Here is a 143,423-nt window from a genome sequence, read left to right on the forward strand (position 1 = left end):
TCTAGAAATATGTCTGAAGCTCAACATCAAAAAAACTAAGATCATGGCCACTGGTCCCAACACCTCCTGGCAAATAGAAGGGGAAGAAATGGAGGCAGTGAGAGATTTTACTGATCACTACAGATGGTGACAGCAGCCACGAAATTAAAAGATGCCTGCTTCTTGGGAGAAAAGCAATGACAAACCTAGACAGCATCTTAAAAAGCAGAGACATCACCTTGCCAACAAAGGGCCGTATAGTTAAAGCCATGGTTTTCCCAGTAGTGATATATGGAAGTGAGAGCTGGACCATAAAGAAGGCCGGTCGCTGAAGAATTGATGCTTTTGAATTATGGTGCTGGAGGAGACTCTTGAGAGTCCCATGGACTGCAAGATCAAATGTATCCATTCTTAAGGAAATCAGCCCTGGGTGTTCACTGGAAGGACAGATCCTGAAGCTGAGGCTCCAATACTTTGGCTACCTCATGAGAAGAGAAGACTCCCTAGAAAAGACCCTGAGGTTGGGAAAGATGGAGGGCACAAGGAGAAGGGGATGACAGAGGATGAGATGGTTGGACAGTGTTCTTGAAGCTACCAGCATGAGTTTGACCAAACTGCGGGAGGCAGTGGAAGACAGGAGTGCCTGGCGTGCTCTGGTCCATGGGGTCACGAAGAGTTGGACACAACTAAACGACTAAACAACAACAAAAGTAACTCTTAAGTGCCCTGCAAAAATATCAAGGCCTATTTAATCCAGCATCCTGTTTTCCACAGCAGCCAATGAGATGTAGATCATGGAATCTTAGAGCTGGAAGAGACCCCAAGGGTCCATTAGTCCAACCCCCTGCAGTGTAGGAATGTGAGAAGCCCAGAAACTGAACATGAGGGCAATAGCCCTTTCCTCCTGGTGTCTGTAGACAGCTGGTATTCAGAGGCATTTTGCCTCCACTAGGCAAAGGTAGCAAATGGCCATCATGACTTACCCTGCATGAAACGGTCTAACTCCCTTTCAGAGTTGGTGGCCACCCCCATATCCCGTGGGAACAGATCCCAAAGTTTACCTCTGTCAGGTGTTGGCTCTCCAAATATTGCCAAATTATAACTCCCATCCCCAGTGGCGTAGCGTGGGGGGTGCAGGGGGTGCCGGCCGCACCGGGCGCAACATCTGGGGTTAGGGCAAATCCATGGGTTAGGGGGCGCAAATCCACGGGTTAGGGGGCGCAAATTACTTGCCTTGCCCCGGGTGCTGACAACCCACGCTACGCCACTGCCCATCCCTATCACTCCACTGCCATTCTTGCCAGTGCTGATGGGAGTTGTGGTTCAACAACATCTGGAGGGCCAATGGTTCCCTGGACCTGCTATATCTGTTTCTGGGGGAAAAGGGGGGGGGGATTTATCCTAGCATCTCCTCTCTGCAACCCTCAGCACGCTTGCTTCCTTGCCTCTACCACTGAATGACACACACACAAATGACTTCAGTTACTAACTGGCAATTAATTAATTACCGATGTGTCACCGCCGTGCACAAGAATCACGTGGCATAAACATGCCTTGGAACGAACACTCAAGGGAAGGATTTTTATTTTCTGCAAACGCTTCGCTCCTGGAGCCGTTTCAGCGACCTCAATGCAGGCCCACTTGAGATCACCATGCAATGTGTATCACTTCAGATTGTGGTATTGATTTCCTGGACTAAGCTTCCAGGCCTTGTGTGTCCAGGGAGAAGAGTCGGCAGAAGAAGAATGGAAGAAATTCAAGGACTATTTACAAAAACACTGCAATACTAATGAATGTTGAGTGATGTTGGATTGAAATTAAGTGGTTTCTAGCTGTAATGGTACAAAAGAATATGAAAAAATGGTTCTTTTTTTCTTTGTATATAAGTAAAAGTTTAAGCTACGTTTTTTAACTGTAATGCTATGAGATAAGGATTTGCTGGATAAATAATTTGAACTGGAATACAAGAAGGGGAGGCATGAGGAGGTCAGGGAAATATGTTATTGAAAAATAAGTTGTGAACTTTATGTGTTTTTATTATTTTTTCTTTTTACTTTTTTTTCTTTGTTTGTATAAAATGGAAAATTCTAATAAATATCTTATGAAAAAACAAAAAGCTTCCAGGCCTTGTGTGAACGGGATCTAGCAGAAACAAGCTGGGAAGGTGACCCTCTTGCGTGTATGCTGGGACGCCCACCAAACACTCACACGCCCACAACAAACATGACTACATTTCATTTATTAAGTTTTAATGCAGCTAAAAAGCTTTTGATGTTCTAGCAAAACATCAAGGCGACACTTTAATGGGAAAGCTGGAACAAAATAACAACAGCAGCAGCAGCAGCCGCTCTTCTTATCAGCCTCTGTGCCACGGAGAGTTTCCATCCGCAAGACATAGATGGGCCAGTCTCTGAAGGGCCATTGTGATGGGGACAGGAAGCAAACAGCCTGAGGGGACTCACAGAACTTTTGTGCCAAGTGTGGGGAGAGCCAATCCGCTCCTGAAGCTCACGGAAGGAAATGGCGTTCTACTTGATGCGGTAGAGGACCTTGCGCTGCATGCGATGCTGGATCTCGCCACGGCGCATCATGAGTTGCAGCACTTTGTAGATGGCATGCTCAGGGTATTTCTGGGAAGGAGGCGAGAGAGCAGGAAGAGAGTCTGTGAGGCCCACTGTTTATTTTATTTGCAAAATGCATATGCCACTCGGGTTTTTTTTTTAAAAAAACCTCACCACCTTCAAAGTGTTTTATGAAAAGGAGGAAACAATGAAATTATAAATACATTTTAAAAAGAACTATTTAAAATAAATTGTAGGATTTTTAAATTTTTTAAAACCACTTGTCAATATTCCACATGTCTGCATATGCTGACCTATAGTGGGCGCCAAAAAGCACACAGTGAAGGCACCTGTCTGATGTCAACAGGTAGGGAGTTCCAAAGTGTAAGGGCTGCCACACTAAAATATCAATTACAGTGGTACCTTGGTACTTGAACGGCTTGGCTCCCAAACAAATTGGCTCCCAAATGCTGCAAACCCAAAAGTAAGTGTTCTGGTTTGTTTTTTGGAAACTGAACATCCGATGCAGCTTCCTCTTGAGTGCAGGAAGCTCCTATAGCCAATCGGAAGCCGTGCCTTGGTTTTCAAACCGTTCTGGGAGTCGAACGGACTCCCGGAATGGATTAAGTTTGAGAACAAAGGTACCACTGCACTTACAAATGTGGCGATAGTGGAACCTGTGACAGCACCAGTTCCATAGGTCAAAGCAGTCAGGTGGACATATATGGAATGAGATCTCGCAGGTAGACTGGACCCAAGCTGAAAAACAATTGAACTGGGTTGGAGGTGGGGATGTTGGGTGAATTAAGAAACCAGCTCCTGGGTAAATTTATCATGCAGGGTGTCTAGATTAGTGTCTGCTCCAGCAGAGCTTTGCTTCTGAGATGCAACAAGAACACAGTTTGAAGGGTTTGAAGGGAAAAGTGGGGTGGGTGAGGCAGAGAAGGTCCAACGCTGCTGCTTCTTTTCCACTCTGTGCTATTTATATATTATGGGTCTATGGTCATTCCCAGTGTGGTCCACCCAGCTCAAGTAACTTGAGAGAGCAGAGAAGGGTCAGAGCTGGATGTGGCAGTGGTAGGTGTGCATGGCTGCATTGTGAATAACAAGAAGCAGGGCTCCAGCCATAGCTCTACAGTCCTCTTGCACAGAGAAGCCACATCCTCGTGTGGGGACAGTCACGCCTTATTCCCCCTCTTCCTTCCTTCAAAAGAGCACAGAGCCCCTTCATGCGCTTCCTAGTTGGTCTCCTATGCAGGCAGCTTATAGGGCTACCCCGTCTTTACTTCAGCTGCAGAATTGCATCCCTCGTCTGTCCTTCAGAGCATTATCCCCAACAGCTTGCCGAAGATGGCATGCTCAGAGCCAAACCAAAATGGCGAGTGTGGCCAGCTGTTCAACCTCATCCCAGGGCTTGCTGTGGGTGAACAGCTCATGAAAAAGCTGCCCTATGGCCCCCATGGGTGCCATAGCAGCTTTTCCAGAACCTTTCCTTACTGGGCAATGATACATTGCATTGTGAGCCTGCAAGTAGACATCATGCAATCTGTTTAGGGGGTGTGGGAACTTTGGCTTCCAAAAGCAGAAATGTTGGCTTGTTCCCATGGAGATGAAGTGAACAGACCCTCTTAACCTGCTTCAGAGATGACTTGCAGTGTCGGAAGCAAGGTGAGAACTTAAGAAAAGCTTTTGGATCAGGCTGATTTAATTCAACGTCTTGTTCTCTTAGCGGCCAATCAGATTCCTCAGGGAGTCTCACAAGCAGGGCACAAGCATAACAGGAGCGAGTGAAGAGCCCTCAACTATGTTAAGTGTGTTAAATGTCTTGTGTTAACAAAAAATAGGGAGTCAATTCTAGGCTTGGTTATAGTAGACTTCAAGCAGGTGGGTAGGTCAGGTAGAAAATCCTTGAGTGTGAAGTGTTATTGTTTCAGAAAACAGGTATTGCAGATCTTTCAGCATCATGAAGAAATCGTGAAAGCAGCTAGAAGTGTTTGTTTTTAAAATAAATATCCCCCAGTTTGTTGCTCTTCAACAAATGTGGGTAAGGAGATCAGGTGTGTGTACTTATTTCTTTTTATAGAATATAAATATCCTCTCATAAAATACCAGGGCAGTTGTATAGCACTGTAAAACCATTAAGAGCAGTACAAAAGTTTCTCTTCAATGGAAGTAGTAGTCCAGAAGGGCTCTAGCTCAGGCCTGCGCAACTTGTAACCTCAACAAGGCCAAATTTCTGAAGCACACACCAGGGGTGGATAGCATCTCATGATACTGCAACCCTTGGCTTGTGTAAGCCTCTTAAAAATTTTGTTACTGCCTTTGAAGGACCACAAACAGAGACGGATTATCAGTGTTTGGCAGGTCGTGTGTGGCTTCGTAGGTCGCAAATTCTGCCAGCCTCTCCCAAGCTTGCCATGAATTGCCTGACCCACTGAACTCACTTGCTTCACAAAATCCTGGATGATGCTGTGTTCGGAGACTTGGGAGCCAATGGCAAAGCGACGCTTGAGCTGCTTTTCAATACGTGACAACATCTCCTGGTCCTCCTGGGTAGTGAAACCCTCCACGCCTAGAAAAGAGATTTAAATGCAGTTCTCTTTAAAGGTAAAGGTACCCCTGACCGTTAGGTCCAGTCGCAGATGACTGTGGGGTTGCACGCTCATCTTGCTCTATAGGCCGAGGGAGCCAGCATTTGTCTGCCGACAGATTCTGGGTCATGTGGTCAGCATGACTAAGCTGCTTCTGGCGAACCAGAGCAGTGCACAGAAACACCGTTTACCTTCCCGCCGGAGTGGTACCTATGTATCTACTTGCACTTGATGTGCTTTCAAACTGCTAGGTTGGCAGGAGCTGGGACCGAGCAACAGGAGCTCACCCCGTTGCGGGGATTCGAACCGCCGAACCTTCTGATCGGCAAGCCCTAGGCTCTGTGGTTTAGACCACAGCGCCACCCGCGTCCCTGCAGTTCTCTTTACAGAAGTTTAAATGCAAAAATATGTAGGCACCACTGCACCACCTAGTTAATACAGTACAATGGGATGGGTGGATTAGGGGTATAGTGCATCTACATGCAAAACATACCAGGTTCAATCCTCAGCATCTCCAAATAAGGCTGGGAATGTCCCCTGCCTGAAACCCTACTGGCCTGTGGCCTCTGGAACGCCGTCCAAAAGGGAAAGTGGCCTGGCCTAGACCCACCTTGTAAATCAATGGCACAGGCTTTTGACTGCCTTTTCCACTGGAAAGAGCACATTTTGTATCTTTCCAACAAGACTATGTATACCCAAATACTTCCAGAGGACACGGATGTTGTGCAAGTGTGCTGCTGTTTTGTTGTCTCACCTGAGAGGCTGCCTGACATGGCAGCATCGAGCGTAGACACCTGGAAGAGCCGCAGGGCTTCCTCAACGTCTGTGTCCGTGGCAAAAGGCTGGAGCTTCATCTTGCTGAGGGACTCTGCAATCCGCACAATGGCCTCTAGCTGCCTGCATGGCAGAAATGAAACATCATATACAGTCGTACCTTGGATCCCGAACACCTTGCGAATTGAACGTTTTGGCTCCCGAATGCCGCAAACCCGGAAGTGAGGGGTTCCGGTTTGTGAACATTCTTTGGAACCCAAACGTCCAATGTGACTTCTGCCGCCACCAAACATTTTTGAAGTCAAACAGACTTCCGGAATGGATTCCATTCGACTTCTGGGGCACCACTGTATGTATCTCGAAGGGGAAAGAAATGAAGGTTATCGCAGCAAGGGAACTGGAAACTTACGGAGGCGAAACCGCAATCAAATGCGGGGAATAGAAGAAACACTTGCTAGAAATTGCAATTGTTAATAGCAGGTAGAAATTGTCCTTAAGCCTAGACATGTTGCAGTTCAACACAGAATGCACATCTATACGTAGGAAAATAAAGCAGGTATATGACAAGGAAGAAGGGACCCAAACCTATGCTTTCCACTGAGATACAGATTTCTATGTGCAGGGATTTATTTATTTATTTGTGGAGGATCTGCACTGCAACTGGTCAAGAGACTATGGGAGCAGTTAATGCAGCAACGTATGGGAAGGCTACAGGTTTCCCATTCCTGTGCCAGGAACATTCAGTCATGTAACACTTTCTACACTTGAGGTCTGTAAAGGTGCAGCAAAAACTAGGCTGGGCAGAGAACAAAGCCTCACATAGCCAAGTCTCCCTTCTCATCAGCACACAGTCCCATTTCATGGCCCAGGCCAAGCCCAACCAGTCAGGCAAGATTCCTGAAGAGAACCTTCATCTAGCATCTGTGCCCCCACTTGATCCAAGCAGCCAGCAGAAGGACACACATCTGTCATCCAACGCAACTTCCCTGAGAAAGATCTGACCATCTTGTCTCAACAGTGCATCTGTCTTGGCCTCACTCAAGGGAGCCTGCCAAGAGCAAGAGGCCTCCTAGGCCATCCTCCTAGGCACCATCCTTTACATTCCTCCCCGTCCCTCACAGACACCTGCTGCCACCTCACCTGACCGTAATGGGAATGCTGGATCGACGGTCGCTTTCCCTCTCGTGCTGGCGGGCTCCGCTGCGCATGAGGATGTAGCGGTTCTTCAGCTTCTCTGCGGCCTCTGCAGAAAGACGAGGGCCGCACTTCCTGCAGAGGACATTGGGAGGGCTTAATAAATCAGAGGGAGCACCGAACTAGCATAATTCTACCAGAGGCTTCCCTACTAACTGGCTCCGCCACAGATCTTCCCTAGTCTCACCCATCTGGAAGAGTCTCCATCCCATTCAAACCCCGAGCTAGAAACAGCTTTATACTTTTGAGAGCAGATTTTTGGAGATTGAATCCAGCTTTCCCCACAGCATCTCCAACAACTCAGCACTGTCATTAAACTCAGAAGCACTACCCAAAACAGCTAAGCAGAAGCCCAAATTCCAGGAACTGAAGTTTGAATTTCAAGTTATAAAGGTTATACTGGAGCAATATGCCTTCACATAGTTCTGGAAGACTTGGCCTTGTGGTTTGTGGGATATGGCCCTTGACAGTAGAATGCAACGTGATGAGGAATGACAGTGAAAATGTTGTGAGGGTTAGGAATGGGGGACAGTGGTAAATATATGAACTATTTGAAAAGCAATTGTAATGAACAGATTACACTAGTAGGACTGCAAGAAGTTCTGTAAGAAGGACTATTTGAAACACTGCAAGAAAGACTATGAAGAGAATAATTAGTTAATTAAGAGTAATAGAGAAATTAAGAAATGCAGAATAAGCGATAAAGAACGGAAAATCCTCAGAGGTGGTTGATGGAAGTCTAAAATATTGTTATATGTTAAATGATTTTTGAAAATGATATATAAAATGTGTGTGTGTGTGTGTGTGTGTGTGTGTGTGTGTAGGAATGGGGGACAGTGGTGGTATCAATATTTGTTCAATGGCACCCCTCCGTTTGCTTTAGAGCAACAAAAGAATTCACTCTGAGCTTTTAAAAACTAAGGTGGACAAGGCTTTTTAGTATTGTGACATTCACAGCTATTCAGGCTGCTTTTGGTTAAAGGGGGCATGGAGAGCAAGAAAGGGGCACTAGCTATGTCTCAGCCCACCATCCAGCTTGTTTAGAAGCACCTGCCATCCTTCCCAAGTGATGGTGCTACAATTTCCCAATTGACTCACGCTCGGCAGTAGGCGATCAGCTTCTTCAGTTTGTTCAGCTCAATCTCCCCCTCCACAGCTTGGGTCTGGGTCAGAGCACTCACATGCAGAGACATCACATGCTTGGCCAGTATCTGTGGATACAGCGCAGAGCAGGAGGGGTTGGAAGCACGAAGCACACCAAACAGGAGTCTTTTCGACATGCAGGAAACATATGGCCAGCAAAGAATTCATTTAAACAAGTGCAGGCTAGGCGCTAACAATGGCTCTGCCCTGCCTTAGTCCTCAGTTATAATCTATCCTTTAGGAAGCAGTCTCAGTTTACAGCATGCTCTGCAGCCTTGCAAATAAAATCATCTTGTGCAGGCAGACTGCACAATATTCCCATGCCAGAGGCTGAGAGGTTGTGTGGCCTCATCGAGCAGCAGAGCATTCTGGGACAGATATGGGACTTGGAGCGCAAGATTCGTTCAGATTGGCCTTTGGATTTCAGTTTCCCAGCCTGTGGAAATGCTAAATCCTATCAAGGATGTTATGCGACCTAGGAGGGCAAGCCGATCAGAAAACATACACTGTTGGGGTCAAGGGCCTATTCCATCCTCCAGAAGTGCCATGGCAAATAAACGAAAAGCAGGGTCATGTCTGAAGATACAGTCCCTCTTCTGCTATCACAAGGTAGTTGGTTTCCCCGGCAGGCAGCCCTACCTTGCCTTCCCTGTACACAGAGCTACTCAGCCACCTACCATATCTCTTTCCTCATTGTGCTCATCCTTGACAATGAAGATCATGTCAAATCTGGAAAGGATGGTGGGCATGAAGTCTATGTTCTCCTCGCCTTTAGTTTCATCCCAGCGACCGAAGACGGAGTTGGCAGCTGCCAACACGGAGCAGCGCGAGTTGAGGGTGGTCGTGATACCGGCCTGTGTGAGCGAAACCAAGGCGAAAAGGAAAAAAGTCACGTCAGCAGGAATCCAAAGCATGGCAGTAAATAATGCAAAATCAATGGGCACGTCAACCCACGTGCAAGTGCTGTATGCAGACCAGGCCCATAGGGTGAAGGTTAATGCTCGAAGCCACTTTGGAAACTCATCAGCTGTTTTTCCTTTTGCATGCCAGTGGGAAGAAATTAACCCCGCTTCATTGGGTCCTTACCATTTAAAAGCCCAATAAGAGATCCAAGTTTAAGCGTAAGACTCACAGGTTGAAGATACTTAAAGCAAGCAGGTGGGACACCATGCCTAAAAGGTTGGTGCTGCCTCGGCAACGGAGCTCACCTTGGCAATGGAGATGGTTTGTTGCTCCATCGCTTCATGGATAGCCACTCTGTCATCCTCACGCATCTATAGAAACGAAAAAAGGGGGTGGGGAGGGTGGGAGGAGAGAGGAGAAACAGAATCCAAAAAAATTATAGTCAGGTTTCTCATAGGAATGGAAGAGAGCATCAAACAGTCTACACCAGGCATGGTCAAACTTGGCCCTCCAGCTGTTTTGGGACTACAATTCCCATCATTCCTGACCACTGGTCCTGTTAGCTAGGGATGATGGGAGTTGTTGTCCCGAAACAGCTGGTGGGCCGAGTTTGGCCATGCCTGATCTCCACTATTTCCTGCTCTTTCAGGCATGGGCAACTGATGAAAGATGCTACCCCATCTCCCCCTCCCTGAGGGCTGCACTACAATATTTTTATTTATCCATTAACTAGTGGCTGGAGGCAAGCTACCGACTTTTAAACTTCAGAATGTAAAACTTTCATGTAACAAATGAATCTAGACAGCATATGATCAATATTTTGAAAAACTTTTACCTCAGGATTGTAACCATTTGCCCATAGTCCTAGTGGGTGTTTTTTTTTTTTTAGGGCCAGTTGGCTTCTTAGCATCTGCTTATATTATGCATTACTTAATATATATTAATACACTGTCCTGACCTCATCTTTTTGTGGCATGCTGGTTGCTTTGGACTAAAATTCCCATCCGCTCCAGCCAACATGTTCAAAAGCCAGAGATGATGGGAGATGTGATCCGCAGCATCTGGAAGGCTCTACGTTGGAGAAAGTTGGTGTACTAGGAGACCTGCTTCAACCATTGAACATATGGTAACGTAGAATTTTGCTGGCGCATCCGATTCGTACCTTGTCAAACTCATCAATGCAAACCACTCCCCCATCAGCCAGCACCATGGCTCCTCCTTCCATGAAGAAACTCCGTGAAGATGGGTCTCTGATCACAGAAGCTGTCAGGCCAGCTGCACTGCTGCCTTTCCCAGAGGTGTACACCTGAAAGAGGAACAGAGAGAGAGAGAGAGATGCATGTCATGTCAGATGTATACACTCTGCAGCCCAGTCAGTTTATGGAAAACCTGGTGTAACCCAATAATGTGGGAAACAGAGACATCTCAAAGGGGGAGATCATCCTGAGTCAAGGCCCTATCATGGAGATGGGCCTTCTATGTATACCCCACTCCAAATCCTGGCAGGAACTGCAAGGAAAGCCCCCACCCCCAATGAAATTTCTGAATCGTCTATTATGGGGTCAGGAAGTTTCTTCTGCAGATATTTGGGCTCTGGGCTGTACAAGGCTTTATAATCAAGCCCAGTAGCATACAGGCAGCTGGTGTACAACTATTAAGAAAGGTGGTCCATGATCCCATATAGCTTCCCCAGTTAATAAACCTGGCAGCCAGATTCTGCACTTGCTATAGCTTCTGTTTTCAAGGGCAGCCTGCATAGAGTGTATTGCAAATGAGGTGCACAGAGCAGAGATTACTGACAGTAACCCACGCCCATCAAAGATCAGTTTGAATGCATTTTTTATATATCCATAGGTTATATTCTTGTGAATTCAGTTGGGTAGTTCTGATGCATTGTATGGCTATTGCTTTTTGGTGCAATAAAGCAGTACAGATTTTTCTATTTTTAATCCCAAAGAGGCAATATGCAGGACACTTACCCCAATGGGTGAACATCTTTCTACAAACTTCAGCAGTTGGGACTTGGCTGTGCCTGGGTCTCCCAACATGAGCAGATTAATATCTCCTCTGCGGGTCAACCCATCTGGAAGCCTGTAGAGTAAAGCCAGAGAGAGGAGGAGAGAAGGTGAGCTCATTTCTTAGTAGCCCCATTTTGGCTCCACCTGTCAGCACTCACCACCCAAGTTTGCTGTTAGGAACAGAGTTGACATATTTCAAACCAGCCTGTCGAAAAGCAGCTGCCAAGAGCTTCAAGGCCATTGGGAAGGGGTAGCACCTTCTTCCATTCCACCTTACCAAGTTATTGGCAATAAATTAGCCACAGATGCTAGTGCTGTCCTTTGATTGGCTTGTTAATGCATTATGTCCCAAGTTAGTGAGTGGAGGTTTTGAGAAGTGAGCCTGGAACTGCCCAGGTCAACTAGAGACATCCTCAGTGAAGAAGACATGTGACCAACATGGCCTTTATTTCATTTTAATATACTTCTGGTACCTCAGGTTACATACACTTCAGGTTACAGACTCCGCTAACCCAGAAATATTACCCTGGGTTAAGAACTTTGCTTCAGGATGGGAACAGAAATCGTGCAGCAGCAGGAGGCCCCATTAGCTAAAGTGGTGCTTCAGGTTAAGAACAATTTCAGGTTAAGAACAGACCTCCAGAACGAATTAAGTTCTTAACCTGAGGTACCACTGTAGTCATGACACACACTGGACACAAATGCAACTGTTAAATGGGCTGCTCTCCTTCAACATGGAAGGAGGGGGACATGAAAGGACACTTTCTTCTAACTGTATTCTCATTCTGTTCTTCCTTCATGCCAATTGCCAATACCTCTTCCGAGAGCCTCCAAAGAGCATGCAGGCAATAGCCTTCTTGATATCACTGCTTCCATAGATGGAGGGAGCAATACTCTTGGCAATCGTCTCGTAAATATTGGGCATGGAAGCGAGTCGTCGAAAGTCCTCTTCTTCCTGAGGAGTCACTGAACTACTGACACTACGTCCTAGAGGAGAGAATACAGAAACACTTAGGACACTCGATTTTAATTATTTTAAGCATTCACTGCAATGTCACAGTAGCCCCCATTTTTTATATTTTCCCCATCCCAAACATTACCATTTCTTTCTGTACACTTAGAAGAACTTCATCCCTATTTTACAAAGGAGAGGACACATCCCCAGAAGAATACGGGTGGAGAAGGTTTATTTATTTAACATTTGTATACGGCTTAGTTGTAAATAAAACCTCTAAGTGGTTTACAAAGTACAGTGGTACCCCGGGTTACATACGCTTCAGGTTACAGACTCTGCTAACCCAGAAATAGTACCTCGGGTTAAGAACTTTGCTTCAGGATGAGAACAGAAGTTGTGCGGCAGCAGGGGGAGGCCCCATTAGCTAAAGCGGTTTTTCAGGTTAAGAACAGTTTCAGGTTAAGAATGGACCTCCAGAACGAATTAAGTACTTAACTTGAGGTACCACTGTATCTAAAATACACATTAAAAATGTCAATGGAAGACAAAGACTAAAATGAAGTGGCTTTTTTTAAAAAAAATCAAAACATAAATAAAACCCTCAGTTAAATGTATACATTGCAAGCAAAAAGTAGATTAAGATACATGGTAACTTCACATTTGATTATGCTTGCCTAGTCAAAAAAAGATTTTAGCAGGACCCAGAAAGAGAACTGCAAAGATACCTACTTAATGTCAATCGGCAGGGAGTTCCAGAAGTGCAGGAGTTGCCACACTAAAAGGCAGACTCCTTACAAGTGCAGAATGATGATGTGGCACTTTTAAAAGGTGCCAGTTCTACAGATGGATGTGTTTGATTACGCATATACATGTCTGCTTCTGTTTATTCTACCAATAAAAAATTCAATACCCACAGACAAAGCAAATTGATAGCACCTCTATGTACCACATTAAGAAATTAGCACAGTGGGCCAGAGTTTGAGTAGTGAGACAGGAATTGCCTGGGGTTAACGTGAGGTTAAGTTGCCTCTCAGCCACAACACCAAAGGACTGCTCTTCAAAACAAAGCATTCCTGAGCAGGTGGTTCAAGTTCACAAGAATACAAAATACGCAGGACAATATTAAGAACCAGAAACAAAAGCAGCTTTACCCGAGCCTTCAGTGTCCACTTGGATTCCCACCACACGGATGTAAGAGCTTCGTATGCCCACGCCAACATTGTCCCGGCCCTTGTTCTTTGTGAGGCCAGACTTCTTGATGGAGTAGATGCCCATGATGGTCACTCTGTTCCCAGGGACCACCTTGTCACATAAATATCTGGAAAAACAATTAGCATAAGCAAGGAGGGAAAGAAAAGTGGAACTATAAGATTGCTTTTTGTTTCCTCTTGAATGACAAAAAGCTTACCAAGTACGCATGCCTCAAATATTGCAGAGTTGGCCCAGGAGACAAAATTTTGTCATTTTATTTACTATCAGGTATTTTTATGTTGCTTTTCCATTGCACATCTTTAGAATGCTCACAGTGGTTAACAACAAGCCAAGAATGTTGTTATTGTTTTCAATACATGTACCTAAGCAAGATGGCAATCGCTGTGTTCCTGCATCATTCAGCCAGTGGGTGGTTGACCCCAGTGTACCAGCTGGGAATTGGACTAGAAAATAAGTCTTTGGGTTCCTTCCAAATTTGCTAAATAGCTTTATAGTGCAGTCTTATTTCATGCCTACTCAGAAGTAAGACCCAGCGAGTTCACTGGAACTTACTCCCAGATAAGTGTGCGTAGGACTGCAGTTTTAAATAAGTATCAACAGGGCCATTCCTGTGGCCCACCTATATTCTCATGTCTTCAGGAACCACCATTATCTAACAACCCATACCCCAAAAGTACACAGGTGTCAAAGCACTGGTACCTTCTTTTATCCAATTTTGTAGAGCCAGAGAACACTGCAACTGACTCAAATGTTCGATGTAGCCATTCTTATGACAGGTTCAGCACAGGCAGCTGCCTTACATCAGCATCAGATCATTTGGTCCACCTAGATCAGCCACAGGCGAACTCTGGCCCTCCAGATGTTTGGGACTACAATTCCCATCATCCCTGACCACTGGTCCTGTTAGCTAGAGATGATGGGAACTGTATTCCAAACATCTGGAGGGTCGGAGTTTGACTATGCCTGACCTAGATTACTGCCTACACCAGGGATTAAGAACCTGCGACCCTACTAAAGGTAAAGGTAAAGGGACCCCTGACCATTAGGTCCAGTCGTGACCGACTGGGGTTGCAGCGCTCATCTCGCTTTATTGACCGAGGGAGCCGGTGTACAGCTTCCGGGTCATGTGGCCAGCATGACTAAGCCGCTTCTGGCGAATCAGAGCAGTGCACAGAAACGCTGTTTACCTTCCCGCTGGAGTGGTACCTATTTATCTACTTGCACTTTGACGTGCTTTTGAACTGCTAGGTTGGCAGGAGCAGGGACCGAGCAACGGGAGCTCACCCCGTCGCGTGGATTCGAATCGCCGACCTTCTGATCGGCAAGTCCTAGGCTCTGTGGTTTAACCCACAGCGCCACCCACGTCCCTTTGGCGACCCCACTAGATACTGTTTATTTTAAATTTCTAGAAGTATTTATAGACCATCCCTCATATAAATACCAGCGTAATACACAGCAAAATTTACAACAAAAAAAGCATCATATACCATAAAACAATGCAGAATTCTCATAGAAATGACTCTCATCAGTCCCAGCCAGCATGGGAACCAGTTGGGATTGATGGGAGTTGTAGTCCAACATCTGGATGGCCAGAGCTTAGCCATCCCTGGTCTACAATGATTGCCATCAGCTCTCCAGGCTTTCAGATAGGGCTCTTTCCCCATCACCTGTTATCTGAACTTTTTACCTGGAGGTGTCTAGGGGGTTGAACCTGAGAACTCTTGATTTCAAAGCATTTGTTCTACCACCAAGAAATAAACCCCTCTTCCTAACAACAAAGTTCCCTGTCTAAATCAGCTGATGGAAGTCGTCACCTGTCGCAGTAGAGCTGCATGTGCCTGGGCATCTCCCCATGGGGGACAGCATCTGGAGACTCCTGGAGCTTCAGGGTCTGGAAATCCACACATTTGCACTTGTCTGGAACAATGAAGTATGGGTCCAGAGGGCACTTCGTTAGGCCTGTCTGTTCCCTGAAAAGGGGAGGAGGGAGGGAGGGAAATGGGTGCAGGGAAGATGGAAGCAGATTGTACATTAGAGTTTTTATTTATACTTTTCAAATTTATACATTTTATTAATTCTACAATCATTTTAACATTTCAAAGTTTGACTTCCTTTCCCCTCTTTCTGCCATTCCTTAATTTTTTAAGTATCTTCTGCATATCCAAATTCATTTAATTTGCTCATTTGATTATCTACTTTAAATATAAACTGCTGATCCTGCCAATGTTTTTATCTGTTCAAAATTCATCTGTAAATATTCAATAATTATCTTGATTTCTTATTCTTCCAGAGAGTTTTGCCTTTTCTGCATATTCCGTAAGTTTTTGTATCCATTCTTCCTTTGTTGATTCCATTAGAAGGCGCTCGGTGGTGTGCTTTTATCATCTTTGTCTAAGTCATCTTCCAAGACACCTAGTCTGGCAAGTCATGAAAATCCCTGTTTTGCAGATTAATAGAACCAAGAGACACCAAACCTGCCCCAAGATTACCTACTGTGCCCAAGGAAGGTTGCTGAACCCACAGACCTCAGCTTCATGTGGGGACCATATATTCACCTGACCCCCACTCACAAAACTGTCAAGGGATAGCCTTCAGAGGACATACTAAAGATATAGGGTTGTCTTACCTGTGCACTGCTGAGAGAAAAGTAAAAGTAAACCAAAGTCTGTAAGTCAGCTAAAGCAGGCATGGGGAACCTTTGCAGATATTGCTGAACCAGAACCCCATCACCTCTGGCCATCAATCGTGCATGTTGAAGGTTTATTGGAATTGCATTTAAGCAGCCTCTGGAGGGCCAAAGGTTCCCCACACCTGAGTAAAAAGGATTTGATTGACCCAACGCACTACTTGCTCTTCTGCTGTGGTACAATTAGGTTAGTTTTAGGCTCTGAGCTCAGCAGCCTGATATTACCAACTGATGTGGGTGGGTGCTGTGCATCTTTCCATCAGCTTCAAAATGTAAGGTAAGCCAGTCCTTCTGTATCTGGAGGCCCTGGACTTCTGCCCCAAAGTCGCCCACAGCCCCCAAGTGAGCCAAGTGCTCTTGATTAAAAGCTGCTGATCACCATGCTGGTTCTGTTTAATTCTTAGGTCCTTTCTGAGAACACGGGACAATTGCATTTCCCATGAAGGAGGTATCAAAAATCTTAGGAAGAGGGCAGGAAACCTTAAGCAAAGCTAAGGTCACAGTCTTACGGCTGCCTTCTTGAGAACAAGATCCATTTAAAATAATAATAAAATGTCCAGTAGCACCTATTAAGTTTGTTCTGGGTATAAGCTTTCGTGTACACATGAAAGCTTACACCCAGAACAAACTTAGTTGGTCTCTAAGGTGCTACTGGACATTATTTTATTTATTTCGACTGCGTCAGACCAACACAGCTACTTATCTGAACCAAGATCCATTTAACTTAGTGTGATTAACGTCTGAGCAAACACACATAATACTCTGCCATAAAACAAATGACAGGGGCTGCAATCCAACCCTCCCCTGGGGCATGCATGTATTGAGTGAAGGCAACCCTTTGCTTGCATCTCCTGGCTCAGCCCGATGCCTAACAGTATCCCGACCAGCAAACCCCTAAAGTGGGGCACTCTGGGGCTGGGCCAGACTGAAATGCACTAGATCCTGAGCTGCTCTCACAGCTGATCTGCCTGGTCCTCCCCCCCAACCATTCATCTGCTGTGGGTGGCCTGGTTGTGCCTCTGCAGAGCCATGTTAGTGCAAAGTTTAGATTGCTCTGTAAGACTGCAGAAACTCGTACCTGGTTTCTTGGCAGTAAGGTCCACTAAATTCCAGTGTCCTGAGAGCAAGCTCTAAATAATGCAATTCAGCTGGGCGTGTACAGGGTTGCACTGCAGGAGGATTTTGCACGTGAGATGGGGCAGACAAACAAGAGAAGAGATGCACTGGGAAAGGGACTTTCAGCCTTACGTGCTGCATTTCCGAGGAAGAGCGTATCCTTCCAGGCCAGGGCGCAAGGCAATGTTGGGGATGATGTTTCGGCATGTGCGACACTGGATGGTGATCCTGGTGGCTTTGGCTCTCACAGCAGTTGCAGCAATGATGATTCCTGGGATCTTCACCAGATGAGACATCTGCTCCGACTGCAAAGCAAGCAGGAGGGAAACACGAGCTCCAAAGGAAACAGCTGCAAATTGCACCCTGAAGTGTTCAGAGCCAAATGCAATAAATCCACAAATCCCAATTTCTCTTCCCCTGTACCTAACAAAATCAGTTTTTAAAAACTCGAAATGTTCCCGTTTCTAAATGGAGGTAGGTAAATGGGGAAATAAAGCCAAGAATGCAAATCAAAACATTTAATGAATGTACACAATGTGCCAAACATACTTGACCACAGAATATGGTTTTTAAAAGATTTTATTTTCAAAGCTGAGAATTGTGGAAGATTTGGACATAGGCATGAAAATTTCCAGGGGCAGCTTCCTATGTGAATTTAAGGACTGCTGTCTCCCTGCCCACACAGAGAGAGGGAGCCATCAAACTTCCTGGGTCAAGCAAATGATAGGTGGTTACCACCATTTCCTTGTTTACAAGGCTTATGGATGCAGAGGGGATCCACATTAGTTTTAGCTTTGCAAAACTAATGCTTGTCACCCACTTCTACTGACTCGCTATGAGGCTTCGAGCAAGACCATGTGTTTTTTCCAAAGGGTTTCTCCACATCTAAATGCTCTACTGTAGCTTCTCCTCTTCAGTCTATCATAGTGAATCCACCCAGCTCACCTTGAGACTGCGGATATTGGCTGGATTGGCATCCGACCTCAGCATGACTTGAATGTCTTGAAGAGTCTCCTCTCCTGTTGGACGAGGGCGTGTTATTTCATCAGCCACCTCCTTTGCTGCTTCCTCTAGCTGAGAAAAAGAACGGTGCTGCTCAGAACATCAGAAGCCAATGGCTATCACTCCCTTTGTTAGCAAGCTCAGGTGGTTAGTGTCAACAGAAATGAAGCCGCTAAGAAGTATGAGGGAGGTATCAGCAGAAGTACATTGGGCAGGGGCAAAAAGCCCAAGACTACCAAAGAAGAACTGAGCATGCTAAGTGATGGTTGAATGAGCAAAAAGAAAAGAAGGGGGGGAACGGAACAGAGTAGGGCATAACTGGTCAGCAATATTTTGTTTCAGATCCCCCTTGGGGAGAGCCAGTATGGTGTAGTGGTTGGACTACGACCTGAGAGACAAGGGTTCAAATCCCTACTTGGCCATGAGACTCATTGGGTGACCTTAGGCCAGTACCCAACTCTCAGCCTAACCAACCTCACAGGGTTGTTGTGAGGATAATATGGAGAAGGGAAGGGGAGAATAAGGCATACAACCTTGGTCTCTTTGGAGGAAAGGTGGAATATAATATGTAATAACTAATAATAAATCAGTGCTGTCCACGTTCATCTGACTGCAACCCACTATTTCTGTCTCCCAGCCCTTCTCACCCTTGCCCCATACATACCAGCTGCAGGTGCTCAGCAGGCTGCTTGAACAGGTAGTCTGCCAGGTCCTCATCAAAGCTTGCCAAGTCCTCCATCTCCACCTCAATCCAGTACTCCCCCAGGTTGTAATGCCGCTTAAGCTCATCTCTTGAGATTGCGGGGGGGGGGGGGAGAAAACAAGTTTAGTTTGGCAGGACTTAAAAGTGACAAGCTCACACCCTAGTACACACTAATATTCTACTGTGTTCATGCTCTGTGTTTTTGTTATTTAATCTTATTTTCCCCCCTGATTGGTAGCTGCCTTGAGAACTTTGCAAAGGGGTAGTAGCCATGTTAGCCTCTTGCAGTGAAAACAATCCAAGAGCCTTGCAACAATTTGTCAGATGGCTCATGCGGTTTGAATCCCCGCGACAGGGTGAGCTCCCGTTGCTTGGTCCCTGCTCCTGCCAACCTAGCAGTTTGAAAGCACGTCAAAGTGCAAGTAAATAAACAGGTACTGCTCCGGCGGGAAGGTAAACGGCGTTTCTGTGCGCTGCTCTGGTTCGCCAGAAGCAGCTTAGTTATGCTGGCCACATGACCCGGAAGCTGTATTGGCCTCGGCCAATACAGTGAGATGAGCGCTGCAACCCCAGAGTCAGTCACGACTGGACCTAATGGTCAGGGGTCCCTTTACCTTTACCTTAAGGTGCCATAAGACCCTGAGAACTTTGTCACAGGACAGCCTATAAATACAGTAAACAGAGCCATACTAATCCAAACCAGTAACAGATGCAAAGCACAATACATTAAAAGCACAATGCTACACTTATCTACTCAGGAGTTAAGTCCTACCAAGTTCAAAGGGGGGTTTACTCCTAGATAAGTAGATACTGTGCAGCATTTTAGCCTTCAAGTTAAATGGGTACAAAAAAAGGAAGAAGGCACCTGTATTTGAAGGTGAAGCCAGTCCGGTCTGTTCCAACCCGATATTGTCTTAAAAACTCTTTGAAACGTTTTTGCAGCTGGGACTTTCGGACTTGCCCCTCATCAGCTACTGGGTCCCCACCGAAGCTGTCACTGTAGAAGATGCCAGGGTCATCAAAACCAGACATGACGATTCCCTGTACGGAAAAGGAAGGATCTGTAAAAGAACAAAAGGGAAAAGAGACCAGACACGGGTTGGCATCTAAGACCTAATCCATGGGTAGGCAAACTAAGGCCCAGGGGCCAGATCTGGCCCAATCGCCTTCTAAATCTGGCCTGTGGACAGTCCAGGAATCAGCTTGTTTTTACATGAGTAGAATGTGCCCTTTTATTTAAAATGCATCTCTGGGTTATTTGTGGGGCATAGGAATTTGTTCATTTCTCCCCCCCCCAAAAAAATAGCCTGACCCCCCCACAAGGTCTGAGGGACAGTGGACCGGCCCCCTGCTGAAAAAGTTTGCTGACCCCTGACCTAATCCAAACCACAGCAGAGTACCCAGAAAGATAAAAAGTGCATCTGAGCATGTACAAAGCCACAGTGCAACAGTCAGTTGGACTTTTCCTTTTTTGCGTGTTCTTTCAAAAAGTCAGATTCTGACATTGCCAGGCCATCAATAGGAGAAGAGGTCCCGGATATGGAGACAATAAGGTTAGGGAGCGAGGGGCCACTTCCGCGGCCTTGCATCCGACATCCCAGTGGTAAAAGCGACTTACTTGCCCCCCACTCAAACAAGCAATCGAGAGCCGCTTCCCCCTCCCCCCTCCCGGGCTGGCAAACCCCGAATGCACCCACCTGCTTCTCCAGCCACAAACTCGATTCCCGGGAGAAACAAACTTCCACCCCCTCGGCGCGAAGAGAACGCCAGACGTTTTCGCGGCAAAAAGAAAAATTAACCCGCCTATTGTCACCGCACCGCTCGCTCCCATTGGGCCAAAGGGCCTAAGAGCTTCGTGATTGGTTTCAGGCGCAAGCGGCTTAACCCCGCCTTTTCCGATCGCGAGAAAGAGACGCCGGTAGGCGTCGAAGCCGATTGGAGGAAGGAGAAATGAGACCACGCCCCTTTGCCTGCTTTTTTCTTTGATGAAATGACTAAGCCGCAGTTGGAGAAGGTTTTGGCGCCAAAAGCCTTGAACGGAGCGGAAAAGATGCAGGAGGCGGAAAGGCTTAAGATGGCGGCTGCCAGTACGGCAGCGTGAAGAGGCGTGGGCTGCTGTCCTGTTGTTGTCCCCACCACCACGACCTCTTCGTATGCATAGAAGGTCCCCAGGCACCCCATGCTCACCCACAACATTGACACAGCGGCTTCTTTCGATTGTAAAAAACTGCATGGGAAATCAGAAGTCTAGATAGGGGGCGCTTAACCCCTCCATAGAGGAAATTGCATTGTGCGGAGATGCACCCAGTGCCAGATTTATGTATAAGCTAAACAAGCTATAGCTTAGGGCCCCACTCTCTTGGGGGCCCCCCAAAAAATTAAAGAAAAAACCTATGTAGAGTTCTAAAATATAAAATTAATTTTAAAAAACAAAAACAAACCTACATACAGCAACAGTGTTTGGTGTTGCGTAGGCTCCTATGATGTAAGTAATGGGCCCCGCCTGCTAGCCTGCTCCCTAAAATTTCACTGGTTTGCTCATTTCTATAAATAGGGTGCCTACATTCTGCATGGACTGGTTGCATGGCAGCATGTGCAAATGGCTTAGATACCTATTACGTCCATAAATTACCATATGAAGGCAGCCCTGTTTAGGGAAGCTTTTAATGCTTAATAGACTATTGTATTTTGATATTGTTGTAAATAAAAAATATGCCCTTTTCCCTTATGGGGTATCCAAGAGCCCATATAGAGTCCTTACATAGGTTCCCTATTGGTAGGAGAAAATAACAGAGGTCAACCAGAGAATATTTGAGAAGCAAAGCAGCTAGTAAGCTTGATCTTTATTGATCTGTTGCAACAGGGTACTCCCCTCACACGCAGGAGAGGAAGAGGACCCCGCAAAAATGCTGTGCAAGGGTTTATAAAGACTTTTGAAATTCCCATCCTCTAGATCAAGACCACCCCCAGAAACATTATGCATTCATCACAGAAGGGGTGTAACCTAAGACCACCCCTCAGATAAGGCGGTCTAAAACAGAACATTTGCATGTTGTTTTCTCCTGTCGCTTTGTTTATTTCCTGTCTGGCAGGTTACTTGATTGGATTTCTTGGGGAGCCTGGGCAGTCTTTTGTAATGATAAGGCTCACACCCTTATTCAAACACAGATTAAGACAGGATTTGTGAAGGAAGAGACAACGGGGAGGCTTTTCCATTTTGACCATGCAGAGAAACATTTACTCAGTTTAGGAATCAAAATGGTTCCAGGTTGGCTTTCCTGTGCTGATCTATGTACGTGTGGTTATGAACGTTGCCATATATCTAAGACCATAAAATTCCTATCACAATATTTTGTTGGAAGCCGCCCAGAGTGGCTGGGGAAACCCAGCCAGATGGGCGGGGTATAAATAATAAATTATGATGATGATGCATACAGTATATTTAACACAAAAAAACAGCAACAATTTGTTACTGACAAAAGGACAGCTGGACATATAAAGGGCTCCATTACCTTCAGTAGCTTAGGGTCTCATCAAACCTAAATCCGGCCCTGGTTCCCACCACTGCCACCACCACGACCCCTTCATATACATAGAAGGTACCCAGGCACCCAATGCTCACCCACAGCATTGACACAGCGGCTTCTTTTGATTGTAAAAAACTGTATGGCAAATCAGAAGTCTAAATAGGCAGCGCTTTCCCCTCCATAGAGGAAATTGTATTGTGTGGAGATTCACCTGCTGAATCTGCCACCTTCCTCATGTGTCCCATACTTTGAGCAGCCTGCCCCCTTGCAGACCACCCAAGCTGAGTGCCCATGAAGCTATGTGAGAGGCGTCAAGAGTGTTCAAACCCCCAGTCAGCCATGGAACTCATGGAATCATAGTTGGAAGGAACCCCGGGGATCATCTAGTCCAACCCCCTGCAATGCAGGAAACTCAAAACACAACCCTCCACCCCACCCCACCAATTTGAAACCACACCAGATCCTGCTTAATAAATAACAATGCCTAATAAAAGGCTACCTAGTAAATAATACTGGTGTACCAGGCAGGACTGTGTCAAAACTGCAACAAAATATGTGATGTGTTTTTAACATCCAAATACTACTGTGCAAATGGTGTTTGATACTGTACAGTCCTCATTCTTCCGTACGTGTAATGCTCAGGCCTCGTCTGAAGGTGGAGCTGGCTTTAAAGAAGAGTGCTTACAATTTTGTGTTCTCTGGAAATGTACGGTACTTTAAGGACTAGACTTGAGAGGTGCAAAAACATTTGTAAAGAAATTATCTGTGCATGGTGAATTTACAGTGACTCCTGAAGTTACAGGGCTGATGGCCTGTTCTCCCTTTTGCAGTGAAATTGCTTTTTACCAGCATTCAAGACGCCATGCCACTGGCGAAATGCTATTCTCCTCTTCTGCAGCATGTTAACTGTGGTGCGGTTACTTAGCCCTCCTCAAGTCTGTACTGTTACTTATTACAAAAGAGTTAATGGAAAGAATCAGATTGAGGCATTGTTGTCTCCTCATATGATCTCCTTCTAGGAAAATAACAAAAGTTACTGTTCTCCATCCTGAAACCACTATTTTTTAATTAGACAAATCCATGTAAATACAGAATCTCAAGGGTATGACTCCCTAGGCTTTTTCTGCTGCTCAGTTTCATATAATAGGCATGCTATTATCAATGCAATCTTCAATTAGGTTTTGGGCAGGGGAAATAAAATTGGCATCTAAAGTTGAAATCCCAATATCTTTAGGAGTTAATTCAAAATGCGTACTTGAATCAAGACCACTTGGGACAGATCAACACCTTTCAGCAACTGTAGCAGAGTGGGTTAAGAATTCCAGCCGTTTTCCTCCCATTTGTGTGATGGGTGTTATAAGCACTATTATTTGGTGTCCGTCATACACATAGCAGAGTATACTAATTTGTGTGATTAAACTTAGATTAGAGTCACTTGGTATGGTCATGTGAATGATCATTTAATAATAGGATTGCAGCTATAGTTCAGTATGAAAGATTTCTGGATTATTTATTTGTCGGTTCAACATCGGTTGTTGAACGTAATCTGTTCTGGAAGCCCATTCGGCTTCTGAAATGTTCGCCAACTGAGGCGCAGCTTCTGATTGGTTGCAGGAGTTTCCTGCATTCAAGCAGAAGCCGCATCGCATGTTCAGCTTCCAAAAAACATTCAAAAACCGGAGCATTTACTTCCGGGTTTTTGGTGTTTGGGAGCCGAAACGTTCCAAAACGGAGGCATTCGGGAGCATTGACTGTATTACAAATTACTAATTCTCCTTTACAGACATGAACTAGTATACACAATAGCATTGACATTACATTTAACGTTACTAAACAAATTTATTGATTACAGGTGCTTGTGAAGCAACACATCACCCTGTTCCTAAACACTGGATGTCAATCCTAGCTTTCCAGGGATTTTACAAAGAACCAATTTGCAAAAAATACCGATGGACTTAACAAACTACAAGTAAACCACAAATTGTCCCACAGACTATCAAGCAAGCTTGTTTCTCCAAAATTTAGTTATGTTTCTAGCTGCTATTGCCTTGTGACTTTGTAGTTTGATGAGTGTCTATGGTGTGGGTGGCTAAACAAACTATGGTTAATTAAGGGTGATAGGTTTGCATGTAATACCAAACTATCATTAAAACCAAGGTTCATAAATTAACAGCAAACCATGGATTCAGATCATGGTTTGTTGGCAGTAAACAAACCAGTGAAGCCACTGGGCACTTAATAACATGATTTAATAAACCATGGCTTAGTGTCATGTGCAAACTTGACCAGTGCTAAGCCTGCGTTTTTCTTCCAAATAAGAAATTGTGGGTTATTATTTTGTTTGTTTCTATGTTAAATATTTTTGTGTTTTTATATTGTAAACAGCCCTGTGATCCTTGGGTGAAGGGCAGTATAGAAATAAAATAAATAAAATAAACAAAGATTCAACAGTTTTGCCTTTAGACACAAAGGTAAGTTAGTTTTAAGGCTGAGCACTGATCAGCCCAATATCCTTTCAGCATCAGTTAATATAGTACACAGGAAAAGAAAAACGCTCTACTCACGATTTGATAAAACATTAAAAGAAGGATACAGTTCATTCTACTCACAGGGAGGTTTAATGATTGAGCACATAATTTATAAAAGGCAAGTTACAGATGCAAGAGAATATATCGCTCCCCCCTCAAAAAAAAATCCAGGACCGAGGTACAAATGCATTTCAAAAACAAACATCATTACATAAAACAGAAACGTTATTACATAAAATCATAGTTTGAGCAATGCATTTTTGTCTCAGGATAAGAAGCAAGCAACACAACATTGGACCAGCTTCGTGCCCATCAGATATTTTGGACTACAACTCCCATCATCCTCAGCCAGCATGTGGCAGCTAGGGCTGATGGGACTTGTAGTCCAAAATATCAGGGGGGGGCAGCATCAGGTTGCTGAACTCTGCAGTAGACAGTACTATGACATAACACTAGGCAAAGTACCAGGAACAACATTTATTCCTCTGTTGTCCCAGCTGGCAAGTTATCAGTCTTTATGGCTCTCTCTCGCATTTCAATATCTTTAGAAATGTTTGCTGCACCAGCATTTGATTTGACTTTCTAAAGTCTTTTAAGAGTCTTTTCGTGTCATTTGTCATTTGAGCTCAGATCGCCCAAACTAGGCCATCTAAGGAGGCTTTCTTCCACAAGGGAAAGGTTTGTTAGTTCAGGATGAGGCAGGTGCTGGTGAAAGACATGGCTGAGGTTCCTTCTGCTCACATGGCATACAAGCCCACACCAACTGTTGTTGCCAAGAAGAAGATGGCGAGAGCCCAACGCAGGAGCGGTGTGCTTGGTAGCATCTGCTGATGCCTCATCTGCACACGGTCACTTTCCTTTGGACCTATTTTAAGAGAATGGAAATTGGTCAGGTTGGGAGCTTCATTTCTAGAACATTCAGCAATGATCCAGCCACGCTGATGACATCACCGGGTGCGAGGCAGGTACACTGAGCAGAGCAGCCACCAGAGATTAATGACACAGGAAGATAATATTACAGAGCGCTGGTGCAGTTGAGCCAGCTGGGTGGACACAGCCTTGCAAGCGGGTGGTTACAGAAAGCAAAAGTTTCCATAAAAGGGAGAGGCAGCATAGCAAATTTTCTGACTTTGCGTTTCAGAACTATAAGGCTTGCAGCGCTACATGTGCATCTACAGCCATAAATCTCATTCAACAAGGTGGAATCTTATTTCATTTAAAGAACTGTGCTGTGCATTCTGCAGCACAGAAATCCTAGGGAGCTGGGCGGAAGGAGGGATTGTGAGAGAAGGAGAGACTTTTAAAATAACACTTTGGCCTCTTCAACTAACCAGGTGTCCTGGGGCCCTTAGACGGCTGCACCCCCTGCCTCTTAGGAAGTTCATCATGGCAAAGGGGACATCCATCTGACCCCACCTGGTAGCCTATGGAGCCGCAGTTGCTTCAGTGCTTGTTTTCCTCTTCCTACCCCATTCCTTTTTCCTTTTATATCATGTATATTAGATTCTGAGGCTGTGAGCAGAGCCTTTCTTATCTTTTGATATATATACAACACTGAAGCACCTCATAAGAATTTATTAATGATAACTGCAGGGTGCACACACATTTTCTAATGGAAAGTGGCTATGATAGGAATCACTCCTCTTTCCATTACAGTGGTACCTCGGGTTAAGAACTTAATTCGTTCTGGAGCTCCGTTCTTAACCTGAAACTGTTCTTAACCTGAGGTACCACTTTAGCTAATGGGGCCTCCCACTGCCGCTGCACAATTTCTGTTCTCATCCTGAAGCAAAGTTCTTAACCGGAGGTACTACTTCTGGGTTACCGGAGTCTGTAACCTGAAGTGTCTGTAACCTGAGGTACCTCTGTATTTAGAAGATCCAAGGGGAAACGGAGCTAAAAGGAAGGGAGCTTGCCTTGGGAGCATAGCAGGCAGGGTCAGAAGCCAGGTTACTACTGCCTGTCATGGGCATCACAAATGGCTACCCCTGATGGCGAGGCCCATGCCAGCACAAATATCTGTCTTGGGAAAGTGCTTAGCTTACCTGATACCCTGGAGGGCTGCTGCCAGGCAGTGTAATGGGAAGAACTAAGCTAAATGGATCAGTGTTCTGATAAGGCAGATTCCTAGGATGATTACTGCAATCGATGTGGCTAGAAGATGAGGAATGGCTCAAATTAAGAAGTTATCTTACTGTGAGTTCTGTTGATTCCTCTTGTGTGGAGGTCTAGTTTTGGTTCCTCAAGGCGGAGGTTTTCTGTGGTTTGCCCTTGGCTTGTCAGTCTCTGCAACTCCTTGAACACCTGAGATAGATCACCGTTTTGTTACTGAAAAGCACTCTATCCCTTTTTAGGATTTTGCAAACCACCACCACAACCCATCTTAATGAAGTTTGAAGGTCCTCCAATCTTCCTCACTTGCTTTCATCTTTATATTGGAGCATGTGAACATCTACCTTTCCTTATAAACCTGCTGAGAAACACCGATCAAATTTTCCAGTGCTATAATGTACAAAGTGTATGAATGCTGGTCCTTGCATACATGTGTGTTCGTATCCCTATGTGAGTAAGTTGCAAATGAAGAAAGATGTAGGGACAGCACCAGTTGCATCAGGAAGCTGGGCTGTGTACACACCACACATTTCCCCTCTAGGATCCTGGGAAGTGCAGTTTGTTAAGGGTGTAGTTTGTTAAGAATTGTAGCATTGTGAAGGGTAAACTGCAGTTCCTAGGATCCACTGTGAAGGATGTTCTTTAAGTGGTTGGTGTGTGTGCAGCCAAACAAAAAGTGAGCTAGCTTTAGTTTAAACCCTCCAGACTGAAGAAAGTTTTAATCTTAATGGGATTGGAACTTCTTAGTTCCTTCTGGAGAGGGAAAGAAATAATAAACCAGGCCATCCAGCAACTGCGTATGTACTTAGTTCTTAAATGCTCGCTGACAAATGTTGATCCTGTTGTTGTTTAAAATTAATTTGGAGGTTGGAAGAGCCGGACTCAAGATAAATCACAGCCTGCCAGCAATCTTAAAGACCAATCAGGACAGGCTTAAATAGCTGCTGCCTTTTAGAATTTTCAAAAGTACTGTGCCCACCACTTTTTGTCCCAACAAACCTTCGTATAACCTGTGATCCTATGGATGTAAAAGTAACTTAGAGCAACCATGTCTACTCAATTATCCTTAATTTAGTGGGGCTTACTTCCAAGTAAGTGGAGTTAGGATTTCAGCCTTACAGTTCAATCCTATAAATGTCTATTTAGATGTAAGTGACACTGATTTTAATGGGGCTAACTCCCAGGGAAGTTGATGTAGCCTGCAAAGAATGTTCCGAATTAACATTTTAAGACTGGAACAAGTATTAGGTATTTATGACACTGTTTCTGTTTGGATTTTTTCTTGCATTTTTTTTCCTTGCCTGCATTTTTTGTTCTCAGACTGGCTTCTACCATACCCCATTACCAATATCATAATCATCTCCTATTTTTTCTTTTTGTTCAACACTGAGGCTAAGGAAAAGCTGTACATAAGTCAAATGTTAGTTTATTGCTTTGTAATTGATCCTACTTAAAAAAATGCCTTATTTTAATGACCCTGATTCACCTTACAAAAATAAATCTCTAATCAGAAGAAGCTTGGTCAGCTCTTAGAAATGTTCACCATCTCCTAAGAATGTCAACAGAAATGTTATTGTGACTTTCAAGAGAGTTATGGGCCTCATGGCAAGACTGTGTAGCCAGCTGATTACTCACTTCTATATTCAGCAGGAAAGATCTCTTGGCCTCCTCAAGTATTCTCTCCTCAGTAGCTGAGTCCATGGGGAGACTGTTCATCCGCGCTCGATACAGCTGCTTGAACTTGCTGATGTTAGTGACTCCAGGGAAGTTGAAGAACGACAGCCCTTCTCCAGTGCTGGGCAGATGGAACATTTTCTGAGCGATCTTCTTCAGAATCTGACCCCCGGACAAATCTCCCAAGTATCGCGTGTAAGCATGGGCCACCAAAAGTTCAGGTTCGTACTGGCCCACGTGGTGTAGCCTGTCCACATATTTCTGAGTTGCCTCGTGACACTGAATCTCCTTCCTCCATGTGGGGCCATAGAAATACTCCAAGTCTTCCTCCAAAGCTGCCCTGCGATTGAGCTCGTTTGGGAAATAAACAGGGGCATAGACTGGGTTGTCCTTATTCCGCTCAGACTCTTTCTCCAGGGCAACATAGACGTAGTACAGAGAAGCCAGGTACAGCTGAAACAAAGGATGGAAGGGAGGGGAGAAGCTTAGCTGCAAAGTCTTCCTTTTGCCATACAGTGGGGTAGGAGTGCTGAAAATAATGCCAATATATTTTGCATCTGGCAACCAATGTGCCCCTTTGGTTTCAGATAGTACATGGGTAGAAGAGTCTAAAAAGCCCAGGACACAAATTTTCACAGCCCTCTAGCGGCTATGGTGGCTCATTTACCAGAAGTCATGTATTTAGCATTAACTCTGGAAGCATATACTAGATTCTGACAAAACTAAGCCTCCTGATGTATATTGTGCTCTGATGTATATTGTGCTCCAGGAGGCTTAGTTTGGTCAGAATTGAGTATACACTTCTATGTAGAGAACCTATTGTGTTCAACCCCTGGCACATCGGACTTGAATTAGATGGGATGGCAGTAGTTCCATGTGCTTAAACATGGAGGTCAGGGCTGGCTATACCATCCAATGCTGGCTTTGCCCTACCAGAAAACATTTCCATTTGCACAAGGTGGGGCACCCAGTTTCCATCGATCTCTCTTAACTTTGGGCCGCAGTGGGTAGGGGGAATGATAAAAACTAAGTTGTTGCTGCACTTGGATCCTGCCTGTAGGCTAAGGTTACCAGATTTTTTTCAATGAATCCAGGGACACTTTTCAGCTTCAATGGATTTTGTATAGGGACTGATTTGTAAATCCGGGGACTGTCCCTGGGAAACAGGAACATCTGGTAACCTTACTGTAGGCGTCTCATAGGCATCCAGTTGATCACTGTGAGAACAGGAAGCCGGACTAGTTGAGACATTGGTCAGATCTATTTGGGCTCTTCTTATGAGTGCCCCACCTTGTGCAGGTGAATTTTCCATCAGCAAAAAGCCACCACTGGATACAACACAGCAAATCTGTCAAATCCACCAGCACCTTCCTTTATAGAAGCAATTGGACTTATTTCTACGTTGCTGCTTTACAAACTCTCTGGTAAAGTACTTTTTGTCCCTGTTGCAAATACAAAACGCACACACAACTAAATTTTAAACATTAACCAAGTTCCATGAAAGATTTGAAGTGCTTCCAGACTGTTGATATGTTGTGGGTTCAAACACATTCCAGTAAATTCAGATTGCACCATGACAGTCAATATGGAACAAAGCCCATTCTCTCTCTTCCATCCTCCAAATCAGATAATTTTGCCATAAGGTTAAGTGGTGGGAAGAAATGCACCGGAAATTCTGGAGTAATATTTGCATGATGCAAGGTCATCTAACGACTCCACAAACAGATGTTCACTGTAGCCAATATATAACCACCCCACAAACTTTGTGCAAACAATTCAAGATGAATGCTTGATGAACAGGTTGCCTGGAAGTGACCCTAGCCTAGCTAAACACAGTAAGCAAGGCAGTGCAGCAACGAATTGCTCAACCATTTGAGGAAAGTACTTTGAGACCCACACTCAAAAGGTCTCTCACATGGAAGTTATGTTTCATAGCTGCATGATTCCCATTCATCTCAATAGTAACTGTGGCTAATAACACATCCCTTCTACAGCTTCTTTTGACCTCAGTTCAGCATCTGTGCAGGCAAGGAGAATGCAAACGACATGCACTGTGGGTGAGAGAGATTTTAGCACTAGTTTAGCTGTCTGGACTGTACATCCCATTCTGGATCCCTGTACTCTATGTGATGATTATGGCACAGTTGGGCAAAAGAGCAACACAGTGGGATGCAGCCGCCAGTATGAACTGGAATAGCTCAGTCAGTAGAGCATGAGACTCTTAATCTCCAGGTCGTAGGCTGGAGCCCCGCATTGGGCAAAAGATTCCTGCATTGCAGGGGGTTGGACTAGGTAACCCTCACGGTCCCTTTCAACTCTACAATTCTATGATTCTAAGGTCAAATAGAGATGGTGCATCTGAGCCTGTTCACAACTGCCTTATGAACACACCCTAAATACCTTCACACAAAACTTCCCTTTAGTCAACCAGCAGTGCAGGCTATTATTGCACATCCTGGATGGCGACTGGGTGTGCGTTTTGACCTATATAAAGCCCTTTAAGACCTGGATTTCCACACACCTGAGAAGCGGTCGCCTTCTAAGTGGCCCATTGTGAGCATCCACAAAGTGACCAAGAGCAAAAATTTGACGCCAAACACATGTCAAATGGTTTCTCTCTCTCTCTCTCTCTCTCTCTCTCTCTCTCTCTCTCTCTCTCTCTCCACACACACACACACACATTTGTGTGATCGCCTTCCCTTGACATGGATTTATATGACTGATTATCTTTTGGAACTTGAGGGAGGGCCATAGCTTCGGGATAGAGGAATTGCCTTGTGGACAGGAAGTCCCAGATTCAATCCCTGCCATCTGCAAATAGAGCTGAGAGAGACTTCCTGTCTGAAACCATAGAGAATGGCTGCCTGTCAATGTAGACAGTTCTGCGCTTGGTCTGGCCCAGTATAAGGCACATCCCTATGTTCCTAAGCACCAAAATTGGTTTGGTTTTCATGGTTAAGATCAGTATCTTCTGCTTCAATACGTGTGTGTGTGTGTGTGTGTGTGTGTGTGTGTGTGTATAAAATTTCAGAGAGTAATGGCTTGTTGAACCAACTCTTTATGACCTGCCATCTTTATGCTCTCCCTGCCCACTACATTGGTCTGTTGTAAGAGAAACCAGCCAATCGACAAAGAACGGAAATCTCATGGCAATTATAACTGTGTTTTTGCTGGGTAATGTACAAGTCACCTCTCCAGAATTTCACCATGGCTGCTGCTACCTCTCTCCCTGCCCCCTTGGCCTTGCTCAATCTGTGTTTGTGCTTCATGCCACCTCATTTGGGACTTACGCCTAATAATTACCTCTAACTGGTTATACTAGAAGGTTCAGCTCATTAGCATTTGTTTAATAAGCTAGTTCCAGTAGCTCAGACGGGCACACTTGGAAGGCAGATTTTGCTCAAGTTCCGAAATGAACCCAGAAAATTATGCCCTTGCCTGCGGCGTGAAACAGAATGAAAATACAGCAGTTCAGCAATACACGCCCAGGAAATGAAAAAAGTGCAGTTTCTGTGAGGTCAGAGAAGGGCTAGGAAATCTTTCTGTCAAGAGCTACAATCCCTTGGGAGTGATCTGTCAGGGCTCACACTGTCGCAGTGGAGAAAGCTGTAGTGAGTGGGGGCTAGAGGAAAAAGTGGGATGGATGGACAGCCCATCTTCTCTCTTTTCGTCACCCCTTTTCTCTCTCAGTGTGCCCCCCTCTTCTGCTCTCTTTCTGCCCCTCCTCTCCTTCCTCCCCCCTCTTTTCCCCCACTTCCTTCCCCTGCCCCAGTGGACTGCTAGGGGAAGGTCAGATTGCTCTTGCCATGGCAGAGGTCTGAAGGGATCACTTGCTGATGGTTTCTGTTCCTCTTTCTCCTCCCTCTCCTCTTCCTTCCATTGCTTTCTCTATACCAGTGTTTCTCAACCTTGGGTCCCCAGATGTTGTTGGACTACAACTCCCATCATCCCTGAGCTCTAGCCTTGCTAGCTAGGGATGATGGGAGTTCTAGTTCAACAAGTCACGGATTGACTGATTTCATAAAACGTATATCCCGCTTGATTGTAAAACAAGACTCTTCGAGGCGTTTAAAGTCTTCCCCGCCCCCCGCCCCCCGCTCTTGAATAAAAACTCAGGCACAGTACCTTGAATTCATGAAGTGACATCTGTCCCTTCTGGAACCGCATCATGAAATCTGTGGTCTCTGCCTGCTCATGCACCTCTTTGGTGCTTTCTTTCAGGGCTTCTGACAGGTCCTGAGACATTCTGGCGGGGGAGGGGAAAAAATTCAGTGTTATCTTAAGCATCTTACATACCAGCACTTTTGCACAGAAGTAAACTGGCAGTCTGTGGCAAAGCAGGATAAATTAACATCCTGACAAGAAAATGGACCCCTTTGTTCTTCAGCAAGGGGCTGCATACGCACCATATAATTAAAGCACATTTCCCCCCTCTAAGAATCCTGGGAACTGTAGCTTACCCACCACAGAACTACACTTCCCAACATCTTTAACAAGCTACGGTTCCCAGAATTCTTGGGAGGGAGATATTCTGAATGTGCTTTGAATGTTTGGTGTCTATGCAACTAGAAATATGCCATTCAGATACCCCCCCAAAAAAATGTCATGCCTCTGAACAACAAAGTCTTTAACAAATAAGAAATGTATATTGATATAATAAGTTTTCATGAGTAGTCTAATTCTTCACACGCATTAAATGTTAGCCTCAGTTGTCAGGTGTTAGATGCATGCAGGCGTCGAGAGAAACAGTGATGCCATATAACACTAAAAGTACAAATGCAAAAGCAATCTATTCATGAAATTTTTTCTGCCCTTCACAACAAGGTCCCAGTTTGAAAAATAAAATGAAGCCATTCCACAGCAAAATAAAAATATCTGACAACAGAGGTAGGTCCCACAAAATGACGTACATTTCAAACACACTGCTCCACAGAGAATCCTGGGATCTATAGTTTGTTGCCTGGGAACTGTAGTTCTGTACAGATTCCCATGATTCCTCGGGAAAAATAATGTGCGTAAGATGTCTGGTGTGTATGCAACCAGAGGCCAAGGTAAAGAGGAGCATCTTCAGCATGTGATGGAAGCCATACCAATGAAGGTGCCAGACGGCACACATCTGGGTGAGAAGGGTGTCCAACAGTGCTGGGTGCTGCCACAGAGAATGCCCTCTCCTGGGCAACACACACACCGCACTTCCGAGGATGCTGGACCTACCAAGAGCCTCCCTCCCTCCCTGCTAATCGTAACACCTGAGAGAGTCTGTGTAAATTCCTTCGAAGGGTTGTCTCCAGCCCAGGATTGCCACTCACCTTTCAGAGCGCTGTGCCATTCTCCTCGCTTTGTTATTCTGCGGCCGCTCTCTTTCTTCTCTTCCTCTTCACTCTCGGCTCCTTGCTTCCTTTCTCTCCAGAGTTTGAGAAGCTACTGAGTTAGGCATCTGGTCTCCCCGCATCTTTCTTTATACTTTTGCTCCGAGGTCACGTGCTGAGCCCGGGGAACATCTGACCTCACTGTACAGTTCTCTTTCACCACGCACGTGCACGCGCACATACTCCCCTCGATGAGGAAGCTGAACCCGTCCCTCTTCTTCCTCCTCTGGGAAAGGGAGGGAGGAGGGAGAGTCAGCTGACGCAGCTTGACAACTAAGCACAACAACAGGATGTCAAGTGAGAGACATCTCTCTCAAGAATCCTGGGCATTTTGCCCAGGCTGGTTTTAACTCCTTGTCTTCCATCTAAGTCAGGTTAACCTGGAATATTCTCAAGTATGGAATACTAGTACAATGACTCGTGAATATCTGCCACTGCTTTCATGCAAACACTGGGGAGAAACAGCTTTTCGGTGCATTAAGTATTTTTTTTTTTAATCAATATGATGATTCATTTATTAATTGTGTTCCCCACCCTTCAGAACTATAGCTCAGTAGCAGAGCATCTGCCTTGGAGCCTCAGGTTCAATTCATGGCATCTCTGGGTACAGCTGGGAATGTCGCCCCACCCCCCAAACCCTGAAGAATCAGGAAATGCCATGCTCTCTGTTCCAGCACGCAATGAGATCCTCAGTTTTCCCTGATTAACCCCCTGATGCTTACTTTGGAACAAAAGTGACCATGAGTTCAGTGGGGATGATTCCTATCACACCAACCCCGCCAGGAAGATGGATGGGGAGATACAGTGGTACCTCGGGTTACATACACTTCAGGTTACATACGCTTCAGGTTACACACTCCGCTAACCCAGAACTAGTGCTTCAGCGTAAGAACTTTGCTTCAGGATAAGAACAGAAATTGGGCTCCGGCGGCGCAGCGGCAGCAGGAGGCCCCATTAGCTAAAGTGGTACTTCAGGTTAAGAACAGTTTCAGGTTAAGAACGGACCTCCGGAACGAATTAAGTACTTAACCCGAGGTACCACTGTACTTGTATCTCAGTTTTGCAAATAGAGAAACCAAAGGGTTTAAAAAAATTTTTAAAAATTCATTTTTAAACAAAATACTAACAACTTAAAATGTTTGCTAATATAGAGGCCTGCTTTCTAAGACCAGTAACCCCAGAGTCTAAAATCTGCACTACTGCTGATGGGCCATTTTCAGAAAATAAAGTGTAATTGAATCAGAAAGTGCAATGAATAGTATTGTCAACTGGCCGGGGCAGGGCAGGGCAGGGAGGAAACGAGCCTGACTTAATCTTGACCCTTTCACTACAATTTTATCTATAGAAATATAAGACATTAGCCATGATGTTTAGAAGAAGTACAACCTCTGCGTATCAGACGTTGGGGACAAACAATGGGTCATTGTCTTCATGTCCTGCTTGTAGGCTTTCCTGAAGTATCTGGATAACTCAAAGCTGGGGAACTTGTGTGGCTCTCTAGATGCTGTTAGACTCCAGCTCCCATAGCCTCTGACCACTGGCCATGTTGACTGAGATTGTTGGGAGTTGGGAATTGATAGCAACATCTGAAGGGTCACAGGTTCCCCATCTCTGGGATAGGCAGAAGACCTTTGGTCTGTTCCACTAAGACTAAGGGTATTGTGTTCTTGAAAATAAGTAGGAGATGCTTTTCATGGCATGAAGTAGTGCTACATGCTATCTGCAGATCAAGCTGCTGCAAAAAAGTACAGGAGCAGGACCAGATAAGAAAGGTGGCAACTCTTCACAGAAATTAATGACAGGAACCACGGAACGCTAAGCAACATCATAATATAAGGTGGTTCATTGACTGATTGGTCCAATGTAGATGCAGGGCCTCTCCAATATTGACATGTAGAAAATGGCTAGCTGAGGATGTGCATTTTCATTTGTTTTGGGCTTAAGAGGAAGGCATTTTGAGCCAAGTGGCTGGAAGTTTGGAAAAGTCAAATGTGTTGACACTGCAGCTGACTCAGTCAAGCTTCTTCACTGCTTCACTTTTCTTCGCTGGACACAAGCAGATCATTCCAGAACACCATTATGAATGCGCTCAGGTCTGTTGCATGACTAGCTAGCTGTCAGATGCTGTCCCATTCATTCCCTGTGTCAATGTCAGATTCCAATGCCATTCTGACCAAAAAATTGTATATGGAACGAAAGGAGGCACCATCTTGTCCTTTGCCTGAGGCGCCAAAATGTGGCAAGCAGTTCCGCCACTGTGCTCGTTTTGCGTATAAAGTAAAATAATTATATAACAGCACGGGATGTCACAAGAGACTGATGCATTCTATGAGCTGATATAGCGAAGTACCATATATGTTGATGACTGTCTAATGGTTCCATGTGAGAATGACCATGAAGGACAATTACCACGAAGTTCTGGAGAGATTCCAGTTTAGGAGCAGGAGCAGGGATCAGAGCCTACAAATGACAGCCTTCCTCGCAGTTCACTTGACTCACATACCATTCGCTTTCAGGCATCGGATTTACCTCACAGAGCACCATCGTGTTTTCACAGGTGTTTCACTGGCATCACTCATCTATTCATCACAGCTGTCCAAGGTGTTCAATGTGACAGCAGTATCCCCACTTCAATATGTAGGGACAGAGAAAGAGCAGTATGGGGGAAATAGGGTATAAAACCTGTGCTGCCACAAAGACCCCGCATTTATCAGGATTTAAGAATAATTCCAGGCAACGGTAGGCAACTGATAGAACAGAGTCTGGGAAGCTCAGGTCTGGGGGGTGGGGGCAAATGAAGCTCTTGAAGCATCTCTGTATGGGCGTAGCCAAGGGGGGGGGCAGGGGCAGGGGCAGGGGCAGGGGCAGGGGCAGGGGCAGCTGCCCTCCTAGACCAAATAAAAGAAGAGAAATAACTGACCGATCACGACGGTTCTGTCCCCTAACAAAGCCCTGCCCCCCCAAAAAAATCCTGGCTGTGCCCATGCTTCTCTGCTGGCCCTCAGGCCTCCCCTCACTGGCCCTTCTTTCCAGCCTCTTTGCGTGTTCATGCCCAGCTAGAATGTGTCTCTGAACTTTAATAATTTCTCCTGCTTGCCTGGAAGCTTAGAGAGGAGTCTGTGTAGAAACCAGCCTACTGCACAGACTTTAGGGTTACCAGGAGTTGAGGAAATATACCTCTTTCCACCTGCACCAACCAGCGGTTTTTGTGTGACAGAAAGATATACACCACAGCGCAAAGCAGTGATGAGATAGTATGCTTAGTGAACAGCATGTATGCCTTTGGTGACTCCCAGTATCACCAACCCCCCGATGCTCAACAGTACCCATTGCTTTGCTGAACTTTCTCCCCTCATCTAGTTGTTGAAGGCACAGCACCTTACCACAAATAAAAATAAAATAAATCCAGTTGGTAGAGCATGAGACTCTTAGAGTCATGGATTTGAGCCCCATGTTCGGCAAAAGATTCCTGCATTGCAGGGATTGGACTAGATGCCTCTTGTGGTCCCTTCCAACTCTACAATTCTATTATTCTAAATCTGATAGATCTCTGAAAAAAATGGCCACAGTGGTTGGTTCAACAACAGCGTTGAAGTATTTCTGCACAATAATATTTTCCTAAATTATCATTATTTCTGTTTTTCCTTTAGAAAGCTTAACATTGCTTACATTGGGTTTTCATTTAAAGACTGCCCTGGTCACTATTTCCTTAGCTTCACCATTGTTACAAGGTTAGATGTTCCTGGACTGTACACTGGGACTTACATGCAACGGCATTACCAGTTATAGCACATGACAGTAAATCTGAAAGTCAGCCTTAAGTTACCTCCGAGACTGGCTGTATCTTTTCCAGCTTCAGGGAACAATGCCAGCGGTTAGTCTCGGAGAGGGATGCATGTATTACTCAGCAAAAGCAATGCCTTCCTTATAAGGGAACGTCGTGACACAGCAAAACGTGCTGCTAAAGCCTCAAAAGGAAATGCTGAATCAGAAAACAGAATGTACAGCTGTGTGCAACAGGAAAAAACAACAGCTTTTCTGAAAGCAGTAACAGATTTGTTCGTAGAGGCTGAAAGGCCTCCTTGTCAGTGCAAGGGAAATGTAAGAGGGAATGGACAAAGGTTAACAATTATCAAGTGAACTCAACAATTAAGAAAGCACAACTAGTTTCACAAGTGCTTTGGTAGCACAATTATGTTTGCCCACTGCCAGGCAACTCACATGTTATACTCCTATGGGGCAGTCGTTTGTTTTTCTACAGACAGATCAAACTTTGAGCTTGATGTTATGGTTCACATGCCAGGAAAACAGCGAGGAATTCCAAGGACATTTTCCATTAGACATTTGTGTAGCAGATTGTGCTGAAAATAAAAGCTGGCATTCAAAGCAATCAGCTTTCTAGCCATCATGATAATTAACAAATCTGCCAGGACTGCTGAGGAGAGCAGAGGTTACAACATACCCCACTTTACATGGCAAACTGTATACTTACTCAGTGCTTGTCTGTCTCTTCCAGTTCATGAGAAATCTACAAATGATCTTTAATGTAATGCATTCAGTCAAACATTAAACAACACATTCCATGAAATATAGACCATTTGATAGAGTATGTTTGCTACTGGTTGTGGTTTCCTCTATCATGGCTGAAGTCCCAAGCTCATCTACTTGAAAGTAAATTACGGGGAAATAAATTGGATTTATCGATAAACAAGGTTATATCAGGGTGTAAGAGGCTGTACCTGATCTCTTATTCTCACAGTATAGAGAGGAAAGAGGAACTGTGAAGTAATGATCATATATTTCAAATCAGGAAAGTTGTGGATTAGCACCTTCTTGCTCCAAGTCATCAAATCTTTGGGAAATGCTTGTATTAGTAATGGCCAATGGACCCCCAATTTGCACATTGGAAAGTTTCCCCTTCAGTCCCGCACCACGGCAATAGTGCTTCCTGGTGTGCTTCTCTCAGTCTCCCTTTCCATCATAGTCCTGTACTTTGGCACTTGTTCTAGAACCCCATTCAGCAAAATGTGTGAGGACACAGAGTGCGTTAGCTTCATCCCAATGTCCTCCTCTACACTGGACTCATCTCTCCACTCTTGAACTTCACACATTCAGAGATTCTTAATGTTTTCAGCTAAGTGTACTGACGATCTCCCTTCAGACCATCTGGAGACTGGAGTTGGCAAGGCTGATGTGCAAGGGGGTGTTCAGGATCAGACAGGTGTTTATGGTGCCAGCCACCAGAACACAGCTATAGTTTCAGTCATTATGGTCCATGTTCTAATAGAACTGTAGTTCCTGGGACCTTAGCAGAGCACCACACACATCCTTGCAATGCCTTCCCTTGGTTTGTTTCATTTGCACAAAACCAGCGGTGTTTTCCCCTCAGGAAACTGTCCAGATTAATCTAGCCAAGCCACTTTGCAGCTTGCTGTAACATACACATGTGAAAAACAGCCACAAGAACATCTCCTGTTAAGATAGGAGCCAGCATCTCCACTTGCAAAAGTGGTTTGATGCCTTGACAATGAGTCTCCTGTTGGGGAGAAAAAAACCCAGGTGTGGCTCACTTGGTGGGTCAGAGCTGCATCAATAGTCTCCCAGCAGCAATGTTGCTGCGACTTAGTGAAAGGAAGCTGTGTGGATGTACTTGTGGGAGCAGCCAACAGGTTCTTCTAGTGCATCTTCTCAGCTTTGACCTTGCCACCACCTCAGTCCACCCCTCCTGGTTAAGTGCCAACAATACCACTGCTAGGAAGCGATTGTTGCTGTTCTGCACCATGGCATGAGCCACTCCTGGAGGGACCACATAGCTTAGTAGAGAGCTCATGTTTCTTTGCACACAGAAGGTTCTAGGTTCAGTCCCTGGCTTAGAAGGATCAGGTAGCAGGGGACATGGAAGACTTTCCCCCTTAGCTGCCAGAGAGCTGTTACCAGTCAGAACAGAATAGTATTGCAACAGACTGAGTTGGCAGCTACCGGTCAGAATGAAATTGGCCAGATTGCTGGATCTGGCCTGAAACTGCAATGCACACACACTATGCGTGCCCAAATGATTTTGATTAAATGAAAATAGATGGCGATCCCTTGGTTCACCTGTATAATATTTGTCAATCACTAGATCATATAGGCTTCAGAGTGTCTGAATCAGCTTAGATGGGAGGGCATGTGGTTCTGGAGTAGACTCACAGCAGATGTGAATACAGAGCCTAAGACTGGATTCAAGTCAATCAGTCATTGGCTTGGAACTGCCACAGATCACAAAGGCAGCTTGATAGGCGAGGCTGAGATCAGGAAAGTCATTGGAATGGGAAGGAGCATAGTGAGTTCTAAAGGGCTCCAAGGGAGGCCAATAACCCTGCTCAGTTGGTCGAGCATGAGACTCTTAATCTCAGGGTTGTGGGTTAGAGCCCCAAGTTGGGCAAAAGATTCCTGCATTGCAGGGAGCTGGCCTAGATTGCCCTTGTGGTCCCTTCCAACTCTACAATTCTATGATTCTACAAAATCAGGAAGCTGTTCCACTGCAAACTGGAGGTCAGGTCGTTGTGACTCCTTTAACTACTGCTTGTCCTGCCATACCAAGGAACACTATCCTTAAAGGTAAAGGGACCCCTGACCATTAGGTCCAGTCATGACCGACTCTGGGGTTGCGCGCTCATCTCGCTCTATAGGCCAAGGGAGCCAGTGTTTGTCCACAGCTTCTGGGTCATGCGGCCAGCATGACTAAGCCGCTTCTGGCAAACCAGAGCAGTGCACAGAAACGCTGTTTACCTTCCCGCTGGAGCAGTACCTATTTATCTACTTGCACTTTGATGTGCTTTCGAACTGCTAGGTTGGCAGGAGCTGGGACCAAGCAATGGGAGCTCACCCTGTCATGGGGATTCAAACCGCCGACCTTCTGATCGGCAAGTCCTAGGCTCTGTGGTTTAACCCACAGCGCCACCCGCGTCCCTACACTATCCTTAAGCAGGCTCAAAAACAAAAAGCATCTCTGATATGCCAGAAATGACCTTGATCCTAATGGCAGTATTAATGATACATCTGGAGAGAAGAGAGCACACAATGAGTCCCAGGTAATTATTGCTTGTGTGATGCAGGTGCATATGAGACATCTCTGGAATAAGCTGATGTACACCTTGCTGATGTACACACACACACACACACACACACACACACACACAACCAGTGACTCATCATATTGACATATATGACAGAAGCTGGACTGATACACAATGCAGGAAACCGTCCTTCAGGGCTGTGCTCTGAAGATATAATAGGCATTGTTCTTGAAGACGGGGAATTTCTCTGGACATTTAGGCTCCAGCCGTATGGACTCTTACTCGGGACTTAAGCCCCACTGAACAGAACGTAACCAGGCAAAAGCCTTCGCTGTGAGCTGGAAAATGGAAAAATGAACTGGGGCTAAGAGATCTGCCTTCTGTGCTTTTGAAATAGTAACATACACTTCTGGTTCTTACAGTACAATCCTAAGCATGTTTACTAAGAAGTAAGTCCTACTGAGTTCAGCAGGACTCAGTCCCAGGTAAATGTGTATAGTATGGCTTTCTTGTCTTCTCAGATTAACAACTTGGCTCAAAGCAGAGGTAAAACACGCGAGAATAAAATATGGTTTTTTTTTGTGGAGGAGGTTCATTTGTCTTTTCTTGTTTCTTGAAAACTCTATTTGGTTTATATTTCATTTGTTCAAATTGCATTAGTTTTGAGTTCCATGAATTAGCATTTCATCTTAATATTTGTCTTGGAGTGTTTCTCCGCTAATTTCCCTTTTCAAAAGAAAATTGCTGCTCATGGACATCAGATACACACTTTAGTATATGTATTTTGCCAGAATAAAGTGCCAGTTTTGAAGAATGAGTGTGTTTAGGGTCATGCATTGTTTCAGAAAGGACATATGAAGTAGATTCATGTTTAGATGTGAACTGAATTGAATTTCTAACCCAATCACTGGCTCTTTAATTACATCTGTTGAGAACACAGAATGAGCTGTTGGTTTGCCTAGATGGCAATGGTGGCTGGATATAACGTTGCTGCAGATCTCTCGCTCTTTCATGCCAGCTGAGCAAACATGTTCTTAAAAAAAACAACCCTGTACTATTTGACTTGTCCTAAATTCAGGGACATATTAGACATGACCTACTCAGAGTCACAAAAGTCATGACATTGTTTAGTAAATCTGTATAGCCGTCTTTCTTGACAAGTTCAGAATCCCTTAGAAAGCTTACTGTTCCTGCTCATGCTGCGTTGCATTAAGTGTGGAAGTCTGCCAGCTTATAAACCAATGCAACCCATCTCAGTTTTTTTTAAAAAATAAATCTTTCAACAGAGAACACAACAGAGTAAAAACTCTGTATAAGAAATAGGTGTAGTTTTAAGGGCATGTATTATTCATACTTCCCCTGGAGTATTCATTAAGGAACAGAAAGAGTTAAAGGCACAGCAATCAGATCGCTTGGAAAAATAGTTGTTTCTAGATCATTCTGAAGGTTTAAAAAAGAAGAAGGGATGTGAGCCAATGCATACAGCTGCAATCTCAGGAAAAGCAGCAGGAAACCATTTGATTCAATACAGGCTCACATGTTCTCACCACAGTGACTCAGCAAAAGTGGCCTCAAGACTGGAACAGCTTAATCAGCAAGTGTGGAGAGGCAAACAAAGCCTACCATGACACAGCAAGACAGATGCATGACTTGGAAGGTTCTTGAGAGGGTTAGTCAGCACAATTCAGACCATTAGCTCTTTCTCTGTACATTGTGCTGTTGTTTTGTAGCTGGAACTCATAATGCAGAAAATATGGCTGAAGGGCTCCTCCAGATTGATGTGGGTTTTTTATGGGTCAGTAAAAAGGGACAGCAAATAGGAAGAGTTGGAACATGGGGATGAGTAGCAGAGCATCCATTTGTCCTAACTCCTTATTCCCTCGCCCCGACACTAATCCTGTACAATACATAAGGATCATGTTGTTACACCTCCCCTCTGGAGGAATCTTCTTTGGAAGTTGACTTGGAGCTCCTCAAGGCAGACAGCACAGAGGAGCAACCTGTGTCAAAGGGATTGTGAGGCACAGCAGGGGAATCGGGGACTTCAGGGGTCACAGCAGCTCAACCTCTTCCTCAAGACAAAGATAACCCCTTCACAGAATCAGCAGCAGAAGCTGAACAGCTGTCAAATCCTAAGGAGCACAGGCACTTAAAGGTGAAGTCTCAGCCAGACACTAGAAGACCGAGTGTGTGCCTGAGGAGCAACTCCTCCAGAGTAAATGTATATGTGAGTAAGCTTCACAGGTAAGATGAAATATGCAAGCCACACAGGTATCTTGTGTGTTCTGGGTGAAGCCTTGGAAGGTCAGGTTTCAAAGTCTTCTTCTTCCAGGCTCAGAGTTGGAACAACATCTCTGCACCTTGCCACCTTGATGGTCACTAGACCACCCCTTGTTTGGACCGTGGACTGTAAGAACATAAGGTGGGCCCTGCAGGGTTAGGCCAATGGCCCGTCTAGTCCAGCATCCTGTTCTCACAGTGGCCTATCGGATGCTATGGGAAGCCCCAAAGCAGAACCTGGGAGCAAAGCATTTTCCCTGTGATTCCCAGTGCCTGCCATTTAGTGGAGTTGGAACGTAGCCATCAAAGCTAGTAGCGTCTGAGAGTTTTATCCTCCAGATTGCTTCTGGACCTCACTTCTTGTGTTAAAGAACTGCTTCTTGTCCTTCCTTCTTCTTTTGCCCTCCCATTTAGACTCCAGACTATGGAATGGCTCTTATTCTTGGACTTTCTCTATTAACTCTTAGCTGCTCACCTTGAGGCTTGGTCAACTAATCTTGGGCCATCATGAAATAATGATCCAGTTCTATGTGGATCATACAAGAGAAGAGGGGGAAATGACCTTCCTGTGGGTTAAAAACGGTCATGTGAACTCAGCCCTAAGAGTTCCACTGGCAAAAATAAGAAGAGGAAATCATTTCCGCTACAAGCAGCAGTTATGTGAAAACGCAAGGGAATATACTGATGGACATATCACAAAAGTTGATACTATCAGCAGTTTCTATTGAGTTCCAGTTCCACTCAGATATGCTCAGCACTTCTAACAGTGGCAGACCATGGCATCTCAGATGTCAGTGGCATTCTGTGCGGCGCCAAAATCTGCCCCCTCCCCAATGCCTCTTGCCTTCCATTGAAGTAATAGTGGCAAAGCCTGCTCTGGCATCCCAGAAATTCCATGCCCAGTGCGATTGCATTGGCTGCACTCCCCAAGAGATGCCTCTGCTTCTGAAAAGCTAGGAGATAAATATCCAGTATTTAGGACTGGTGCAAAATGGAATAGTCTGGAGTGCCTAGAGTAGACTGTTCCACTTTAGACTGTAGGGAAGTCGTAAGACCTGAAGTCTGAAATGGTGTAGACCATTCTACTCTTCAGATTGTTACCACCTCATTCTCTTGCATATGTAGGTAACGGTAAAGGACCCTTGTATGTTTAAGTCCAGTCAAAGGCAACTATGGGGTGAGGCGCTCATCTTGCTTTTCAGGCTGAGGGAGCCGATGTTTGTCCATAGATAGCTTTCCGGGTCATGTGGCCAGCATGACTAAACCGCTACTAGCACATGGAGGACTGTGACAAGTGCCAGAGCACATGGAAACCTTCCCTCCACAGCAGTACCTATTTATCTACTTGCACTGGTACGCTTTTGAACTGCTAGGTTGGCAGAAGCTGGGACAGAGCAACAGGAGCTCACCCCGTTGTGGGGATTTGAACTGCCAACCTTCCGACTGGCAAGCCCAAGAGGCTCAGTGGTTTAGACCACAGCATATGTAGAAGAGACTGAGATCGAACAAAATGCGTAACAGCTGGATGGAGGGAATAAATCAGAAAGAGCAGCAAACAAAAATGGAATAGGCTTGTCCCTGTCATTCGCATGTAAAATTTCTTAAGAGAAAAGGTCGTTTGAATTGGGGAAGTTCTGATTTCTCAACTAAAGCTGTTGTGTCCCTACTTGTCTGTTATATCTCTGAGAAGCCAGAAAATCAAAGGTTTTAGAAAAAAGGTCTTAGAAACCAGGATAATTTTTATTTTATATTAAATCAAAGTTCTGCGGAATGCTCTTCTTGGGAAGACAAGTCTGGCACCTTTGTGGTCAGTCTTTACATGCCAGGCTAAGACCTTTAGGCTTCCCCAGGTCTTCAATGTTGCCTCTTATGCTGGTTGCCACCTTTTAAGTTGGGTGTGTGTGCAGGACCCCCTCTCCCCCTCTGCTCACTGCTTTCCCCATTAGTTACTCTGAGCCAGAGAGGAGAGGTGTGATTTTGTGCCCTCTGACACACCCCAGGCCTCACTCAGGCCCGTGACAGTTTTATGTATTTTGTACTGTTACTGTTTGTTGTACAAACCATGAGATAACCATGAGTTACCGTATTTTTTGCTCTGTAAGACTCACTTTTTCCCTCCTAAAAAGTAAGGGAAAATGTGTGTGCGTCTTATGGAGCGAATGCAGGCTGTGCAGCTATCCCAGAAGCCAGAACAGCAAGAGGGATTGCTGCTTTCGCTGCGCAGTGATCCCTCTTGCTGTTCTGGCTTCTGGGATTCAGAATATTTTTTTTCTTGTTTTCCTCCTCCCAAAACTAGGTGCGTCTTATGGAGCGAAAAATACGGTATAGCCCATAGATAAACCATGGCTTCTCTCCAAAATTTGGTTTCTTCTCCAGCTGCTAGTCTTGGGTGGGTGTCTGGGGTGGTGTGTCTGGACAAAGCACAGCGAAGGAAGGATGCTGGGTTCACATGTATCACGAAGCCATAGTTAAAACAAACTAAAGCTCGTAAGCCACCAATGAGCCATGGCTTTTTATCATGGTTTGTTGCCAGTAAACGAAGCACAGTTAAACCACTGGGCACATAACACTAAGTTATGATTTAATGAACCATGGTTTAGCATTGCGTGTGAACCGGACCATTGGATACAGCAGCAGCAGTTCTATCGACCCTGTAACACCACATCTCTGGTGCCAGAACAATGCAAGTATAGAATTGCTTTGCCCAGTGTTTACAGAATCATAGAATTGTAGAGTTGGAAAGTAGCCCAACATTGGCACATCAACATTTAGGGTGAAACTTAACTGCCTTTTCATATTATTCCAATTACTGTAATCATATATTTGTACCCGAAGTATTAAATGCAAAGCTCCTAAAGGATTGCCCCTTATGTGAACACAGCCAGTGTTGCAAAACCGTAGTTACCCTCAAAATAATGAGCCAGCTTTGCTGTATTATAAAATTGCTTAATATTTTAAAATGACATTTGCAGTTTTGCTTCTGCTTTCTGAAACTTGCGCTGTGACACGTCAAGCATTGCTCAGCAGTCAAATAGGGTACTGCTGCCTCTATTTTCTGGTAGAGCTCTTGTACCTTCACAAATTCTTTACAAGGCAGAAATAACACAGGAGCTGTTTTCCCCACCTTGGAGAAGTAGTCTTAAACATTTTTAGAACATAAAAAACCTGTAACAGCTTGCCTGAAATGCAAAATAGGCACACGATCATATGCAAGGTAATCCATAAGATGAGGAAGACAAAGAACCGTAAAGTAAGCTCTGCTGACCTCTGCTGGCCTGTTTATTTTGGATGCAAGCTCTTTTACATGGACAAAGAACAAGATTTCTGCATAGAGAAAAAGTGCGAAACTTTTAAGTCTGTCACAAGAAGTGGCAATCTTACCCGGATGTATTTCCCAGGACTTATGCAAGTGGATAGGTTGAGATTGGCCAATAGCTCCTAGCATATAGTGGCATGCCTACATGTACACTCTATGTAACTTTATGTACATGTAACTTTATGTACACTCTGTACACTGATTTATTGGGTTTCCTGCTCTAAACAGAAGTACTTTTTTGTGTGAGAAAAGTATAAAAGGGTGAAGCTGCTGCCTGTGAACATTGGCTTTCCCTGAGCCCTGAGCCACTGGCGATGGTGCCTGGTTGAATGGCTTAGTAGAAGACAATTTCCTAGAGACATTTTAAGAGGCACTGTGGCTTGGCCCTTCCATCCCCGCTGCAGGGAACTAGTTCAGCAGTCATGAATGGAAAGCTCTGGCTGGACAGAGGAAGGACAGAAATCTTATGCTCTCCAGGCCTACAATTTTTTTGATCAGGAGTAATGGCTGATGAAAATCATGGAATACACAGAGATGGCAAAACTGATAGTGGTGATAAGAGCCACAGGTTTAGAATCTTTCAAGGAGGACTGGAAACCTTTTCTGGTCTATCTAAAATAAAACTTCTCATATGCAAAGTCCACTGTGGGGTTTGAAGTCTAAGAAAAAAATATATAGCAGAACATATAAGAACTTTGCTTAAAAGGATGAAACTGGGTATGATGGAATTTTAAAAACACCATTGCATGTAATTGCAATTATAAACACCAAGGTTGGGTGAGTGGGAATTCATCAATGTTGTAGACTAGGATTATAACTGTTGAGTGATGAAGTGTACCTTTGAAACGAAATAAAATATTAACAGTGTGTGAGAGAGAAATTATTTTTAGTTTGGATGTGATGGCTCTAGTAGTAAATACAGATGGTGTCTGATACCAGCAAGAGCACCACTGTTCCTTTCCTTCCACTGCCTTCCCAGACAGGACTCTGTTGAGGATGCAGAGCCAGCATCTCTTGCTCAGAAGCCCAGAATCTTCTCCTGCTCCTCCTCTTCCCCACCTTGCAAGGTGGCATTTTATGCCAGGATGCAAGACCCACACTTCAGTGAAAGCACGCACATCTCTAGTGAAGTCAAATATTGTCTTTAATAAGGAATATAAAAGGCAAGTCTCCCAGTTACATGGAATAATTCAGTATTTCACCCCAACAAGCTCCACCCATTAACACAGTGAACGCTGTTTCCTCGGTGTGTTTTCTGATAATGCACAAAAAGTGTCCAGCCTCTGCAGCAAAGAGGGATAGTTTGTGAGGAGGAGCTCTTAAGGGAAGGTTATGGCAGGGATAGAGAGATCATGATCAGTGGGGCCGTATGAATTAATTTCAGAAGAGAGGCTGCCTCCTGGATGTTCCTGTTTAGGAGGCAGGAAGAACCCAGTTTTAGAAGGATTTGGTACCACTGAGAAGACATATGCCTCCTTCCCTGTGGTGCTTCATGAGACAGGTACCTGGACTGGCTACAGTGAACTTGGGTGTTCTCAAAGCAGTCCTGACACAAGAGGCAGTGTTGTAACAGAGGCCCGCTGGGGTTGTTACCCTACTCCCAACAGTGTTCTCTGGTCATTACAAAGGGTTTCCATCGTTCCTGCTCAGCCAGGGGAGGGCAAAGGATGGAAAAGACACAGACGAGCTGCTCTGTTTTACAACGCAGTGCAGCTGCCTGTAGGGCTGGTAAGAAACTACAGAGCCCACTACCGATTTCCAGCATGGCTTCTTAATAGTCTCTTCATCACGAAAGGAACAACGAAACTGTCTTGCCCACAAAGGAGGAAACCCAAGCCCGTCGACTCACCAGGCGGCGACCCATTTGGCAGCTCTGCAAACCCTTCCCGCTTGTTTCTCTCTTGCGCCCCCAAATGCAGCAATGATTAATCTAACCCCAAAGCAGCCTAGAAAAGGAGGCAGGAGGAGAGGAAAGGGGTGGTGGGGGAAAGGTGTCTCTTCCCCAACGCACTCTCCTTTTGCTTCCCTCCTCTCCTACCCCAAGAAAGAGGAGTGCAGTGCAGCACACAGGTCCTCTTGAAACCACAGCACACCAGTCCACAGTAGGGTTCATAAAGCAAACATCGCCTCCTCTTCTTTGTCCTTCTTCCGCGGAGGGCCAGAGCTGCTGTTGGAGGAAGGAGCTCCAGTTGGGGGACTGGGAAGCGTAGGCAGCCGTTCTGCCACTTTTGCTCGCTCTTCCAGGAACTTGTCAAACTCTGGCAAGGAAGAAAAAAGGGAGAATGAGGAATCAAATCAAGAGTTGGAAAAGCCCCGAGCATTGCTTCTTATGTAATCGTTTCCATGGACTGGACACATCTATAATTCCAGATATATTTGGAGATTGATAGTTCACATTCACTGTTCAGGGGTGCCAATTATAAACACAACGCCTTCATGCAGGACATTTCTACATGTTTAAACATGGGAGCAACACATCCCAACAGACCTGTGCAAGGAGAGCCACATTTTGGGATTTTTCAAAAATCCCAAAGATTGAGAAGCCATTTGCACAGATTGCTCATTCATAGAAAATGTTTTTTATATATATATAAAAATGCGTAGACATGGAATCAATCAGCAGACAACATCCCATGCCTGCAAGAATTCATTGGAAACGTAACCCTCAAAGGCACAGGGTCTGCTAGCAACTTGCCTTCGCTGGTGACACCCTTTGGATCCACCGTGTCGTTTCCCTGAGAAAAGAGAACACAAGGAAGTGTGGAAATTATGGCAGATCAAATGAAAGTGTGCAGGGCTTAATTACATGGACAGAAAATTCCATATTTATTGGGACAGGGAACTAGTGTGTGCTTACTCACCTTGGTTTCCATCACCCATACCAGTAGAAACAGATAGCATTTTAAGGCAGAAACAGGATGACATATGGATACCAAAAGTCTACTTCCCCAAACTACCATTTTAGTCAAACAACAGTCACTGCCTTTCAGAAAGGATGAAATGCAGAGAAATTAGTTCTACACCAACATCAGAACAGACAAGACAGTGGAAAAAGCAGACCCTGTTTTAGCCAGTAAGTGAGGAGGCTGATTCACACAACTAACTTTCCTGTGGCAGGCAGCTTCAGCTATGTTTTGCCTGCATTTGGTTCATGGCAAACTAGTTATTTGAGAATTGAAAACTCAGGTCATGTTTAGGGTTTACGATGATGTAATCCTGGACTGGGGTGTGTGGAAATGAAATGACCCACGGCACATAGTGTGGCAATACAAACCACACCTTAGCTCAATATACTGCAAGCAGTGGGTGCTTATAGTAGTTTGCAAAGTAGTAAAAATGGGAAGGGGCATTAGAAGCAAAGGAAACTGCATAATGACATGCCAGACCACTGATGCATGGAGCTCAGTGAAGTTGGCCACAGAGGCAGGCAATGTAGTGCCTTCCAGATGTTATTGGACTCCAACTCCCATCAGCCCCAGCCAGCGTGGCCAATGATCAGAGATGATGTGAGTTTGAAGCAACATCTGGAGGGTATCACACTGGCTATTTCTGCAAAAGGGTTTCCGAACAGGCATCTTCCAGCCCCACATGGAGATGCCAGGGATGTCAAACTGTGACCTTCTGATGTGCTTTACCCCTGAGCTAGGACCCCAACTCCAGAGACAGAACACCCAAAGGCTGATTCTAGGTAGCTCTGCCGAGCATCTATTAAAAAAGGTAAAGGGACCCCTGACCATTAGGTCCAGTCATGGCCGACTCTGGGGTTGCAGTGCTCATCTCGCTTTATTGGCCAAGGGAGCCAGCGTACAGCTTCTGGGTCATGTGGCCAGCATGACTAAGCCGCTTCTGGCGAACCAGAGCAGCAGACGGAAATGCTGTTTACCTTCCTGCCAGAGCGGTACCTCTTTATCTACTTGCACTTTGATGTGCTTTCGAACTGCTGGCTGGCAGGAGCAGGGACCGAACAACGGGAGCTCACCCCGTCGCGGGGATTTGAACCGCCGACCTTCTGATCGGCAAGTCCTAGGCTCTGTGGTTTAACCCACAGCGCCACCCGCGTCCCTGAGAATCTATTACAGATATTTAAAAATAGAACACTGCCTCATACCATGTCAGACCACTGGTCCATTTAACTCAGTAATGTAGATATTGACTGGTGGCAGCTCTTTGGGGTTTTAGGCTCTACCACTCACCTAATAACTACATTCATAATCAGCCATCACTAATAAGTAAGTGCTTTGGCTATGTTACTTACCACATCAGTAGAGAGCCACTGCTCAATATCTTCCATGATGGCAGCTTGGGGGACGGGAACCTGGCAGAGAAAGGGAAAACAACAAAGGAAGGAAGGAAGGAAGGAAGGAAGGAAGGAAGGAAGGAAGGGAAGAGCATGAATGAAACCCATTCTTGCAAAAATGCTTTCTTAACTGACAGCCGCTTATTTTACTCAGACTGTTTTTAGGACCAGTATCTGATGGGAATCCATTTCTTAGCTAATTCCAACATCACTTGAGAATGGTTAGATGATTCTCAGGTTCACCTTTCAAATGGCCTAGGCCTACACCTGACCATGAATGACATGATAAACAGCTATGTCATGGACTGGGTCTCATGGGTAATATCAATTAAGTAGTAGTTTCAGTAGTGACCCTCAAAGATGGCAAAGTTGTTCAGCCATAAGATCTATCATGCATACATAGTATTATCCAATATTATGCCGCCTTGTGCAACACTGGGGAAAAGGGCAGGATATAAATAAAATAAAATCAATTGGGAAGCCCTAGCTGATTTTTAGTCTTTATTAACACAACAGGAAAAAAGTTCTTATTTCGATTCTTAGCATGAAACATTGTGAAGGGGCAAGCATTTTTTAAATCCAGGATTAGATTTTGGTGAATTGTAACAAGCTGCCTCTCACAAGTTGCAATGTATTCCAGTGAACTTCAAATACCACAGAGCAAACTCCCTGTGGCCATGGCATTTCAAAAATATCAATATTGCAGTCTTTTGCATTCCTGGTCAATTCAGGACACACCATCCTGTTTTTCAAGCTTTCCTCCATAAATCAAAGAGGACTGGAAACTTCTGATTTTATTGAATGAAAGCAGCGAATTTGCACATGCTGAACCACATTCTAGTGCCACAGGAACGTGCCTCAGTGGATTTAACATTTTGCCACCACTTCCTGATGTTAATGCCACTCAATGCTCTCTCTACCGCCACTGAAACAGGTACATCATTATTAGTCAATTGGGATGTGGCATGTCAGATCTGCTAAGGATTCTTCATTCACTTTCTCTCACCCTTCCTGTTCTTAAAGAGTTCGTTTCACTTTAAAGTAAAATTCAGTGAGATTGTTAAATGCAATGCTGTCTGGACCCCTGCCATTCATATTGTCACTTTAGAAAATTGCTGTGTTTACACCTCCAATTTGGAGCACATCTTGGGTCTGGTGGTAAGCCCAGAATTGGTGGACTGGCATGCAGGGTCCACCTGGCTTATCTGTGAACTCCTGGCTGTCTTCAATGGATGGCATGCATTGCAGGTTGCCTTCCTGCATGTCTGCATCTTGGGTACTTGAATGTGCCTGCCCATCTCCAGCATGCCACCTTCAAGTTGCTTAAAACAATAATCAAAGAGCAGCTAATGGCCATGACCTTCATTTGCTCTGCTTGTGAACTGTCAGCAGCAGACGACTAGTTATGGCTAGAAACCAAATGCTGGATTATCACTTTATGGACCCTGGTGGGACCCAGGAAAGCATCTCATACAATCTTAACACCCATGGAAACATAAGGCCATGCTAAGACTATTGGACTTAGCTGAGAGGGTGAAGTTGACATGTGCAATTAAGAGAAAAAATCATTGTCAATATTTATTAAAGATTGGAAACTCCTTTGAATGAAAAAGAATTGAAGTGGATTTGTATGAGGATTGAAGAAATTATTGGTTTATAGGAAGGAATTATTGGGTGTTATCCTGGAGTGGATGTCTTGAATATTTTTCTATATATAGCTGACAGACGAAGTTTTCTTTTCAATCTATTTTTGGATTGTGTTTTTATTTAGATTAGTTTCTTGGCTATTTGATATTAACCATTGTATACTTTTTTCAAACTTTAATAAAATCTATTGAAAAAAAGAAACAGAAGGCCGTGCATAAATTCTTTGGTATTTTAGGTGAAGAGCTGAGCTATTGCTACTGAGCATATAACCTGCATATGCAGTCTAACAGAATTCTGTCTTCATCCTAAACAGAAAGGAAGAGCCTGCATGATACATTGGATTGTCTGGAATTATACTGTAATTCCAGGAAATGAGGAAGAGGTAGGTGTGGCAAGGAGAAAGGCTTACTTCCTACAATGATTCCTTCCAAAATTGGACCCTGTGCTAACCCAAGTTATGGGAAACTGCTTAAGTGAAAAAAGTGATCTCCATAATGATGAATTTTCAAAAGTGAGGTTTTCCCTTTCACTGTGAAGAACTTCTTCTCCCCCGCCCTTGTCAGCAATTAGATGATCTCCCAAATTCACAGATCCTTAAATGCAACAAGGAATTTCTGCTTAAAAGAGAGAGAGAGCGCAAGAGCACAGAAGAGAACTAGTAATTCCCATAGGTTACCTTAAGGAGAAGTAAAAGCAAGCGGTTTCTTGCTATTAAGTGTAGGAAAGTTTGCTTCCAAATCAAAGAAAAAGTGTAAAAGCAAAATGTCAGACTCTATCTCACCCAAGAAAGAAAAGATCCCTTTAAAGCCATTTCTCAAGAGCCTGAGCTATTCTTGCCTAACCTTCTTTCCTCTGCCAGGGTAAAAGCTCTCCATCAGACTGGTTAGCATAACTGGAGATGTGCTAAGGTTTGAGATGGAGTGGCACAATTTAAGAAAACGAAACCAATATCTCCTTTATCCCTAGAAGAGCTTTCCAGGACAGGGGGAAGACAGGATTACACAAGCCAGTTGGTACAGTGTGTGGGCACACCTTGGACAAAGCATCTCAATGGGTCTTCTAATCCTGTAGCCATTTCCCTCCACCGGTTCAACTGTATATATTGAATTTGGAACCACAGAAATCAAAATGACAGACAGCCCAATACTGATCAAGTTACTAGTGTAAGTTCCCCTTGAGCTGGCTCTTTTTGGGCATTGTCGAGAGAATAAGCGAAAGTGGCAGAAACCTGAAGGGGTTGGTGCTGCATGGAGGATATGGAAAATGGTGTGTCATTCATAAGTTCCCTTCTGTGATGTGGCAGCCTAAGAGCTGGCCAGTAGTACTAACCCCTCATCCCATAGATGTTCTCACCTAGTGGGAGAAACATCTCTAGTCTCCAGTGCAGGAGGAAAAGACAGCAATGGATCATGGATATTTCTTGTAAAATTATGGTACAGATCCCTGGATTGTGAAGCTAGCTGAAAAGGGCTGGGTGGGGGGGAGGTTATGCTAATGGATTCAGAGATCAGTTTTTATCCCACTAAGGCAGGAATGGAAAATCTCTAGCCTGCCAGGCCTAGGGTTGCCAGATTTCAAAAAGTAAAAATTCCTGACACCCGCAAAGTTGTTGAGCTTTTTTTTAGGAAGACCCCAAAATTGTTAAGCATTGTTGTTGAGCTTTTTAGGGGAGACCTCCCCCCAAAATAGTGATGTTAAGCTTTTGGGCCTGTTTCTACTACTTTTTCATATATCCAGGTTTTCCCTTACATTTTGACGCTTGGGCAAAATTTCCCCAACACCATTTTTACACCTGGAAGCCAGGACATGTCAGAGGAGTTTTCCTGACATATGGCAAACCTAGCCAGGCCTCTCTTTGCTTCTGGCACCCCAATATATGTCCCTATCCCAACCTGCATTGAACTGGCTTCATGGCCAGACTGCCACGTTTCAATTCTGTGTGCTGATAATGGAGCTCTTTTCTCAGTGCACAACAAGGAAGGCAAAGTAGAGGCATGTGTGTCAGACATAAAGCATGTGATGTACCTAAATATGTATGCTTTAGCCCCATTCATTCTGTGTGCTGGCCCTGCCCACTTTGGGCATGAAGTCACAAACTACTTTCCTCCAAGGGAATCCCCTAAGGGGAAAATATTCTGCACTGTTGCACTATGTTGATGAGAATATAAGGCTTAAAAATGGTTCCTTGTTTTCTTTCATTGTGTTAAGATTTCTGCAGTCCACGAAGCCTTGTGGACTGTGGGTTTTATTACTGGGAGAGGTTGTTTGACTTCCAGCCCAGCCACATTACTTTCTCTGATGTCTGTCCCCACACACTGTTCAGCCAACACCGCACCCTTGCATAGCAGCCTCTATTTTGCTCTTCCTTGGCAGCGACACATCCTCACCATTCCTTGGCGCATCATCCAGTTTGCGATTGGGGCTCCATCAGTGGAAGCACCTGGCTCCGGCTAGTTGAGAGAGAGTTTGCTTTCAAAGCAGCTGGAAAAGGTGGGAAATGTGGGGCAGGGTAGGGAGAAATGCAGGTGCCTTCCAGGATAAAGGGCTCATGAGCTCAGAAGGGAGAGCAGCTCCCCCCTACAAATTAAAGAGAGCTGGAAAATTTCCTATCTCCTTCCCATTTTTGTTGAACACAAACAGAGTGTGGGAGAACCCCAAACTGAGCTCATGGCTTATGACCACAAAGATATAGTTGCATTGCCTCTGGGGACGGAAAGGTGTACAACCCCAAACCAGTTTCTTTCCCTATGGATGGGAAGGTCTGAGTTGAAGAAGGATGGCCTGCTAGCCTTCTAACCCAGACCTTGAAAGGAAGCAGGATTTTAAAGCCTGTGTGATCGTAGTTAGTCTAACCTCATATACTTAACAATGCACTGGCCCAGGGGCTAATCCGGCTGCATTCCTTGCCAGACTGCTCCACACCCTTCTTAAGTGGCTTAATAATATCTCTTGACAGAGAGACAGAGAGACAAGAGAGAGAGGAAAGAAACCTCTAATTTTGTGTGGCTGGAATGTAGCTTACAGTATGATGGCACAAGTCATATCCTTTGGTCTGCCCACCTTTGCCTCTGGTCCCACCACTGCAAGCCCATCCCACCACTGGCTTGTGGCCCCTGGAAGGTTTCTTAGGATGGAAAAGGCCCCCCCACCCTGGGTGGATCCCCTAGAAATTACACCCCCAAACCTCTTTTTACTGCATTTTTGTGATTTTAAAATGATTATTTAGTTGCAGGTTTTTAAGGCTTTACATCTTGCATTTTGATAGCTGCTACTAACTTGTTACAGCTCAGAACCATAATACACATCAGCAGTAACTGAAAATGACTGGAGTATTACTGAATTATAATTATTTTTACTTTTTCGTCTTACTGATCGAGAATCGTTTCAAAAGGTTACTAGTCCTCCGTATGTACTGAATTCTTAAATAAACTGTTTGATATGCTGATGCTTGCTTGCTTGCTTGTTGTTTTGTGCTGTGCAATTAGGTACTTATGATTTAATTGTGTGCAGTTGCATGTTCTGCCACTCCCGCTGTGGGGACAGGGGAGATGTGTGAGTCCATGTTTAGGTGTTAATGAGATAGGAAAATATACGAAACTATGTAATTAACCTCCAAAGCTGCTCTGATGAACTGAGTGAGCAATGACCTAGGTCCTACTCCCACTAGCTCCAGCCAGCATGGTCTATGGTCAGGAATTTTGGGAGTTGTAGTCCCCCCAAAAACCCCATATGGAGGGCATCATGGTATACATGGACCTACAGCTGACGTCTTGGGAAGGCGGGGGGCTCATCTTTTACATTGAGTGCTCATGGAATATCTTTATAGTTAGCAACTCACCGCTGCTGTGTTCTGTTGCCGGGCATCCAAGGCTCCAGCTAGTCCTTGCCTGGCCAGAGGGTCTTCATACTTCACCCTGGAAGAGAGAAACAGGTCAAAGAGAGAAAAACCAAGCGGAGAAGCTACTGAAGGTTATGCACTATGGAATCTTCTTTGAAACTAGATATAGAAAATGGATGTGCTTGGGGATCCTGCTTTTCCTACGTACACAGGATCGTTTACATCCTTTGTCATAAGGAAGAATGACTGAAATCTGGTGAACGTCAACCCCACACTCTCTCATTGACAGCAGGGCCAAGCTGGAATAATTTTTGTGAAAATGTTAATATCAAAAGGCCACTTACTAACCATTCAGCAATTTTTCAGGCTGGATGCACATGTGCTAGCAAGAGCCCTAATGGGCTAGGATAGTCTAAGTGATCATTATCTGAAGTACTGACTTATTTCTAAATGGACACTCTTTGCCCTTCGTGACATAAGCTCATAGCCCAATTGGATCAATCGCAGCACCGTGATGCCATTGGGTCTAATATGTGATGCTGATTGGGTGGGATCACTTGAGGATGGAACGAAACAGAGAAAGAAACAAAGAGCACCAGGGCAAGAGCAGGGGAGCGGTTGTGAATAGTCACAGACAGCCATGGAAAAGTTTATAGCATTATAAAAGGTTTTCAGGTTCCAGGTGGTGGAACCTGGACATTGCCCGTTCTGAAGTAGGTCTGAACCAGCGGAACATGGCTCAGTTGTACTTAGGAATCCAACAAATGTGACAATTATCTATTTGGCTGCCATGAGTGCTCAAATGCATGAAAGAGCGAGCAATGCAATTTATAAACAAATAATAAACAAATCCCTGCGAGGCAGGTTAGTCTGAGAACCAGTGACTTGTCAAAAGGATGCCCTGTGAGCATTATGGCTGAACAGTGGATTTTAGCATGGCTCATCTATATCTATACCCAAAGCTTTTGCAATTATACTACCTTAGCTCACACATGTATATATGCCTAGTTAGAGATCCCACTGAAACAGGGACAAGCCCTAAAGTTGCACCAATATTCCATGAGTTTGGAGAGAGTTTATTGTGGATTTTGCCAGCATGGCCTAGCGCTGTGAGTGTTAGCCTTGGTGCTGGTGTCAAACCCAAGCTCAGCCATGTACCAAGTGGTTCTAGGCAAGCCCTTTCTCTCCATCCCAACCCGTAACATAAAGAGGGGCTGCCCTCAAGGGTTTGAAGGAAGGTAAAATGATATGATATGTGTCTATCATGCACCTTAAGAGATAGGCTATAAATAGAGATTATCCCTTATATATATGCATACTAGGATACTCAGACCATACACAACTCCTTCATTGCTAATATACACCACACATCTAGAGTTGTGTGTAGAAATAAGTAAGTGGAATAACAACAACAACAACTTAAAAAGAACATTCTTTGGCCAGACATTCCAATTTCTGGACCAAGAAAATTTCTGCACCCTATAGTGCAGTACATATGCATAACTTCTCTTATTTTGTACAACAGATGCTGTGATCTTTACAATCTTGCATGATTTTGTCTGGTATTGCTAATTATGAGCGGAGTCAAGGAAATATGGAGGAAACCGAAGCTTTAACCCAACCACCGCTCCACCTCCTGAGATTTCTGCAAACACTGCCTCCATGCTTTCAAGCAGAGCTTTATAGACACAGGGACTAGAAAAGTGCCATTTATATATGAAAAGTGGAAAAAAAGAGAAAGCTGGGATTCTCAGAAAACTAAATTCTGCACTCGTCACATTCTGCACTTTTTCTATGCTATTGCAGAACTGTGACATGCACAGAAACCTGAATGCACTTCTGTTCTACCTAAGCACATGCCCTTAAAATACATTCAACATCCCTCCACATTTCTATTTTGTTTCGGGAGACACGGTGGGCAAACTTATGTGGTGCAGATGGGCTTGGACAGACTTAACTGTTTCTGATTAATCAGTGCATGCACAGCTACAACAAGACCTCTGCAAATATCACAACTGCCCCATTTCCTGCAAGAAATACCTTCAGTTTCAAGACCACCCTGCCCACCCTTTGCCCTCACCCTCCAATCTATGCAGATTATTTCTTACACAGGAAGGCCAATGTTTCCTTGGACGATGACATCCCAGTGGTGAGCTCCCCCAAGCCATGTCTCTGTCCCTCCCATGGTCACCGGGAACCGTTCCCTGCTGGGGCCAAGGGGTTGGGCCACTTTTGCTCAAACTTTTCAAAAAAGAGCTCGTCCGTGAAGGGCCCGCTGTGCACAATGGCGTCAAGGATGAAGTAGAGTGCCACCACCATGCCGCTGATGAGGCAGAAGGGCAAGAAGGGTTTGAGGTGCTGCCAGAAAGTCTGCAGACAGATGTTCATGGGGATCTGGGAAGACGCACGAGCCAGCTGTGGTGGTTGCCCACAAAAAGGGTCTCAGTCTGGAAGCGAAGCCGCAGGAAGGGAGGGGGGAAAAGGCACAGGAGAGCATGAGGGGCTGTAGAAGAGACAGTCCTGAGATGGCTTGCTGGCAAGAAAGTTAAAAGTAGGAGGCAGATAGTCCAGTTGGAGAAAGAGGAATAAATAGAAGGAGCCTCTTTATCGGAAAGATCACACCCGTCACAGGAGGATCAGGTTTTGCTGGAGAAGTTAACAGTGCTCAGTTCCAGGGTTGGGAGGAGAGTGGCCGGAGTGTGCGCCAAGAGGTTGGGTTTCAGCATAAGATCAGCTGCTTCCAGCCTTCTCGCTCTCTGCCTTGTTTCTGCACAAATCGACTCCACTCCGCACTCAGCAAACCGTTTGCTGAGAACAACATTCGGACAGCGTTTTACACAGCATCCTTCTCCCTGTGTCTGGTGTGCTCGACTGGCTCTTTGCGAGGGCAATCTGTGAGTCAAGAATTATAAGCCCTTTCAGCGGCAGAAAGAGCTGCAGCAATGGCAATTAGAAGGATGCTGGCTCCCAGCCCGGTTTGCTAAGTGTTGGGGGTGGAGTGCATTTCGTGCTCAAGCGTAACCGCACATGCCCAAAACAAACATCTGTTTCTACAATCAGCAGGGGTCACTGAAAGGCTTCTTGCAGGTTAGCAATACCGAGCCTAGGACTTTTCCCTCAGACACATCTGTGGGTTTTGGAACTACAAGGCTGAATTTGCTGAGTACAATGGAAAAGACCATATCTTCCACACCTAAGTCCTCTACGGAATAACCATGCTTAGCATTATATACTACTTCCTGAGCATGCAGAGTGCTCTGCATAATTCTAACCAGTAATCCTTCAGGCAGCCAACCTGAAAGATAGGTTGCAATTATAATTAACCCCCTATTGCAGATTTGGGGTGGAGGGGGAAAGGGTGGCTGTGAGAATAGTGGCTGCCCTGAAGCCAACTGGTGAATTCATGGCTGAGGTGAAATTGGCCTCAGGAACTTCCTCGTAGAGTTTAGCTGAAGTGTCAGACTCATCCTATTTGTGGGCAGTAAAGGAGATGGGGAATGTTTCAAGGTAAGATCCACTCAGTAGTCACTGGCCATCATTTCCTCATCCCCTTGATGTTCCACCATGATGTCCTGTTGCACAGGGGGAGCGTTCTGGGGAAAACATTTGATGGCCCTTCTTCCCAGAAACCCCCACAGCTCAATGGTACATCATGGTATAGCATGTCAAGAGGCTTCTGGGGGAAAAGACTGTGGCTGTCAAAAGGAACACTGACTGCTTCAGCTGTTACTGCCATGTGGTATCTGTGAAATAAGGAATAAGGATGTGAACAGAAGGATGTGAATCCTTGAAATTGTCTGCAAGTTCCGCAAAAAGTTTTCATTGGAGAACTTTTGGCCTACTCTTACATTTTGGCTCTCAAGAAATCTAGATCATTGCAACTGGGACAGCAGGAGCAAACAAGGTATGTGACTTAAGATACAGATAATGTATGGTGCAGGGGAAAGCAAACCTCCTCTTTACAGGAATATTCATTCCCTGCTTTAACCACCCCCCCTCCCCACATAGATCAAGTCATTTTTGTATGTGTGAGATTTGTTTTCAAAACTAAGGAGGAAACGGAAATTCCAAAATCTTGAAACTTTCACTCTAGGTTACCCCAGAGAATTTTAAAAAATGCATTTATTTACTTAGTACCACAATAGCTATTTCCCTCTGGGATACTGTACAAGAAAATACTATAAGCAAAATATAAAAATCATATGAATTCTGTAATGGAAAGAAGCAATGCTAAGTAAAGTATGTGTATCATAAGAAGAGGTTTGTCTCCTTTTCCAGGCTACAAGCATGGGCAACTGTAAGAAGCAAAATACAAGTACTGGGTATGGCTGGTGTTTACTCTCCTGGAGTATTATCTGCAGCACTGAAACACAGCCCTGCTCTCCATTTGGCCCACGCCGTTAACAATAAATTATCCATTTCACTGCTGCTAAAATTCCAGGAAGCCATTAGAGAATGACAACATAACAGACAAGGGGGGAAAAAAAAGAGTAGTGGAGAGAGTTAAGTGCTAATGAAAACTCAAGACTGCCTTCATTAGTTCTGGTGGGGATGGACAACAGCAGCAGCAATAAACAAAACCAAAACAAATCAGTCTCCTAAAAGACCAGGGTTTTAAACAGTACAGACAGTCTGCTCTTGAACTCCACCACCAAAGAACATTCAGACTGGAAAATGAAAGATGGGTGTGACATTGGAAGAGTCACTCCTGCACCACAAGCAACCATGCAAAAGGGAAATGGAAGCTGGCGAAAGAGCAGGGACAAACATGTAGCCTTTTTCCTATCCTGAAAAACTGGGCATAAGAAGGGCTGAGCCAACACAGTTTGGAAAACAAAGTATCTAACAGCAATTCACTGGAAATAGAAACTATTTGTCCCCAAAGGGCTCTGCGCTGGCACTCAAGTCCCTAGGGGGCTTCAACTACACCTGCTGAGTACAAGCTTGTTTGTTTGGTATCTCTTATTAAACATACTATTCATCCGACAAGCACCCTTGATTTCAGTTTCTCCTTTTCCTACTTGCGATACCCTAGAATTTAGGGCTTATTGATTTGCTTAATCACATGGAAAAAATATCGAGGGGCAGAGGGCCATAGTTTCTAGCAAAACAAGTCCTGCTTTTGAAAAAATTAAATAACAATTCTGCATGGATATAAACCATATTTTGCACCAAAAGCCAAATTCCTCTGTTTCTATACATTATGCAAACCTGCATAACTTCTCTTGTTTTGAGTTATGAATGAATGAACGTTCATTATTAAGCCTGAACAGCCAGCATGCAACCCTTGTATACAACACCTAATTTGCAGCAGCAGGTGCTGTCACTTACTCTTTGCGTTGATCGGCCAAGTTGCTGCCTCGGGTCAGTGCAAACATGTCAAACTCTTCCTCCAGCTTGCCAGAATTGTTGAGGGACTGCAGTCCTGCACTGACGCTGCCGGAACCCAGATCTGAAAGGCGTAAAAAGTCAAGAAGAAGGTAACATCTAACACACGTTCAGATCAGCAAAGCATAATACATACCTGTCTGAAAATAGGATCACAGGAGGTTTCATTTCTTTTTGCTGGTAAGGATAATTTTATGAAGGGTTGCATGTGCCATGCCTCCTCTGTAAAATACCTCTCCTCTCCCTCCAACCCACTCATCCCATGTGCTGCTATCAGGGTAAGTTATGAACATCTGCATACATTTGCTGGCTTGGCATGACTGATTCTGCTACCTTATATTAAATTAATTCTGAAGTTTTTAAAGCAAGGACTGAGGGAGCATAAAGAAGGAAAGATACAGAAGCTAGAAGACAGGTGGGTGAGCTAGTGGCTCCCAGAATCATGGGGCTGGGGTAGGGGGCAGACAAGGAAACCACACAGCAGAAGGAACACAGGTAAGTTACTCACTCATTTCTGCAAGCTGAGATGAAAGCGTGGAGGCGGCTTCTGGTTTTTTTTCTACTGCATTAGGTCCCACATCAATCAAATTGCTTGCATTTTCTGCATTGTTTAGCTGCTTAAAAGAGACAAAAAGTTTGCTTCACTATTTTGAAACTATTCTCACAGCATTTCTAACCAATCATCATCATCATCATCATCACCATCATCATCATCATCATTTATTACTTATACCCCACCCATCTGGCCATGCTTTCCCAGCGTGGTTCTGCTTTGGGAGGCCACGAGTTTTGAATAACTGAGGAAATCTAAAACACCATTCATGACCCAAAAAATTCTGAGAAATTTGGAAATAATGGAATCAGCCTCACCAAGAATAAGACAAAATATCTGAATCCGCCACATTGAGGACTGTGCCCCTTGGTTCTAATGTGCTACTATCTTACCCTTCTAAGAAACATTAATAATAATAATAATAATAATAATAATAATAATAATAATAATATTTTTTTATTTATACCCCAGCCACTCTGGGCGGCTTTCAACAGATCATTAAAAACCTTGTTAGCATGCATTAAAAGGAAGGAACACTCATTCACCTTAGCAGGCTGGCCAGATCGGAGCCGTTCGAACCTATGAGAAAGAGAGAGGTGAGCAGATGAGCTCAGGTGGAAGGTTTACACAAGCTGTTTTGCTTGCAAGGGGGTGTGGGCTGGGGAACGAGCAGGGGAGGGGCATGGGAATACCGTTCGTGGCGCAGGAAAATGTTGTTGAGGTTGTCATTGACAATGAGCAGCTCCTCTGTTAGCTGTTCATTGAGGATGCGGGGGATCAGCTCCAGCACACGCTGCTGCATCGCTTTACATGTCCGGTTCAGCTCCTACCCATGGCAAGAGAACGTACATTGTGAAAACTGAACCAAACAGCCTAGGTTAACAAGTGGCAGTTAGTAACCAGCCCGGGCTAAAAATCCATTCCTACTGCTCGAGTCACTGGCGTGATGGGTTATTTTTGTCGGCATAAGCTAAGCCCACCTCAGCACTTGCTGGCCCGAACCAAATTAAGTCCTTACTCACAGCAGCAGAGGCAAACTTGTGCTGCAGCCGCTTCCTACCTGGAGCAGGTCAAGGTCGGAGGTTTCAGCTTGTCCTGGCACAAGCTCCGTGAGCATCTCAGACATCACTTTCACATTCCCATTCACCACTTCCAACTTGCTGCGTAGTTTCCCAATCTGAAAGCACAAATACAGCCATTACGTCCAGCTGGACTTTCCACTCTTAGAGAAGGACGCAGGAAATTACCTTGTACTATCAGACTATTGATTGACCTAGCCCAGTACGATCTGATCTCTCCAAAGACAGGCTTTCCCCCACCCTGCTGCCTGTGATGTATATCTGTGTATGCATACATGTGTGTGTGTGTGTATGTATTAGGACCTGGCCATACCCTTGCTAAACAAATGAGACCTCTGACACTGCTCCTTCAGGCACATTTTCATTACTGTTGTAACTGTGGAACTTGCAACCATGGAAGAAGCAGGGTTCCTTTTTATGAAACAGTCTCTTCTCCATATGAGGAATCGAATGACTTGTGGAACATGGGGGGGGCCACCCCCCAAGCTGGATGTATTGCAATAATATCACTACACTGTAGAGATGGAAAGCCCTAGAAAAACCCTGGAAAAATTGGAAAAGTGTGTGGAATATTCAAACTATATCAAACTGTGTTTTTTTTCAATTTTCCTGAAAAAAAACGGCTTTGGGGAAAAACAGGTCCCCCCCCCATTTCTCCGTCCCCCCCCCAAGGCCTTCCCATCTCTACTACGCTGAAGTTGAACCTACCTGCTCTGGTGTCGGTGTGATGGGGGCATCCGTGGCGGCCCCTGGAGAGACAGGGAGAGACACAGGATGCAGAATAGACTCTATTGCTTGAGGGGAGTCTGCTGCTGGTGAATTCACTCCGGTAGGGGAGCCTGAGGTATATACAGTCTAGAGAGGAATCCGTAAAATAAAAGAGAAAGTGGTTCAGTAACAGCTGAAAAAAGGCAAAGGATATTTTTCCCCTCCTACTCTATTAATTCACCCAGCAATGTTCTACGGTGTTTTCTGCTCTCTTTGGTGTTCCCCTGAGTAATTTGTTTATTAATTACATTTATATGCCACCTTTATCTTCCAAGGAGCTCAAGGGAGTGTACATGGTTCTCCTCCCCATTTCATTCATACAACAACCCTGTGAGGTGGGTTAGGCCAAAAGATGGTGACTGGCCCAAGGTCACCGAGTGAGCTTCAGGGCTGAGTGGGGATTCAAACCCTGCTCGCCCAGGTCCTAGTCCAACACTCTAACCATTACGCCACACTGGCTCTCCAGTAATGAGCTGGACATGAAGCCCGCCAACATCCTTACATTCTCTGGGCTGACCATTAATCCTCCTATTTGGATTCCAAAACAGACTGCCCTCAATGAAATGCACCCCAGCCACAGGTCCCAATGAGCTGACAGAAACTAGGTTTTTGTCTCCATATGTGCAGTGAGGACTCTAGTAAGCTTCAATGTACTGCTTGCTTTTTAAAACTGAAGAGGCTGAATTAGGTCTTGTACTAATGGAGAAACGGCTGAAAATATACTAGGGTCAAACCTTTCAGGCCAGCTTTTCTTCACCATTGTGAAGTAGGAAACCACTTCAGACAAATACAAATGTTTCCAATAATCCAAATGTTGCTATATCTTATAAAATAGCGAAGAAACCTATCAGCATTATATCTGAAAGCAACAGCAGTGCATACATTATTGCTGAAAATGCTGGGAACATTTGTAATTTTTACTCTTTATCTTGAACACAGAATCTGGACTCTCAGTTTATTCCCCCTTTGCAAATGCCTTTCCCTCTGGTTCTTCACTCTTCACATTAGACCAGCTTTGTGTTCAAGCCCTTCCCTCGTCGCCATAGACAAGAAGCAACAGCATGCAGGAGAGTGATTGGGATTCCATGCAGGCTTGTGAACTGGATGGCAGAGAAGGGGGAGCAGTAGCTCACTGCATCTCTCCCCCAAACATGAAAACTAAGTGGGCTGCCAAAGGTGAGAGGGAATCCCCCTCCTCTGTCCCTAGAACAGAACTGCAGCAGGCTGGTGCAAGAGGAATGGAGCTCTCTGCCTCTCTTCTGCCAGTCCCTAGCAAACTAGTAAATATGCTTGCAGGCTAGTAACTTTTGTGGGGTTATTTGCAAGACTGCATTATACTCTTCCAGGAGCTACGGGTTTAAAAAGACCCTCATAATGAAAGAAAACCTTACCCTTTGTGGTGTATGGATGGGTGAGAGCATATCCAGATCAGTCATGGGAAACTCCAAGCCTTTCCTCCTCAGGTCCTCATAAACAGCCACAACTCCTGTCAGGTCTGGTGTACTACGGAATGCATCTGCCCAGGACTGCAGAGACAGAAAACAGGTACCGCCTCACAGTCTCATAATCTGTCTTCCCTTTCTTAAATTCTCATGGGGGAGAAGAGCAGGGTGTGTTATTGCTAAGAATCTGTAAGAGCACAGAAAAATTGCATAATGTGGTATTGGGAGCAGGATTCAACTTTCCAGAAAATCTCTCCTTTGTTTATTTATTTAGCTTCTAGGCCTTATGGCTTCAAATATAGGTATTAAAAAATGTGTCAACTATGTCAGCTGAAACCTCAGCAGTGGCTGAATAATATGTTTGGTAGCTGAAAGCAGGCTTCAGTGCCCTGTCTGCCTTCTTCCTCCTCCTACCTTCTTTCCTCCGACACCGGGATACATTATGCAAAACAGCATATGCTGAAGAACAAATTATGCAAATGAGATATATTATGCAAATTGAATATATCTATATGTGTGTGTGTGTTGCAGAATTCAGCTTTTCTTGACTGAGGATTTGGATTGTAAAGAGTGTAACTTTTTTACTTTTTAAGGAACGGAATATACTCAGACCTGAAAAAACCTGGGTGTGTGCCTCAGCCCAGGTTCAGACTCAAAATAACTATATCTATTGTGGGGGTCACATTTTAATTCTGTGTCACTGTTCATGTGCAGCATAGTAGGCAGCCCCTGAAGGGCAGATGCAGTGCTAGAGAGATTAATGCACAAAGTAGCACCTTGCCATACTTACATTTGAACTGACTTCCTTTGCTTCCTTCTGTTTAATTTGCTGGGAGTTATTTGCCCGCAAAGGAAGGCAACTGAGCACACCTGTGCAACTCATCTCATGCACTCACCTGTATGAGGGTCAGCACCTTGTCGTGTACAATGGCCGGAGGATTGTTTTTGGGAAGAATAGTTCGCACCAGCACACCTTCTACAAAGTCCTGGCTAGCGACCAGCGTGTGGAAGCGGTGGCCACAGTTTTTGACACATGTTTCAAGGACCTGTAGAACCAAATAAGATGTCAGCGAAGGGGTTTTCGGTCCTCCTTCCCATGCAATCCCAACTGGAAATATCAGTATTTCCACTGCAAAAGTTCCAAATGGCAGGCACGCATAAGGATATGTTTTGGTACCCAGGGTATTTCCACTTGCTTTTGACTAAATCAAACACGCACGACATATTTTTGTAGTCTTTTGGTGCTTTCCCACTACTTAATCCAAGATTTAACATCCCCGCTCAAAGGTTATACCTTTTTTTGGATATACCTTCAGACTATCTCTGTCATTGATTTAGCTACTGAAGTAAACAGAATCAAATGATTATAATGGCACTCTGCCCTATAACTCCTCCTGCAATAGATGACAAGAAGCAAATGCAGAATACTGTTGGGTTGGGGGGTGGGAAGAAATTGACAGGTTCTTGTGGTTATTGAAAAAAGGGTATCATACTCACTGTCAAAGCCAGCATCACCTCATGGAAGTTCTTATTCCCTACAATCCTTTTCTTTATGGCTCGGAAAGCATCTTTGGGGCTAAGAACAGAAGAAACAAGATTACAAAAGAACTAGCATTGGAACAGAGACAAAATATGCAGCTGGAATTTCGCAGGCCATAAGGTTTCATCAGTTTTGTTCCTCAGTCGCTACTGTTAAGAACCCAATTCAACCAGCCAATTGAGTCTGCCAAGCTAGCCATTCCCACAATGTCAGTATCATACCCCCAAAGTGTATTTGCTTGAATCAGAGGCAGAAATGCAGATAGCAACAGGAACAAGAATTGCAAAGAATGCAAAGAGCAAGCTACAGATAGGTACATAAATTTAATAAAAAATAAGTAACAAAAAGATGTGCAAGGAAAAGTGTTATTTCTGAAACACGTCCAGGTAAAGTCCTATATTGTTGTCTCCTTTGGAATGAAATGAAAGAGTCATATATACCATGCCAGTAAAGGACAGCTGTTGGGCAAAATCAGAGAAGAACATAAAATGCCCACCTACTGAAGACTATCCTGTTTCAAAGAGCACATTCATTCTGCAAGCTTGAGATCCATTCCACCAGTAGCTTTACAGGAGTAATAGTGAACATGCTATCTGTTGCCATGTTACGGAAGATGAAGAATTCAGAAGCAAGACATACAAACCAAACCACCGTTATTTATTTCGGCATGTCTTGCTTTCTTGACACTTTACAAGCTTTCTGGATGAAACCCAAAACTTTAGCAACACCTAACAAACTTTTCAACACAAGGCAAGAAGCTAATTATCTTTGCATTACTGTGCTGTGGGGTGGGTTTTTTGGCAGGGGTGGGGTGAGAAGGTGGAACGAGATTCATTGCAGTATAGAGAAAGAGAAGCAGAAGACAAATGTAACCATGCTAGGAGGCAGTGGATTTTGAGAGCAGTTAATGATGGTTGGGGGCTACCCAGTGGTAATCGAAGCCCAACTGCTGTGCTGTTGCCTGGTAGCGATGCCAGAGGACTCACAAATGTGGGGAAAAGGTGGACCAGGAGATGGCAGCTTGCTGAGGGTCCCCTCAAACCTGGAGTTAGCCATGAATAGGATTACTAGCCTTCTCGGTAGTGGCGCCCGCCCTGTGGGACAGCCTCCCATCAGATGCCAAGGAAATAAACAACTATCTGACTTTTAGAAGACATCCAAAGGTAGCCTGTTTAGGGAATTTTTTAATGTTTGATGTTTTATTCTGTTTTTAATATTCTGTTGGGAGCTGCCCAGAGTGGCTGGGGAAACCCAGCCAGATGGGCGGGGTATAAATAACAAATTATTATTATTATTAATAATTATTATTATTATTATTATTATTATTATTATTATTATTATTCAGATCACCAATGACACTTTGCATATTAAAAGGGCTTCACAATGTTTACCCTGCTAACAAAAATTACACCAATGAGCCTTGCATCTTCTGAAAACAAATAAATAAAGGCAAACAACTGCCCATGGATTAGACCACACCATCAGATGCAAATCTTTTATTCTCACAAAAAATTCAGATGGGGAGCTCCTGAGTAGCCCACAGCTAAGCTAGGATGCAAATCCATTTCCCCCCAATGTCCAAGTAAAATATGGAACCTACTAGAACAGACCCAATGAGCCATGATGGTGTTGTATGAAAAACAAAATTGTGTGTGTATGTGTGTGTGTGATGCAGTAATGCTGAGCTCATGATGGGACAAAGGCCTAGGATTGGAATAGACACAGGGGCTGCAAGGCAGGCGCGAGGAGATACAGCTGACAGGACAACGCAGCCTGAAGCCATACCACGTTGCAATAATGAAAAGAACAAGAAGGCTTCCTTTATTTTCTGTGTGGGGAGATATCTGCAGCCACGTAAGCACTGAGCTGCATTCCAGAGAGGCACCACTCCTATTGCATGTTGTTCTTGCCCTTCCTGAGGTCGCCAGCAAGCCCACTGAGAGTTATTTATAGTGTTCAGCATGGATGGGTTTGGCATTCCTCAGATTTCTGGATGCCTCAAAGCTGGGTTGTTCAGGGTATATGTATGAGAGAAGAAGAAGAAAAGATTGGATTGGAAACTTCACACTTCTTTGCTCCTCTCTGCTATTACTGTACTATCCGTATACCTGAGAGAACCTCAGTTGGAACTGAATAATGTCAGAGCACTGAATGGGCCAGCTGAGATTTTTCCTGTCTCCGTAGTCACCAGCCTGGAGAGTATTAGACTCCCAGCGAGGGGAAAGAAGGCAGAGACAGAGAAAAAAAAAGAGAGAGAGAAACGGAGAAGGGAAAGGAGGACAGTAAAGAAGGAACCCATCGAGCAGTAAGCTGTCCTTGTGAGAAAAGGAAAAGAACAAAAAAAGGAAATGCCAGGGAAAGAATGCAAGACAGAGTTGAATACTATGTGAAAAAATTACGGGAAAGGGCTAATGGCATATCTGGCAGCTGGTGGTACAAAAGGCGGCTTCAAGCAGAATGTTGCTCTGGCAGCGTTCTCTTCTGAAGGTGTCAAGGGACTTGGGCTTTTAAGACTAATGACTTACATTGCCAACCCCTACTCAAGAGATTTTTTCCTGAACACTTTTTCCACTCATACACATTAGCGCAGTAGACTGACGCAAGTGAGTCAGTGAGCATGTGGATAAGGCCACTTGTCTTGTAAGCAGCACTGGCTTCCTTACCCTTCTTCTGTCTCATTAATGATATCACAGATCTCCATGTTGAGGGCCCAGTTTTCGTTCTGTAGGGAGCCATCAGTAGCTTTCTCTGGAGGAAGAAAACAGACAACATCCCTAGATCTGCCTTTGAAGTATAGAATCATAGTTGGAAGGGACCATGAGGGTCATCTAGTCCAACCCCCTGCAATGGAGGAAACCTTTGCCCAATGTGAGGCTCGAACCCACAACACTGAGATTAAGAGTCTCTCTTTTTAAATTTTTATCACTTTCATTTTTACAATTTAAACAATAACAATAATACAAATGTAAAACACACATTTCTTTTTATTCCCTTCCCCCTTCCATAGTTCATTTTATTATTTTCTTCTACATATTCTATTTCCCCCCAATATCTTCTTTTTCACCGTTTCACAGTAATTCTTACTGCTGAATGTACTCTATCACTGCTAACCTTTTAATATGTTTACAATAATTGTCAAAACAATCTATAAAACATTCATCTTTAAATACTTTTTCATCCTGATCTCTTATTCTGTTCGTTAATCTTGCCATTTCTCTATATTAATTCCGTCTGCCTTTCTTCCTTTGTTGGTATCGTATCACCTTTCCACTTCTGAGCACATGTCATTTGTGCTGCTGTTGCATACATAACAAGAGACTTCTGGTCTTTAAATACACTTACATCTATTATACCAAAAAGAAAAAGGGTTTTTAACAAATTATCTTTTAAAACATTTTTTTCTCAGCTCATTGTAATGAGATTAAAAGTCTCAGGCTTTATGAATGGCAGCTGCAGCACAACTGAAAATGAAAGAAAGGAAGAGGCAAGATTCCAAATATACACCCCCTGCACAATAATCTTTTCCCACAACAGACCTAGAAATAGCCTCCATATGGTCAGAAGCACTGGCAGTCTGTGAGGTCACCAGGACATCAGTAGCCTGTGCTGGCCACCGCGAGCCACTCAGCTGCCATGTACCTGAAGGGTGGCAAACCCAGCAGCTGCTAAACCTTTGCATCACAACACCTTCTGGTACAGGCAACAGGTCCCCATCCTTCATGTCGCCAGATGCTGGTACAGTAGCCTATAAACAACTGCCTCCTGAGCCACTGCTGTTCCCAGGTCTCCACCTAGCGACAGCTTCTGACTGTAACCAGCCAACACCTGAGCCCTATTCCAGCTTTCTCTTCATGCCGCTGGCTTCAGGCCACTCGCCCTCTGGCAGTGCAAGGATTCTCCTTGCAGTACAGCATCAAAGACATGGGAGGGAAGACAGTGACTTCCTTGTTCTTCTCTTGTGTTGCAAGGAGAATTGCAATGGGGCGCTGAAGTGAAGCAACAGACAGCTAACATGGCCAGCAGCTAGGAGCAGAATCTCCATGCTGCAAGGCCAGAGAGTAGGGCAAACAACACGGGGGAAACACAGCAGTCTGTTTGTAAACTTCCAGAAATATCTACAGTGACTTTTGTCTTCTGGGCTTCTGGGGGTTTTCCTGTTGTTATTATGTCTCTCACAGCTACAATAAACCTACCATTAAAATTATGGACTGGTCATTACTTCGTCAGAGGGCAAACTTAGCAGGGGATCAAATACTTTCCCCCCTCACTGTAGGTTCTTTCACATTCTGAAGGAATCCCAAAGAGGCCCCATAAATCAAGCCAAATCAGGAGTAAATACGTGTGAATGTATAAGGAGGAGGGGAAATCAAGCTTCTTATTTCCATATGGATCTTGTCCAATGGGAGCCTTCAAATTCTGGGATACTCATTACAAGGCAAATTGTTACATAGTATTTTCATTATATTTTTAGTGGGGGTGGGATGGGGAAGACACACACCAAAATGTCATGGTTTAACTCTGGTCGTACAAAAATGGAGAAGCTGTTTAACTTCTTAGCATCCAAATGAGTGGGATGGGTAACAGAATGCAATGAGGGCAAACCCAGTCTTCGTCTGATGGTGTCTCTTTCAGTCGGTGTTACTCACAGCAGAATGTTGAACAGCAAGTTGTTATTACCAGCGTCTCCACCCTGTAATCAGCTCAGCCTTAACCCCTTGTGGCAAGTGGGCCCAGTAAGTCTAGGCAGAAGCCTGGACTGTGTACAAAGAGAAAATGGATACCAGCCTAGCAGCAGTGGCACATGAAAGTCTGCAAAATAATAGGCTGAAGGAAAGAGGGAAACAGAGAACAACTCTATCTAGTGTTCAGAGTAGCATGTACCAGTGGCCAGTGGAGTAGTGGGACAGCTAAGCATTGCACTTAGAAGTACAGGTTAGGATGGCCATCAATTGTACATGGAAGTGCTCCTCTGCCTTTGACAGGAAGCAAAACTTCCAACACTTCAAATATCAGAAAAATCTTTCCTAGGAGAATTTCTGAAGCTCTGATGAAAGGGATGCAGAGGCAGACCTATCACTGCTGTCTAAGGAGTAGTCAAGGATGCCAATGAGATAAGGAGGGCTGGAAGTAATCTGTACGGAAAAGGCTTGGCAGCAAGAGTCCTTGAAGGATGGTACAGTCATACCTTGGTTTTCAAACAGCTTAGTTCTTGAACGTTTTGGCTCCCGAACAGTGCAAACCTGGACCGAGTGACTGTTCCGGTTTGTGAACTATTTTTGGAAACTGGATGTCCGACGGGGCTTCCATGGCTTCTGATTGGCTGCAAGAGATTCCTGCAGCCAATCAGAAGTCGTGCTTTAGTTTACAAATGTTTTCGAAGTCGAACACACTTCCAGAATGGATTCCTTCCAAGGTACGACTTTAAATGATAGGTAAAATATATAGCTGCTAAAGTCATCAGATCTTGACAATACACTGAAATTCTCTGGATCAGAAGCTAGCAATTTTAGTACCTTTTTAAAACAAAACAAAACCCAAAACACACATGACATAATTTTAATTCTATTCTCAAAGTATACCATACTCAAATTTCATTAGGTTATTAAAGTGGGGGATACCACTTTTGAATACCTCTCTGTGTAAAAAGACTCACTGATTGAGCTGCTGAAAAGGGGGATACTTTAATATTCCTCTTCATTACATTTCCCTCTGCCACGGTTCACTTTGCTAACCTCTACCCCAATGTGAAGAGATCTATTCAAGGTCCCAAAATATTTACTTTCCAGAAAGGAATGCAAACAAACTGCACATACTCCTCTAGCTGCTCAGGAAAGAGGCTTACTAATAAGAAGAAAAGTCCAAAGGAGCAGAATTCAGCCAAACAACTAGATGACTATTAATCCACCAATTTAGAATCCAGTTTTATTATGGCCAACAGCAACAGCTTTGGAAGTTGAAACAATTCCTTGTATTTTGACGCATGTAAAGTACACACAGAAATCAGTGCAGAGACCAACACCAGCCAGTACATGGTGAGACAGGAGTGAGATTAGCAAATAAATCCAAGGACAATGGGAGCAACAATATATAAGGAAGGCTGCGCATAAGCTGCATATCCTAAGTAAAAAATAAACACAGAAAATCCAAACTGCTTTCAGAACTAAGGCTGCACATTTTCGCCATGCACACCGATTGTCGGACAGATAGATATAGAGAGATACAGATATATTGCAATATTTCATCTATTTTAATGAAAGTAAATGTCCACATGTTAAACTCTACACAACTTTCCATGATGTGTTTGCTGGTCAGCACAGAACACACACAGGCAAAGTTTTACAGCGGGTGGATAGCATTCAGTTCAGTGGGGTTTACTGCTAGGTTTATTGCAACCCAAGAGCTTAACCATATTCTCACTAGGGACCATAAACTCATATTTTAGATTCAGCCGCATACCTGCAACACTGATATAATACTAGCATAGCTTATGGGATTGTTGGAAGCGTTGCTGTGGTAACAACTGGGAAGCATACTGAATCCAATTTTTCAAAGTGTCCTGTAATATTTATAATTATTATTATGATTATTAAGTTCTGAAAGGAAGTAAATGTGATAGAACGGACATCTGTCTGTGAAGATATAGGCCTACACCTACGTACATAGACCAGAAGTATATGGATGCCAGGATAGAATCTTTGCCACTGAAGGTGTTAGGACATGCAAACTGGGGACAGAGCTCAGCTGCCAGCTTGGGTACAGGAAGGCCTCCATGAGATCTTTGGGAGAAAGGGGCTGTTCTTCTCCTACCTAGGTAAAGGTAAAGGGACCCCTGACCATTAAGTCCAGTTGCGGACGACTCTGGGGTTGCGGCGCTCATCTCACTTTACTGGCCGACGGAGCCGGCGTTTGTCCACAGACAGCTTCCGGGTCATGTGGCCAGCATGACTAAGCCGCTTCTGGCAAACCAGAGCAGTGCACGGAAACACCGTTTACCTTCCCACCGGAGCAGTACCTATTTATCTACTTGCACTTGACGTGCTTTCAAACTGCTAGGTTGGCAGGAGCAGGGACTGAACAACGGGAACTTGCCCTGTTGCAGGGATTTGAACCACCAACCTTCTGATCAGCAAGCCCTAGGCTCTGTGGTTTAGACCACAGTGCCACCTGTGTCCCTCTTCTCCTACCTAGCATAAGACAAAGGTGGGCATCTTGTAGATGTAGACCTACCACCCCACAAACCCCTTTAAATTAATTTAAAATAGCATAAAATAGTTGACTGACGTAAATTAACCCAACAAAATTTGAAGTATATTATTACGTTAAATTACTTTTCAGTAATCGATTATAAAGGAAAACAAATTAAAATCGTTATCAAACACACTTCTCTTCCAGACCCAAACAGAACATGCTGTTATTACTACTAATTCAGCTTATCATCTCTTTTATGGAAACTGTCAGCGCCATTTCCAGCAATTAACAATCCCTCTGACGGACCACAGGCATCCAAGTGGAAGTGGTTGTGGGTGAGTGAGTGTGGGTGGTCCAATTCTGACACCTGACAATCTAGCTCAGAGGTTTTTTTAACTGCTTGATAGGGAGTCTCCTGAAATACCTATATGCAAAACCCTTCAACGTTCAACTCAAAGTGTATCATCTCATTGCTCCCATCCTTCATCTGAGTGAATGTGGGATTGTCAGATGAAAAAAGAAAGGAGGGAGTATTAACACATGGGACCTCTGGAATGACCTTAAAAACAGAGAATGAGCTACACACCCACTCAGACACTATCTACAAAAGAAGTGGGCCACTGGGATGCTGACAGTGCTACAAACCTCTTCTGTCACTCTAACTGAGCATTTTAAAGAGCACCTTTTTAGACAGGCGCTTCATACAGCTGGAATTTTAATCAGTTCCAGCTTCTTATTTGTAATAAATCCATGGGATGGATTTTGAGTTAGTGATGTTTTTTTTTAAAAAAGGGGGGGAGAGGAAATCCTGGATTTTACCGCTTTGATGAAGATTTACATAAACACAAAGGCTATTCATTGGTCACATGAAGGATCTGGATGCTGGGCTCTGCTTCAAGAGCTGTAATTAGAACCATCCACACCTTCTGAAAACTAACCCAGGGCAACATGGCTTCTGCAGAGAAGGGTGTATCAGACAGCAGACACAGGAGCACAAATCTCAATGACAACAAACATGCCAAATTGTAGGTTAGCAAATGGAGCACTCCAAGCTTCAGCTTGTGCAAGCGTCTCTGGCTTACTTCAAAGTCAGTTCAGGAGAGTGTCAGTTTGCCTCCAGGGTGTGGCGACTGGCAATTTTGTCACCCAACATTTAAGTGTTATGTTTTACCGGCTGGTCAGGTTATTTCAGATTTCAGGGGGCTCTGGTATGCTCTATAACTGAAGCATTTACTAGCTGTTCTCAAAATAAGGACCAGGAAGGATGTATCAGTGAAAATTCTCAGTGCAACTATCAGATTAAGAATTTATTCTAAAGACAGGGTAGAACATCAAGGGCAACAATATATTGTTAACACACAGCACTGGCTGCAAATTTTGCAGTTGTAAAACATGGATTTTAAAATCGGACTTTAACCCTAGCTATTCTCTGTGATATGGTTCAGTGCTGACTACATTGTTGTAAACAATACATGTGCCTCCCTTGAAAGAGGGTAAAGCTTTTAAGCTGGTTTTCAAACTATAGAATAGGGATTTTAGAAATATTACCTAGAAAGAAATATTGCAGTATTTCATTCAGTTTCAAATCACTTTTACTCAAATGATTCATCAGGCACTACTTCACAATGATCCTAATTGGATAGATTTAGTCTTCAATTCAGTATCTTATACATTGCTACTAGGAGATATTTTCTGAAGACAAAACAAAATTTTTTTTTCCTTCCAGTAGCACCTTAAAGACCAACTAAGTTAGTTCTTGGTATGAGCTTTCGTGTGCATGCACACTTCTTCAGATACACTGAAACAGAAGTTGCCAGATCCTTCTATATAGTGAGAAGGTGGGGAGGGGTATTACTCAGAAGGGTGGTGGGAATGGGTGATTGGCAGATAGCTGTGATGAGCCTGTTGACGACTCTTAACGACTGCAATAGGTCTTACAGGAAAAAGCAAGGGGTGAGAAGGTGAAAAATGGCTTTGTCATGTATAATGAGATAAGAATCCAATGTCTTTGTTCAGACCAGGTCTCTCCATGGTTTTAAGTTTGGTAATGAGTTGCAATTCAGCAGCTTCTCTTTCCAGTCTATTTCTGAAATTCCTTTGTAGTAATACAGCTACTTTGAGATCTTGTATAGAATGTCCTGGGAGATTGAAGTGTTCTCCTACTGGTTTCTCTGTCTTGTGATTCTTGATGTCCAATTTATGTCCGTTTATTCTTTGGCGTAAGGTTTGGCCTGTTTGTCCAATATAGAGAGCTGAAGGACACTGTTGGCATTTGGACAAACAGGCCAAACCTTACACCAAAGAAAATTTTTGTTTTGTTTTGACTATGGCAGACCAACACGGCTACCTATCTGTTTCTGAAGACAGACATTCTCAGTTCAGTACAGCCAAATCAGTGTGTGCCATGGGAAAGAAATAAGTAACTACGAAGAGAACTGTCATTTTATGCTAGCTCTTCCTCATGTTTCAACTTCTGAATCATCCTTTATTAATCAGTCACAAACCCATGACCAATAACCATTTAAAGGGATTAAATCTACACTGGACAGAAAATGCCCGATTTTAACCACGTAATATCTATATCATCATCTTAACTTTTATTTTAAAAATAAAAAATACAGTAATCTCCACCTACTGGATCCTGACTCACCAGTGGGTCTGATAATCTCCAGAATTTTCCCATGCACTATGGAAGCTTTAAGTGAACATAGCATTGTCAGAAGATGGATATGAATGACAGAACAGAGCATTTAATTTCTGCCAGCCTTTAGTGCATCCTTAACTAATGAAACCTGGAGAAAATATACAGGATTAGGCATCCCACTCCACTCCCCCCACTTTCTGGTGTGGGGTGCAGTGGCAGTCAAAATTGTGGCACCCCAAAGCTCTGTGCACAGTGCAACCAAACTGATCACACTCCCCTAAATCTGCCTCTGTAGTGTTCCTGTTTGTGTAGTTTACAAGGAATCCCAAGGGATTTATCTGCCCTCAGCTTTATAATCACTTGTAGCACACATCCTACAGATACCATTGGATTGCCTCAGAAATAAAATTTTCCCTGCCTTCCAACTCAGAGCCAGTATCAGTGATAGTCATCTGCTAAACATCCTAGCAGGCCCGCCACCGGGATCCACCACTGGCTCTCTTTTTGTGGCTAGACAATCCAAAGTGTCAGGCAGCTGGGTCTCACTGCCGTTTAAATTTCCCACAATACCCAGTGCAACACTGCCAGCTACCCAGTGCTGCTCCTGCCATCCCAGCACATGAACCCATAGATGAAGGGCCACAACCTGTGCCTACCCCATCCATGTACACAGTGCAGGATTTACATATAAGCTAAACAAGCTATAGCTTAAGGCCTCACTCTCTTGACCCCCCTCAAAAAAAAAATTAAAGGAAAAAAACCTGGATGTACATTTCCAAAATATAAGATAAAAAACAAATAAAATAAAACCTACGTACAGCAACAGTGTTTTGTGCTGTGTATTACTTTGATAAAATACATATTTTGTTATGTGCAAATGGCTTTAGATACCTATTAGGTCCATAAATTACCATACAGCATATATTCAACAAAAAAGCAGCGACAATTGGTTGTTGACGAAGGACAACTGGACATATAAAGGGCCCCATCACCTTCAGTAGCTTAGGACCTGATCAAACCTAAATCCGGCCCTGCATGTACACATTTAGTGGTTCCCTGGAAAGAATATCAAGCCTGTTTCTCTGGAAAGGCGCTTCTCTCTATGTCTCTCCTCGGAACAACCATATGTGACTACCAACTTTTAGGACTGTCTTTTGAGATCTCTAGGTCAAAGACCAGCTTGCGTGGAGTGCTGCACGGAGGTGCAAACAGAAGGCCAGAAAGCAGCACCTGTTTAAAGTGGCCTGCCAACAAATGCCGTTGCGACACCCGCAGCTTCCTCCACGCCTCTACACAGAGCCATTAGGTTGGCAGCCGAGGAGGGCAGCGGGACTTTCCCCTCAGCCAGGTACTTTACAACCGCTCCATATTGTCCTCAGGCAGCCCCTGCCCCCCACTCCCCTCGCTTTGGGAAGGTGGTCGGGGTGAGCAGCGAAGAGGCTTTGGCTCTAGGGGGCGTGGCGCCCACTCGGAGCGGGGCGCGGCCCCTTTAAATGAGAAAACTTTTTATCTAGTGCGCGAGACTCCTCCCGTCTCCCCCCCCACCACAAGCCCCGATTGGCTTAGGAGGGCAGCCCCGAGAGCCCACCTCCTAGCTCGCTCCCCATTGGCTAGCACTCGTTGCCGATCAACATAATCCCGTCTTCCCATTGGTCCAGGTACCCTGAACCCCGCCTATTCACCGTAAAGGTAACCCCCCCCCCGCCTGAGGTAAGAACCTCGACGGGAGGGGGGGAGGGAAGGGAAATACGCGCAAACGCCACAGAAGCGAATTTGCGGAGTTGGTAAAAGGAGGGCCGCGGCCAGGTTCGGCGTTCTTACCGATGCGCTGCCCCACGGGAGAGCTGAAAGGGTTGCCCAGGAGAAACTCCATCACCGCTGCCGCACAGCTCAGCAGAGATCAGCTGACATGGCCCGCGAGAGCGCGTCACGTGACCTCCTCGGGACCGAGAGAGGCGTGTCCGCGGGCCTCCCTCCCACCCCCGCCCTCGTGACGTCAGCGCCCCGGCGCGTTCCAAGCTGAACTTCAAAGGCGATGTTGTTGGGGAGCTTTACGGAAGGGATGACTCAGCGCGCCAAGGGGAAGAGCCCGATCCCAAACATGCTCGCCGGGAGAGCAAGCCCTAATGAGTGTGGGACTTGCTTCTTTGCGAGCATGCTTGGGAGTAGAGGTTTTCAGCGGAGAGGTCGATTGGTTTATGACGGTGGCGGGTGACGTCACAGAGGATCGTTAACTGGGACACAAACACGCCCACATTCTCTCCACCCCTGCCCTGTGGTCTAATATGTTCCTTAGGCAGTTGCTGCTTTTGAAATAGAAACGTGGCCAGTGCAGGTCTTTTGCAATCGTACCTGCGGGTTTCATGGATCCTTGTGGCGCCTGCCAAACGAAAATGTTTTTCCTCTGTTACCATCCAGACTAAAGAAGCACAGGAGCAAAAACCTCAGCAGCTGCTGAAACTGTAGCAAACTAGCTTGGAGCTAGTCTTGGATTAAGAACAGGATACAGATATGATTGGGAAAGATGATGGGCTTCATAGCCTGGTGCTTAGTTGGAGAGGCAGGTTTGTCTGTTAACACAGCAATTAAAAACACACATAGAAATTTTAAACTGCTTCCAGCATTCTCGGTCACTAGAACTTCCTTTGGGAGTGTGTTTAAATCCTGCCTAACACAAAAAACCTCACAAACAAAAGAATCACCCACAGGAATGTTCACTTGAAGAGTAAATGGTTTCCAGATTTGACAACATACAGTATATAGGTGAACCATTGTGTTCTTCAAATGAACACACTAGGATTCCTCATGGCTGTTTCATATCTAGGCAATTACAGCACTGGACAGTATTTCAACTTGGGCAGCATAGCAGGCACAAAGTCATTCAGAATCACATAATTTGTAGAGTTGGAAAGGACCCTGAGGAGCATTTAGTCCAACCCCCTGCAATGCTGGAATATGCAGCTGTCGCATACAGGGATCAAACCTGCAACTTTGGCATTATTTTAAAATATTTATATGCCACCTTTCTGAGTAGCACTCTTCCAGAGTAGTTTCAATATTAAATTTCAAAAATAGTATCAATGAAAATGTGTAACATAAAACAAAACAGTAGTTCCAGAGAACCAGCAATTCATGAAGAACAGGTTAGGAAAAAAGGTCTCCTAGCCAGTGTTGCTTATGTAAAGACACCTTCTGACAAAGTCTTAAGAATTACACAGAAACCCAATTGCAATCAATGAGTTAACACAGTGACCGTTACTGGTAGATCATACTGCTTGCTTTCAATCTAAAGAAAACTGGTAGAATGAGTGAAAGTAGAAAGATAGTTATGGACTATACTGAGGCATGTAAAAATTACAAAATAGAGAACTTATATAGTTGTGGAGTGTGGGGGTTATGAACAGGGATGTTGTAAAACTGATTTTTTAAAAAAACAAGTAATTTGCCAAGACCAAACATCTCATAGATGAAATATTGGTGGTCATGAGGCATATGAAATTAATCAAGATTCAAGTTCCGATTTTTTAAAAAGTTTATATACATTAGCAAAACATTTATACAATGCAATTTGGACTAGATGGCAGGAAATAACAAATGTAAAAAAGTATGAGGGGTATATCCAAAGCTCTCCAGTACCAAATGTCACACAACACAGATTATACAAATGTTTACAAATTTTAAATAAAAATACATCAGTACATTTATCTTTTAAAAAGTCAAGTTTGCCATAGTGCAGATGGCAGAACTGAAGTAGAGCCCCTTTGACTGTTTGACTCAAAGGAAGTTTCTGACAATTATCTAGGTTTAAAGTGATTGCGCCAGGATTCTCTTCACCACTCAAATGTTACTTGAGACACAAAAGGCTCTGTAAAAATCAAGACGTTAGCTCCCAGCACATGGGTTTGTTTACAGAATAGCACCTAATACAGCTAACCTGTCCCCCTTGGGATTAACTAGGGAAAACTTGTGAAGAAAGTGAGAACTTTTTTATTAAAACGTTGCCAAGAAGTTTGCAGAAACTTCTTGCAGAAAAAGTGGGCAGAAATAATTTTCATACACTGAGCCTGTGGATCCTAAAGTGGGTGGAGCACGTGGAATGCAAAGGTGGTTCTACTGCCATTGTCAATTCCCTACTGGGCTTGAGCCAGCTGGGCGGAATGTGGGTAGGGGCTTTTAAACTGCCAAGACCACCCTAGGGGTCTGAAGACAGAATATGGAATTTGTGGCTAGTCCTGGAACCAAAATTATCCCACTGTCTGCCACTTTTCAGTTTTCTAAATAACAAGTGGCAAGGGAACTTAGGGCAGAATATAAAGTTTTCAATTTTTGTTTCCATCCACCATCCAAATCCCACCGCTACTATTTCCTTCTTGAAAACGGCAGATAAAATGCAATTCTGGCAGGGTATCCAGGTAAAAACACATAGTTCTCGTTTTCCATACATGGTTGATGGAGGGAATTTTTCCTTTCATTATAGCTATATACAGAAATATACAATATAAATTAATCTACTACAGATGCAGTATATGAAAATGTAAATACACATGTTAAAAATGCCACACTTCATCCTAGGTGTGAGGGAAGTGCTTCCTCAAAGAGCAACAGGCACTCAAAGCGCTAAATCCTGTGGCTGGGATAAAGGACCTGCCCTCTCATTGTCTTCCTCTCAGCTAAAAGCCCTTAAATTTCAGCTTAATCACTGCCTCTACAGCACACATTTCAGCACCATGAGAGGAGGACCACGTCAGTTCACTGCTGGTGATAAGCAATTATAAATCAGTATGTGAACTGTAAGGGAGCTGGAGGAGCCCCGGCCCTCAGTCTTTTATGGTGTTACCTTAGGTACTAGTTTTTGAAGGGTACTGGGGGTGGGGGTAGAGAGATAGCAGAGGGGAAGAGAAATTAGCTAAAATCAGGAGGAGTTGAAGGTAGGGCTTGTAGATCCTCCTCTTTAGAATATCCCAGCACAGTTTTAAAATACCACAATCCATTGATTAGTTACAACCTGTGAAAAAGTGATGCAGGCTTTCACTAGGATTTACTACTACTGCTTAAGAAGCCCTTGTTTCTCCTAAGAATTTGAGAATTCACTCACCACACCTGAATCTGTATTTAGCAACCTACTTACAACTGGAAGATTTAATGAGGATTCCTGGTGCCAGCACAAGCCCTCAGCAAAACACTATCCCCTCAACTTTCTTTCCCAGCGTTATTTTAACAACGTGCAAGCCAACCAAACTTCAACCAAACTTGCTTGACTTTTCCAAGTAAAACCAATTCATTAAAAAAAAACAACAACAACAACCCAACCATATTAAGGCTAATCTATCAAAATATTTCCCAACTCTAATTGTAGAGACATCCAATCTGAGACAAAACCGATTCCCACAAATTACAGTTGAAACTTTTCATAAAATCAAGCAAAATAGTTACAATTCTATTTGATATATTACAGAGAGAAAAACTCAAAGCCCTATACATTGTCCTCTGGAAGAACTAGGATAGTGTATCTGTACACACTTCAGTTACTTGGCAGCACGTCACTTCCCATTATCCTTTTCCTGTCAGAGTCCAGGCATGATGTATGCAATGTTGTCCAATGTGTTTGACTGGAAAGGTGGCCGGGGGGAGAGAGGGAGAGAGAAATATTAAATTGAATCAGTATCTTATAAAAAAAACAAGCATGCCTTTGACATTAATGCAGCAGAACAAATGACTTAGGAAAAACCAAACACCTAAAGACATGACAAAGGTAGACAGAGTGCTTCCTTTGGAGATGCACAAAAGCCTGTGGATCTTTCAGAGGTACTGGGGAATATTTTCATTTGCCCTGGGCTTTGATAGCCATCACTAAGCCAATAAAGAAATATTTCAGCACCAATGATTTTGTGGCACCCAATTCTATAGAAGCCAGGGCCACAACATTTGGCTGGTCTTGGTAGCTGGACTGTGGTCCTCAGGACTTTCAGCACATGAGCAATAAGCTCCATGATGCTTGCAGGGGTTTACACCCAGGAAACTAGCCCTAAGATTGCAGTTAGGTCCTATCTAATTCACTTCTGAGTAGACAGTAAAACTGGGTCACTGAGGGTGTGCTTTATCTTTGCTACTCATAGCCAAAATGGCCACCTTGCCCCCCAGAGCCAAAGGCTTCATACTGATCACAGAGACTCAAAATGGCAAGACTCAGCCCTCTGTGGAACTGGAAAGGGGAACAGATATCTTTCTGTACTTCTGTTGTAACCCCCAAAGCTCATTGCAAGTCTTAAGAGATGATCCCCACTGCTTCCTCAACTCCAAGTTAGAGAAGAAAGGGCAATGGAACATTCACCATGGTTAGCAAAACTGGACTGCTCAGAATTAGGTTTTACTGATTTTCTGCTTTTTAGCACTGAATGTATTAGCTTGCTGCATTGTGCTTTAATTTTTAACATGGAAGGTGCCTTGAGCATCCTAGAAAAGGCAGGATATGAATATTTAAAATAAATTCAGGACATGTTTTTATAAAATTGCAGTTCTTACGTAACACAGCCGCCTGCTGGTAGAAAATATTAACAGCAGGTTGCAGGAGGAACAGCCTTTAATAAATGTTTCAGCTGCCTGGGACAAATGAAGCAACTCTCAACATAATTAGGTGTGCTTCACAGCCAATGTGCTGTGATGGTTAAAGGGTTAATTTAGAATGGGGGGAGACTTGGGTTCAATTCTCATTAGGTGAACTTGAGCCAGCCACCACCGTTCAGGCTAACCTATCCCACAGGGTTGATTTGATAAGGGGACATGGGTACCATCTATGTTGCCTTGCATTCATTGGAGAAAAAGTAGGATAAGGATGTCATATTGTTTTCTAAAATGCACTGTCTTCTATTTTTTTTTACTTTACACAAGCTTTCTTTCAATAACAAAATCATTATTTATATCCCACCTCCCCCCCCCCCATGAGCTCAAGGTGGCGTACATAGTTTTGCCCCTTCTCATTTAATCCTCACAACAACATCCCTGTGACTTATGTTAGGCTGAGAGACAGTGGCTAGAAAGGACTCTACAATTGTATGACTGGCCCAGGGTCATCCAGTGAGGTGCAGAGCAGGGCTGGGATTTGAACCCTGGTCTCCTAAGTCCTAGTCCAGCAGTTTAACCACTACACCACACTAATCCTCTAAATATTCTATTCATATACAATGAATACAAAATCTGGTATGGAGTGTATATTGCATCATCTCACATACAAAAAAAGTGTGCTTTGAACACAGGAAAAGGTGGGACTGAAGTGCAACAAGGAAGACATGTGGACACCACCAACAAATTACATACAAACTGAATGTTCAACCCAGCCAATGGGTGCCAGTATTGCACCCTCCATATGTTGTAAAGAATACAACTCCCATTGTTACTGACCATTGACCATGCTTGCTAGGGCTGATGGGAGTTGGAGTCCAACAACAGCTCGAAGGCACCACACTGGCTACTCCAGGACTAAAAATACATGGTTGTGCAGAAGGGCAGATAGAAAATAAGACAACTTGAATCCTGCTAAGTTCAACCAGCATTTCCTTTCTATAAATTCCTTAAGCTGTGAGAGAAGAGGGTACTAACACGGGAGTATCCTACATATAAAGCAAAGTGCTGAAGGTGTGCAACAATTATGGCAAAAACCATGCCTTTCATGGGCAGACGGAAGCTGTAAGAAATAGTGTGAGACCTTGGCATTCCAAAACAACACAGAACTTACCAAAACGTGTTTGGGGCAGCCATTTAGTTCAGGGAGCTGGGATGTCAGGCATGCCAAAGGGCCTAGAGCACAAATGATTGAATCCAGGAGCACAGATAAACTTCCTGATACAGCTACCATACCCTGGGAAGGAAAAAAGGAAGTAGTAGTAAGAGATTTGTCTTGATGTCAGTTTGTTATCTTTGTCTTAGGCCCAGCACAGATTCTCTCATTCTCATGGAGCTGGCAACCCTGATTGGCTTATTGAAGCGCTTGTCAGGAGCTCATCCTACTCTTGAGTAGGACCCTGGCAGAGACACATGCCCAACTGGCATGTTTTCTCCCTCCTGGTCAATTGTTTGGGAGCTTCAAAAGCTTTCTTCAGCCCGAACATCACAGCAACCGATGCCAACAGACATCGGCACTTAGGGATCCGCAGAGTCTGCGCAGTTCGCGTGACAGACCTCTGCAACTCAGCATTTTGGCTAATCTACTTTATTTACATATAAACACACCCAGAGCACTGCAACATGGCTTCCTCTCTCTCTAGCATCAGACAGCAAAGAGAAAAAGAACAAAGGACAATATTCCCACTTCACGGAACACAGTAACACAAACATCCTGTTTCCGTCACTTCCCACTCTGTGGAGTTAAAACATACACAGTCATGTGAAAGACAACAATCCTATGACTGCAACCACAGAGCAGGAATTCTAACAGCGCTCTTCTCTTAGAAAAGATGAAGCTCAAATGCAGGAATGAAAGAACAGAGATGGAAGACATACTTTCTCATTTTTGAAGTTATTTCTGGCCACTTCTACTCAACACACCATGGCTGCAACCCTGCGCCCTATGTCTAAAGCACCAGGCAGAATGATAAATATGGGAGCGCAGCAGATGACAAAGCAGCTTTGCGCAAGATACCAGTAAGGTGCTCCCACCCTGTACTTCCTTACTGTGATGCTTAAATGTTTGATGTGCTGCTGCTGTCCTGCTGTGCACTGTACCTGGAGCTTCCATATAGTCATCATGACTACAAGCCACAAATTGTAGTCTATATGAGGGGTTGGAAAGCCTTTCCAGCTCAAGGGTTTCATTCTGTTCAGGGAGGGGCAGGAGACACATTCTAGTAAAGGGCAGAACAATTAATGTAAATCTTATCTCTGTACAAGAGGCTGGTTTTTTTGACACCCCCCCTCAAGTGCCCATCCAGGCAAGCAAGCAAAAGTCCTTCTCAGAGTTCAAGGACTCATTCCAGCCAAACAAAAACAAGCAAGCAATCTATCGCCAGGGAAGAGTGTGTATGGCTGGGGAGAGTCCCAAGATTCACGGACAGGACTGGGTTGCATTTGGCCCCTGGGCTTAAGGATCCACACCCCTGGGCTATATTAAACTTCCATGTTCAGAGGCAATAGATCTCAATTTCATATCCTAGCAGGGTTTCCCAAACTTGGGTATCCAGCTGTTTGTTTTTTGATCTACAACTCCCACCATCCCTGGCTAGCAGTGATTATAAGAATTGTAGTCCAAAAACTGCTAGAGACCTAACTTTGGGGAAACCCTGTCTTATATTAAGAACATAAGAGGAGCCTGCTGAATCAGGCCATTCTGGTCTCTATTCAGTGTCCAACCACATACCATGGGAGGCCCAGCAACAGAGCCTGACTGTAGCAGATGTAAGTCATATAAACAAAGTTGGAAACAAAAAAATCACCTGAAAGCAAAAAGTAAATAAAGAATACGAATAAAGGGAAATGTACTCAGGAATTGTATACCCAGACACAAAATGTAGTTAAACTAGTAAATGAGGGTAAAATCAATTTGGGTGGATTGTTACTTCATGCTACTTTACAATGCAAGAGCTTTTCACTCTTAATGGATTCATCATTTCAGGGCAAACTGTTTGGGTAGCTGCCAAAATCCCCATTTGGGCATTTTAATTTAATGTCATTAGCAGTAATGCAGGGCGTGTCATCTTGTTCTGCACAGGCAGTCATCCCAGAATGATGCCATGACATGGCTGCGGGTAGTTTGTATAACAGACTAATGTGATCAACAGTTTCCATCTAATCCCTCAAATGCAGCAGTAGCCAAGCAAGAGCTGTGTTTTATATGTATTTTGGAAAGCATTTATTCTGCTTTATATATATATAAACCTTAGTTCAACCAAACATCTTGACATAGAATTGGAAACCATGAGATTTTTAAAAAAATGATGGCAACTCAGGAATGAAGCTTGCTTAACCTGAAAAGTGGAGTCTTGATACAGTGGTACCTCTACTTAAGAACGCAATTTGTTTCAGGGTGCCGTTTGCACCCCAAAAAGTCTGTAAGTAGAGTGTCGCTACTGCGTGTGTGCGATAGAGTGCAGATCGCTTCACACGTACTGCGAACCTGGAAGTAAACAATTCCGGGTTTGCCGCGTTCGTAACCTGAAAAGCCGCAACATGAAGCAAACGTAACACGAGGTATGACTGTACACAAATAAGAGCCCTTGGAGCAAATAAAGTTCGTTCAATGTGGCACTGAATGCAGTATGCAGAACAGGCAAACTTGTTCAATTCAGCTTATTCCAATTAGTTATTTGAACTTTGTGAATAAAATAGCTCTCTTGTTTAAAAATGAAATGACTACATTCGCGTGCGAAGGTTCCTGCACCTACCTCTGTCTCCTGTAGCCTGTGGCCAATAAGACTTAGAGATTCACCCAGCAATTGCAGATGTGCAGCTACATCTATGGGATCCGTTTCAGGAACTTTGACAGGTGATGCAGATAGCACTACAGTGCTAGATGGAGACTTCTTATGGGGTGAAAGTGCCCCTGTTAGAGAAGCTGAAAACAGAAAGTAAAACACTTATTTCTGCATTTTACATATTATGAAAACTCTGCATCAACTGCACAGTTTACATAGCCAAACTGTATGGCCATAGAAGTTTAGCCCACACTATTTCTTTAACTTACTTTATTTTTAATGCAGTTTTATTTATTTATGAATCATCTCTTACATTTGGCTCTAGCTGATTCACAAACATACCACAAAACTGCTAAAAAATAGTTTTCAAAACACTACAAAAAGCAAAAGATAGGCGTTCATTTTTTTACTGTTTTAAACCTTTCCATCCAGAGAGAGAAGCTTGTTGAAGCAAAAATGTGTTCAACTGTTTTGCAGCTACAGTAGCAACAGCCTTAAGGAAACTGAGAATCAGTCTGTCCTTAATTATTCAGGTTTCACATTGTTGTCCTAATTTGTACAATCTATTGGGAATTTGCTCCAACAGCATTTGTTGAGCTGCTTTATATTCTGTACCATATACCACATGTGGAATAACTTTCCCCAGAAAAATCTTTTAAGTGCAGATCTTAGATTAACTCCTGAAAGCAAGCATATGGCCTTACTTATAGGTTTGGAAGTCCTGTGGATATCCAGGTATGATTTTGATTAAACTGCATTCCTAAATATTTAAAGTCCTTAAAGTATTCCAAATTACAGTGGTACCTCTTTTAAGAACTTAATTAATTCTGGAGGGCCATTCTTAACCTGAAACCGTTCTTAACCTGAGGTACCACTTTAGCTAATGGGGCCTCCCGCTGCCGCTGTACGATTTCTGTTCTCATCCTGGGGCAAAGTTCTTAACCCAAGGTACTACTTCCGGGTTAGCAGAGTTTGTAACCTGAAGTGTTTGTAACCTGAGGTGTTGTAACCCGAGGTACCACTGTAGTATTACTGTCTGTGTATGTGGCCTAGGCCTTTTATCAAGCAAATTAAGTTTTGTTTTAGCATAGATCAAAGGTAGATGTTCTTTTTTTTCAAAATGAAAAAAATTCAAAATCTTAAAGGGGTCCCTCATACTAAGCATGGATGAAGATACAAAGGGCATGCCATCTGCATAAAGCAACATGGAGGGTCTGCCATCTAAAGCTGTGTGGGATAAATACTGAGGATCTTTGAAGATCCTGGATTACACACACACTCATAATGGACTAACAGACAACCTCGTCTTACACTTGAACAGCCTCATTTTAAGAATGGTATGTAAGAAACAGTGGAATATAGAGATTACCTTTCAGTTTTGGTGCACCCTCTGATGAGGTTGCTTTCCTCTTCACTGTTGTAGCCTCTGCTTTATTCTGCTTGTGTTGCAAATACTGCGCCTTCTGCTTCCAAACCTGAAAAGAATAGGGAAAACAAAACTAGTGTTAAAAAAGGCAACATCAGCTGTCCAACCATACAGATGGAGCAATTATAAAGCAGGATGTCTGGCCAAGTGTGTGTGTGTGTGTGTGTGTGTGTGTGAGAGAGAGAGAGAGAGAGAGAGAGAGAGAGAGAGAGAGAGAATATGAATCAATACCAAACATTTCCCATTCGCAAGCAGGGGTAGGTGATATGCAATACACAGATTTGGAAGGTAATAAATACAAGAGCCATGGTGGCAGTATTCCAGGACCAAGTCAGTTTTCTGCCTACACGTGTCATTTTCTGTACAAATGTTTATCAGATATTTACCAGCTTATCTTTCTCCGGAAGCTGCTTCCAAACTTCTGCCAGCTTTTTGCTCAGATCACCAAAATCTAACGGGAAAACAGGGAAAGTAAGCCATTCAGAGAAAAGCAGAGATTTTCTATGTACATTCAGTTAACTACTTGAACCGTTATAGGACTCATTGTTTACAATACATACGATGCTAAAATATCTCATTATTGTCTACATACATGGAAAAACAATCCATGGAACAGTTGCAAAAAAATCACAGCGAGGAATAAGAGCAAGAACATAAGAAGAGCCCTGCTGGAACATACCAGAGACCTAGCTAGCCCACCTTTTCCCCTCACAGGGGCCAACTACATGCCTATGGAAAGCCCACTAGGAGGACATGAGTGCAGCACCAATCCCACTTTGGTTCCCCAATGAACAATATTTAGAGGTATACTGATTCTGGAGGCATCACACAGCCATCATGAAAAGTAACCTTATTCTCTATGAATTTGTCTAATCCCCCTTTTAAAGCTCTCTTACATTAGTGGCTGGTCTAGTCCATCCCACACAATGTTGTAATGCACGTTATGTGGTCAGGACTTGGGACAAAAAGTGGAAAAGAGCAGGAGCTAAGAAATTCAGAATTCTATGTTTGGGAGGATATGTGACAGCAGAATGTAAGGTAATTTCTACTGCTATGCATATATGTGGCATTTAATCCTGTCATCTACCCAGAGAAAAAAATATTGTATGTCTGCCTACCCTCCTAGTATCCACAATTTAAACGCTAACGTGTTTGTTCCTAGCAAGGGTGCTAATCATTTTTGGTTTACGACATAAACCACAATTGCCTGTTTCTAATAGGGATCTGGAGGTCTGATATGGTTGTATTTCTTAAGTTTGAAAAAAACACACCCTTCAGTCCCTTTACATGGGGTTCTGCAGAGGAGACAAGTATGCTGATCTACACTCCCCAAGCTCCAAAAGTCATGTGCACAGAACAATCTTGAATCCTTTGAAACAGCCTGAGTAAAGGATTTTTGAATGCCCTGCTTGATAATCACACCTTGAAGAAGAATGGCATTTGCATTACAACCCTTAGTGCCATTTTTATTTCTGCTGCCACTTTAATACCAAAGAGACGGCCCAGAATGATTGGTTATATGCTTTCTGAAAAAGTGTATCGCCCAGATTCATAATGGGAACACAGAGCCTTTGCTGGAGCAGAGTTCTTTCAAATATTAAAACATTTCTTCTCCACAGCTTGTGCTTTCATTTTGCAGTGGCCCAATGGGCAGGATCCAACATCATGCCAGTAAAGATGTCAGGCATTCCCCTACCTATCTCTCCCCTACCACTCCTTTCCAAAAGGTCCCCCAATTCTCTGGAGCAGATTTGGGGGATATACAGGTGGGCTGCAGGGGGAAAGAGAGAAAGTGAAGTGCAGTGTGTCCAAGCGGGATGCCACAACTGGATATCTCCCAAACCTTACCGGACACTTCTATTACCTATTCCTGGATGCTCAGCCACAATGTTCACACGATACTCTTTACAGAATACTTGGTAGGCAGACATGTTCTTCTTCTTTGGCTAATCAGGAAGAGGAAAAAGAAAGCAAGAAGTTTATGTTGGAATATGTTGTAAAATATTCAAGCTCCTTTAGAAATCCCCAAAGAAAATAATCTCCTGGTGCATTCTCTTCGACAAGTTAGAAGTGGGTTAATTTCAAGCTGAGTTTTTGTATGATGTATGTTATTTAGCTACTTATATTCTTACTCAGTCCTTGAGGTCATTGTTGGAGACCTCTCTGAGTGGCAGTGCCAAATGAGACCCAGAGGATGGATATGAAAGAGAAGGTATTCTCTGTGGCAGCACTGCATCATCTTTCTCAGAAAGGCATGCCTGGTGCATACTTGGTAACCTTTTCAGTACCAGGCAAGTACTCTTTTATTTTCCCATGCTTTTTAATGGATTTTTAATCAGTAGATTGCTTAGCATCAATGTTATTTATATCAAAAAGAAAAAAAGTCAATGTAAGTCTGATTTAAATCAAGTTTCCTACTGATACTTCTTCCTATTTCTTAAACAATGGCGGGAATCTGACCATTAAAGCATGTTAATTTACAACTAAGTAATACCATTTGTTGTTACTATTTTTAAAGCATTTTTACAACTTATATATACGTCATACAATATTCATCATTTATCTCTTATCTTCAGACTTCCCAGTCCATCTCTCTCCATGGTAGTCTTTTGTCGGCTGCATATTCCACCCATTCCTTTAGTTAGTGTGTGTCTTCCTTTAATTAGTGTTATCTGCTGCTCATATGTTCATTCCTACTTGTAGGTTAAATTGACTATTATACCCTCTAAGATACTCTTCAAAGCACTTCCACGCATCTTATCTGTGACTCATCCTTATTTCTTAATTTCAGTTACTAATTCTGTGTATTCTATCAATTTATTCTGCCAAATTTCTTTTGTATCTCTTTCTTTCAATTTTTTTGGATATACTACTCTAGCTGTGGCAGTCGTAAACAATACCATTTAAACCACTCTTTCCTACAACTAGGCCTTGCATCGCTTTGTTGCACTGTTCCTTCTCTACTGACAGCTAGAATGTATTTAACCCTTTCCCATATAGACCATCTTGGCTATGAGTCCTGGAAGACTTGCTCCCTGCCTTGCAGGTCTTTCTCTACCTGGCCTGGGAGGACAGGGTTGTGACTGACTTCTGCTATGAAAGCTGAGGCTGCTGAACAGAATATTGAGCTGAGGCATTGTTTAAGTGGTTTTGTGTGTGTGGGAGGGGTGTTGCTGTTAATTTTTTGTATCTTTATTTTGTATCTTATGAGTTATGTGGAAATGGTTCAATTTGGTTGTGTACTTTTTGATGTCTTGTTTATTGTTTATGACTACTTTTGCTAGAAATTTTTTATATGTTGTAAACCATGGCTTGAGTGTGGTTTAACTTTAGAAAGGCGGAAACAAGTAAAATAACTGATTGACTGATATTGGGTCTTTCTTACAATAAGCCCCATAACAGCATACAAACAAAGTTAAGTATGGGGATATACTGCACAGTGGGCATTTTTGTTTTCTCTTCTTTCCAGTATGGATCTTCTCTGCTTCACTCTTACCTTGATAGGTAGATGTCTGAAAGGTACCGGGCAGACTACAGCAATTTATTTTCATTAGGTTAAATTGATATGCCTATGTTTGGCAGGTAGAGTATACATGTTCATATTTCAGAAAGGATCCAATTGGTTTTTCATTTACATAAAAGCCTTTTTTCAAACTCAGTGTGGGCTATATCTCACTACACCATGACTTAGTATTATTAATTTCCATGGGTATACTCTGCATAACTTAGTTGGACAGCATCCTGTATGGTAGAGACATTAATTGAATTTAGACATTTACTGTAGGGCCAGTGTTCGAAACTCCCATTGTTCTAGTTGCATTTTGTGACAGGGAATTTCATTTTTTTGTGCATTTTGAGGTTTTGCTTTTAAAAGTTTCAATGCCTATTTGTATTTAACTTTTATTGATTTGTATCTGGTGTGCTGTGTTTTATATTGCAATTTTAAAGTTTCTTATTTTATTCCGCAATTGTTTTGTTATTCTCATTGTATTTTATCAATGTTTATATACATGACTCAAAGAGCTTCAGCTACTGGGCAGTACAGGGCTGCCATCAATGAATAAAATAGCTACTTCTACCAGCTACTTTTACCTAAATATTTCTAAAGCAGAAACCAATTTGTTTCAATGTTAAGCACATTCGGGGGGGGGGGGGGAGAAGTGTACTCCTTTAGAGTGTTTCTGCTTATCTGCAGTTCAGAAAGACAACAATCAAGATAATTTATATATTTGGTTCCTATTTCTGAAGTTAACTAACAAAACTGCAAAGAACAGTCTAGAGCCCTCTATTTTGGGAACAACAGTCCTCAGCATTTCTAATCACCCACTTGTGCTGCCACTTTTTCCTTTTTACCTTTTCTTTGTCCATTTTTTCAACCTTCTCCTTTTCTTCTTTCTTCTTCTTCTTCTCACTCTGGCCATCTGTATGGAATACAGGTGGCGGTGGAGGTGGAGGAGGAGGAGGGGCAGGAGCGGCAAACTGCGCACTGGTTGGAGAGACTGGGAGTGGAGCTGTTACTTCTGCTACTGCCAGTGAAGAGGAAAGCCCGGAAAGCCCAGAACTCTTCTTGGATTTGGAATGCTTCTTTTCCTTGTGTTTCTCCTTGTCCTTCTTCTTTTTGCTCTTCTTTGATTTCTTCTTCTTCTTTATCTCCCGGTACGAATCATCAATTACTAGCTCTCCAGCTTCCAGTTCACCTCCAGAGGAAGAACCTGATTCCGCTTGTGGTTCCAGGCCTGAAAGCTCAAATTCACTGCTTTGGCCTTCAGGGAAGAGGGGTGTGTCTGGGCTAAAGCTCTCAGCAGCTGGAGAGGGATGCGGCTCCTTCTCCAGTGGTTTGTGCTTCTTTCGGGATGATTTCGAAAAGCCGTGCGAATCATGACTTGGGAGAAATGATCCCTGTTCGTCCCGAGCTGACTTCTTAGAGGATTTCTTTGTGGCTGATGGATGTGGAAAGGGCTCCTCCGTTGTGCTTCCCCCCTTCTCCTTAGGTGAGAGGATGAGTTTCATCTTTAAGCCATCAGGTTCACGCAAGGTCAACATTTCAGTGTTCACGTAGGGGGGCTTCACCTTTTTGGACTTGTGGAAAGTACTTTCATCCAAGGACAGGTCACTGCTACTGCCACTCAGTTTTTTCTTGTGGTGTTCCTTCTTGCCTTCTGAATGGCCAGAGGCAGAGAGTGAAGAATGAGATGACTTTTCAGATGTTTTCTTCGAGGACTTGGAGCTTGTGGCCAAAGGCGAGGTGATGGCCTTAAGCAGATCCATGGCAGTGTCAGCAGAGGGTTGGCTTGTCACTACTTTTTTCCTCTTCTTTGCAGACGATTCCAAAGGCAGGGATAACTCAAATGAAGAAAGTTCTGAAAGAGTTCAGGGAAGAAGGGTCAATGGAAGTATACCCAACAACAAACCCATCTTCACTTGCACAGCATCATAACTTCACGGCCTCATGTCCGGGTGAAGATATTCGGTCTTGAACTGCTAAGAGCTATCCTACTGTAAATCAATTTTGGTTTATAAATCAGTGAGGCCAATTGGTGAGGCTGAAATATAAGGACACATTGGATTTTAAGAGGCTATTTTGTTTCTGGTGTATTCAGTAATGGTTGGCAGCTCTTACCTGACCTGTGAGTGGTGTCAGTGCAACGTTCTGGGAGAGGGGAGGTGGCAGTGATAAACAAACACACTGACAGCTGATCTTGCCTCTTCTCCTATTGGTAAGCCAGTGACACCTGTGATGGGAGGCCAGGCATGAAAGTCGACTTACAAATAAGTTGGTGAGGCTTATTTGACAGCAACGCAAAACCAAGCCTCGACCAAGCCCTGTGGAATACCCTGCCAATAGATTCAGCAGCGCCTTCCGTTTCAACCTTTAAATGCCTGCTGAAAACCCTTCTATTCCACCAGGCTTATTCAAGCAATTCAGAATGCCTATTTCCATAACAGTTAGCTGATTTCTGACTTTTAAATTTTATTTGTTGTTTACTGTATGGTCTTATGTGTGACTGTTGTAAGCTACTCTGATAGTATTTATGAACAGTGGTATATAAATATTTTTATAAGTAAATGGAAATAAATTAGCTGTCAAGTGAATATGCAATATATACAGCTGCCTCCCTTTCACTGATTGGCCTCTCCCTTATCTATCTTTAGACTGGAAGCTTTGTAGGAAAGGACCTGGCCTCTCACTTTACCTCCAGGAAGCACAAAGCCTATTGGCAGAACCTTAGAAGTACAAACTGAACCTTAAAATCACCGCTCAACTTTTCTCCTTTGTCATATCCCTTCCTATGTTGCTTCCACTCTTACCTCTGTAATAGTACTCATTGGAGTGCTTCCTCTTCTTCTTATAAGTGTCTGTCCCCAGCAAGAAAATGTCACTTTCCTGCAAAAGAAGATAACAGCATTTTGGAAAGAAGAAAAAGAACCAAGTAATGAAGGCATATACATAATCATTTCTAATACAGATGATCATAGAAGTCACATTAGCTAACAAATATGCTCTCTATGGCATGGCATTTCTGTGCTTTGAAACAGAAGATGGTCTGAGTTGCTATGTGAAATTTAGAAATGATACTCGCAAGAGAAAGCAGAACTTCCCTGTTTAAGAGCGGAAAACAACTTTTCCAAGCTGAAAATTTAGAAAAAAACAAAAGCAAAGCTCAAATAATCACCTCTAGACTAATAGGAGAGATTTCAGGTCAAAAGAAAAGGAAAAGCTGTCTGTGTTAACATCCCCAGGGAATTGAATGATAGATCACACCTCATTATTTTTCAGGCTACCTGCAGAATCAGGCAAACAACAACATATCAGTTTGCATCCTGCAACAATATAATGATGACCTATGCATCCAAAAGAATAATTTCTATTCTGTAATGATCATTCAATCTCTAATTCAAACAGCAGTTTAAGATGAGTGGATGATAAAAAGTTACATTCATCTCATCCTATTTTTTAGAAGAAGGGGATACCATTTTATTGAACTTTCTAAAATAGGGAAATAGTATGATTTCTACATCTGTTTCTGTAACCCCAAGAATCCTGTTCTCTCATTTCTCTTAATCTGGCATTTACTACCAAGACAGCAGTCCAAATTGGGTGGGAGAGAGGCAAAGTTGGACTGGCAAGCTTTTCTCATACTCTCTTACCTTCAGCCTCTTCTGTGAATTCTTCCTGACCTGAGCAGCTATCTCCTCCTCTTCTCGAAGAAGGTCCTTGTAGGAACGTTTCTTTTCTCGCTGGGTTCTGCCAGCTACTAGTCCCACACCATCAATTCGGTCACTCTCTAAGCAGTCTGAAGGAGGAAATACTGGCGTGGTCAGAAATAATCAAGGCACGCTCTCACAACTGTCACTGTGGCCAAAGATAAAACACAATGCACAAGAGGAAGCAAGCAGTCACATACACACACATACACACAATCTACTCACTACTGTAAAGCACTGCTCCAAACCTTTAGGGAAATGCTTTAGGCTGCCATATCAAAGGCTGAAGTTTTATTCCTACTCTTGGGTTTTCCCCCCTTGGATAGCAAGAACTGAAAAGGCTTCTCAGCCAAATGAGGACCTAGGTATCAGTGTTGTGCTGTGTTGAAGGTCTGGATCCAGTCCCCAATCCAATTATAATTCTACGGAGCTGACAAGGGTTAGGAAGTGTTGCTTGTGGCCAAGCCTGATAAAAATTAATCAGCACTTTGGAGCTTGTGAGACTCATGTTTCAATCCAGGTACACTTAACTTTCTGAGTACAAGGGAGGGATCTGGAATGCTGCAGAAACCCAATCCATGCAGGACACTGGCTTTCTTTCTTAGTCTCTCACTCCACGGACTGGGGGGGGTTGTATTTTCCTCGTAACACCTCTCAGACTATGAAACAATCCTACCTTCTTTTTTCTTGGAGTCATCATAAGCCATGGTGGTCCTGCAGGGGCCTGGGAATGTGTTGCCACGCCTGGGCTCCTTCCCCCGTTCCCGTCTACAGGACAAGGTCTAAGAAACAGAGAATGAGAATAACCCTCCCATAAAGTGGAATCATAATGCAGAAAGGGACTGAATGAAGATTTTTTTTTAAAGAATGAAATGGGAAGCAGGAGGGTGAAGTGGTGTGCCTTCTCAGCAGTTTATCTTTATCCTCCAGACATTCCAAGGCTTGGAGAAAGATCCCAGATTCAGCACAGTTTGGTTTAGGTGATTTTCATGTTAAAAGGCAGGAGAGGAATGTTTTTCAAGGTGAGAACCAAGCCTCTGTTCCACTAGTTTTAAACAGATTAACACCATGTGATCTTTTTCAATGAAACACAAGGACAGTGACCAAATAACTATATTGGGCTTTTGTATTGTTACAATATGTTCAGGGTGAGTACTGTATTGAATCCTGCATTTTTTAAAGGAAAGTGTGTAAGAGCCATGGAGGTGAGGGAATGAGAGTTTTATAATCTCTTATTCTAGGATAAAGTGAATTGACTGGAGAGAAGAATTTAATTTTTCAGTCCTGTGTGATGTTCAATGATATCAAACTTTAGAGGCTAGTGATGGTGTAGCAATAGTAGGCATTAGTCCTATTATTCCCACAGGTGTTGTTCAGAGTACCAAACTGGGGAAGGAAAAGGGAAGGAAAAGGAGGAGAAAGAGAGAAGACTGAAAGAAGCAGTCCTTTTTCCAGGGCCTCTGCAGCATTTCCAGTCTATGTCACCTCAGATGCTCAGGATTTCCCCAACCTGCCTCAGGAAGGATACTGATTCAGGAAGTGGGGCACTTACTATTTCTGTTCTTGAATAATGCTTTATCCCCCTTAAAATGACAGACATGCAATATCTCTCAAAGCATAGTTGTGCAGTTTTTATTTTGAGTCTCACAATAATTTAAAAAGATTCAGCTCCTGAATAAACATGATATCCCCTGTATAAACCATTTGAATTTTGAATGCATTTATACACAGCTGTCATAAAAATGCTGAATTAAAGCATAGGTTCTTAAAAAGGGGGAGTTTTGACCTCCTTATAGTAATGTATTTGACAAATAATACAAAAATACAAGATGTTAACCAATGTCAGCTGTTAGAGATATTAATGTAAACTAGTGGGTTAAGTTCCTGAAGAATATTTCAACCTGTGAATGGAATATTTCATCTGATGAAGAAGACTTTGAAGAAAAGTTATCTGCATATTAGAATTCCCTCATTAATTGTTTATGATGCATTCATAACAAATTCACTAACAGAATAAAGGGAGCTCAGAAACCTTGCTTTTGCATATAAGCTAGAAAACAAGCCTCTGTTTCTTCATGTACCGTACTCAAAGGTCAGGCCTCACACAGACAAACATACAATAAGCTGTAACTCAGCAGAATTGGTCCCTGTACAAAACAGGGCTCCCCGGTTATAAGCAGAAAGGACTGGACGATTTACAGGATTGACAACTCAATTCTATAGCATAGAATTATTTAGCAGTAGGTGGGCTTGAACAAAGTAGGATTTACTTCTGAGTAAACACTTGGAGGAGGACGCTGCAAGTTCTGTAAAAATGGGTGTTCATGAACAGCACTTGCAAGTTACCTCTCAAGTGATTTTAACAACCCCAAGCAATTTAATTTTGTTACATCATGCAACCATCTTTCATAGGAATACTTCCGAGGCTTCCAACTTGCCAGTAGTGGATAGGCTATCAAGCATTTAACTACAATGGTTATCAGCAACAGTTTTAAATGGCATGGTGCCTGGAGGAGTGGTATACCACAGGCAGTACGGGAACAGTATCGCCCAGACGATGAAGTCCACACAGGCGTTGGTTATTTATGTGAAGAAAGGCATCCACCCATTACTCTACTGCAAGGGACTTACGAAGGCGCATGGTTTTATAAGATCAGAAACGGGCAACTTATGTTTCCAGCGTTATTCTCCTAACAGCTCTACTGTATTTGTTCATACGTCTGGGTTAGCTTAGTTGGCAGAGCATGAGACTCTTAATCTTGGGGACATGGGTTCGAGCCCCAGTTGGGCAAAAGATTCCTGCATTGCAGGGCTGTTGGACTCTTGGTCCCTTCCAACTCTACAATTCTACTAGCAAGCGTCTGAATATTAGGGCCAGCAGATGCTTCTTATTTCCTGACACCCAAGCCCTTGTGGAGCACCACAGCCCATGCAGCAAGTCCTGGGCCAGCTCTTTACTCTTGACCTGGAGCCCAACCATGCCCTGCTGCTTCCTTCTGGCCGGGTCAATGCCTGCATTTCTCCCCCATTCAGCACCAGCCTGCCACCATCCCTTCATTCATTCATTCTGGGCATCCAATCGAAGCTCCACAAAGGCCTCCGAGTTCGGAGCCCGGCAGCGGAGCACATTCCGGCTTGACACCACAGAAGGATGCCAGAGATCCAGGAACAACAACACCCCTTTTGTCTGGGGAAATCAAATAAAGTAGTTTTAAGAAGTAGGGAGGATCGTTTCCATCGCTCCCGACAAAGGACAATGCCTCGATTATTATCGCCCCAGTGGCCGGAAAACAGCAGCGGGCGGAGCCTGCGGGCCGCTGCACGGAGCAGCATCCGAACCCAGAGCTAGCAAGAGCAGCGACCAAGCCCGCGTCGCCGGCCGCTTCCTCACCTGCGGCTGCTGCTGCGGCTGCCCATTTCTGAACTGCACCTGGTCCAAGCGGCGCAGCGACGCCCTCTGTCGGCAAAACCCGCTCGCCCCCGGGCTGCCCAGCCACCACGCCCACTGCGCATGCGCACCCGCCCCTCGAGGGGGTGGGGGCAAGGACCCCGCGCGACCCCTTTCCCGCCTCCTCAGTTTGAACTGGCCCCGGCCGTTGGCCGCCCTGTGGCCCCTCGCCCTTCGCGCGCTCACCCCAGGCGGGCTTCAGAAGCCTCCGGAACGGGGAGGAGGGATTTGTCGACGCAGCGAGTGGCGGCGGGCAGATAACGGAGCGACCTGCCCCCTCCCGGCAGAAGGTTGCCTTCCCTCCCCCGCGGCGGAAGGGGGTGGGGGAGCGGCCAGCCTCAGATCGCCTCGCCGCTTCGAGCGGCCGCCATCTTGGTGTGGGAAAAGGACGCCCGCCAGTTTCAGCCGCTAAGGCGAAGCAGCCGAGCGCCGAGCTCCTCCGCTCTCGACGCCGTTAAGAGAGCAGAGGCTGGAACCTGGCGCCGAGTGCATCGATTTGCCAGGTGTTTGGGCTTCTGCGAGCGAAGTACAAAAGCCGGTGCTCAGGATGCTATCGAGCGGCGGTTCTAGGACCCTTTTGAGTTGCGATTTTTATTCTTCAGAAAATAATAAAAGCAAATGTATATCTGAATCTGGGGAGCCTGCAGTTCAATCCTAGGCATGCCTGCTCGGAATCAAGTCCCCGTATATGTACAGAAATGGGACTTTCCCCCCTAGGTTTTGTGCAGAATTTCGGTAACTACAGTTGAATACAGTGGAATTTGCTTCCTAGTAAACCTGTGTAGCGTTGCCCGTTCTTAAATACGTGAATACAAAGAGGCATTTGCTAGTGATTTGTCTTTTTGTTTAATTAAAGGCTTCCTCGTGTACCTAGACGGCAGTTGGCGGTGTGGCATTGGTCTCACTACGATTCTCAAAGGAGGTTTAAGCAGTTATGTATAGGGGGAAACAGGGAACTCAACATTAGTCCAATTTGTGATCAGCTCTTAATTGGATCAGGACGTGGCGCAGGTATGGGAAAATAAGAGGAAGGAATAATTTAACCTGAACTCTCAGGCATACTACGTTTCCCTTGGTGTCCAATAAGAGAATGTTAGCGCCCCCTTTTTTCAATCAAGTGTTCACCCAGTGTTTACACTCTGTTGGGGTTCACCACTGTTGTTACTCAAAACTGAAAAATGTTTACAAAAAGATGAAATGTGTTAGGAAAAAAAGAAAAAAGGGAGAGCACAAATTTGCACATCCTGATTTATATATATCTATGCACTTCTCAAAACAAGTACTGTACTACAATTTATATTGAAATGCAAGACATTTCACCATAGTGGAGAAGACTGTGACCTAGGAGCATGCTTAGCCTGCTGTCCAGCTTCTAACATTCAGTGGGCAACTTCAGGACCTCTCCCTCCTTTCTGATAGTTCTTTATCTTTAATCTGAGTTGGACGAAATAGTCCTTTAAATAGAGGACTCATCAAATGGAGGACTGGCCTGACAGTCATTCATTGCCTATTATCTCTTATGAGCACAACCCTGAAGGACAGTTTTCATAGGGGCTATTTTTAGGGAAATGATGTCATGGGCCAAATTTGGCACACTCGAAGGCCAAAATTGACCCATGGGCTGGAGGTTCTTTACCCTGGGATAATATAATCCACTATTATTTACCTGTCAGTTTTCCCCTTAAAACCACTTCTGCCTTTGTTTATCATGTAAGCAAATCCAGAACTGCTTCAAATTACAAGGGCTATGTAGACAAGCTCTCAATAAACACAAGTGCAGGAAGCAATTCTAGCATTAGAGGCTGAAGGAAGTGTATTTTGTATCACATTTGAAAACCAGGATGATGATGACATAGAAAAGACAGACATATGATTAGTGAATAGGGGCAGGGAATGTGTAGAAAGCTTTTCTCTCTGCTTCCAAGAATTAGGCATAAATGTACTTCCTTTGAAGGTTAGTTATTATAGCAAATGGTTTAGAGGCATGTTTAGGTTGCGTTCCAGATTGTATGTGGGTGTGAGAAAGCATATGTTTTCCTTTCAGTCTTAATCATAGAAATGTCTCGTTTCTTTGAAGGAAATGAATTTTAGTCATTAGAATTCAAATCACTTTGCTACATGAAGTTACTGAAATGCTGTCTATATCACACACAAAGCTTACATGATGAGCTCACTTTTTGCTCCTCTAGTTTCACAGAAGTGTTTTGAAAATTCTATTATGTGTCTTCCAAGCCAAATTATGAAAATGAGTGACACAGGCTATGTCACTATTGCAGCAACATCACAGAGAGTGGCTTCCTACATTTAGCAACTCTACGTTGCAATTCTGTTGCAAATACATAATGAAAGGTTATTTCCAAATAAAATGCACATAGACACATGCTGACATATGTGACTTCAGAAAGTCTTTGGACAACTAATACCGTTTTGTAACTAAGCCAAAGTACACATAATGGAAATAATCACATATCCTCCCCCCAACGCTTATCTCCACTTCCCTTCTCTTGCTTCTCTATGTCTGTTTTTCTCCTGGGGTGGGGATCTGACCTGTTCTTTATGAAGTGCCATGTATGTATTGATGCCACTAAATAGATTATATGGCAGGTATATCTGTACCTGCAAAAGGACAATTTTGAGCATTATAGTGTGCTCCCAGTTGATCCTCTGCAAGTAGGAGTTGAATTCAGCATCTTTTAAATTTGTCACCAAATACAAGCTCTGCCAGGTGTTTAGGAGCTCCTGATCAGGGCTTCTAAATGCATCTGATCCCAACCACAAGTTGGACTTGCTTAAGGTGCTGAATTTAAGTTTAGCACTGCATACAAGCCCTGCTGGAGTTAGCTGCATGTGGGAAATTGCACATTTCCTACATGCAGCTGACTGAGGGCAGCTGATCCCTGCCACAAGCAATAGTTTGCCCTTTTGGTTTATGCACTGCTATTTTAAGTTCCAGTGTCAGTTAATGAAAGGTAAATCCCTTGGCTATCGTAGGTTTGAGAACCGGAACAGAGTCCAGTTTAAGTTTCAATAACATTCGTAGATGATTACTGAGGGAAATTCCATTGAATTCAGTCAAATTTTCTTTTGAGTAAATATACCTAGAATAGAGCTGCTAGCTAGCATGATACACTTCCATCCAAACTTGCACTTTCACTGTAAAACTGGTATATCAATTTCCATCTGTGTAAAGCCATATTTTATTATGTGCTGCAGCAAAACAGTTTTACACTCTTCCACAAGTATCAAATCAGCTTGAGAGGCTTTTGGATCTGCTCCTTCAATAACACTGCTCCTCTCTTATTCCACCACAATAATAGTGCTTTTTTTTAGTTTGCTTATTTATTTTCCATTCTGTAATTGTTTCTGGTTGAAGAAACCTGAAGAAAAGATTATGATGACTAATAGATTTGCACATTATCAATGCTCAAACACCCCCATAAACTGCTCTAGTAAAATTAGTAGGATGAGCAGCTGTTGTCATGCTTTTATTCCAATGACAACAGTAAATGAATTTTAAGGCTTTGTTCACATAGAATTTGTCTATAATATTCAGAGAGGCAAGCAGCTAACTGAGCACAAGAACAGCAAATCTTAGGAAGAGGAGGAGGCAGAAAGGAGGAAAACAGATTTTCCCTTCCATTCTGGGTATGTACATCTCTACTTGAGATAAGGCAGCACAGCACCTGTTACCTTGTCTTATCAATATACAGCTATCATGATATTTTCTTAATTTGCATTCTTCATTCTTACCTGAAAAATTTAATTTTAAAGAAATCATTCACAAATGTTCCCTGGGCTCAGTAGCCAGTTGTTTCTAGTAGCCAATGAAACTAAACTTTCTCACTTTCTATATATTTTATTTCCTTCATCTACATATTCCCTTCCCATAGACCATGCTTACAGCCTAAGATCTGTGATACAAGAAGGAAAAGCAAAAAGCAAATTCATGTTCCAACTTTTTCATAATACATCATCATGGACTGGGCATCACGCGGGTGGGCTGGGGAAACCCAGCCAGATGGGTGGGGTATAAATAATATTATTATTATTATGGGCAGCCAAATGGCAATGGGGCCCAGCTGAGCCAGTGGAGAGGTCCTTGCATAAGGAGTTGCCTTATAACACATTGCACCATTGGTCAATCTAGCTCAGTATTGTCTACACTGACTGGCAGTGGGTTTCCCTGGTTTCAGACAAGAATATTTCCCATACCCACTTGGAGATGCTGGGGATTGACTTTGGGCTTTTCTGCAGGCAAATCATGCACTCTGCTGCAGAGCTATAGTCTTTCTCGGTGTTTCACCTCTTGCTCTGATGCAGGAAGATTGAAGAACTACTGACATTCTGTAGCAGCAAAGTAAGTGTCTGACAACAGAGGTGTTGTACAATCTCACCCCTCCAGTCTGTGACTGTTACTGTATTTGCTTACAAGGCACAGTTGTATTGGCTGAGTGAGCTTCGGAATAGATTTAGGATAGGTTTAAAGCTTGCAACCCACCAAGCCAAATGCAGCGTAACCTTGCACTGTGGTCTGCTAATTGCTTGAAGGTTCCCAGTGTCTACATCAAAAATGGGATTTTCTAGGCCTAGCGAAAAGGTATGTGCAGGAAGCGTATATGTGTACAGTACACACATACCTATTTGGAGGACCTAGTAATATGAGAGTGCTGTCTCTGAAATATAACAATCAAATTCTACCTTTGGAAATAGACAAAGTGGTAGTCTTCTGCCCTGTGAAAACCAGTGAATCCATTTTGCACTGGAAGTCAACTGGTACTGTCTAATTATGGCAATGTATATGCAGTGTTTCCAGTTATCTCTGTTCTTGATCAATGCCACATTCAGCTCCTTCAGGGCAACTTGGAATAGATTTAATCGTGCCTAGATTTTCTTATTTTACTCATGTCATAAAATGTATATATTGCTTGATTGTAAAAACTCAGCGTGGTTTACAAAGAGAAAAAAGTGAAAAGCAAATATTTAAATAATTCAAAAAATTAATATCAGCAATAAACAAAAAATAGATGCACATGCCATCTCTATTGGGGGGCACAACGGAAAGGGCCTTTTTGCAGTGGCCCCACATTTCTGGAATACTTTACCAGCTGTGCTTTGGTAGACCCTATCACTTCAAGATTTTATGATAATCCTTGCTTATGTGTGCTTTTCTCAAATGTGTTCTTGCTTTTTAAAAATAGTTTTAAAAAATATTATTTGAGCTGGTTGGTTTATTTTCCCCAACTTCTAATTATTGTATTGTATTGCATTTGAACTTTATAGCATCTTGGGTCGTTTTTTAAACCTTAAAGGTGGCATAGAAATATTTTAAAGGGGGAAAAATCATGCTTATGCACATGGCCCATTGGTGGTGCTGTTAACCAAGGTTTCTACTCCTCTGTCTCTTACACTGCAGTTCTGATTAGAATCACACACTTTCTTCCCTGCCACAGTTGCCTAACGTATAATCACAGCAAGACACAAACGCCCTTCCAAACACTGAAAGTCTGCATTAAACATGAAAGTGTGCATTAAACATGAACCAGCCCTACTGAGTAAAGATTCCTTTTAAAGCAAATATATGTTTCCCCACTATATTACTGTGATATTGGTCTTTTTCCCTCAATTTCCTCGTTTAACTAGATTTCAGATACTGGGAAATTAGTTGGTCTTTAAGGTGCTACTGGAAGGGAAAAAATTTTTTTGTTTTGGGAAATTAGAACAACAGCACTAAGGGGCACAGAATGTTGCTCTACCTGTATGCCAGGAACTCAATTTTTCACTAGGCTATACTTAACATGATTATGTTATGAGAGGCCAGCTATACTGAGAGGTCAGTATATTTGGCCCATAGACCAGAAGTTTTCTACCATTGCTGTAGACTAACAGTACTACATTTGGAGCAAGATTTGGGAGCACTTGGCCAGAGCAGTCTGAGTGTGCTTCAGCAGGCCTCTCTTGTTAAAGAATAATAATAATTTTAATAATATTTATAAAATTTATATCTTGCCTACCTTTCCAGGTTTCCCCAGCATCTCTGGGAACTTACAACATAAATAAAAACACAACAAAGCATCAAACATTAAAAAACAAAATATCCTATACAAGCAGCAAACAAATCAATAAATCAATGGAAACCAATAATAATGACAACAATAATAACAATAATAAATGCTTTACAGTTATACCCAAATTAAGATAATCGCCAACCCCAACTAAACGTTTAATCAACATCAATAAACAGATGACTCTATGGGCCGAATTATAAAGCATATTATCATAAATGTGCAGCTACTGTCTAAAATGGAGCCCTGCAACTTGTTCATAACTTTTACTCAATAGTCCCAGCATCAGGATGATCTAGAAGATCTTATCTGATGCATTCTTCAGTTCCCCATCCCCACTATACATGATTGCTGTTGCTTGGAAGGGAAGGGAGCAAGGTGTCAGGCATCAGGGAATCCGACCCCTCCACGGTAGGCTGCCAGGAATAGATAAGACAGGGAAAGTTCTTACCAATGTCTTTTATTCCATATTCACAGAGAGAGGCTTAGAAATGCAGCCTCTTGGAGCAATGGTGTTGCTCCAAGTAATTCACACAGCCTTCTCTCCACTTCCTCAATCGTCAGCAACACCACCCACCTGATTGTGGCCATTTAGGGTCATTTGTCTCCAAGCCCTTTGCTCTCCTACTTTCAATGCCCACCGGGTTATGGGAGAGGGGGCCAGGTCTGGAATGCTAATGTGTCAGCCAGCTGCTCCGGCTCTGCCTCCTCCTCCTCTCCCATTATTTCCCAACTTTGCCCTTCATCTGCCTTTGTGCTATGACCTCCCGCAAACCACTGTTGTAAATCTGTATGGTCTACCTCTTCTCTGGAAGGTTCAGGCTGGGGAGGTGGTCTCCACCACTCCACCTCTGTCCTGTCTCTGACATGATGTGAAATGAGTTCTGTTAAAAGTTATAGAGGAAGGAGAGGAACTAGATGAGAAGACACTACATCTTTACTGTCCCTAAAGTTTTGCAGTGTTCAGTTCAAGTGCTATGTAGTTGGACTTTCTCCCCTTAATATAACTTTCTAAAAAACTTAGGCCTTTTCCAACTCACACACCTTTGTACCTGAAAACCTATTTACTCTGGTGGTTGAAATTGACAAGATTTGTACAAGTTCCCCCCTTCTAATAACTGGTTTTAGGCTTTCTAATCATTGAACATTACTAAGAAATTAGATTATTCAGCCATTATTGGTCTAAATGCACTGAGTACCATCAGATTTTGTTTTCCTTTAACTAAATAAAACTTTATTATTATAATAAATAAGCCTGCCTAATATGTCATATCATCTAGCCTTCAGGGCTGTATCCAAGTTCATCAAGAGGAATCAGACTAGATGAAAATTTTCTACCCTTGAGGCTTCTGAATGAAAAGAGGAACTAAAATGAGATACAAACATTAATGGAGACTCATCAGCATCAGAATAAACTCAAAAATAGACATGACATCTTGCATTTGCATAACGCTGTCAGCTGCTACTATAGAGACAGGGATCTATTACCTCTGTTTATGCTGCTGCTAACATAATTTATAGCAATTTATTCTATAAAAGTAGATTGTAACTGTGTTGGCTGGGAGGGGAAAAAGAAATCACCTTAGCTGCTCTGAAAATAAAAATGGTAATGTGTATAATAGATTTCTGATAAAGTAATTTGAATGGTGAGCTAATATCTAGGCTTGGCTAAATGCATTTTAGTGAACCTCATCACAACCCAGCAGCTAATCTAGATGCATTTATAGACAGAAAGATAATTCCATCTCCTGACCCATGCAACTTTTGTTGAATGGGACATGATATCATTCCACCCACAATAGCATATTCTCTAGAATTCTGGAGAGCAGCTCACATCTGAAGAAAGAGAAAGTACTAGGATAGAGTCAAGTTTCGTTTCATTTCATGTATGCCAGCTATAAAACAAACTTCATTCTTATGCATTTATACAGTTGTTGAAGCATGATTCAAACTGCCTTAGAGGTTAGGTGCTACTGGGAGCTATCCAGGGTGCTGCCCGCTATACTTGTTCATCTGTTGGTCTTTTACATTTGTTTTCCTTGGCCTTGCTTATCTGGGCCTGCCTTTTGCTTTGCTTGACCTTGCCTTGGCTTGCTTTTGCTTTCTGGATCCTGAAATAGTGGTATGTGACCTGGTGCCCCAAGACTACGGACTCAGCTATACAGCTGCAAATAAAATGTTTTAAGTGTGTTCTAAGTGCAATATACCATGTGGCATTAGATGGCGATGGTGAGCCTTAGGGAAATTCAATGTATTTTTAAAAACGCTTTAAAAAACAACAAACCCATTTACAGAATGGTTTTTTAAAAAAATATGTGTGTGGATTCCACTTGAGTCTTCTACATGCTCCCACTTGGGCTGGAATCCTGTCCCAAGGGTGGGACTACTTCTGGGGCAGAATGCTAACTACCGGTAGTTTCCAAAAGCTCATTTACCATGATGCAGTTAGACTCCTCAGAGATCTGGGATTGGCTGCACTTCTAGTTAACAAGTTAGTGGCTAACCTGAATTTGTTGCCATGTAATGTGCAGAATGGCTCTTACGCCTTTCCTGTTTTTGCAAATCATTTCAGCACAGCTGTGTGGTACCATGCTGCAAAGCATCCCCAGTCCCACTGAAGAGGGTTTGCTATTACTGATCTAAGCTGGAGACTTTTTAGTTTCAAAGTTAATTCTTCTCTAGCTTCCCCTGCCCCCCCAAGGTCATTGACACCAGGAACACCCAATCTAAGGGTGGAACCAAAAATGTATTTATGGCAAGACAACATGGGGCAGTTGCCCAGAGTGATACATTTGAGGAAGAGGCATTGCACCATCAGACATGCCTTTTAATTGGAGCTCTTTCCCAACCATTGCTCTTGCGGGGGGGAGGGGTGCACACACAAAATGCAATACGAAGGTCACAGCGCCAGTTCCTCCTTGGTTAGAGTGACAGAGAGAAAGCAGGAGGGGCAGCAGGAGAGAATGTGTGTGCACGGGGTGGTGTGTGTTTGTGCTTTGAAAATATTGGCAGGAGGGAGACAGATAAGAGACTTTGAGCTAACTCACAGGACATAGAGAATGTGAAATGAGTGATGGGCTCTGTGCTCACACCAGTCAGAAATAAATGCTACATATATAAGACAAGTAGGCTTATGGTGTGTGAGAGAGAGTGTGTGTGTGTAGACCAATGCTCTCCTTAATCCTATTTAATTTATTACTTAGCCAGCAGAGTAAACAGTGGAGTTAAAAGTTCCTTTTTTTCTCCCCTGCCTTCTAAAACAACCAGCTTGATGATATGCGATACCGTCCACAAGATGGGGAGTGAAGTGTCCAGCCTGTCAAGATCAGGCTGGCAGCACCAGCACGGAAACTGACTCATTCCAAAGCAACTCTAGGGTAGCTGCTTGTTGGCTTCACAGTGGCAGCTAAGTCCTGCACAGGAGGGAAAGTCTGAAAATTGGATCTGTGCCTTGTGCGAGGGATTCCTCTCCTTGCAGGCCGAGCTCAAGTCACAATCCAGCAGGAGCACAGGGTTGGGGAAGCTGGTTCCTCAGAAAAGTCACGGCCAAGAATACCGGTAATTCCCAATTAAGCTGACACGGCACTGCCACCATGATTTGCAATAAAGCTGTGACACCATTGGGAATTGAGAGAGGAGAAGAATTTGAGTATTTAGGAAACCAACAAAAGAGTAAATGTTAAGTTGGGCTTGTATGCAGGAGGAAGGGAAAGGTGTATGCTTGAGAAAGCTGGAAGTGAGAGAGAGATGGGTCAGAGTAAAGGACTCAGGGTGTGGGTAGGTGGGGGTCATATACCATCGAAACAAGGTGGATGTTGATTTGATTTTTTATATATTTTAGTCCATGTATTTAGTCCACTTCCTATGAAACATCCCTAAGTGATTAGCAACAATATTCTCCTCAGAGGAGAGTGCGTTAGAGCCAGCATCTGACATGTGCTTTAAGGTGCCATTAGGACACCAATATTCTAAGTTTAAGTGGCTTCATTATGGGTCATGTTGGCCATCCCTGCCCTTAAATATCAACCACCTAATCTGTCCCGTAAGAGATGCAGGGCTCTTACAATACACTTTCTCACTAAGGACTTCGAATAGTCTTAACCAATAAGAGACATGATTTCTGCCCTGTTGACACAATGTGCTACCACAGTTCAAGTAAGAAAGACAATCTTGCTTGACTGTACGTGGAGCATTGCTTTAAAAATACAGGCTGGCTCCTTTCGAACAGCCTTAGCTTCACGGCTCCTATAGCTCACTGTTTTGTGCCTGACTTGCTCAGCTGAGCTGCTTTGGAAAAATGAACTAATATTGATACTTGTTTCTGAGCTGAAGGGATAATGCTTTAATCCTCTTAGGGTGGGATTCTGACTCCACTGAAATCAACAGCCAGATTCCCAATGGTTTCCGTGGGAGATTAGGTTTTTGAGGAGGGATTTGAATGGGGTAACTTGACAGAGAGAGGCTTTTCTAAGCAGTGGACACAATATGGACACAGGCACAATGGAGGTCTGTAGGGCAATGAATCTCTTTAACCTCAAAGGCAATTTTTTCATGACCTGAAAATATTCATTTCCCTCATTATTCTTACTGCCTTCATAGTCCAAAATGTTATTAGCAAACATATAAAATTAGCCAACCCTCTTTAAAATCTAGCTCCAGTGTTGGGTTGGAGTGACCTCTTGGGGCAATGAATTCTATAGGTTAATGCTATGCTGCACCAAGAATTATTTCTTGTCTTATTGGTTCACAACCTGTTGCCCTTTAAAGTCAGCAAGTGGCTGCTGCTTCTCGTAATGTTGGGGGGTGAGGTAAAGAGAGAGAATCAATCTATTTTGCAGCAAATCTTTCATCATCCTGTATGCCTCAGACATGCCACCTTGTAACCATTCACCCTTGCAGGCTAAATGGCTCTCATCCTGCAATCCTTCACCTTATGCAAATTCATCTGCGTTGCTCTGTTGACCTTCACCAGACCTTCCCAATGACTTCTACATATCTTTCCTTCACTAAACACCCTCCTGAAAAGCAAACTATTCTGACCCACAACTTCTTGTGTTATTCAAAAGGTCAATTCCTATGTCTGCACTGATTTATGATGATGAATGTGATTCCCCCCCCATTCCTATTAATTGCCCCCTAATCTTCAAAGAGATGCAGATGCTCAGCTTCTTTAAATTCAACGCAGATGCACCAACTTCCGTTTTTTAAATAAAGGGATTTCATTTTGTTTGTTTGTTTATAAAATCATTTGGCCCTAGTATCACATTGTGGACTTGAAGTGTGCCCGCAAACGGGCTCACAATAAAAGAAGAGAAGCACAATAATATCCATTTACAATACTATAAAACTGTGCTGAAGATAATCTTTTTTTTAATTTTAAATTTTTTATTAATTTACATCAAAAAGCAAACAAAGCAAACAAAAAACAGAAAGAAAAGAACATGTTAGTTTCACATCAAATTTTTCACAGCTTATTCCTTTTCTGGACTTCCTTCAGCTTTTCCGTAAATCATCCATAGTTATTGTTTATATTACGCATTTCTTAGTTTTATATTGACATTATTTATATCTTACTTTCTATTCCCTTTAGACAATATTTCTTAATTTTTCACAGTGCTTCTTTAAATCCTATTAGTGTTATCTGTCCCTCACTTATATATTCCAGATATTCCACAAATTTCCCCCAGTCCTCGATGAACTTTTGGTCTCTTAAGTATCCTGTGCTGAAGATAATCAACCAAAACACTATCTGCAAGAAGACAAGACATTCAAAGCCTGATTAAAAGCTAGGTAGAATAAGATCTTCTTAGTTGATTGCCTAAGCTTAAAAGAGAAGGAGGCAGCCGAACCTGTTGAGGATGTTCTATCTCTAAATTTCCTACTCTGAGCAGGAGATTGGACTACTTGGACCACCAGCAACACTCTAGGAATACTCTAGGAACCTCTCTATGGTGGAAGTTCCACAGCCTGGGTGCTGCAACTAAAAAGGCCATACTCCAACCAACCATATTTCATAGATGGTGGGTCATGGAGCAAGGCCTCTGATGATGACTGCTTTGAGCACATTGCAAGCAGGCACCTGTTAAACTTTGGTTGCCTTTCAGGATCCCCTCTAACCCCAGAGTTCCCTCTCCTCCCTTCAGCTGGAAGGATCATCTCATCCAAGCTCTGGTGATGCATTCAAACACATCAAGGGATTTCTGATAGAACCTTCTCCTTAGCATAATTAACTTGTGGCCCTCCAGGTGTTGTTGGAATCCAGTTCCCATCAGCCCAGAGATTAATTAATTTAAAGGAATGTTATTCCACTCTTTAGCCAAAAAGGCTTTCAACACAACTTCAGGATCACTAAAAAAAAGTCCTGTCAGTCGTAACATCTAAAAAGACACAACCTAAGTGGAAAATGGATTGGGAGGGAGGAGGAAATGAGCAAACTCAGCTATGATTTTTAATTACCAGTTCTTCTAATGACCAGCTAGGTGGAAGAGTTCATGGAGAGAATGTGCTAAAAACGCTGTTAATTCCAGTGCTGTCTCCCTCTCCAAAGATTTTCAGATGACAGCACCTCTAAAAGTGCAGTTTAGGTTTTAGAACATGAAATTGTTGAATGGTTTCTTTAAATGTAAAGGTTCATCATTGTTCCACCCGATGTGTATGTCTTTAAGGGGCCAGAGCAAGGGCCGGAGCAAGATAACGAGACCCAGCTTTACAGCTGTGAAACATAGCAGGTGCTGCTGAGTTGTATTTGATTAAGGTGTGTCAGCATTTGGGTGTAGTATATAAGGAGCAGCACCTAGCTCTCCCATTACCCTGGGGGATGGGTTGGTGGTTCGGTCTGGTTTGGTTGCTAATGTATTTAGTGTAAAAGGAGTTTTTCTTTTTCTTATTAAAACCTTGTTTAAGTTACTCTTGAGTCCTTTTTTTTTAAATGCATGGTCTCCCCAGCAAGCTCTCTGCAGCGCTACCATACTGCAAACAGCCAACAGAAATAGGAATACAAGCTTTTTAATCTCAACCAGTTCATATATGAGTTAACACTTATTTCCCTCCTCTCTTTCCATTGAGTGGTATTTGCATTCAAATTTCACAAAAAAACCCCAGTCAAAATCTAACACACAGAAAACACACAAACCAATTTCCTCCCATTTAAAACCTAATTGCAGTGGAACAGCTGAAAGAAGAGACTGACATAACTTTCTTCTTCAGGGAGAGAGGCGTTTTCTTGTATTCATTCATGAATGTCAGACAAGCAATTGGTAAGCTGTTCAATTGCACAAATCTCCATTAAATGCAGATGTCAGTCGGAGAAAATATAAATGTTCTGAAGTTTTTTAAAAATGCAAGAGAACAATTTCTGCCCCAAATGGTCAATGGCTCAGGGATTCATAAATTCAGCTGCACAGATGCCAGTGGTGATTTAAAAAATTGTGTCTGGCAAATAACACCCCTGAAAAGGCAGAAAATAGACTTCCATTTCTTCCATGTGTGCAAGACCTGGCAACTTTTAATATGATTTCCCCACCCAATTGTCTTCCTTGTCATCTTTTCTAACCCTATGTCACTTTGCCATCCTTTATCATCTCTGCAACCATTTTGCTTATTCTTTTTTGCTCTCCCTTTAGACTCAAACTGCCGTTTTCCTCTTTTCTCCTAGTTCCCAGTCAAAGCTATAGCCACTGTAGGCTCAGTCTTGGAGTTGGGTATATATATGTACAATCAGAAGATACAAACATGTTGGGGAAATGGTGCAGCTGCATCGTCATCCAAGGAAATGTAGCCGGACTCTCAACTGGAGAGCCAACATAATGCTCCATGGACACAGAGGGAACCAATGTGTCCATGGAATTGGGGTGGGGTGTGGGGGGAGTGCATTTTGCAACATTGGATTCACCCAACATGGAGAACCAGGTAGAAACACCAGTTGCAGCCAGAGGAAAATCTGAGCTACCCTCTGCTGTAGCGGCCCTCCACACATGCTCCTAGGATGGCTAGCTTGAATCCGCTTGTGACAAATGTGACAGACTCACTCACTAAAGATGGGCAATGAAAATGACTGGGTGTACAACAGGTTCAACTCTCCCTGTTAATAACACTAGAGAAGTCTGTTTTAGAGCTTCCGGTTAGTGCCAGCAACTGTAATGGCGGATTTCCTCCGATCTCCGGAGGAAATCTGCTTCGTGGAGCTAGGGTTCTACCGCTACGGCGAAGCGGGGACCCGAAAAAAATCACAGGCGGGGAAGCCTGTGAACTGAAGGCTCGGCGGGCTCCATGTGCGTCCCCCCCCCGCTGCAAAGGAGCCTTTTTAAAGGCTCCGGAACATACCAGGGGTGCGCGGCGCGGAGCTGAGAGCTGTCTACCCGTCTCCGCGAAGCGAAGCCGCATGCCATGGTTGGAGAGCGCTGACTTCTTCCTTTGAAATTTGGACTAAAAGTAACAACCCGTGAGTATTACGGAAATTGGACATTAAAAATCACCCCTTTTTGATTCGGCACGAGCGGGGAAGGCGTAAAGAGGAAGTCCGTCTCCCCCTTTTGTAAACATTTTAAAGCAAGGACTAGATAACTAAGGTTGAAAAGAACATTTTCTTCGTGGGAAGTCAAAAGTAACTAATTTCACGTTTTGGCAGTATAAGTGAATGTGCTGGAGGATAAGAATTAATTTTGAAAGTGGATTGATACCCCTCCCCCAGGACCTGGGAGCGATCCGCGAGGGAGCCTGTTGGAGAGATTTAAAAGACTTTGACAGCTGTCAAATTAGCTGTCAAAGCTGAGAGGGAAAAAAGAGAGAGAACTTTGTTTCTATTGCCTCGGCTGGTTATATTGGTTACATATAGGTAACAAATTGTCGAAAATCAAGGAAAATAAAGGACTTTTGGATTTACAACTGGAAGGAATACTAAGTAACCAGCACTCCCCTAGAGGGGGCTCTGGGACATTACAGAATGGCTGTAAGTGGAAAAATACAGACGGCACTCGAGAAGATATTTTGAAGCCTGGGAAAACTTCATGAACAAAGCATTGTTTTGGCTAAAAATGTCATAATATTGAACGAAAAAGCAAACAAACCTGTGGAAATTGGAAGGGACTCGACTCAAGTCTCTGTACCAGAACAAAAAGACTGTGCCCTTGAACTAAAAACTCTTGCAGCTGAACAAGAAAAGGAACTTGAGAAATTTGAAGAAGCTACATATGACAACTTAGAGGGAAAGGAAGGAGGAGCTATAATGCAGCAGAGGATCAAAGAAAGAAGCAAAAAACAAGATTTGGATTACAATCATAAATATGGAGACCTGGCAGGCCAGAGGCCTGTAAAGATGGACTTAAAGGGAAAGATAAATTTGACCAAAGTGGAAGCAGGAGTTTTTGGGACATTTGGTCTTAAAAGAAGTAAAAAACAAGATTTGGATTACAATTTTAAATATGGTGGCCTGGCAGGAAGAAGTATGGACCTTATGGGGACAGAGCTTCTCCGAGATCTGGCGTTTAACATAAAGGACTATCAGAAAAACCGGCAGAGAGGAAAGGAAAGAGATTTAAGGGCCTCGGATGTGAGATCACCAGGCTGATACCAGATGGACTGATGGACATTGGTTGGGGATTGAAACTGGGAAAAGTGGGGAGTGGGGTTTTGGGTATCCAAAGGCGGTATAAATATATTCTTTTTTGTAAATAATCTGTTTTGCTATTTTAGATTAAAATGGGGAAATCGTGAAATGGAATTGGGGTCGACTTTAGAAAAAGGTATTAAGAATAAGATTTGATGTATCAAGATTGAGATTTATGTCAAAATTGGTTAAACAAAAGGATTTAAATATAATAAGGTAAAATTTGGGGATAGGAACTTGTTGAACTAAAAATTGAATTGGAATACAAGAAGAGGAGATGTGGGGAAGTCAAGGAAAAATGTTAATGAAAGATATATGTTTGCTTTTGGTTTTTTTTTTGTGTGTGTGTGTGTTTTGTTTTTTTGTTTTTTTTTAAATTCTTTTGAAAACTTCAATAAATATTTTATGGAAAAAAAAAAAGAGAAGTCTGTTTTAACTATTTGTGGTAGTGTTTTATTAAACCATACTCAGGTGTTTTACTTCTGTGAAGGATGCCCTGTGTCCACGTATTCCCCATTCAGAGGTTCACAATAATGAGAAGGCATTTCTGGAACAAAACTAGATTAATAATAATTTATAATAATAATAGTATTTTTGTACCCTGCCCGCTCTGGACAGCTTCCAGCATAATATACAGAAACAACAGAACACCACACATTAAAGGCATTCTGATAGAGGGCTGCCTTCAGATGTTTCCCAAAGGTCGTATAATGATTTTTCGCTTTGACATCTGATGAGAGGGCATTTCACAGGGTGGACTCAACTGCTGAGAAGGGCCCTTTGCCTGGTTCCCTTCTTGTAGTGAGGGAACAACCAGAGAGCCCTTGGAGCAGGACCTCAGTGTCTGGGCTGAACGATGGGAGCTTTATATTTTATTTACACTCAAGGAGGGTTTTTAGCTTGATGACTACTCATGCAAGGCACAATTCTTCGTTTCAGGCAAACACTCTTTTCAAAGAACTTTAAAACCTTAATCAGCACCATTATTTAAAGTTTATTTCAGGATAAATTATTTCCACCTAGAATGGGGCCCCCCAGACTGCCACTATTTTGCAGGAGGGGTATCCAGTACATACTGGAAATTTAGTTGTGCAAACAAAGTAGATTAAAGTGCTCTTGCCCAAGAACAGCAAATCCAGCTGTTTAAAAAAGAAGAAAAACCCTGACTTTTGCAGTTAGGAAAGTGATGAGATAATGAACCAAAAATTGTGGGCAGACTTATAAAGTTTACACTGTTGTAGAACATCCCTGAAAACAAATCAGCATGAATACTTAATAAAGACTGGACTAAAGGTGCTTTCAGATGGCCACTATTTTCAGGTGCAGAGGACGAGATGGTTGGACAGTGTTCTCGAAGCTACCAGCATGAGTTTGACCAAACTGTGGGAGGTAGTGGAAGACAGGAGTGCCTGGCGTGCTCTGGTCCATGGGGTCACGAAGAGTCGGACACGACTAAATGACTAAACAACAACAAATTTTCAGGTGAGATTCAAGCACAGCCCGACAAATTCAGACAGCACAATTAAAGCTGATTTAGGGCTCTGGCAAAAAAACAAAAACAAAAAACCCTCTCCCCCAATATCAGACTTTTTGCAATAAGGAAAACTATGAGAAAATGCACTGGAAAATGTGAGATAACTCTGGCTTTGAAAGGTCATCTAAACTCCCCACAAACAAATGGGTATGACTGCTCATTAAACAGGTAATGCCGTCTAATCTCTCTGCAAACAAACCAGGTTGAATTCTCCTGAAACAAGTCATCTGGAAGCAAACATAGCCTCACCTTTGTGTCAGCTTTGTGCAATGAGATCAGGATGAATGCTCAATAAAACAGGTTGTCTGGAAGGGGCTAGAGGAGGAGGAGGAGGAAGCCGAATGTGTCAAAGGAGAGCTCAAACCCAGGTAGGGTTTGCCAAGGCAATGCACCACCACATCTGGGCTAGAAAGCACACAGGAGCATATTACATCTCTTCTGATGGCTGGGATGGGAATGAAGTGGTAATGAGCAAGATGCATATGCATGCAGGTGCAGGAAATGACATACAGGCAGGAAGACAGTGCATATGCCACTCGAGAAACAAGTCACTGTATGCAATCCAGTGGGCATGGGGAGGCAGCCAACTCCACCTTGCCTGAACCCAAGGGGTTCTGTGAATGGTTTTGGCAATGGCTTGTCTGGCATTCTGCTGCTCCTGTAACCCCTGAGCTGAGGGCTCTTTGGTACACGGTTGCCCCATTTAGATAGCAAGACTCTTGGGGTGAAATTATTATTTTGCAGCATCTTTGATTTCAGTGGTAGTTCTCAGTGCACTCTTGGTTTTCCTTGTCACTTACGCAGGGCACCCCACCCCCCGCTATTCCAAATGAAACAAAATAGTCCGCAAGGAAAATAGTTTATTCTGTGGAAAATCACAGTCTGCCAGCAGTGCACACATTATAGAGATTACAGCATTAAAAATTTAATTTGAGAAATTCTAAAACACTTCATATTAAAAACTCCCTGAGATATACTTAAGAGAAAATGCTTGTAGAACTCATAAGCTAAGCAATGCTTTAGTTATGAAATGTTAAACTATGCTTTAATTTATCAAGATCAAGTTTGTGTCACGAATATTACATTTCCATTAATGCAGGATATAATTTTCTGTTCTTTTACTTTCGTCTTTTTTGGCAGCTCCCTGCTGTAATTTTTTTTTCTGGGGGGGGGGGAGGTTAAGGGAAAATATATACATGATTCAATTATATTAATGTACATTGTATGTTTTTTGGAGAATCAGTGATACCCTGGGTCCCTTCCAAACCTGTGATCCTGTATCTGTGAGGATACAAGGGAACTTGGAGAACCAGTCAAACTAGTTCCTTTGTTAAGGTAATGGCTCAAGCCAGTCAGTTGTACTCATCATTCACATCTTAAAAAGTGGGCTCTGTTGCTATGGAGACAAATGGGTGGGCCTTTTCCCACCTCACCTGGCTGGATGCCTCATCATCCTAGGATGAAAAAGAGGCCAAGACGGGGGAGGGCTGTATATGTGAAAATTGTATGAGTTTGTCTCATGCTGGAAGCTGGACACACGGAGACAAGTGTGCTCTGTGCTGAACCCCAACTGTCTGGAGGCTGCCCTGGAAACCTAATAGGGATGCAAAATCTGCTGATGTGTTAAATACTGTGAGCCCTTCCATCTTATGCCCAGGTTGTATTTATGTGTAAAGAAAACCATATGTCCGAAAGACACCGCAGTCTCTGCTGACCTTCATTCCAAGGAAACTGAACACTTGGTAATGGTGGGAACCCTCGCTTGCAGATTGGGGTGGCACTCAAAAGTATTAATGCTCAACTCAGTGAAGACTGATTCATAATGAAGTTCTGCCTCAGTCTGCCCCCATCTGCCTGCCTTCTATTTACAACCGGTCCAGCGGGCAGAACTGCCTGTCAGCTTCCTCCTCCTGCTTAGTCTCAGAGTTGACCTTGTAGAACTCAGCAGAAAGGAGGATGGTGACAAAGCAAGAATGAGTTGGTTCTGCCTGTCATTGGCTCTTGGCTCCTTCTACTGTTGGCCTCTGCCTTCCTCCCTACTAGTCCCAATGGGTACCAGCCACCAATGCAACTTGCCTATGAGCAAGTTACAGGTATGCATGTGGTGTGTGTGTGTGTGTTTGTTTGTTGTAAACAGTGGGTTCAAAGAGAAATGCAGTGCAGAAATGGTCATTAACAAACCAGTAGTTGATGGGTTACACGGACATCCCAACCTTTGTGAGCTTATCAACATAAACATTTCAAGCCATGGATGATAGAGCTAGACCTCTTGATGAACTAAAGTTCCTTTGTTCAATGATAGCCACTTTCAAGGTCAGTTACAGAATTTCCTGGGAATCTGAAATGTTTCTTTAAAAAATGTTTTTTTTCTGATGCCAGATAAAAGTCCATTTATTCGTTTGCATAGAGACTGGCCTTTCTGTCCTATGTAGAATGCAGAAAGGCAGTGCTGGCAGATAATGGCGTGTAACACATTGCAAGATGAACACTGCTAATTATATAATTATCAGTTCTGCATATTAATTCCCTCTGAGCTTACTATTCACAAGTCCACCCAGGAAAACCCATGTGTATGTGTTTGTGTGCATCTACTTGTAACAAAGGATAACACTTTCTGCAACTGATGAAATGCAATGTGTAGTTGTGCCATAATTTGTGAAAGATGCCCAAGACTCTTTGCTGTACGAAAAATAACTCTCACTCCTGCCTTGAACCAGTACTTGCAAATTCTAAGAACTGCCCCCTTGCACTATTTCCCCAGTTCTCTTGATCTCCAAAGACCACTAGCTCTTTCCAAGTCCGTAGAGAGCCTGTGTGACTAAGGACCAGTTCCAGCAACCTTTGTGACGCTTCCCTCCCTAAGGTAGCTAGTAGTTGGATCAACATAACAGGAGAAAATCAACCTGCCTACACCTTCCGCAAACAAGATTCTGCTTGCGCAGGCCACTGCAATCATTTGGGTGAGGGTAACAAGGGAAAAACGAATGTAAAGTGGGCTGAACAATCAATAAATCTGGCATATTCCTTCTCACTTGTCAGTCAGGAGGGAATGAAGCTATATTTAAAGCTATCTGATTGCTGTGCCTAGAGCCAGATGCTATGGTTGCTTTTGTTTGGTGGCAGGTTTCAATGCCCCAAACCCCCTAAGTGGGTTTGTGTGCTTCTCTGCAATTTCCCCCTGAGGAAATCAAAGCCAATGCCAATTATTCAGATGAGATTATATTTAGGGCTGGCAATGTTCCTGTCATGGGTTGCCAGTGAAGCACCCATGGATGCACAGCACTCTTGGAGGCCTTCCCAGGTGCCCACAGGGCCCTATCCTCCCCACCCCTGAGATTCGGCTTGAAAGAAGCCTAATGTAGCTAAGAGAAGGCATCTTCCATACCCTCCAACATTTCTCTGATGAAAATAGGGACATCCCATTTCATAATGATAATTTTACTATTTATACCCCACCCATCTTACTGGGTTGCCCCAGCCACTCTGGGCGGCTTCCAACATATATAAAAACATAATAAAACATTAAACTTTTTTTTTTTAAAAAACCCTTCCCTATACAGGATTGCCTTCAGACAGCTCAGGGGTCTGATAACTCCATACCCTCCAACATTTCTCCAATGAAAATAGGGACATCCTAAGGAAAAGTGGGGCATTCTGGGATTAAATCAGAAACCAAGATGGCTTCTCTAAATCAGGGACATTCCTGGAAAATAGGGACATTTGGAGGGCCTAGTCTTCAAGCTTAGTTACAACAGGGGAGGGACAATTTCTGGGTGAAGTTATAGCTGTGGAGGGAAGTAGTAAGCTTTCCCTCCCCAATGGTGACCCCTTACACCTAATTGTGACAAAGGGAGGGTGTGAACATCCTAGATGACCAGAGTCCCAGTCAGTAGAACAAGCAGGAAGGATCCCAAATGCAGCAGGGCTGAATCACCCCATTTGGAAGGAACATGGTACCTTCTAAAGAACAAGACCCACAAGACCATTAAGAGTAGAGTAAAAATTACCTAACAGCACTGTTGAATTAGCTCAGATGCTGTCTGGTATGAGCTTAATTTATAGAGAAGGAGAAAACAGCAACTTCTGGAACTGCTGATCTGGTACGTTCCCTGAGTGCTAAAACGCATGTGCCATTATTAGGGTTTTGGGGAAAAGATGTCTGAGAACAGCGTGATCATTTTAAAAATAGCTTTTAGATTATGCCCTTTATTGAGTTGGTGGCACACCAGCCTGATGGCCATTGCATTTGAATTTCCCGTTACATCCATTTTGTGCCATCAAGGCAAACTCATATTTGCTGATTAATGCTATAAGCCGAGAGATTTGCTCTTCCCTTTTGTTTCGTTATTTTTCTAAATTGAATTTAGCACTGGCAAACGGCCGCACAATAATGGATTTAGAGTTGGAAATATTTTTCTTAATCTCTAGCACACAATGTCTGTGTGTTTACAAGATATGCAAATTTCTTTACCACTTCTCTCCCCACCCCCCAAATACCTTTCCATAATATGAGTCACAAGAACATCCCTCCGAGTTAACTGCAAGTTAACTCAGAGAGATGCTCATTGAATTACATAACTGGAATGAACCTCCAGGTTATTTAGCCTAAACCATTGAACTGAGGCACTGGGATGTAACATTTTAACAGCACTGCCTCTAACACCCAAACACAAGAATATCTTTCTTGCCAAAGGTTGCAGGCAGCTTTACCTGCAGCAATTGCATGTTGATTGCCCTCTTAAAAGACAAAGTCCAGCAACTGGAGGAACGTGTAGCTACGCTCCAAAGAATTAGAGAGCTGGAGCTCTTCTTGGAAGCAACAGAGCACACCGTCTCCACCAAGAAGGAGACAGGGGACTCCCCTGAGAAGGAGGCTAGTTCACCAACACAGGAGCCAGATATATGGAGAAACGTGACTCAAAGAAGTAGGAGGCCCAGGGTTCGCTCTGATTGTTTAGAAATACGCAATCGCTTTGAGGTCCTTTCCCCTAGCATGGAAGACGAAGAGCAGACTCCATTTGAGGATCTCTCCCTCATTACAGTCGATCAGGTATATGAAGACGAGCAGCAAAGGCAGTCCTCAGGGAATGTGCAGGCGACCTTGGAACGGACAGCTCACGGAAGAACCCCGACCAGACCTAAGAGGAGGCGTGTAGTGGTGATAGGGGATTCCCTACTGAGGGGAACAGAAGCAGTGATCTGTGGGCCTGACAAGATGTCTCGGGAAGTGTGCTGTCTCCCCGGGGCTAAGATCCAAGATGTAACTGAACGACTGCAAGGAATCATAAAACCCACTGACAAATACCCCTTCCTCTTGGTTCATGTGGGAACCAATGACACTGCAAGCAATAGCCTCCAGAAGATCAAAAGAGATTACGAGGCTCTGGGCAGGAAATTGAAGCAATTAAATGCACAAATTGTCATCTCATCTGTCCTCCCAGTTGAACGACGTGGCCCAGGGAGAGAGGGAAAAATAGTGGAAGTGAACAACTGGCTTCGCAAATGGTGTAAACAGGAGCGGTTTGGATTCTTAGATCACGGAATGCAGTTTCTTGAAGATGGACTTCTGGCAAGCGATGGGCTGCACCTCACAATGGTTGGGAGGAATGTTTTTGCAAAAAATCTCAGAAACCTCATCAGGAGGGCTTTAAACTGACTAATGTGGGGGAGGGAGACAGTGCTCCTGAAGGTAGGAGTCTATCAATTGATGAAGATGATCATCCAAATGTCATAGACCAAATGGAGCAAACAGCACGCAGACCTAGTGGTGGGAGGAAAAAATCCTTAAATAAGAGACATGGGGGAATGATTAATGGACTTCAATGTCTGTACACTAATGCACAAAGTATGGGAAATAAACAAGATGAGCTTGAGCTCTTGGTACAGCAAACTAAATATGACATAATAGGAATCACTGAAACCTGGTGGGATAAGTCCCATGATTGGAATGTAATAATGGAGGGATACAATCTATTTCAGAGAAACAGACCAGACAAGAAAGGAGGAGGAGTGGCGTTATATGTCAGGGATGTGTATACCTGTGAAGAGATCCAAGATTTAGAACCTCAAAGCCAAAGTGAGAGCATTTGGGTCAAAATTAAGGGAGAGAAGAATAACAGTGACCTCATTGTGGGAGTTTACTATAGATCCCCAAGCCAAACGGAGGACATAGATGATGCCTTCCTGGAACAGATGGCCAAGCATGCAAAAGGAAGGGAGATAGTAGTAATGGGGGACTTCAATTACCCGGATATTTGTTGGATGACAAACTCAGCCAAGAGCATAAGGTCAAACAGATTCCTCACTGGCCTTGCAGACAACTTCATTGTCCAGAAAGTGGGAGAAGCAACAAGAGGAACAGCCATTTTAGATCTGGTCCTAACCAATGTTGATGACCTGGTTAGTGGGGTAGAAGTGGAAGGATCATTAGGCGCGAGTGATCATGCTCTTCTGAAGTTTACTATACAGCGGAAAGGAGCAGCCAAGCATACTAGGACTCAATTTCTCGACTTTAAGAAAGCCGACTTCATAAAACTTAGGGAAGTGCTTGGTGAGATCCCATGGACAGTAATACTAAAAGGAAAGGGAGTTCATGATGGCTGGGAGTTTGTTAGGAGGGAGATAGTAAAAGCACAACTTCAGGCAATACCAATGAGACGGAAACATGGAAGGTGCCTAAAGAAGCCAGGGTGGCTATCTAAAGAACTTTTAACTGAGTTAAGATTAAAAAAGGATGTGTACAAAAAATGGAAAAGGGGGGAAACCACCAAAGAGGAATTCAAACAAATAGCCAGCACGTGTAGACACAAAGTCAGAAAAGCTAAAGCACAGAATGAACTCAGGCTTGCTAGAGAGGTTAAAAGCAACAAAAAAGGCTTTTATGGGTATGTTCGTAGCAAAAGGAAGAACAAAGAAACAGTGGGGTCACTCAGAGGAGAAGATGGTGAAATGCAAACAGGGGACACAGAAAGGGCTGAACTCCTCAATGCCTTCTTTGCCTCAGTCTTCTCCGATAAAGAAAACAATGCCCGACCTGAAGAATTTGGAGCAAATGATTCAGCAGAGGAAACACAGCCCAGAATAACTAAGGAGATAGTACAAGAATGCTTGGCTAGTCTAGATGTATTCAAGTCTCCAGGGCCAGATGAACTGCATCCAAGAGTATTAAAAGAACTGGCAGATGTGATTTCAGAACCACTGGCAGTCATCTTTGAGAATTCCTGGAGAACAGGCGAAGTCCCGGTAGACTGGAGGAGGGCAAATGTTGTCCCTATTTTCAAAAAGGGGAAAAGAGAGGACCCAAATAATTACCGCCCAGTCAGTCTGACATCAATACCAGGGAAGATTCTGGAGCAGATCATTAAGCAAACAGTCTGTGAGCACCTAGAAAGGAATGCTGTGATCACCAATAGTCAGCATGGATTTCTGAAAAATAAGTCATGTCAGACTAACCTGATCTCGTTTTTTGACAGAATTACAAGCCTGGTAGATGAAGGGAACGCAGTGGATGTAGCCTACCTTGATTTCAGCAAGGCATTTGACAAGGTGCCCCATGATATTCTTGTAAAGAAGCTGGTAAAATGCGGTCTTGACTATGCTACCACTCAGTGGATTTGTAACTGGCTGACTGACCGAACCCAAAGGGTGCTCATCAGTGGTTCCTCTTCATCCTGGAGAAGAGTGACTAGTGGGGTGCCACAGGGTTCTGTCTTGGGCCCGGTCTTATTCAACATCTTTATCAACGACTTGGATGATGGACTCAAGGGCATCCTGATCAAATTTGCAGATGACACCAAACTGGGAGGGGTGGCTAACACCCCAGAGGACAGGATCACACTTCAAAACGACCTTGACAGATTAGAGAACTGGGCCAAAACAAACAAGATGAATTTTAACAGGGAGAAATGTAAAGTATTGCACTTGGGCAAAAAAAATGAGAGGCACAAATACAAGATGGGTGACACCTGGCTTGAGAGCACTACATGTGAAAAGGATCTAGGAGTCTTGGTTGACCACAAACTTGACATGAGCCAACAGTGTGACGCGGCAGCTAAAAAAGCCAATGCAATTCTGGGCTGCATCAATAGGAGTATAGCATCTAGATCAAGGGAAGTAATAGTGCCACTGTATTCTGCTCTGGTCAGACCTCACCTGGAGTACTGTGTCCAGTTCTGGGCACCACAGTTCAAGAAGGACATTGACAAACTGGAACGTGTCCAGAGGAGGGCAACCAAAATGGTCAAAGGCCTGGAAACGATGCCTTATGAGGAACGGCTAAGGGAGCTGGGCATGTTTAGCCTGGAGAAGAGGAGGTTAAGGGGTGATATGATAGCCATGTTCAAATATATAAAAGGATGTCACATAGAGGAGGGAGAAAGGTTGTTTTCTGCTGCTCCAGAGAAGCGGACACGGAGCAATGGTTCCAAACTACAAGAAAGAAGATTCCACCTAAACATTAGGAAGAACTTCCTGACAGTAAGAGCTGTTCGACAGTGGAACTTGCTGCCAAGGAGTGTGGTGGAGTCTCCTTCTTTGGAGGTCTTTAAGCAGAGGCTTGACAACCATATGTCAGGAGTGCTCTGATGGTGTTTCCTGCTTGGCAGGGGGTTGGACTCGATGGCCCTTGTGGTCTCTTCCAACTCTATGATTCTATGATCTTTCCCTGCCCTGGGCAGTAGTGTAGTGGTAGATTTTGAAGTGCAAAGCATCCAAAAAGAGTCCCCAAAAAATGCAGACCGCAGATTATGTACATAATCTTACATGTATCTATATACAGTACAGTGGTACCTCAGGTTAAGAACTTAATTCGTTCTGGAGGTCTGTTCTTAACCTGAAACTGTTCTTAACCTGAGGGACCACTTTAGCTAATGGGGCCTCCCGCTGCTGCTGCTGCACCGCCGCCGTGCAATTTCTGTTCTCATCCTGAAGTAAAGTTCTTAACCCGAGGTACTATTTTTGGATTAGCAGAGACTGTAACCTGAAGTGTCTGTAAACTTAAGCGTCTGTAACCCGAGGTACCACTGTACCTAAATATATATACATACAGGGCTGTAGCCAATGAACTCATCCTGTTAGTGCAAGGACTTTCGCTTGCACAATGGAACTTTTCCTTAACTCTCCCAACATGCCCTCATCCACTCCAGAGGGTTAGGGGACCCCCAAAACAGATAAGGGTGTGTTTGCATGGGGGGTGGGGTGGGGGAGAGGAAGCGGAAGTTCCATTGCACAAGCAGAATTCCTTGTGATAATGGGATGGCTCTGTTGGCTATAACCCATTACAACCCTCTGTTCCCCCAAGCAATGGTACCTAGCACAATACCAAGTTTATTAGGATCAGCCAACAGTCATGGGATACTATGCCAGCAAAGAGTTGTTAGCAGTTAGCCTGTTGGATTTGGGCTGGGTGACCTGGTGATGGGAGCTGTAGTTCTTATAATGCAGCAGCTCTCATTTTTATATATAATGCTTGGTTATACCTGAGTCCCATGTGCTCCATAACTGGACATGTTCCTGCTACTGCGACTGATGCTGACTCTGTTGAAAAGTCTGATCACTTATCAAGCTATGCACAAGGTGCACTGCATTCAGAGCATCTGACACATGTAAGCTTACAGAGCACCTGTGCCTATACTCATGGTAGTGTTTGCTGATCCAAACAGCAGACTGGAGTGAAAACAGACGCAACAATTTAAGAGTCATATAGTGGAGGTGGTATGATAGCTCCTCTTCTGCTTTGTAAACAAACATGTGAGGTGGGGGAATGATTCTGCAGTGCCTCAGCCCAAATAGGGAAAAGTTAGCAGTGAAGGCACCCTAACTGGCTACTCCCTGCAGCATCACCAACATACCTCCATTCTCCCCAAGCCCTGGAGAAGATTTGCATCTATTTTAAAACACATTTCTGAGGGATGAACATAAATGTACAAGTGATGTTCATAAAGGTGGCAGACAGCCCACCTATGAGGGGAGGGGCAAGACTGAAGGCCAGTGTGCATTCTATAACTAAAGTTGCAAAACTAGTTTGTGGATAAGTATTCATTGAGGGGCACTGGCTAGCGTAATCCATTGCACAGAATCCTATCCAATTTTGTATTTCTTTGTAGTTACTATTTTCAGCATTTGTGCTACAAAACTGCACCAGGCCACCGGAAATGAAGAAATCAGTTGTGTGGGTACACTCTCAGCTATTTTCTGCTCCTGCTTCTATAAACAGGAAAGAGGAGGCAAAAGAACACAGGAATTTGTCTTGTAGTGATTCAGACTACTAGTCCAATCACTACACTGACTGGCAGCAGTCTCCCCCCGTTTTCTGACAGGATATTCCCAGCCCAAGCTGGATAATTCCAGGGATTGAATCTGGGACCTTTTGCACGCAAAATGTGTGCTCTTATCACTGAGCTACAGAAAGGTATATTGCACCTAGGGCATGTGATGATATTCAAGGAGTAAGATTCCTAGGGGCGGGGAGGAAGAAATTGCAGGGCAGAGTTTACAAAAAGAAATGCTAGTGATTTCATGTCCCTCCTCATACATTAGTGACATTTTGTTATCACAAGTATTATTTCAAAGGCTGTGGAGTATAATCAACAGTCGCCATCCCCACAAATGCGCAGAATAAAATGTGTCTAGCACAAGTGAGAATCCATTTATTGCCTCCGAGTTGCAGGAAACTGAAATTACCGCTTAAATAGCCTCTCAGTTCAAGCGAGGGTAAATCGATGCTGACCGCGGAGAACAAGCAGTCCAGATTTTCCCAAAGCTGCAGACCATCATAATTAATCTATTCTTGTCGAATGAATATGGAGGTGTTATCTCCTTTTCCCCTGCTTGCATCTCTTTGATCGTGTACGGTAGGCATTATACTGTACTTGGGAGGTTTGTCAAGTTTTTATTATTTGGGTAATTTCATATTAAAAGGGAAGGTGAAGAACCTTGATGGCAATTTGGCTGCAGGGCTAGAATGAATTCTTGCAAGCAAATCACTGTGGAGTCATTACTCCTGCCTGCTAAATATCTGAATCAGCTGATACGCAAATCGTACTTTCAGTCATGCCTGTATAAGATTACACTGAAAAGATTCTGAATCACTCGCTGGCACTTGTGACATAACATCTGCAGCAACTCTGTGTATCCTCATTTGGCATGCACATCCACCGTGGTTGAAGCCCAAGTAGGGAACCAATGTGGGCCATTTTTGAAGTACTCAGACCTCCAAAAAGAGTAAGCTGAAACAGTCTAAAGCAGGGGTCAGCAAACTTTTTCAACACGGGGCCAGTCCACTGTCCCTCAGACCTTGTGCGGGGGGGGGGGGGGGTCAGACTATATTTTGAAGGGGAAAAAAATAAACAAATAATAATGAATGAATTCCTATGCCCCACAAATAACCCAGAGAAATAAAAGCACACATTCTACTCATGTAAAAACATGCTGATTCCCAGACCATCCGCAGGCTGGATTGAGCCACATCCGCCCCCCGGGCCTTAGTTTGCCTAAAGGTAAAGGTAAAGGTACCCCTGCCCGTACGGGCCAGTCGTGACCGACTCTGGGGTTGCGCGCCTATCTCGCTTAAGAGGCCGGGGGCTAGCGCTGTCCGGAGACACTTCCGGGTCACGTGGCCAGCGTGAGGAAGCTGCTCTGGCGAGCCTGCACCAGCGCAGCACACAGAAACACCGTTTACCTTCCCGCTATAAAGCGGTACCTATTTATCTACTTGCACTTAGGAGTGCTTTCGAACTGCTAGGTGGGCAGGAGCTGGGACTGAACGACGGGAGCTCACCCCGCTGTGGGGATTCGAACCGCCGACCATACGATCGGCAAGTCCTAGGCACTGAGGTTTTACCCACAGTGCCACCCGCGTCCACTATCTGAAGCCGTGAAGAGGGTTCTGAACCCTGGGGCCTCCTCATATGAGAAGCAAAGGTAGCAAGACCCTCCATAAGATACCCACACTGCCAATAAGCCTGTGAAACCATCAGATCTGGACATCCTGCCTCAGTACATAAGGTTCCTCACACCCATGGCCTGGGTTCTTGGGCACTCTCTGATATCTCCTCCAGAGCTACAGGAGCATTTATCTCTGAAGTGTAACCACCAAAGTGGCTGGCTAACTGCAAATTAAGATTCTCTGGGGCATGGGGCAGTGAATAGGAACCGATGTCCAGATCAGTGCCTGACACAGTCCCAGTCTGAGCTGCTCTATTGCTTGAAGCAGCAGCTCTCATCCTGGCTTCAGGTTCCAGCCTTCCCAACCTGAGGAATAGGGCTTAGCTTCAGCAAGCTGGTAGCCTCATAAGCCTCCAGATTGTATCCCAATGCTTTCCCTCCCAGTGCTTTTCTTCCCCCCTAAAAAAATGTTTAGGGGTACTCTCATTTTGACTCAAGAAAATCATCATTTTACAGTTCAAATCGGGGAAAATAAATACAGTAAATTGACAAAAGTACAACGATTCGCAAAATGTTTAGGGGTATGCATACCCCTACGTCGCCCCAGAAAAAAAGCACTGGTCCCTCCCATTTGAGAACTGCCACAATTGCAAGAAGCTATTGAACAGCCTTCAGTGTTTGAACTCCTCAGATGCTAGTTTGGAACATTATTCCTATTCATTTCCCCTTTGCATCCCTTCTCCTCTTTCTTCTAGATTTGCCACTGGTTCCTATGTATGCCTTATTGTGGTTGAGCCAATACATGCATAATTGAAATCAGCACATATTTCCCCCTTGCCATTTTCCCCTTCCTCTGTGGTTGATTTTGGATTGCGAACTGCTTGGGGGCACAGAGGTGTCATGTCTGCTTGCTTGTTGCTTATTTATTTATTTATAATATTTATTTTCAATATTTTTAGTGTTCCCTTCTCCTGTGTATATAGATGGCTCTATATAAATAAGAGATGCCATTATAAATGATTTATACATGGTGATACATAACAATAAAGAAATAATACAGCCAAAGTCAAGCACTTTTAGACCCCATTGATTTTGATGGGAGAGTTAAGCATGTGCTCATTGTTTGGATAATCCTGTCCTATGTACATCTCCCATGGTTTATACAGACTTATCCATCCATCTGATCTTTCTAAATAGTTGTGGACTAATATTCCTTTCCTGCTGCAATATTTCTAGGGCTGTCACCCTATTAAAGAAACCATCAGTGGATCATCTACATGAGTTTCTGCTGATCTAAGTGATCCATCAAGTTGGAATATGCATAAAACCAATAATCCACAAGCAAATAATGCTTTCTTTGTTTATAGATGATGTATGTATGTTGCAGTGAGCATCATGACAGAAAAAGGCACTGCCTCATGTCAGTGTGAGAATGCTTGCCACCTGCAGCTTTTTCATATGCTTAAGATTATTATTATTATTATTATCATTATTATTACTACTACTACTATCTCCCAAATTTATCAAAACAGCCATTTAGTTTTGAAATAAATTAATCTAACCAATTAGTCAATTAAGGCTGCAGTTCTATGCACTGATTAGGGAATAAATGTCATTGAACTTGGAGGGCCTTATTCCTTAGTAAACAAGTATATGATTGTGCTGTATCAGTTACAGCCCAGAATATTTCCATAGGCAAGTTTCAGTTTAATTAATATATGCAGCACAGCAATGGCTAAACTCCTGCTTTTGCTGCTTTGCCCCATGGAAGTTTGAACGGGTAGCAACTTCTTTCGGGGGAAGAGGGAATAGCCCCTTGCTACATTTTTTAAAATAATAATTATGATGAGTACTAGACACCTACCTGTCACCATATATGCATCTTGAATACAGAAAACAAAATCAATTTTCAGGCTGGTGGATGATCCTAATTAAATAAAATGAATAATTTATTCAAATAAAATGAGACGTGCTGAGACTCTCCAGGGAAGCTATAAAAATGATAATGCCTTCTGTTAGGAAAGAAATGTGCCAATGCTTGCCTTGCACTCAGGCCTTTTTATCTCCATGGGTAACTTAAGACCCTTTAGATGATGGAGCATCAATATTGTGTGTTTTGGACTGTGCCAATTTTTGATGTATAATTATGGATGCTTTTTGCATGAGACACATAATCATGAACACCTTTTTTTCTTTTCTTTTTTGCACTTGTTTTCTTTCCCCCGCAAACAGGAAACTTCCACCTCCCCCATGCCCAACTTTTGAGATTCTGTTTGCAGCCAGGAAGTCAGCGATGCCAAGAGGATAATTTTTCCGTGACATGTGCTGAGCGATTCTTGCATAAAATTGCTAAGCACTTGACAAAGTCATAATCGCTAGTTAATGATCCATTATGCAATTGCCATAATTAGCATTCTTATTGATATTACCTTACTGGAATAATTGGACTAGTATAACCTTTATTTGCAGAAAGGGAAAATGGTCCATCAGTGCTGTCAAAAGACTAGCATCATTTGGACATTGTCTCTTTTGAATGGCTTGTGCAAACAGCTTAGATAATAACATGACGGCAACTTGGAATTTATTGCTAAGCACATATACAAAAAGAAACAAGACAATGCATAAAACATTCTAAGTAGATTTCATTTTAACAGTCCCAAGCCTATTTCCTGGTCTTGTGACTGTGATTTGTTTTAAAAGTTTTTAATACTGATTGTTAAATTGTTGGAACCTGCCCCAGGACATGCTGGTGAAGGGCAGGTGAAAATAATTATGATAATACTTAAGGCCAAAAAAGTCCATCATTACCAGGAGCTCTGAATTTTGGTTAAGAAATTTCCATGACCTGGAAAAGAATAAATTCTGCAACCTGAACTCATGCAAACTTGGTAAATTATTATCATTTCAATTGGAAACATTTTGCCAGTGTGTTCAGCCTGTACCTGCCATTGGTGTCAGGTGAGTTCCGCGTTAGTGACTGAAAGCAGACCAGCTTCTTCACTTGCTAAAAAGCTGTGATGTGAAGTGCTGCAAACTGAGCTCACGGGCTTCTACCTTTCAGCAAGTGCTCAACACACAAGGCCCATTCTCACTTTTTATAGCGGTGAACATCAATGACCTGTCTGTTCTCATAAGGCATGTGTGCTGCCACGAAAGAGAATGCAAGGTCACGGCCCCATCTGCACCATACACTCAAAGCAATATCGTACTACTTTAAGCAGCCATGACTTCCCCCAAGGAATCCTGGGAACTGTAGTTTTTAAAGGGTGCTGAGAGTTGTTAGGAGGGAAAAAAAACCCATTCTCCTCACAAAGCTACAATTCCCAGAGTTTCCTGGGAAGAGGGATTGTTAAATCACTCCAAATTGTAGCTCATTGAGGGGCTTCTGGGGCTTCCAAATCCTGGGCACCAGGTTGGGAAAGCCTGACATATAGAGAAGTAATTCTGTATCTATGTTGCATAATGTATAGGCAAGCCCCAAGTGATACCCATCTCTTGTCTTCTCATGGGACTGAATTTCCCTGAGAAGAGTAAATCAGCAAGCAGACAGACCGTGCTCCTTGCCCAGCCAATCCACTGCTTTGCTGTATGATATATGCTCCCCTGGCTCTCCTTATATTAGGATAATGAGCCAGCACTGACATTTCTGTCTCTGCTGTCAGGCCAGCAGAAGGCCTAGATTGGTCCTATTCCAATATTATCAGGCAATTAACCTTGACATAAGTCTTTTCTTTCCAGAAGCCTGTTAGTGCTCTTGGAAATTCAATTTTTTTCTTGATAAGGGGGATTCAGAGAAGGGGTGAAAATTTATCACCTACTGCGAAGGATGTTAGTCTCTTAAATAAGGAGAGTGCAGGTATCATTAAGCCACTCTTATCCTCACCAACACAGGGGTGTGGGGAACTGCTAAATGGAGGACGTTTTTGCCCTTTTGTTACAGAATCTATTTAGATTAATATCTACAAAGGGAAGATCACAGTTATTTGTGTCCTGGTAACTTCCTGGTAACTACTGCAATGTGTTGTATGTGAGGCTGCCCTTGAAGATGGCCCAGAAATGTCTGTTTGCACAGAAGGCAGTTGCTGTGATATTGGCCAGTGGCTGGGAACATATCTCCAGATGTTCAGAAAGAACTCCACTGGAGAGCCAGTGTGGTGTAGTGGTTAAGAGTTGTGGACTCGTAATCTGGTGAACCGGGTTATCGTCCCCGCTCCTCCACATGCAGCTGCTGGGTGACCTTGGGCTAGTCACACTTCTTTGAAGTCTCTCAGTCCCACTCACCTCACAGAGTGTTTGTTGTGGGGGAGGAAGGGAAAGGAGAATGTTAGAAGAAAAAAGAAAGAACTCCACTGACTTCCTGTTCACGACTGAGCTCCATTCAAGGTTCTCTCTTAGCCATAAAGCCCTTCATGACTTGGTCTACTGCTCCCACATCAACATGTCCATGCTTTAAGGCAAGCTTCCCCGACCTGGTGCCCTCCAGGTCCTAGCTACAGCATACATTTAAAACACATGGCTTCCTCCAAAGAATTCTGGCAACTGCAGTTTCTTTAGGATGCTGGAAATTGTAGCTGTGCGACAGGAAAACTAGAAATTGCAGTTAACTTGAAAGCCAGCATGTAGGAACTTTACATGGACTAGGACTTGACATTGGTCAGGGCTTAAAAAACACCAAAGGTTTCCAGCCCATTTTGGAACACAATTCAAAGTATGGATGCTTATATTTAAAGCCCTACATAACCTGGGACCCAGGAAAATGTGGGAGCACCAATCTGCCTTTTCAGAGGCTACATTTCTGGGAGAGCACCTGGACCTTCCAAGTGTCCCTATTTTCCAGGGACAGTCTGGGACTTACAGAAGCCGCCACAGTTTCTAATTTGATCCTGGAATGTCCTGCTTTTCCTTAGGATGTCCCTATTTTCATTGGCAAAATGTTGGAGGGTATGATAGGATGCCCCTATTTTCATTGAAGAAATGCTGGAGGGTATTGGAGTTATGTGACCCCCAAGCTGGTAAGTAACTATACAACCTTTAGAGGACATCTGAAGGCAACCATGTATAGGGAAGTTTTTAATGTTTAATTTGTTTATTTTTTTTATATGTTGGAAGCCTTCCAGAATAGCTGGGGCAACTCAGCCAAATGGGTGGAGTTTAACAACAACAACAACTGAATAGGACACCTCTATTTTCATTGGAGAAATGTTGGAGGGCATGCGTTTCCTCTGAGCACACTCGCAACAATCCTTTGCATCTGTGAATCAGAGGGCAGATCAGCAGTGACAGGCAAACTGTCTCATCTGCTGTGAAAAGCTTCGATCTAAACTTCCCAGAACAAAGCTTGAAAACCACCACTACAGAACAGAAAGACCATGGGGTAGGCAATAGCATCATGATTTGTGTTTGCATTTGTCTGTACAAATTCCACTTTAATCAGGGTCACCAACTCTCCAATTGATGGAAGAAGACTTCATCTGAGCACTCACTCAGTTGCACAAGCCTAATTGATAATCCAGCGTGATATAATAATACTGCTGCTGAAGTCCCACTGGAATGCTACCATGGTGCTGGATCCAATAAATCACTGCAATCTTTAAAAGGAGCGTTAAATGAGCACTGCATTATAAACCACAAAGCACATTAATCACCCTGCTACAAACCGTAAATATGACAAGTACATCCATCAACCCAGCACCTTTCTTTCAGGTCCACGTACGAGCACGTTAGCAAGTTAATGGCTTTAGAAAGCCCGCCTTTCTTTAATATACACCCTTGGCATGCAGAGTCTTTTATTAATCATGGTTATGGGAATTAAGGTCTTGGCTCAGCTTTTCACAAGTACTACTCAGGCACTAAAGTAATTTGTGGGCTCCTTTTTCTGAATCAAGGCCATCTATGAGAAACCTCTGCCCATCTAAGGGTGATTTGGCTTATCGATTTGGCTCAAGTGCTCAGAATTGGGATAAGTTTGTTCCCTTGTCAGCCGCATTAGCCTGAGTCAATAGTCTGGTGTCAGAGCTGCTTCCTAGCCTGTTAGACGCAAATCCGAACTAATGTAGGAAAAACACTTAAAATTGTTCTGCACGGCTGCTGTCCCATGGTCGGCCACAACAGTGGGCCACCCCCATTCCAAAGCACATGGTATTTAAGAAAGTCTGTGGCTGGACTTGTATGTTTGTCTCATGTCCGGAACAAAAATCAATCCAGCAAATACAATCAGCATTCACTGTTTCATTCCTGTCAGTTCACCAACAATAAGGAATTTATTATGCCCCTCCCTCAACTTGCACTGTTTCCTCTGTGCTGAGAAGAACAGGGTGGAATAAGGTAATGACAAGGTAATTCATGTAATTAATTACATAAATTAGGTAAGTTATATCATTTCAGCACAGGGGACAGTGAGACAAAGAAAGGTGTTTTTGGTGGATGCCGAACTGCAGCAGGACGGAAGCAGCGCTGCATGCGATGGATACAGAGTGGAGCAGGAAATGGTGCATTTTTACAACCCTGGCCTCCACTCCTAGCTTGCATTCCTGGCAAAATATTATGGCATGTCAGGGGTGAAAAAGAGGGAGTTGCCAGGATGCTAAAAATACTACAGAGTAGCTCCTTAACCACCTCATGAGAAGAGAAGACTCCCTGGAAAAGACCCTGATGTCGGGAAAGATTGAGGGCACAAGGAGAAGGGGATGACAGAGGATGAGATGGTTGGATAGTGTTCTCGAAGCTACCAGCATGAGTTTGACCAAACTGCGGGAGGCAGTGGAAGACAGGAGTGCCTGGCGTGCTCTGGTCCTGGGGTCACGAAGAGTTGGACACGACTAAACCACTAAACAACAACAACAATAAGCTCCTTAACTGCTCATCCACAAAAGGAGGCAGGTTTGCATCTCCCTGTCTTTGCCTGCACCCCACTATCTCCCTGAACTATGCTGTCAGGGACTAGCTGGAAAATGAGGAGTGGTGAGAAGCCCCAGAAGAGGAAGGCTCAGAGGCAGGGGAGGAGTGCTGGTGGAGCACTGAAGAGGATGAAGCAGGGTGGGGAAAGAATGGTTGAATGCTGAACAAGCAACAGGCTTGAGTGAGAAAGAAGAAGAAGAGGCAGAAAGCACTGCAAATGTAGGACAGGCGGCTGAGGGGGCGGAGGGGGCTGAATTAGCATCAGATTCACAGGACCCTGCCAGTCCTACTATATTCAGCTCTCCTCGTCCCTTGTCTCCAGGAGCAAGAAGGGCTTTGCATGTAGCAGAGCAAATAGCACAGAGAACACAGGGAGCCCCTCCCAGAAGGAGTTAAAGACTGCAGAGAAAATAGCTGGGGGAGACATTAGGGGAGAGTGGGAGGCACAGATTAATTCTGGCAACTGCTTTACTGAGGCCAGTCTTGCCCGTAGGTTTCTCTGTCTGTAGTCTGTTTCCTCGAATAAAGAATCAACTTTATTGCCTGTCTCTGAGTCTCTGTGCTGACCTGCAGCTGAACCAGCCCTGACAGATGCCAGCTTTGCTCCTTCCACCCTCTTCCATAGGAAAAGCAACTGGTTTTTTCCTCCCTAGTTTGCAGTGAAGAGATGGAGGCAGCTGGGAAATGCTGTTACTAGAGTAGAGGTGGGAAGCACAGGGAACATATATTTTTCTCTCTGTTCAGAGCCACATTGTCTTGGGGGATAATGTGTTGGGGGTCACATGTGGGCAGGGCTGGAGTGTGGGACCAAAGCTATTGATGGGAGGGGGGGCAGACAGGGGCAGCGCTCAAAAGTGGGCATGCCACATCCTTTCCACTCTCTTCACACACTCTCATGGATTGCTTTCAGAAGGCTTTCCCCTCCTCCTTCCATCCATTTTGGTTTGCCCTCTTGCCACTCTCCTTCTCTGGGCTGCCCTTGCCTACCTGAAATCAAGCTACAGGTTTTGCACCCCCTGCCTGGACTCATTAGTCTCATCACAGGCAGATGCTCTGGCACAGTGGGAAGATATCAGGGAGGGTGATCTTACAGCCCCAGCTAACTCCAATTTCTATGAAAAATACCCCGCATTAAGCAGAAGTGAAACTTCAAAATGAAATGTCAAAGGGAAAGTACAGCTCTTGATCTCACACTTCGTAGCTCAGGCCAGCATTTAGAGAACACCTGCTGAAAATGGGGAATAATTAGAGAAAATTCATGTTGATAATTACAGAACCCAGCAGCTCGCGTGTGCTGTAACAGAGTCCAGAGGAAAAAACCACACACAACCATAACCACTGTCCTGAGAAGTGAACCAATTCTTGCATATCTTAATTGGCCTTCGTGGACTGGAGGAAGAGAGAGTTGTATGTGGGGGTTACTTTGCTTATCCTGAAATTATCTGACCAGAAATAGTTGTCTCTGAGTTCCTGACCTGCCAACATTATATGCATTCCAGAGGGCCACATTCTAAACTATAACAGACATTGCTGAACACAACCTGACAAAATGTAATAACCCTTAAGCAGCTTTGCAGGGCAAAGCCAGCCATCCTTCCGGGATGAGGCAACCCGGTTAATGAATTGTAATGTTTGGTGGCAGATGGGAGCAGAGCAGGTTGGAGTCTTGTTAGCCCACCTCCGATCTGTCTTCCTGAAATGTCTTGGCACACTTTTCACACCAACAAGGTTTCTCATCTTTAGGATGGAAACTGACTTTTCTCTCTGTTAGTCCTCTAAAAAAAAACAACACATTTCCCTTTCAGTGTACTTGAACATATTACAGTACAGCATGGAGCTCAGCACTAACCCCAAAATATTCCTATGTAAAAAGCTATTTCTTGGCTTTCTATCATATCCTGGTCCACAGAAGGGAAGAGCAGGGAGGAAGGGAGATAGAGAGAGGGAAAAGAAAGGAAAGGGGGCTGTCTAAGAGAGAGAGAGGGGGGGGTGTCAGAGAGAGAGAGGAAAGGAAGGGTGAGAGGGGGTGGAAAGGGCAGTCAGAGAGAGAGAGAGAGAATAAGGAGTAGCAGAAAGAGACAGCAAGACAAAGAAAAGGTTACCACACCTATTTTTGGCTCTGGACACACCTACTGCCAGTGTGAAATTCCTGACAGATTTTACCCAAGGAAATGTGTCCCTCAACAGTAAAAGTTTGCCTACAGTTGCTCTGGTGTAACAACCTGGCATAAAGCAAGGAACAAAACTCAGTTGAAGGCTATGTGGATAAAAAAGCCCTGAAGAGATATTATTTGTAAGTGACTCCCAAGGATCTGCTTCTTTAAGACAGGCTGAAGTCTGGGACTAGTATTGGGCCAGAAAGAAAGACCTGGGAGCAGGCAGTGGCAAACTTGGGGCTTTCAAATTTCAGCAGCGCCCTGTGAGACACCAAAACTCCGTGCCCCCCGCCTCTTGCCTTCCATTCTACATTGTTGTTGCAGTGCCCCCTGTGGCTCCCTCTTGGCTCAGTGCCCAGTGTAGGCAAATCAGTCGCACATCCCTAAATCTGCCTCTGGAAGGGGCAATATCTGGTCGCCAGGCCTGAGGCTCCCACCCTGATGTATGCCATATTGAGCTACATGTTGTGATCCTCCTTGGTGGAAGGTAGCCTTATACCTCACAGGGTTGTTATGACTGGGAGGATTACGTTGGGGGGTGTGAGAGATCTGTGTCTTCCACCCTCAGCTCCTTGGAGGAAGGACAGGCTAAAAATATAATAATAATTGAAGGGGAAAAAATCACTCTAGGGATCAAATGGGCAAAATGAACTTTTCTCTATATAGCTGCACTTTAAACACCCAATAGCACCAAGCGAGAAGTGTGCAGGGGAGCCTGATTGCTACTGTGAAGTCAGTGCGTAGGGAGAGGAGGCTTATCTCTTCACACACACCTCTTCCCAACTCATGATCAGAATGGAGAGTTTGTGACTACAAAAAAATGTCTGCCCTGGCACCAATAGAGACACCACCTCTCAGGCTGCTACCTATGCCAGGGAGCTAATCATCTTGGTGCTAATCATGATGGGGAACTGAAGAGATATTCCTCCCATCTGCTGCCTTGACAGTAAGAGTTGGGTTCCTCATGCTTGCAATTATTTACAAAAAAACCCCCAAGGTGTGTTCTCGCTACTACATACTAAGCAAGTGCCCAGATCGGCAACAGGGAGCTACTACTGCCTGTGGGGAAGGGCTTCTCTGCCGCTGCCCTGAGTATGAGCAACGGCAAGGAAGATGGCATCCTCAATTTATCAAGCACCCTAATAAGACGTCATGTCAAAAGGAAATGGAGAAAATTGCATTTGGCCTTTGTGGAGCGAGACGGCAGAGAGGCCACCGGGCTATGTAACAACCTGCCATCGGACCCAGAATTGAAATGGATGACAAATGGGCTCGGGAGATCAAACCCCAAAATGAGTGCATGTGACCCCCCCCATCCTGGATAGGCTTTGCACACCCTTGACAGAGACCTAAGGGGGTGTCCTTTTCTGAGACTTTTGCTTGTCAGGGCAACAGAAGGATGATTGAATTAAATTAAACTGAATTGCTTCTGTCAGTCTCTTGTCACTGACACTTCCTGCTATTCAGTCAAGGGCTCTCCTCGGGTTCCCAGAAGCTTCTTTTGACCAACTAAACTAGGTGACAAGGTTCACAAGTCGGAATGTCACTCCCAGGAGATGGCATCAGCACTGCAGATTGTCTGGTTGGCCTCTTATGGAGTCAAATCCACAATCGGGCTTGCAGTTATGACAGGAATGCATGACTTGTGGTGCTCACACTTCTGTATATTGTTCTACTAAGTGAAGCCCCAGCCATGAAATAGACAGATGGGGCTCATTGCTCTACAGTGTATTCCATCTATACCTTGCTCCCTTAAGCCCTTTTCTGAACCAACCTTAAATGCCGAAAAATTTTCACGAGGGCTTTGCTTTTTTTGTTTTAAATCAGAATCTGACGCAGGAATGTGGCAAACTGAATTTAAGATTGGGAAAATGAGAAAGCGAGAGAAACTGAATTGGACAGATTTGTCTCTCCCTAGAAGCATGTACCTCAAAAATGACAGCACACATTCCATATTCTCGTGTGACTTGCATCAAGAAATACAATCCAAATATAAAATCACACACAAATTAAACATCTTAAAAAGAAATTAAAAGTGATGGTACAATAAAACCCTAACCTCCCCGTGACACCAGCACAATCACAACAAACTACCAAGCAGCAGGAAAACAGAATTAGTAGTCAAATGACTGGGAGAAAAGGAAAGTATTGGCCTGGGGCTAAAAGGAGGATAATGTCAACACCAGGTAAACCTCTTTAGGGAGAGTTTCCACAGGCTGAGAAGGACCACTGGTGTAAAGGCCCTGTCTCATCAAGGGCCACCCTCCACACATCTATAGGAGATTGACAGGCTGACAGGGAGAGAAGAGAAATCAGACTCTTTGGATAACTCATCATTGTAAGGTTTCTGCCATAAAACTGCTGTATCACTCATGTAAATAGCTGTGCTGTCTGTCTCCCATATGGCTGATAGGAAGGGTCATGCCTTCTGTTTCTTAGGCTGACAAGCCTACCACCAGTTTGCAAACACAGTTCCAGATTTCTCTCTCTCTCTCTCTCTCTCTCTCTCTCTCTCTCTCTCTCTCTCTCTCCCCCTCTCTCCCACCCCTACAGCAGCTGATCTTAACGCAGTAGTAAGGCGGCAAGGAGGGTCAAGTTTATAAATGACTATGGAAAGTTGGTTTCCATGGCTGCCAGCAATTACTGTGCAGCCTTAGAAGAGTGGCGATTACAGCCCAGAGCTTTTTTTTTTTTTAATGCACATCAGTGAGGCAAAATAACAAATGACAGATTTAATTCAGTGCTGCAGAAAGTTGGAGACAGCTCACTTCCGGAACTGAAGACCTCTCTATCAGAAATGCTCAGACAGATGCCTTTGGTCAGATGTTCTCGTCTCCCCTGCAATGCTGAACCTCTTGAACTCTGTTTGGGCCTTCTAAACCTTGTACAAGGAAAATAATGTGAGTGCAAAGGACCACTCTCCACGGCCACCCATTGACCTCCATGTGTTGGAGGGCAAAGGTTTGCAGTGAAGAGGGAATAGTTTCCCCAATTGATGCAGAACCTTAATTGCACAGAGCAGGCAAAGCAACTGGTAAGCAGAGCCACCTTCTCCTGGTTTTGGTCCCCATCCTCCTCCCTGTTGAGTTCTACAAGGGTAACACTGAAACTAAGGAAGAAGCTGACAAAGTGCCATCCCTTGGATTGGTTGTAAGTAGGAAGACAGGAAGTCGGGCAGGTGGGGGCTGGCTGAGAGGCAGGCTGAGGCTGGTGGGGGCAGTGCCTTATTTGTCCTAATGGACCAACCTCCTGTGGCTAGAATTGCTGAATGGGCTCATGCCATTCTTAGAAAGGTGTGTACAAATGGGAATGCAATAAACTCGTGGAGAATGGAGCAGAATCACCTCTGCTGGCCATGCCCATAATTTCCATGTGTTTATTGTGGGTTATATTCAATGCTAGTCATACTTAGAGTAGGCAAGACTAACTTTTACTCTAAGTAGAACTTAGTTGGATGCAACCCTATGTCGTGTCAGTAGACCCAATCTGTGTACAAAATATATGCACTCTCTATCCAGCAGAAATGTTGGTTACAGGTTATGTAGACAGACTGGGGCCAGCAGGTGCATCCACATCAGTAGTGGTCTTATGCTCTGATGTTCTTAGTACTGGGCCAGGGCTCCTTGCTGATCAGCTAGGTAAGCCTAGCCAAAGATGATGTGTGAGTTCTGCTTCCTCTTCCATTCCTGGTTTAGGAATATAGGATGCCTGCCTTATACTCATTCAGACTATTGGTCCATCTAGCTCAGTATTGCTGGCAGTAGCTATCCAGGATTTAAGGCTGGGTTCTCTCCCAGTCATACCTGGAGTTGAGGGAGGTTGAACCTGAGACCTTGTGCATGGCACAGCACACACATATTCCTAGTGAGGGTGGTGGTGGTAGGAGTTGCACGGACTCAGCTTTGACTACTTGAGACACCCTTGTGCTTGTTCAGTTCTCTCTTGCATTGGACACCAAAGCCACCATGGCTGTGAAGAATGAAAGGAGGCATGCAAGTGGAAGATCATCCCTTCTCACTCCAAAAGGGGCAAATGCTGTGTGTGTGTGTGTGTGTGTTTTTTTAAACTGTGGGCTAAATGATAGCCCCTTTCATGGTCCTGGGTGCCAGCTTGCAGGTCATGTGGTCAGGGAGCAATGCTCCCACCAGAACATTTCCGCGTGCTGCCTGCCATTAATATAGTTGTCAGATGCTTTATTTATAACATTATAAACCCATATTGCAGGGCCATTCATTACTATTAGCAATCAATTAATAACAGATTACCATCTGTGCTGGTGCAACTTGGTATTGCTATTTAAACCACAATAAAGGTTACCCAATTAAGCAATGTATAGTGATTAATACTCCTAGCTGTGGGACTTTACTAGGGCATTTCAAACTACCTTCACACCATCTGTGCCTCACTGAAATGAAGGAGAGAGAGAGAGAGAGAGAGAGAGAGAGAGAGAGAGAGAGAGGCAGTTCTGCTGTTGTAGGAAAAAAAGCATTATGAAGACTGAGAGCTGAAATATGCCAAATAATAGCAGAACTTTACAAGCACCAAGGTGGCAGTTCTACATGGGATTTAGCCTAGATTTAGCTTCAGGCACCCTACCATGAATGCTGAACGATTGTCTTTGCAGTGGCATGGTGAAAGCTGGAGGCTATGCCTGGCAGATGCACACAACTGGCACACTACATATTGATGCAGGCGAGAGCCAAGAGGCTAGTTTTATTTTTTAAAAAAATAATTTTTATTAACTGGCCAATCACATCAAATTAAATCACATCACATAATTCCAAATTACAAAGCCAAATTTTTAAATTTTGTTGGGGGAACCCATACTTCAAGATCCAAAGGGGGATTCAAATCATCTTCTTATTACTGCGTTAATGTCCAAATCAGTCCCAATCAGTCCAGACAAAGTTCATAATTCTATCCAGTCTTATCTTGGTGTTTCCACATCATATCTTGTTCATATAATTTCTATTTTTCCTTTACGATCTCTTCTGTTAGTCTCCATAAGCCGATAAGCAAAATAATAATCCTGTGTGGATTTCCCGTTCCTCCACTAAGTCCAGATGGTTTCCATATATCTCCTTCGTAGATAGCATCACTCTTTCCATCATGAATTTGGCATTTGTCGCTCTTAAGTCCCACCGAGGAGTTGATCCACGATATTTCTCTCTTTCTCCTCCCAGACCTAAGAGCTCCAACAATGCCTCCCAAAATGGCGACGGCATTTTTAACTGCGTCATTCCAAAACTCTTAGCTTTCCAGCTTCATCTTGAAACATTGCTTTGGATCGAAAGTTTATCTCCACACAGCCTTAAATCCACAGCTTAAGTCCTTAGTTTCTGACTCATAAGGGGAGGGGATTCTTGTTAAATCACATAAGAAAAAGGAAGGCAGGTTTTCCCCCCTCCCCCCTCAGTCATTTGTCATACCGTATCTTGACGTATCTTCTCATATTTTATTCTTGTCTTGTTATCAGAGATTTCTTCTGTCAGCAGTCTTTACTCCCCTTTTTCCTTGAAGCATGTGCAATTTATCTCGTCCAAATTGTTTCTTTTGAAGATGCTTGCAACTAGCGGCTCGAATCAGGGACGGCGTCCAGGAGTGCCGGAATCCCACAGGAGGGCTTTGTGCCTAGTGCCCCCACCCCCACAAATTCGGGGGTGGTATAGGGCACAGCAGGCAAGGGCCGTCCCCCCCCACAATCCTTGGGGGGGTTAAG

General features: G+C 43.7%; 4 protein-coding genes across 13 annotated transcripts; all 4 read right to left on the reverse strand.

Annotated features, from left to right (window-relative positions):
- Positions 1–2,203: 2,203 nt before the first annotated feature.
- MCM5 (minichromosome maintenance complex component 5) lies at positions 2,204–20,643 on the reverse strand. 2 transcript variants are annotated; one of them, XM_083574013.1, is made up of 17 exons: positions 20,535–20,643; positions 19,703–19,898; positions 18,799–18,925; positions 18,078–18,206; positions 17,265–17,437; positions 15,145–15,300; positions 13,270–13,436; positions 11,979–12,150; positions 11,125–11,236; positions 10,308–10,451; positions 9,451–9,516; positions 8,920–9,096; positions 8,198–8,310; positions 7,046–7,174; positions 5,886–6,028; positions 4,985–5,112; positions 2,204–2,609 (listed from the first exon to the last, which is right to left on the reverse strand). In XM_083574013.1, exons 2-17 carry the CDS (start codon positions 19,867–19,869, stop codon positions 2,508–2,510), a joined length of 2,205 nt encoding a protein of 734 aa, XP_083430139.1. In that variant the 5' UTR covers positions 19,870–19,898; positions 20,535–20,643; the 3' UTR covers positions 2,204–2,507. The 2 variants fall into 2 exon arrangements, with proteins under 2 accessions (XP_083430139.1, XP_083430140.1); XM_083574014.1 differs by having other exon boundaries at positions 19,703–19,878; positions 20,535–20,633.
- Positions 20,644–24,963: 4,320 nt separating this feature from the next.
- On the reverse strand, positions 24,964–34,277 carry HMOX1 (heme oxygenase 1). The gene is made up of 5 exons (XM_083574064.1): positions 33,988–34,277; positions 32,804–32,924; positions 28,640–29,131; positions 27,088–27,196; positions 24,964–25,757 (listed from the first exon to the last, which is right to left on the reverse strand). Exons 1-5 carry the CDS (start codon positions 34,005–34,007, stop codon positions 25,630–25,632), a joined length of 870 nt encoding a protein of 289 aa, XP_083430190.1. The 5' UTR covers positions 34,008–34,277; the 3' UTR covers positions 24,964–25,629.
- A 13,550-nt stretch (positions 34,278–47,827) lies between these two features.
- On the reverse strand, positions 47,828–79,247 carry TOM1 (target of myb1 membrane trafficking protein). Of its 5 annotated transcripts, none has more exons than XM_083574025.1 (16): positions 78,907–79,066; positions 69,917–70,001; positions 67,211–67,289; positions 66,610–66,759; positions 65,663–65,797; positions 64,212–64,358; positions 63,485–63,601; positions 63,117–63,250; positions 62,970–63,003; positions 62,380–62,485; positions 61,815–61,935; positions 56,484–56,559; positions 55,033–55,095; positions 50,957–51,016; positions 49,397–49,436; positions 47,828–48,959 (listed from the first exon to the last, which is right to left on the reverse strand). In XM_083574025.1, exons 1-16 carry the CDS (start codon positions 78,956–78,958, stop codon positions 48,811–48,813), a joined length of 1,548 nt encoding a protein of 515 aa, XP_083430151.1. In that variant the 5' UTR covers positions 78,959–79,066; the 3' UTR covers positions 47,828–48,810. The 5 variants fall into 5 exon arrangements, with proteins under 5 accessions (XP_083430151.1, XP_083430150.1, XP_083430154.1 ...); XM_083574024.1 differs by having other exon boundaries at positions 62,380–62,488; XM_083574028.1 differs by lacking the exon at positions 78,907–79,066 and adding an exon at positions 78,316–78,481 and having other exon boundaries at positions 62,380–62,488.
- Positions 79,248–80,603: 1,356 nt separating this feature from the next.
- HMGXB4 (HMG-box containing 4) lies at positions 80,604–100,019 on the reverse strand. 5 transcript variants are annotated; one of them, XM_083574018.1, is made up of 11 exons: positions 99,755–100,019; positions 96,797–96,902; positions 96,064–96,268; positions 95,224–95,299; positions 93,268–94,274; positions 90,779–90,860; positions 89,301–89,365; positions 88,858–88,963; positions 87,459–87,628; positions 84,818–84,940; positions 80,604–82,694 (listed from the first exon to the last, which is right to left on the reverse strand). In XM_083574018.1, exons 5-11 carry the CDS (start codon positions 94,180–94,182, stop codon positions 82,650–82,652), a joined length of 1,506 nt encoding a protein of 501 aa, XP_083430144.1. In that variant the 5' UTR covers positions 94,183–94,274; positions 95,224–95,299; positions 96,064–96,268; positions 96,797–96,902; positions 99,755–100,019; the 3' UTR covers positions 80,604–82,649. The 5 variants fall into 5 exon arrangements, with proteins under 5 accessions (XP_083430144.1, XP_083430141.1, XP_083430142.1 ...); XM_083574015.1 differs by having other exon boundaries at positions 96,064–96,209; positions 99,755–99,994; XM_083574016.1 differs by lacking the exon at positions 99,755–100,019 and adding an exon at positions 98,824–99,674 and having other exon boundaries at positions 96,064–96,209; positions 96,797–97,791.
- Positions 100,020–143,423: the final 43,404 nt, after the last annotated feature.

The sequence above is a fragment of the Podarcis filfolensis genome (assembly GCF_964270895.1).
Source record: "Podarcis filfolensis genome assembly, chromosome: 10".
NCBI lineage: Eukaryota > Metazoa > Chordata > Lepidosauria > Squamata > Lacertidae > Podarcis > Podarcis filfolensis.

Excerpts from the sequence above, each read along its gene's own strand:
- TOM1 (XM_083574024.1), bottom strand. The coding sequence starts at position 78,958 with ATGGAGTTTCTCCTGGGCAACCCTTTCAGCTCTCCCGTGGGGCAGCGC. Across the intron at positions 65,798-66,609 it reads AGGTGCTGACCCTCATACAG|TCCTGGGCAGATGCATTCCG; the intron begins GTGAGTGCATGA and ends CTGTCTCTGCAG. Across the intron at positions 62,489-62,969 it reads GATCTGGCCAGCCTGCTAAG|CAGCTAAACAATGCAGAAAA; the intron begins GTGAATGAGTGT and ends GTCTCTTTTAAG.
- MCM5 (XM_083574013.1), bottom strand. The coding sequence starts at position 19,869 with ATGTCTGGTTTTGATGACCCTGGCATCTTCTACAGTGACAGCTTCGGT. Across the intron at positions 15,301-17,264 it reads CTTCCTCGGAAATGCAGCAC|GGAACAGACAGGCCTAACGA; the intron begins GTAAGGCTGAAA and ends TCCCCTTTTCAG. Across the intron at positions 8,311-8,919 it reads ACAATGAGGAAAGAGATATG|ATACTGGCCAAGCATGTGAT; the intron begins GTAGGTGGCTGA and ends CTGTATCCACAG.
- HMGXB4 (XM_083574015.1), bottom strand. The coding sequence starts at position 96,827 with ATGGCTTATGATGACTCCAAGAAAAAAGAAG. Across the intron at positions 87,629-88,857 it reads GGGTGCACCAAAACTGAAAG|CTTCTCTAACAGGGGCACTT; the intron begins GTAATCTCTATA and ends TTCTGTTTTCAG. Across the intron at positions 82,695-84,817 it reads GCTGCCCCAAACACGTTTTG|TCAAACACATTGGACAACAT; the intron begins GTAAGTTCTGTG and ends CCACCTTTCCAG.
- HMOX1 (XM_083574064.1), bottom strand. The coding sequence starts at position 34,007 with ATGGCACAGCGCTCTGAAAG. Across the intron at positions 29,132-32,803 it reads TGTCACTTCATGAATTCAAG|CTGTACCTGGCTTCTCTGTA; the intron begins GTACTGTGCCTG and ends CCTTTGTTTCAG. Across the intron at positions 27,197-28,639 it reads CTTTCCTGCTGAATATAGAA|GTGTTCAAGGAGTTGCAGAG; the intron begins GTGAGTAATCAG and ends GATCTATCTCAG.